Raw genomic sequence first — 128,335 nt, forward strand, 5'->3', positions numbered from 1 at the left:
CCTACTGCTTAACAACCATCCAACTCCATGGAGGGCTGGTATTCAATTATCTTTCATCCCACTCTGTTAGATTCTTTACTCACAGCTATGCTAATTGCTGTGCAAAATCTAGAATGGATCTTTGCTTCCCTAGATGTCTCCCCCCTGCATCTCTCTTGTGCACACACAGAGAACGTGGTTGAATCCTGCAATTTAGAAAAGGTTATGAAGTGACTTGCATTTTTATTTTTTTCCATAGAAATATATGTAAGCAGTGGAGAGAAAGACATTTTAGAAAGTCATTATCTTCCTCTTTCTTTTAGAAGTCAGAGGGTCATAGCAAAGAACCTTGGTTGTTCACTACTTACAGAAAAGTGAACAGCACTCCAGGACTATGGCACAAGTCTTTGTAAGGTGAGAGAAGGAAATTCAACCTTCTGCAAAACACTACATGACAAATATTTCCTTTGGGGAGCTCAGAAGGGAAAAGAAAACACAGAGAATAAAAATGTCACTGTAACACGGTATTCATCATGTAGGAATCAACGGAGGACCAGTCAAAAAGATAATGTTGTGACAACAAAGATGTGCTAGAATGCCTCACCTTCTGCTGAGCGTTCCCCATTAGGATCTCATTCTGGGCGTTCTGGTCTCATTTGTACTTGCTTGCAGGGTTCAGCAGTCATAACACTTGATGGAAGAAAACAACACTTTCCAGAAATACGTTTGAAATTCCTCCCCAAATAACCGCCTCCAGCCTAGGTAGGAAGCGATGTACTCCTACCCAGTTTACACTACAGACCTACATAAAGGCCTCTGCACAGCTCATGGCACTTACGAGGATGAGGGCTTGAACCTCCCTCTCCAACAGTGTCTCACTGATTTTCCTACTCAGCCAAGTCAGATGCCGTACAAAAGTACTTCAAGCATGCTGGGAATGGAAAAAGAGACTTTAATCTTACTGTTTTTGCCATATTCCTTTCAGAGCAAAGTCTATTTTGCGTAAACAGTGCTATAGCCACCACACTATAACGTGCCAGGAAGAGAAGTTACAGTTTATGATACAGTGTTGGAAAATGCTGAATACCAGAATCTCTGTTACTTTGAGCCAAGATTGAGAGACATGCCCCCTACAGACACCCCACATGTCAGAGGAAAACCCTGATCTGCTACCATAGTTGTTAGCTCAAGTGGTAGAAGCCTAGGACAGCTACACTGGGGGGGGGAAAAATAATGGTATGTTCTCCTATAACTAAGGGCTCTAACTATATAAATTGATCCATGATTGAATAAGGATTACAAAAGTAACCAGAGATTAATCTAATTACTGCTTCTAGGAAAACTCCTTAAACTTCCCCCCACTCAGGGGAGCATGATTGTGCATTTATGTATGAGAGTCACTTAACCTTCTTCCATAGTACTGTCAAGAGGACACGTGTTGCCAGCATTACATCCACACATATAAAAAGGGACAGGTGGTAGCGTGTGGGAGAACTGTAGTTAGTGCAAGATAGGTATTTATCTTCTGATTTGTATACAATTTCACCTGTATTCAGACCTGCACAGTAGCTGGTAGTCAAAGTACTCAAGGAGCTTTATTCAGTCCCAGTGGTTACAGAGGTCCCCAAGAGTTCTGGAAGTCCCCCCAGGCATCATCAGAGAGGTTCCTATGAGATCTGACTGGCCAGAACCAAAATAGAGAGGCTTTTTTGCCTGAGTTTTCTCTGGAAACTGTTCTAGCCACACCACTCTAGTCACAGAAGGCAAAGGCAGGAACTGGGAGAATGAAGAACCATCCATCCACTGTAGGAGAAAATCAGGTTCGAGGCCATCTAAGGAACCTGAAGGTGCACAAGTCCATGGGACCTGATAAAATGTAGCCACGGGTCCTGAGGGAGTTGGTGGATGAAGCTGCTAAGCCTCTCTCCATCATATTTGAGAAGCTGTGGCAGTTCAGTGAAGGTCCCCACTGACTGGAAAAGGAGAAACGTAACCCCCATTTTTAAAAAGGGAGAAGAGGAAGACCTGTGGAACTACAGACCAGTCACTCTTACCCCTGTAGTGCTCAAAGTCTTGGAGCAGATCCTCCTGGAATGTATACTAAGGCAAATAGAAAATAAGGAGGTGACTTGTGACAGCCAACATGGCTTCACTAAGGGCAGGTCGTGCCTGACAAAGTTGGTGACCTTCTGCAATGGGGTTACAGCCCTGGTGTATAAGGGAAGACTAGCAGATGTTATCTACCTGGACTTATGCAAAGCATTTAACACTGTCCTGCATGACATCCTTATCTTCAGATTGGAAAGACGTGGATTTGATGACAGAACACAGGTGGATAAAAACTTGGGTGATCATGCTGTAAATCAATGGTTTGATGTCCAAGTAGAAACCAGTGAGGAGCAGTGCTAATAGAATGTAGTTATCTGTGAGAAGTACTGCATGACAAGAAGCTCAACATAAGCCAGCAATGTGTGCTTGCAGCCCAAAAAGCCAACTGTATCATGGACTGCATCAAAAGAAGTGTGACCAGCAGGTTGAGAGGCAATTCTTCCCCTCAACTCCACTCTCATAAGGCCTCACCTGGAGTGCTGCATTCAGCTCTGAGGCCCTCAACACAAGAAGGACACAGGCCTGTTGGAGCAAGTCCAGAGGAGGGCCACAAGGATGATCAGAGGGCTAGAGCACCTTTACTACAAAGTCAGGCTGAGGGACTTGGGATTTTTCAGCCTGGAGAAGAGAAGGCTCCAGGGAGACCTTATAGCAGCTTTCTAGTACCTAAAGGGGGCCTAAAAGAAAGCTAGAGAGGGACTCTTTGTCAGGGATTGTGGTGACAGGACAAGGGTTTACAGTTTTAAACTAAAAAAGGTAGGTTTAGATTAAATATAAGGAAAAAGTTCTTCATACAGACGGTGGTGAGGCACTGGCACAGGTTGCCCAGAGAAGCTGTGGATGCCCCATCCCTGGAGGTGTTCAAGGCCAGGCTGGATGGGGCTTTGGGCAACCTGGTCTGGTGGAAGGTGTCCATGTCTATGGCAGCAGGAGTGAACTAGATGGTCTTTAAGGTCCCTTCCAACAAAAAAACATTTGGTAATTCTATGATATGACAGTCAAAAAAAAAAAAAAACATTGCCTGGTAAAGACTTGCACAGGTGCAGCGGGTTGATCTTACCTGTAAAATCACTGGAGATAGCTTTTATTTAAAAAAAAGGAAAAAAATACTTTCAGCCTACAAATAGCCTGACTCATATCTTCATTTTTCTTATAGGACCCATATCTTCACTTTCCTCGTAGGATCAACAGAAGACAGGTTGATATATATATTGATCCTTCTCTCCAGAAAGTCAGATATAATTAAAAAAAGTGAAAGGGACTGTATATTTTAAACAGAATTTCCAACTGCCTTTTTATAACCTAATTAATTTATATGGTCCCTAACCATAAGTTACACTACCCACCATCTTATCAGATATCTTTATTCAGCCTAAAGCCTCCAGGAATATATGGTTGTTGTTTTGTATTTAGTTCTCAATTTATCTTTTAAGCTACATAATAGCTGGAAAACAGAGAAGTTACATTTCTACTTAGAGGTAAAAATTGCTTGAAGATGTTACACTTCAAATACTTTCATATCTGCTCTCAGGTGGACATGATTTAGAAGTAATATTAGGTTCATTCTCTCACTTCCCTTCTTCAGCTAAACATAAGTAAATGAGAAAAATTAACGTATTTCAATGACTGACTGGCGGGTGGTTCACTCAGAGTTGTTGTAGTTTAATTGCAGAAACTCAGACTTAACTCAAACTTACACACGATAATTGAGAAAGTAAACAATATTGATTTTAGCTCAGTATCTTCTTTCCATCAAGGACAGAGAGAAGCAAATCTTGAAACTTTCTGACTGAATCAATTTAATGTAACTAGCCTTGAAAGATCTCCATTTCATCATGATTGTATCATGACAGTGTGAAAATAAGAATGTAAACCCAAAGCATATTACAGAAAAAGGTAGGCATTTAATACATATATTTCCTTCACAACTAGATATAGCACTCATGCATGCACTTTTTAATAGCCACACAGCTGATCTTATCAACCTGTCAGTCCTCTCCAGAAGTGTACCACAAATACCTCTAGAAATAGTACAAAAATACCTACAGTGTTTCAGAAAATCGATGTCTCATCTGTCACAGTTGCCATGTCTCAGAAACAAACTCTTTAATATATATGCACACCTTTAAATATTTAAGACAATAATCAGTGCCTCACATTATGACCTTGGGAGGAGGCCAGTAGCTACACAGTGTTATTTTTATGGCAATCAAGGCTTACAAAAAAAATGTATAAGCAACTTCCTTTTTAAAAAAAAAATTTAAAAAAAATAAAAAAAGACTTGCTCATCAAGGAAAAAAACAAATGTTTAGTTGAAATTCTCAGAGAGAAACAAGTCTTCCCTGATCGTTACAGAATTTGTGTCAAAAAATTGTCTTTTCCTAATTCAGTAAACTAAATAAAGTGCAAAAAAATGATTAAACAGCTTCTGAGTTATCCACCATGTAATAAAATATAAAAAAGGCAAATTTGTTTCAGGTAACATGGATGAGAATTTATTTGGAAATTCTGAAAGCTTTACATAATGATGCTCACAGAAGCTTAATTTGGAAAAGTCAGTCAGTCAAGTTTCTTCTTGTTAGCTCACAGCAAGGAACAAAAACTGAAGAATAACAGTAACCAAACAGATAAACAGCCAACTTCTTCAAGGTGAGCAAAAAATCAATGGCAAGTCACACCAGGATGCTTGCAAAGACAAGTAGTTCATATGCTTATTAGTGAATCACAAGGAACATCAAATTAAGCCTCTGGACAACATCAATGTTTTCTAGTTGTTAAGAAGTAGAAGAAATTTTGAGAGAAAATACAGATTGTATTAGGGAACTGAGCAACAACAAAAAGGTTTTCTTTTTTTGTAATACACATTTAAAATAATTTGAGCTTCATTAAAAAATGAGCACTCCTTTCACACATGTAAATGCATTAGAAATTTTTTTACCATCTTCAAGACAAGACTGTGATAGCACTATTAAGCCAGCAAGAACATTTCAGTGGGAGAATTTTACATCAGATGAACATGACTTTAGCCTGTTGGGATGCTTCAGGTAGACAAGTGAAGCATTGGTGACAATTGTCACCAATGCAGTGACAGAAGCAATGACATACACAGTGAAAGAGATGGCACAAAATGTGTTTATAGGCTCTATAACAGTGAACTAACCCTCACTAAGGGGTGAGACAAAACATGCGAGTCAACAGCAAAAGTGGACAAGTACTGTTTTTAACACCTCTAGACTCACCTTCCAGACTGTGGAGGGGCAGTGAATAAACAAATAAATAAATTTAAAAAGCCTGAGGATATCTGTCTGCAGAAAAAAGAAGCCTCTGACAGAGCACAGTACAAGTCTGAATAGCAGTAATGATGTTTGCCTTGTGAGCTGCTGGCCCTTTGTTCAACAGGAAATAAGAATGTTGGGTTGTGAGAAACGTGTCAAGGCTCCACAGATATTCAAGACAGAGACAAGCAAGGCAAAGGCAAATCACTACAATTTGGAGTCCCGTGAGCTGCCACCATGTCAGGTAAGTAAAGCTGAACATAACTTGGAGAGGAAGCAGCAGTTATGAAAACAAGCAAGACAAATAAAATACCCTGTAAAGTTACCATCAAAGCAGGGTGTATGTCTGGAGAGTGAGGTAGCAATCCAAGTTGAAAGATAAATGGCCTTAAGACCCAAAAGGTCTCAAAAAAGCAACAGCCAGATCTTGTAAACTTGTAAGCAAAGCAATGTTGCTGTCACAGGAAAGCCTAGCTAGACCACAGAAAATCATATGAGCCATATACAGAATGAAATATGCTGATTAATTTGAGGACTGAACATTATAATTCCTGTATTTTATTAATAATAACATTGCCTATAAATTCTCATTATTATCAGTTTTGTCTGGAGAAGGAACAGAGACAGAACTCTGCTTGAAGATGCTCTTTACAGTGAACTGGAAGCAGACATTTTATTCTGCATATTCCCTCTGGATATAGATCAAACAAGAAGGCAAACGTAGATGTCATGGCACATTTGTGAAGATGCACAGACAAAGCTCATCACCTAACACTTCAGCACCTAAATACTTCAGATTCACTTAGTCATTGTTACAAGTATACTCAGTGTTTATGCAATGTTCTACTAAAAACTGAGGGAGATTTAGATATCAATAGGACTGCAAGTCAGGATACACCTACACTTAAAATTAGAAAAATTCAAACCAATATTTATTCCATTCTCCCACCACACACCTAGACACTTTTTCATTAGTAGGCCATAAAGCATTCCCAAGCAAGGTGAGTATCATTATTCACATTTTGCAGATACAAAACAAACAAACCCTGCACACAAAATTACTTCACCAGCATCACCTAGCAAGGCAGAAAAGGAGATTAAATTCAGGTTGGAGGAATCTTAGTGAACCAACACTGTGGCCACAAGGATGTATGCCATACTTAAATCATGATTTAACAACTGTAGAATGGTTTTCCATTCCTTACACCACAAAGTTGGATTCCTTTTATGACTGCCATTGACTGGATTCCCTAGATCATTTCAAATATATTTTCAAACCTCTTTTTTTTTTTTTTTTTTAATTTTCAGCTACTGATATTTTCAAAGAAACAACCCTGCAGCATAACAATCACAAGAATGGGGAATGGGTAGCAATGCCTTTCTTAGTAACAGAAGAAATGCAATAGCTTTAGTTGGATCTTTCCTTATTGAGTGCTTTTTATGTTGGGTCTCTTCTATTCTGCTTCCACAACTATCTGTATTTCTGTCAACTCCATTACAGAGATTTTGTACTTACCAGAGTTTTTTCATTATAAGGTCACAAACTCAATCTGCTTCTGTGACCTCAAAGAGCAGTTTCACAAACTGTCAGAGGCCTCACCCATCCCAAGCTACTGTTACCTCTGAAAAGGTGTATCAAGTGTCATTTCACAGCACCCCTTGAGGCATCCAAGTCCTCCTCTCGCTCAGAAGTGGAAGACTCAGGCACTGATTGCTCTCTGTGGCAGACACAACCCTGTAGGCAAGGACTAACCCAAACTCACAGCTCCTCTCTTCTTCTCTCCCCCCTGTTAGCACCTCTTACATATTCTGGGTTGTATGATACAGCAGTTATGTGGGTCTACAGCACCTACCTTCCCTTCCCCGGCAGCAAGGCAGCTGTATCCAGCCTTATTCTTACTGAAGTCCCACAGTTTATGACAATTTTTTTCCTGGGGCTCAGTATGGGCCCTGGCAGCTGATTCAGAGAACTCAATGCAGCCAAGCATTTCTAATTCCTAACATCTTAAATCCTCTATCCTGCAACTAAAAAAAAATAAATAAATATATTCTACCATATAAACCAGAGAATTGCAAAAGGCAGGCTCTTATTAGTAAGGTGTTTTCTACATAATTGTAAGTTTATGCTGTTGCCCAAGATATGAAGCAGCTGCTTTCCTAATAAGATGGGCATTTACAACTACTGTAGACACATTCTGTGAACTATTCATGCTCAACTCTGCTTTCATTTGAAGTTCTTTGACATTTATTTTTTTCTCTCTCTAAAACATGAAATTATTTAACTGATTCTGAACATAGGGTCAATCTTTCCCATCCTCCTCCTTCCCCCGAAAAAAAAAACAAAAACAAAAACAAAAACCTGGAAGTTCACAGTCACCATCCTGAAACTTGCTGTATACAAAACCTAGATTTTGCTTTACACAAACATCAGCATATCACATATATCTTTAAAAAATAAACATTTTGTTCTGAAGGATATAAAATAGCCCTACAAAATTTGCCTTTGTTCTTCAGTTGTGCTGGTAACTCAAAAAATGGTCTGGTATTACAGAACCCATGCCTTTTACATTTTTCCATCTATAAATCCTTTATTTGTCTTTTGCCCTGCATCTGCCTCCTCCTTTCTGATCTCCACACCTGTTCAATTTCTCTCCCATCTGCCTGACATGCTGAAAATAATCACATACCGTCCCCTGCTACCGCTGCCAACATCACTTTATCCTTTGAATTCCCTTATCAAAGTGCTTTTGCAACATGCCCAGCATTAACTGCTCCTTCAAGGCTCTCCGGTTACACAAGAAGTGTATCAGAACTCATCTTCCAGAAATCTTCTCACCCTTGACTGCATTCACATTTTGCTCACCCCTTTCAGTTGTGACTCCATGATATCTCCCCTGCTGCACCCTTGTGCAGTGCTCCTACTGAGCTTCAGTTCCTCATCCTCAGGCTCCACATATGCTCACGCTCTGAACTCATCTTGATCCGAATAGGTGCAGTCACCACACCTGACAGAACAATAAGTTTGGAATACAAAGCAAATAACAAAATAAATCAAACAAAAATGCACACGTGTTCAGGCCACTAAATCACACCCAAAGAAAAACACAGGAGGGTGAACTAAAGAAATTCTTCCCCCTGTATTTACCTCTGTCCTTGCTTTCAGTGACACCGTCCTCACCTCCACAAATAGATCATTGCCTTGTTTCAACTGCACAAAACAGACTGATGAGGCTTCAGGGGCAGGGCTCCTTGAAAAATTTCAAGCAGATCTAAAAGATCTTCTTCTCCTTTAGAAGCTAAAATTACTGAGGTCACAAAATATATATATATATTTCTAATTTAAGCATCTTAAGAGCAAATTAACAGACAAGTCCAAACACACACGCATGTTAAACTCAGAAGTCACTCTTCTCCATCAGAAAACCTATCATTGATTACTTGTCTTCCTCTCCACTTGCTAATCTCTCTCTCATCAGCATGCATTTCAAACGTGCTTGCCACTACATTATCCTAGTGCAAATTCAGCACGCAAAAAACCTGTTCCTGATGGCTGATATGGCAGAAGCTAGGCTGCTAGAAAAGGCACTCGCAACTTGAGGCAAGACCTGTCTGTAATGATTCCTACTTTTCGCCATGTATCTTCAGACCAGCTGCAGTTTCTTGATTCAGAGTTGAAGGCCTAGGGGTGTTGAAAGAACCTGGCATACAGCTCCTGCTATTGCTCTTGTTACTCTCTTGCAGAGCTGCACTCTGACTCCGTGCCCTCACAGCCCCTTCTCACAGAGGGAGAAATCTTCTGGAAAAAAATAAATAATTTATAACCAGACACTACAGCCTTGCATGTGTAAAAGCACTAGCATGCCCTGCTCCAGCTGCACTCGTGAAGCTGAATTTGCAGTCACACACCAACAGCACCAGGCCCCTTTCCTTTCCCCTCTCAAGGGCAGAGTCACCCTGGCAGCAGTGTTTGCAGACGGCAGGAGAGGCTCACGGTAGCTCTTATTCAAACACTTCAGATGCCGCAGCAATAAAAAATTAGAAACACAACTGATCACACAGATTGCTGTTTGGTTAAACATTCTCTTTCTTCGCATTTGCTGCAGTGCAAAACTGCTTTCCCATGCCTTAAGTTCTTTTATTAAGTGTTTCCCTAAGGAAACATTTTTATTACCCAAATCAATACGCACTGAAGTGGATTTAAGAATTTTAAGGGCCTTGATGTTTGCTATTAACAGCAGCTGGGGCAGCTACCCTGTTAAACTCACAACTTTTCAGTTGTGATTCATTTGCAAAAGTCTGTGCCCTAGCTAGAAAATTTGTTTTCCATCAGAATTTACTGGACCAGCATCTAGAAGGCAGCAGTGGACTGCCACCCTTTGTAGTAAAGGATTGTTTTATTAAGTAACAAGTGTGTCTGTCTGAATGCATTAGGCTTCTTCCACCTGCCCTATACCATTAGGCTGCTGTTTGCTTTTGAGATGATAGCATGAGTAAATCAACCACACCTCTTATTTGATCATTGTGAGCTTTTCAGATGTGTAAAGTAAATAGTAAAAAAAGTCACAAATACTTCATATAAAGTAAACATCACATTTCTACTCATTTCAAATGAATAAATACCTCAGAGATTTATGAAAAGATACACTTATTTTCTTTGTAAGCCTCCTTTTACCTAACAAACTGGGTTTGTGCCTGTTTTCTCCAAACCTCCACAAAGCTTTATGCAAAACATTTCAGAGCATCTGCTCCCAAAATTAGTATGGCTATTAACTCTGCATACTTACATTAACAACACATGGTGCAACTAGTATCTAACCAGTAGGCTCACACCATGTGCATGGCGTGTGCACATATTTGTGCATCTCCATCAGTGAAAAGACCTATCAGGAGGGGTTGACCTCCCAAAGGCCAAACACTCCTGGCTGCTACTGAGCTCCCACAGCAGCAGGTGTTCAGAACTGAGATCTTCAGCTGCTGAAAGGGCTCTAGATCATAAATGCATGTGCAGAGAGGCTTTGAAGACTAGCTACATGCAAGCGAGCATCCATTGACACCACTCCACAGCTAGGAAAACTGTATTAAATAAGCACATAAATACATACTACGAAAACTGAAAGTATACATTAAGAACTTTTTCATTTCTTGCAACTCTACTGTACCCTTTCTCTTACTTTCAAAGGCAAAAAAAATGCAGTCTGTATGACAGGCTAGCCTGCTGGTTACAAAAAGGCCACCAACGCTGCATTTTGTTCACAGCCTTCTGCATCTTGTATCCCAGGCAAAGATGTTTCTGCAGAAAGGCACAACACAGCCTCATTCAAGAACATACAAGTAGGTGATCACTGGAGGCTTCTCCCAAGCTGAAGAAACGTGATTTGAAAAAGACTTTATCAGAGGAACTTACCTCAGCTGTTACATACGTAAGTCTGAGGGGGGGAAAAAGTGGCTAATTAGACACAAAACTGCATTTTTTTTTTGTCTACAATAACATATACATGAACATTTTCCTCTACAATTTCCAACCTGGAGTGCAACATTTTTCATCATACTCTTCGATCAGGATTCTGATTCTAACAGTGGTTCCTAGTGCAAATTTCCAGAGAAGAGAGAAGCAAACCAGTCCTGTCTGCTTTGAATGAGATGGAGATAGCAAATGAGCGTAAATGAAGAAAATAAACCTGTAAGAATGTTTTCAAATAATTGTCATTGTCCAAAAGCTTTACATTGGTTGAATCCTTGAAAGTTAATTAACATAAACTCAGGTTGCATCACTGAATTTGAAGTAGTAAGATAGACTTACATCATTGCAGAGCCTCAGTCACAGTTTAAATTGGCACTGCCTCTAACTTCACAAGAATGAAAGAGAAAAGCACATCTTTCTACCTCGACAGCTACTGGTAGACTTAGAAAATAAAAAAAAAAAAAAGGTTGTTAAAATTAAAAAGTAATATTTTCTTAGGATATTTCACCAAATATGTAACATTTAGGAGTAACCAGACTACAAATGAAAGGGAAGATGAAACGGTAGAAAGTACTTGTCTGTCCTTAATTTACATGGCAGTTGACAACAACCACAATCTGCAGTGGTTTATAAGTGCCTTACACCATTCACCCTTGAGACAGAAAAATGGGATTCCCATATTATTTAAGGGGAGTGCAATCACTCTCAAAATATGAGAGTCTGGGGTATGTGACTGAGTACTGAAAAGCTTAAGACTAGGCAGCACCGAACTCAACTGAGAAGGGAGGCTGTCTCTCCGGATCTTCACGTAACAGAAAGGAAACTCAGATTTTAGCCCTAAGCAACTATTCTTTGGGATAGGTTGGGAACTGGTTCTTTTTAACCCAGGGTCCATTTCAGCATCTTCAAAGCTAAAGAAATGTTTGACTGCTCTGTTGAATCGTGTTCCAGGCAGAAAAAACTCATGTTCCTATTAACATAAAGAGCTTAATGTCTTGCTCCTGTCCTAAAGATGAGTTTTGGATTCAAACTTACCCCCTCTAAGAGGAACAACTACCTTTACTTTGTGGGGCTCATATTCTGCATAAGAAATCTGTAACTTCAACCTTCATAATGTCTCCTCTCAGAGAAGTGAGGGGGTTGCAGGTGTATAAAATGGCAAGACAACTTCCAAAAATTGTATTGCCACAAAACAATATTACCGTATTTCTGCCAGTGCAAAATCTCCTTTGCAAACCACCACAGATTAGACATTAGGGCTAAAAAGTGTGGAACGCATTGTTTAACATTTTTCTGCATACTTCCAACTTTACGAGCCGGTCAAGCTGAGATGACAGCTTGAGATCCCAACTGTGGCATAGGATATGCTCTGCACCAGAGAACTTTCTTCCCATAAAATGCCTTGTTTGAGAATTACTTACTCTGTGGTGACCTGATTTTTAAAGTTCCTTCAAAATATTCCTAGTGTTATGTGTTAAATCACACTGCCTTAATCAAGAGCTTTTTCAGCCATGGTTATTGACTAGAACTTCTTTTTAACCATAAATAGTCAAAGCAAAGATCAGGGGACCAGATCTGGGGACCAAATTCTTTATGTAGACCAGTTCTTTATGTAGAATTTTTCAAAACCTAGCCCCATGACCTCTGACTACATTATTTACTTCAGCTGCATATAAAATATCACGTATAAATGCCAGGACCCCGATCCCCACTCACTATTCAGGTCAAGGACTGGGCTGAAAGTTTTGGCTTTAATTTGGTTACGTGCCTACATTGCTCTTTCCTGGCAGGTCATGGTAAGAAGACTGGCAGGCTTAGGGGAGTTTATGTACGCGTGGCTTTTAGGCTGCAGCCAGTGTTCCTCTAGATCTGGAAGTCTGAAGACAGTTGCAGTCTCCAAGCTCAGATACAACCACACAGTCTGGAACAACTGATTTTTGTGTTCTTTGCACTAGCTTTTCCTTCACCTCCTCTTCAGACACAAGGACATGTCTCTTTCATGCTCCTTCATCAGTAAACAAACCAGGACAGATTAAAGCCTCTTTCTTCAAGTCAGTAAGATACTGGGCTACAAAGATGGTGAAGGGCCTAGACATTAATGTTATTTAAATTTGCTTTTCTAAGATCTCTTCTTAGAGCCTTGGAATATACTTGGCATTTATATCCATCTACTTTCTTTGTTGATCAAGCTGAACATATTTAAATTCAATTGTTTTCAAACACGCAGCTGTTTTGAACTCTCACAACACACCACCATTTAGCACCTGGATTTTAAAGCCATGATGTGTTTCCATGATATGAAGAGCATTAAAATAACTTTTAAATGATTGATTCCCTCTTTAAACAAAAATTAAAAAAAAAAAAATAATTAAAAAAAATCCCTGTTCTAAAGAGAGTTTTAATTTCTCAACCATGAATTATACACCTATCCTCCCATACTCCATGCGATGTTGAGATTTTCACAAAATATCTCTTTTCAGAAAATATCTGTTTTTTAAATTTGTGTCATTCTATCACCGGTGTTCTGTCTGCATTTTGGGGCACTTGCTTTGATGCTGTTGGCATCTAACACAGATGTACTGTTTCATATATATGTAACCATTTTTAACCAAGTCATTAAGATGTATGGGTCACAAATTCTAGAAGTTACAGATGAAACTGTATGAGTTAGAAATGTGCCTGGGAAGGAAAGTCCTCTTTTTCTCAAAGTTAAGATTCATATGGCTCCAGAAACTGGGACTTAAATCATCAAATATAATAAAACAGGATTAAAATTGCAGACATTGTCAGCATTAATCTGCATTATAGAAGTACAAACTATGTTTCAATGCATTTCTCCCTATTAGTTTCAAAACTAAGTGACAGAACACTAATGGCTAAAGGTTCTCTTCCTCTCCCTCCGCTCCTCTCTCCTTTCCTTTCCCTCTCTGAAAGGGTCAATTACAGCTAGACTTCTGAAATTTGATGGCTTCAGACTGCTATCTGTTTTCAATCTTTTAAAATTTGCTAAGTTGTTTTTAAGTGACAGATGAATTATTTACTTCAATCTTTGTAAAAATTCCTGTCTGACAAGTGTTCACGTAGAAGAAACCAAAGAAATCTGGTAAGCCATCCCATATGAAACACTCCAACTGTGGAACGCATCACAAATGCTGCCACAATGGACTTTCTAACCCAGCTAAAGTTTGCAGAATTTCACATCATTATGTTTTATGTGTTTGTTTGTTTGTTTTTTTTAATAACTGCTTCTTTAAGTTACTTAAATCTTTCATGCTCTTCTTGCATAGTTCCTTATTTAAATTTTATTGAGCACTTTAAAGTCAAATATGAAGTAGTAATTCCATTGTACGTCATTAGGCAAAATGCACCAACATCGGTTACATTCAGATATTTTTTTATTTAACTAAGAGAATAGATTCAGTGTATTTACATAGTCCTAGCTACATTTTGCACTTGTATAAAAATATAATCTCTAAAGAGAATTTAACTATTCATGAGAGACACAGAGAACAGTGCTTTTCTTTCATAGAATCTTGTAAAAAAAAAAAATCCAATCCATTCACAAAAGAGCACCACGAAATGTTTTGGGATAATGTCCCATCCACCCTCCCCCTCTACAGTACTGGTTTTGCACGATTCTTCAGACAGAGCAAGAGGGAAGCTGAGGGAAGTCCGTCTGTTACTGAGCTTTATGGACTCAAAACCAGAGTTTGCTATCTTTATTTCCCTCTTGAGCATGGTTTGTCTAAAGAAATCTGTACCAGCTTCATCTCCCATGCTCTACTAGCCTTTGTCTGGAAACATGCTGCAGACAGCATTTACATAGCAGCTAACCAGCAAAGAATCTCCGCATTATGCAGTAAGTAGTATTCCATCACTAACCACAAACTCTTTTAATTCATTGACTGCACCTTGGATTCCTCCCTCTCCTCAAAACTGCTGAAAGCTGCTGATCCTCACTTTGGAAAGAAAGGAACTTTTGGGTACTGTTCTAACACAGTGCTGGTAAATTACTACGAAAGGATCAATTGTATCACCACTAGAGGACAGGCAGCTTTTGACCCAACAGCTCATACTGATGGATATCAAATCAGCCAAGGGAAGAGGAAGGACTCTTGAGAGATATACATATAAAAGTTTTCAAAAATTACAGCACTGAGGGAAAAAAATGCAAAAGAATATAGACTAGGGGAATTTCTAGCGTTTTTTCTTGTTTTATCAGTCCCATTATATAATCTCTAGTGAAGGAATATTTGTAAATCAGCCACTAAATTTTCTCAGAGTTAAAGAAATAACATTGAAAATCTCAACAACAAAAAAATCATTATCTACATGCAACTTCAAAAACTTGAAACTTGGAAAAAATCATTCTTCTTCAAACACATTGATTTACTTCTTCACATCAAAAACTCTTCTAAATAGAGGCAGACTATCCAGTAAATAGGTTAAGAAAAAATAACAAAGACCCCTTTAACTGCAAAAAAACAGTTTCTTATACCAAAAGTGAAGTTCTCAAGGAAGGAGGAAAAAAAAAAATCTGGAGTGATTGTGTAATGATTCCCCCCCTACAGAGAAACAGCAGGGCTGAAGTACTTGCTGGTTGACATTTTGTCAGGCAGTATATAACTCAGTTAGTTCCACAACAGCAACCTGCATTCTTGTGCTCTAAAAAAATCTAGGCCCTTCATTACACTGATTCAGAGGGAAGATTACAAATAAGCAGTTGTACGCACTAGCTGTATTCACCAAAATGGAAAAATTTGCAGATGTTTGATAAACACACAGATGTAATTACCACTTCAGATTTTTCAGCTACAGCTGAAGAAATTATTTTTTTTTACTCTCTGCAATGCAGGCACAAATGCGCAATACCTATAATACTCTTTGGACATTTCCCTCCAGCTGTTTGCTCATCCAACAAAATATGACTTTATTAATTTGGATAAATATACTTGAAATTAAAAAATCCTTTCTTATTTATTTTACTGCAAAGAATACAAAAGTTCATCTCATCCTTGTTGTCCTTAGATCTCAAGCAGTAGTGTAACAAGGCAATTGGAAACCAAGACATCATGCACATCAGTAGGTTCTCCTTTCTCCTGCACCTCAGAACACCCCTTTGCTGAAATACCAGCTGAATGCTATCTTTCCTGAAAGCATTACTGAAATCTCAAGATTTCCATACACATAGTAACTCCAAATCTGCTCTCATATACTACACAATTTCTAAGCAATATGGCATTTATACTTCTTTACAACATTTATACTTCTGCACTTTACCACACATGTAAAATGTATTTCTCTCTGTCTTTTCCAGAGGTGACACCTTAGACATGCCACCAAGTTATCATGGATTAGATGAGCACTAAAAGTAGCTGGTGGGTATGCTCTAATACCAGGTATAATGCAACGTAAGGAAACTCTGCTGAAGCACCCTTTGTTATATCGACTTCCCTTGCATTTGCCCTGAGCTAAGAGTACACAGAAAGATGTGCAGAAATGTCATAACTCAGTCCTGTGCCTGAATCCTTAGTTTTGACAGCATGACTATCAAGCAACTGCGTGTTAACTGGAGCCAGAGATTGAGGAAAAAGGCAAATATCTCCACTCTTTCCATTCCACCTAAACCCCAATCATCTCTCTTACTACAGCATTTCTCTACTGCTTAAATTAGTGTTAGAGACAAAAGCAGAAATTCCCCACACTACCTACCTGCACAAGAAACTCTTCCCTACCACTGCTGTTGAGGTTAGGCTAGGACACCACTCAGAGTTAGGGAAACTAATGTTCAAAAGGCACTCTTTTTTTCAAGTAGGTCTTTCTGCAAGGATACATAAAAGCATGCGGTCAATGTAGTCTATTATAATTCCTTGTTATTAATCAAAATAAATTACATTTAGAAATGTACAATACTGCTCTGAATCGTTTTCCTCACAGGGCCATATATAGTCCCTGAACTCATGACCTTTCTTCCTCAGCCAAGCTCTCCATTGAAACCTTCCTGTACTGTTTCACCTACCAAGCAGTTCGTGTCCTCTCTCCTCTGAGTCTCTTCCTTTCTTTCGGCCAAAGACAAGTAAAATAGTATAAGACAGCAGTAAAAGGCTACAGAAACACCTTGAAAGCCAATGAAAACTTGAACAGTTAGGTACCCATTCTTTGACAGACTTAACGAAACTGGCAGCAGTGTCATGTCTTGGCTCTCAAGACAATCTGCTCCACAAATTTCCCTGGCACGGAGGTCAGACTGACAGGCCTGTAGTTTTCTGGAGCCTCCTTCTAGCCCTTCTTGTAGATGGGCATCACATTTGCTAGCCACCAGTTGCCTGGGGCCTCCCCTGATAGCCAGGACTGATGATAAATGTTGGAAAGCTAATAAAGAACACAGATTTTCCTTACTCCTTATCTTGTTTATGTATTTATAAAAAACATTTTTTACTCTCCTTAACAGCAGTAGCCAGATTGAGCTCCAGTTGGGCTTTGGCCCTTCTAATTTTGACCCTGCACAGTCTCACAACATCTTTATAGTCCTCCTGAGTGGCCTGCTCCTTCTTCCAAAGGTCATAAACCCTCTTTTTTTTTTTTTTTTTTTTTTTTTTTTTTTTTTTTTTTTTCTGACATCTAGCCACAGCTCTCTGTTCAGCCAGGTCAGTCTTCTTCTGCGCTGGCTCATCTTGCAGCATGTGGGGACAACCTTCCCCTGTGCCATTAGGATTTCTTTCTTGAAGGTTGTCCAGCCTTCCTGGACTCCTTTGCCCTTCAGGACTGCCTCTCAAGGGACTCCACCAACCAGTCTTCTTAACAGGGTGGCAGTTCTGCTAAACCACTGCTTACTTTTCCAAGAATCAAAAACTCTATTAATTCATGATTGCTATGCCCAAGACAGCTACCAACCTCCACATCACCCACAAGTCCTCATCTGTTAACAAGCAGAAGATCCACTGTGGCATCATCCCTAGTTGGCTCCCACGCTAGCTGTGTCAGGAAGTTATCTTCCACTAGAAGATCTCTTGCTGTTTCATATCTTCATTGGTGACATGGACAGCAGGATTGAGTGCACCCTCAGCAAGTTTACTGACAATGCCAAGCTGAGTTGCGTGTTCAACACACTGGAGGGAAGAGATGTCATCCAGAGGTACCCTGACAGACTTGAGAGGAGGGCTCATGAGAATAACATGAACTTGGACAAAGCCAAGTGCAAGGTCCTGCACCTGGGTCAGGGCAATCCCAAACGTGAATACAGGTGGAACAATAAGTGTATAGAAAGCACCCCTGTTTTGAAGGACTTGGGAGTATTGTATGATGAAAGGTTCTACATGAGCCAGCAATGTGTGCTTGCAGCCCAAAAAGCCAACTGTATCACAGACTGCATCAAAAGAAGTGTGACCAGCATGCCAGGTGATGAAATTCTTCCCCTCTACTCCACTCTCATAAGGCCTCACCTGGAGTGCTGCGTTCAGCTCTGAGGCCCTCAACATAAGAAGGACATGGGCCTGTTGGAGCAAGTCCAGAGGAGGGCCACGAAGATGATCAGAGGGCTGGAGCACCTCTACTACAAAGTCAGGCTGAGGGAGTTGGGGCTGTTCAGCCTGGAGAAGAGAAGGCTCCAGGGAGACACTATTGTAGCCTTCCAGAACAGGGAAGATGGGGAGAGCCTCTCTACCAGGGTGTACAGTGATAGAACAAGTAGAAATGGTTTTAAATTAAGAGAGAGTAGATTTAGATTAGATACAAGGAAGAAATTTACTCTGAGGGTGGTGAGGCACTAGAGCAGGTTGCCCAGAGAAGCTGTGGATGCCCCATCCCTGGAGGTGCCCAAGGCCAGGTTGGATGGGGCTTTGGGCAGCCTGGTCTGGTGGGAGGTGTCCCTGCCTGTGGCTGGGGGTTGTGAGAAGATGATATTTAAAGGTCTCTTCCAACTTAAACCATTCTATATTCTACAATATGGAGTACAAATGTGCAGTTGCCTGGGGAATTTATGTGTCCATATGAAACATTGCATATAAGTAATCTGAACAGCTGACAACTCCATTATATGTGAAAGCCACAATGTAGATTTTCATAAAAATGTTTTTATGAATCCCAGAAATGAAAAAATGATTCAAATATATGCCAGCACTGTTATATGCTAAAGTAAAACTTTCAAGTGACCTTTACTTTCAAATGTTAATTATGCATCAGACAACACAGTCTTCCAAGTTCTGAATTCCTGCTAAGAGAAAACAAATCAATATAGATACTTTCCTCAAGAAATAACAATCTTACTTCACAACAGCATAAGTCTTTTGAACACACTGCATGCTAAATACTGAAATAATCCACTAGTAGTAGTTTCTCCAATACTGTTGGCTTTGGAGTTAACCAATCGTTGTACCTGGTGAGTACATTGACACTCAGCTGCTCCCAGGTTGAAACTATTTGCTCACACTGAAGATCATGAGATTATTATTATTTATCAAGTGTCAATGAGATAAAACTATAATAGATGCAAATACAACACGTCTGTCCCAAGGTATTTACAGTGCACATTAGAAAGATAATACAGTTTATCACACCACAGCAAGTAATTAGATAAACTCACTTCAAATCAGGGCTTTTTCTTGGAGTCACTGTTTGTTCTAATGATACAGAGAAATCAGTTTCACAAACCATGCTCCTCCTCAACCAAAAGAATTACCTTTCTAAGGTCACCACTTGGTCCCTGTTTTAAAAAAGCTTTTGGGTTAAAGAAATACATCAAATATACATGTATAGTAGACTTGGAAAGTTCTAGATTTTTTTAACTACTACAACAGTGTATTCCAATCCGTTCTTTTTTTTTTTTTTCCTTCCAAATCATGCATTTGTAAGCTAAAGAAAAGACTTGTAGCAATGTCTTTCCATACAAATATTTCAGTTTACAAAATATGCAAAGCCTGTTTTTTGCTTTGCTGATATAGCATGATTTTGCTTCCAAGAATATGTTGGTTCCCCTAGCAGCACTGTTCTGTTAAGGAAAAAAAAAATAGTGCAACTGCAAACCAAGGGTAGCCTTTGATTAACATTATCAGCAAGTGATGATATTGACTGGCAGTAAAGACTGTGCATGTTACACAGGCTTACGAGAATTCTTATGACATCACTTTTATCTGTTTTTATTTACTGAAGTCTGTGCATATTTCTCAAATATGCACTTCTGTAAATAATCAAGTTGATACAAAATTACACTCATTTGTATAAACCTTCATACTAATCATATCCTAAGCCTACCTTTGCGTACAAAGAACTCACATAACTGTTAATATTTAATTTCTGATGTTTTTGTTTTGTTTTGTTTTGTTTTGTTTTGTTTTGTTTGTTCAGTTTGCCTGAATACTTATTTTAGCTACTGTTCCAGACGAGTCTGAAAAGGAATGTAGTCCTGAATGAATATTTTGGTTCTTAATAGGCAGGTATTCCTCCTTAACATTCACCACAGACATTTGAACTCTTTCTTTACTTGAACACATAGTATTGTTCCAGGTCAAAATTAGTAAGGTAAGTATAGCAAGCACCGAGTCTTTAAACTTCCTTCTTGCTTCAGACTCTACTTCAGACTGTCATTTAAATATGAAATTGTATGCAAAGCATCTCTCCCACGGTCAACAGCCACTACAGCAGTATGCAGTAAAACTGCTTGGGCTGGCATTAATATTGTTCTCTAGGCTAACAGGAACATTTCTCTAATGGAATCATTATAAAGACAGATAAAGTAATTTCAATATAAACAGACCTGGAATAATCCCTAGGATCTTCGTTATCAGAAAGAATGTTTCAGAGAAGAATCAATGACTGCTTTGACTTTCTGCTTTATGAAACAAGAAGCCTACAAAGCAACATGCTTCCATAATTTCACTTTTGTCTATTGTTGAAGATAACCCCAAATTTGTATTTTAATCTGTCGTGCCCTACAACGTTCCAGCAATACAGTCTTGTTTGCTTGATTCCTTTGGTTTTTCTATTTCCTCTGAACTGTGAGCTTACCAATTCCATCTTCCTAAAAGGGACAATCAAAACTGTTATATAGGTAATCCTCATCTCAGAAGTTTCTTAACTTATGTCTTTCATTTTCCACAGGGAGGTGACAACTCCTAGTAAACATTTCAGGTTTGATTTAGTTCAACAGTACTGGTTTGACTTAGTTTTCAAGAAAAAAAAATCATCTTTTTAGTTTGATGCTCCTATTTTTTCCATTCCATGCTTTTTGTTTGTTTGTTTGTTTCACTTCCTGTTTTAATTAAAACCTTATTTTGAAATGTCAAAATTCTTTGTGAGATGATCACATTTTCTAAAGAAATCTATCTCCTAGAAAGAACATGGTTATCAGCACAGCAGTAAACAGCAATGTCAAAATCTGCTAAACATGAAGGTTTTGACAAGTTTCTGTTATGTAAGCTGCCAAGTGAATCCACATTAGGAATTTCATTTTTAACTCTTCAGTCTCACTCCAGTGTACAAAGGTCCTCTCTTGCAAGAAAACAGATCTACTGCTGAAAATGAGGTGTACTACACAGCGAGTGTTATCATGACATTGCTTTTTGTATAAATGGCTATTATCTGAAGATCAGCATCTACTTTTTATGATGTTTTGACCCGTTTAAGAACTTACTAACCAAATGTTCTGGAAATCATAATATCACAGAATGGTTTGGGTTGGAAGGAACCTTAATGATCACCCAGTTCCAACCCCCCAGCCAGAGGCAGGGACATCTCCCACCAGACCAGGTTGCCCAAAGCCCCATCCAACTTGGCCTTGAACACCTCCAGGGATGGGACATCCACAGCTTCTCTGGGCAACCTGCTCCAGTGCCTCACCACCCTCACCATGAAGAATTTCATCCTTATATCTAATCTAAACCTACCTTCTTTTAATTTAAAACTATTTCCCTTTGTCCTGTCACTACACTCCCTTACACAGACTCCCTCCCCAGTTTTTCTGTAGGCCCCCTTTAGATACTGAAAGGCCACTATCAGGTCTCCTCAGAGCCTTCCCTTCTCCAGGCTAAACTACTCCAACTATCTCAGACTGTCTTCATAAGAGTCATGCTCCAGCCCTCTGAGGGCTAGTTAAAATAACAACTCTTTTTTTTTTTCTTTCCCACAAATTCTCTTCCACCAGCCAGCCAGACATACTCTGAACACTACCCACAAGATATCTATGGTAAGGATGTGTTTTAAGTCCATTTTCCCCAATACTTAATGAAGTTTGCCTGGCACTACCGGGGTAACATTATTGGGCTTAGAACTAAAAGCTTAGGACTGTCTCCTAGAAGCAGGTTTCTGAGATAAGCATGGAGTTACTTTTTTCTTATAAAGCAGACAATTAAGAGGGATGCCTCCAGCCCAGCACCTGTATTTATACACCTGCCTTGTATCTGGCAGGATTCGGTACTCTTTTCTACCCAAACAGGCTAAGTGTCTTTCCTCCTTACTGCCTCCTCCATTTAGAAAAAAAAAGAATGCAGTTTCCTTTCTCAGCTGAAGCTGTTCTGTTCACTGAGTATTTAAATAGTAATTAAATCAAAGTGAGCAGCAGTCTCTAGCCTAGGTGTAAGAGTACATTCACTTACTTTATATTAAACTGCTACCAGAGCAGGATCCTCTTTCCACACTGGCTGCTCTCAGAAGAGTAAATTGAACTTGTATCCCAGATGAATACTTGAACCAACAGTATAGTATACAAGGGAGAAAGGAAACAAACATATAAGTCTGATACCAGCTATGCTTTACAATAAAATGGCAGTCACTTCTCTTTTGGGCCTATAGCCCAAATACAGACTCATAGAGTAGGCTTTCTGGGAGTGCATGTGCTTAACAGAGAGAGGCAGAGGAACAACACCTATTTACAGATTTGGAAGAGCTCAGGTGCTTGTCTGTCACTGAGCTGCTTGGATCTGTCAAGCTGATGGTCTTCTAGGCTTATCCAAGAACAGATCTGGGGGAATATGGATGTACATGTATTTAAACCAGTAACTCCTGCAGATTTTAGCTGCCTCTAGGTTTAAAATGAACTCATCAGTGAGACTGGGAATAAAAATCCTAATTTCCTTTCCAGACCTGACCTTTAGTCTGTGCCTCTATTCCGTGCCTCTGCTCAAATGTATAGCAACACACAATTAACAACTTCCCTGGCTTGTCAGTGTCTCATATGTGTTGGCAGACGAAAGCAAAGGGTTGCCTGGAAAGGAAGAAAGGAATGAAAACCAGAAGACAATTAACACCATCAGTGGTCAGAATGACAGCCCACAATTTCAAGCATCTGACAGACTTTGAGTAAACCCGACGGCGGCGGCTCTGTCAAAACCACCAACAGAGCCATGGTTACTTTTTAGCCTTTTAATGGGAAAAAGCAAACACAAACTGCAGCGGGCAGCAAAGCATATCCAATAGTTTACAACTGGCATGAACATTAAACCACCTCAGAGAAGTTATGAGGTTGCTTGTTGTGCCAAAAAAATGACGCCAGCCCAGATCCAGGAGGCTGATGTCCGCTTCCCAGAGGTTGCTCCCCTTCAGGGCCCACAGCGACACAGGCCAGCAGGCAAACATGGCGGGCAGGGAGGGCGAGGAAGCCCCTTACCCTCACAACACTCACAGACTCACCTCTCCTGCACCCATGGCACTGCCTGAGGCTCCCCACAGCCACCCTATCCAGCCAAGTAATTCAGAGAGTGAAACCAGACAGGAGAGCAGGGAGCAAGGTGAGGGCCTCGCCACCCTTCCTTGGTCCCTTCTGCTTCTATGTTGCTGGCTTCCTCCATCTTCAAGCGAAGCATGCAGGGCTTTCATTTTACAATGGAAGGTGTGGGGAGCTGGGGGTCAGCCTCTTCTCACAGGTAACTAGTGATAGGACTAGGGCGAATGGGCTCAGGTTGCACCAGGGGAGGTTCAGGTTGGAAATGAGGAGACATTTCTGCTCAGAAAGAGCAGTCAGGCATTGGAACAGGTTGCCCAGGGAGGTGGTAGAGTCACCATCCCTGAGTTTAAGGTAAGGCTGGACGTGGTGCTTAGGGACATGGTTTAGTGGGTGACATCGGTGGTAGAGGGATGGTTGGACCAGATGATCTTGGAGGTCTCTTCCAACCTTAGTAATTCTATGATTCTATGATTCATTTCGCTCTGAGGCCACTCATACCTGATTAAACACCCACCCTTGGTAAGGAAAGCACAGTTACATCAACACTGACTAGCCCACCCAGATTTTCCCCCTACCTCCAGTGAATAATAATAATAATAATAATTAACAGCCTCCTCCTTCATATCAGTAGGCTGAGATGTGTTGTTAACAAGTTACCCAAACATTGTCATTTGGAAAGAAGTTAAAGATAGGAAAAAAAAAAAAAATCTGGCAGTAAAAACATCAATCTTTTCACAAAAAAGACTCCATGCATCAGCAAAAATGTTTGACTATTTTGAGACAGAATATTTGGATTATGACAGAAACAATTGTTTTAAAGACAAAAATTAAAAAAATGAGTCTTGCTCCAAACGTATGCAAACAGTTTGTGAAAAGAGTCAGTCTCTTTATAAAAACAGTGCCAATGACGTGGTATATCAGTAGCTGTGATAAAGACGCTGCAGCCAGCAACAGTTTACCCAGTTCTGAACTGGATTTCATGGGAAGAAAAAGAAAAGCCAACAAAAAAATCAGTTCCAGTGTGACTTTCCAATACTTTTATTAGCTCAGCAAAGCTACAAGGTCATTCTTGTGCACCCTAGAGCAATATAGATTAGACTACTTCTTCAGCAATAAGCATTTAATACCTGGAGGAGAGGTGAACACCACATGTCACTCCAGAAAATACACCCTAGAAGAAAATGAAGAAGCACCTAAGCAAGCCAGCAACTTGACAGCATTTTCCTGTACCACAAACAACAAAGGTTCCTGTTAAGAGAGATCAAGGCATGGCATCATTTTCTTAAAAACAAGATACAAAAAAACAAGACCAAAAAAATATGTTTTTGCACTCAACATCACAGATAGTTATTTGGAAAACATAAAAGTCAACAAGCTAACATCAAAGCAAAGCCATGCAAAGCTGAAAAATATATCTTGCTTCAGCATGACTCATGAACCCATTTCCACTCCTAAATCCCTAGTAAAATGCCTTTTTGCAACCACCATTTTTATGTTATAATAAAAAGGTACATTAAAGGACAAAGGCCAGTACAACGCAAGGACCTATCATGAAATCTAAGGTGTTGATCTTGCAGCTGCCAAGACAGCAGGCATTGTTTATCTTTGCAGACGACTGCAGATGCTTTTAAGTACATGAGGGGGTTTAACTGAATGAAATTACAGTTTTCAGCAAATATTGCCTATATTGGAGAACTCACAGAATTTTTTGCCAAATGGATTGAACTAGCCTCTATTTTCCATCCTATATAAAAGAAGCCATAGGATTTTTTCGTTCAGAAACTCAGTTGTCCTGGAGACAGTGTAATTAAAACTTATCTATTACAGATTTTAAGTCTTCAAGGATAATTTATACCTTCATCAGTGTGATTTTTCCATTTGTTAATTAGTGTTAAAGCATGTGGCATAACTCTAGTCCGAATTTGATTATAATCAACTTCCAGCCATCTGATATTGCCATTTTTATCCTACTTGAAAGGAAGACCCTTTGTTTTTTATTTATTTATTTTTTTCCTTGGAGTATGATCAATCTACTGCCAATAACCTCTTTCTTGGCTAATCTCCAAAGACAGTGTTTCTTTAATCACTCATTAGAAGGAAAATTTGCCAAGACTGAATCACTCTTTTCCCTTGTTTCTGAACTTTTTCTACCAGCCAACATTATTTTTAATGCATAAGCCTCAGGTCTAGCCCGATTATTTTCTCAGTTCTCCTATTAATGTCATAGACATGTACCTGATACTATCTTTTTTAAGCATCCAAAGATTGTATTTGTTTTAATCAGCATCCAACACAAGGAATTTTCATTCTGTCAGATTTTTAACTGGATCATAAAACCTTTAAAGAAGCACTGGTTTCCAAAATATAATCCTCATAACATACATAGAAACCTAAATGTATCACCTTGCATTTGGCACTGTTAACATGTACGTTGTTCAAATGAAACCAGTTTGACAAGTAACCAAGTTTTCTCAGGTGTAATTTTTACATATCATTGCAAATGCTGAGAGTTATCATATTTAACTTTCAAATACTTTAAATCTTTTCTTCCTGTCTTGATATACATCCATAATGCAATAGATCAAGAACGATTTTTCAAAGGAATATACTGCAATTTTTTATAGGATGAGTGTTCTCATTTATGCTTTCTACACTCATTTGACTTGTGTATAATCCATCTAGCTTTCAAATGTATTACCAATTTTTTAATCTTAATGTTGTTTTGACATGGTGTTTGTCAGCTCTCACAAGAGTCTACCAGGTCAACAAAATTCTTCACAGTTGATCAAAACAGAATTATTTCCTTATGCAAGACCTGCCATGTGCATGGCTGTCCAGAAGACAGGAATCTCCTTTACCAAATGATCATTTCAGTTTAACAAAAAAATATTTTATTTAATTCATATGAACATTCAGAATGCATCTATTTTAAAAGATAGAAAAAAAAAAAAAAAGTAGAAATAAGCTGATTTATATTGGAAGAAAGAGTGTCTTTACCCTGTGGCCATGGATATACTGGATTTTTCCCAGCCAGGAGAATTTAACCTTGGAATCATTTCTTCAAATATTTATTCCTGAGAGATGAAGAAAGTAATGACATTTGAAAGTGCACAGGCAACCCTGATGTTCTTGTAAAGATACTGAGAAAGTTCCATTTAGCTACTCAATAAATGCCAGTGCAGAGTAGTTCATTCTGACCCCAAAATTAAATATATTGGAAGTTTTAGCTGCCACAGGACATTCACTTACTCTTTTAAGAGAGCAGAGATGCTTTGAAAGCAACCTTTTCAATGCCTGCAAGCTAGTGGTGATGGCAAGCAGAGAGTTCAAATTCATTGCTGTCTCCATAGTTTTATTAGGAACCCACTGGCATAAGGTTGACACTTTCTCAGATAAATATGGTTAGAAAAACATATAAGACTTCATCATTTCACAATAATTGGTAGTAATCCAAAGAAAAAAATAAAGTTATTTCTTTAATTTAAATCTCCACAGAGAAATAGGCTTTACAGCATACAGTCAGCTTCTGGTTTGTCAGGATGTATGAAAAAATGGGAGTAGACTAACCACAGCTAGAATGATTGCAATAGTACAGCAATGACAGTCTAGCCACAACTATCTACTAGCTGCATTTTGTAAAGAAAGAAATAACTTACTACGTATGTCAGAGTAGTAAGTAACTTACAGACCACTGAGAACAGTAAAAGAAAATATTTGATGTTACCAGTGTGTAAGTTTCTGAATTCCCCTGCTGCTGTCTCAGTTCCTAAAAGTCCACAGCTAAACCAGGATTTGATGAAAGTCAGAAGCTTTGCTTTTCACAAAATGGGATTTCTTAGGAAAAAAAAATATTATTAAAAAAATATATATCTATATTTATATATATAAATATACCATATTCTGTACATTATTAACTTAAGGAAAAAAAAATCAATCTAAAGAAAATCTTTCATTGCTGCCTCCCTCCTGATGGGACTACATCTATGTTATGGCCTTTTACTCAGACATCTGAACAGGAAGATATGATTTTTACCTGGTTGAACTGAAATAAAGAACTGAACATGACAAATAAAAACTTCTGGGATATCTCAGGGAAATATGATTTTTTGAGGACCTTTCTCTAAGAGGAATCTGAGCAACTATTTCCTTTGACAAAAATCAGATCTAGATTCCCTTTCTGATTTTTACATTTTTTTTTTTTTTTTCCCAAACCAGTTATGGAAAATCTTCAACAGAAGTCCATGTGGTGCTCCAAGAAGACTACGTGGTACTTTTCTCTCCACAAGACCAATATATCCCCAGTCACCAAATACTGCAGTGGACTCCCAACCACCAAACATAAAATTGTTCCCCCTTAATTATCAATCAAAATTATTCTACTATTTTATCCTATTTTTGGAGACCCTCAGAGGTACAATCTGCATGCAATATCTGTTAGGGAACTACTATGCCTTGCCACCCATTGGATATGTGTTATATCAACACTTAGCCTATAAAGCCTTCATATCATCAGTCCAGTGCCAAAAATCCTACCCCTATTCTAGCTGGCAGAGCTGCCATCACCTATCTTTGCCAGCATTAATTTGAGTTCTAAAGCTATTGAGGGTAGCTCTTTTACTGAAAATCACCATAGTTAGATAAGCCTACCTGGACAAAGATTTTAGGTAATAATAATAAACAGATACATTATTATAATCCTTTGACTGTGGCATCTTAGAAAAGATGAATTATTTAAACTGCTACAGTTCAGTTATCCCTGTCGGTAAAGCAGAGTAAGAAGAGAATTATATGGAAATATAATTTTGAAATTGGCACAATGTTTCTTGTGGTGATCATTACCCTGTCTGTACCGTTAGTTACTTACTTCCAAATTTCCACATGAAATCCTCTTTGCCTTTCACTGCATAATTCCAGACTGGGAGCAGCAAATTTAACTCACCTGCATAAGGCCGAATGCCTCAAGAAACTGCTGAAGTTCAGACAACCTAGAATTACTAAAGTATGCCTTTTCTGAACAAGCCCCATTACATTCACATCTCTGTAAACCGAAATAAATTTATTTCTTCTGAGAACAGAGAAACACAGACCAAGATGCAAAACTTGCATCCTCACCTCTCTCCAGTTCTCAGAGCTGTCAACAACCACATTGCATAGTCAGAAGCAGCAGCCCTGCAAAAAAAAGGATGTGCTCATGGAATCGTAGAGTCATTTAGGTTGAAAAGACCTGGAAGATCATCAAGTCCAACCTTTAACCTAGCACTGCCAAGTCTACCACTAAAATACATCCCTAAGCATCATATCTATAAGTCTTTTAAATAACTCCAAGATGGAGACTCAAAAAAGGAGGACAACTTCCCTTTGTAGCCTGTTCCAGTACTTCACAACCCTTCCAGTGAAGAATTTTGTCCTGGTATCCACCCTAAACCTCCCCTGCTGCAACTTGAGTCCATTTCGTTTTGTCCTATCACTTGTTGCTTGGGAGAAGAGACTGACCTCTACCTAACTACAACCTCCTTCGAGGTAGTTGTAGAGACTGATAAGGTATGTCCTCAGTCTCCTTTTCTATAAGCTAAATGACCACAGTTCCCTCTGCTGCTTCTTATAAGACTTTCTTTCTAGACCTTGCACCAGCTTCATAACCCATGGGTCCAGCCTATCCAGTTTCCTCTGTAGACCTTTCCTATCCTAAAGCAGATCAGCACTCCCACCAGATGTACCTTGTCCGTTGCCAGCAAGCCTAGTGTCAACCCGTGATCAAAAAAAACCCAAGTCCTTCTGGGGACACCAGGCTTGGAGCCTGGTATTGATCTGCTGGCTCTTCCTGTTTGCCCCCACCACTGCCTGCAAAGAGAGGGATAAAGGAGAACACTATTTGTGCTCCTGGTCCCTTAACCAGTTGTCCCAAGGTGCTGAAGTCTCTCTTGACTGCCCTCTGACCTCTTGCTGGAACTTCATCGCTGCCTATGTGAAAAATCAATAATAGATAATAATCTGATGGTTACACCAGGGTGGGAAGCTTTTTATTTACATCTCTACCCTGTAGGGCCCCGGGGAGGCAGCAGAACTCCCTAACAAGTGGGTCCGGCCTGCATATGGGGCCTTCTGTTCCCTTCAAAAGGAAGTCTCCTGACAACGACCCATCTTTTTTCCTTTCTAGAAGCAGTTTGGATGCAGGGCATAGGCTGACTTAACCTCAGCAAAACCTCCAAGCCAGATGAGCCGTCATCCTCAGTATCATTCAGTTCCACTTCCCGAGCCTCATACCTATTACTCAAAGGCACCATACGCCAAAACTATATGCGAGTTTCCCTAAAGCTTGTCAATGTCATCTGAAAGATACTTATCAACAAATTCTGAAAGCACCTGTGCTTTCAGAAGTTTTTTCTGAAAGTTCAAAGTTTTATCACTTTTTTTTTCCTCTGCTGTTCATCTTCTTTAGTAAACAAAAGCAGATGTTTGTCCAAGATTATTTTGTTTTTATTTTTTTATTAATATAAAAGATTAGATTATGGTAAGAAAGGCAAAATCAAAACAGCCTGCTTTATTTCCCTGAGGCATGAGGATTTGATTCCAGCTGTGAACCAAGAATGCAATTTTGTAATGTTCTAGGTGCATTAAAAAATAAAAAATAAACAAAAAAAACATAGGTGTTGGTACATATTTGGATCACAGCTTTTCACCTGCATGCATTTACAACTGCCTTCAATTTTTTAAAACCTCATTATACTGAAGGGAGGAGGAAGTCGATGAAGGAGGAAGTCTGCTAGGGCAGATTTTCATAGCTGTTGGCGCAACACAAAGAATGGAGCAGAAACAGTGCCAGGCTCATGTGCTTCATTTTGGCTGAACACTGCACAGGGGACTGATGCAGTATTCCTGCCAGGCAATCAGAACAACTGCATGTGGTCAGGAACGGGGATGGCAACATCTCCATGAGCAGCCTTCAGTACTTGTAGCTGCACACCTATGCTCAAGCTTATTTTAGTCTTAGCACAGTGGAACATGGCACAAATTAAGAACATAAAATAAGGAGCCTAAGAGGCCAGCAAGGGAGTTTGGGAAACAAATGGAATAAATCACATTACTTCTTCCTTATTTGTTTCATGGCTCCTATCCCATCTCTTTCTCTGCTCTGTTCCAACAAAACAGAAACAAGAAAAGCAAAGCACAGGGCTGTGGACAACCTAGAACAGTTGGGGTTTTGTTCATTTATGACAAGTATTTTCAGCCCTGCACAAGGCTGTGCACTCCATGCAGCCACCACTTTGTGGCAGGTTTCACAAGTACACCTCTCCTTAGCTCCACGTGATAAATGCGTTTCTTTTGTCTTCCTTAAACCATCTTGCAGCTACCAACTTGACCAAACCACTCGTGAGCATGCGTGTTCAGAACTTCACGGAACTGAATCCTCAAAGAATTATTCAGGGTTCATCATAACACAAATAATGGCAGCATTAATACTTCAATTTCAAAGATTATCTTGTATAAAGAAAAAAAAAAAAAAGGAAAAAAGAACTGCTACATGAAATGTAACATGATATGGTTTAGTGGGGACTGCTAGCATTAGGTCAGAGGTTGGACTCGATGATCTTGAGGTCTCTTCCAACCTAGAAATTCTGTGATTCTGTGTGATATGATCTTCCTTGTGACTTTACATAGAAAAGTAAGTAGCATCGAGTAGTTCCTGATTTGAGGTGGTGGAAGAGAGCTATTAAATTTTTGATAGAAAGCTATGTCAAAGGATTTAAACATCCTTCACTCAAAGGGAAGAAAAAACTTAACATTAAACACACAAGCTCAATTCTTTTTGCATGTGATGTTAGGATTACATTATACATCTCAGGTGCAGCATGAAATTTTAAATGGCAGCATAAGATACCATCTCAGTGTTTTTCTGAGCTGCTTTCATTCTTCTTACTATTTTCCTTGTTATCATTCACTGTGTGTTTGGATTAATGTCAACTAGATATACTTGAACGTCTAGGGTATTATTTTTTCTCAGAATGATAACTGCTATTTTTAAGAGTGGTAAAGCCAAAAGACTGCAATGTGAACAAGGGACTTTAATGTTCGCAAGATGGAAAAAAATCTTACCACCTATTATTTTTCAGTGCTGTTAATTGAAATACAAAAAAAAAATCTTCTAAAGCAGCAAAAATGAAAACAGATGAAAGTAGTCTGGAAAAAAAACTGCCAATGTTCAGTAAAAGCTGTTTAGTAAAGCAGTCGTTTGGTTTGGCTTCACTCAGCAGGAAGAGCAATTCACGCCCCACTGGCCATCTTGAAGTTCGAAAAGCAGATTAGAAACTAACTGAAGATCAAATTTTGCTCCGATTTATAATATATTCAGTAATATTTATTTTCGAATGGCTGAGAATATGCAATGTATGGTAAAAGCTACTCTTCCGATTTTAGTTCCCACCAATCCCAAAGAAACAATGGATTCATCTTGCAAGTCGCAGTCGGCTGCTTGCCATAGATTTTCTGTCACTTTTCAATTAAATGCTAACAGCTGAAACCCTTTGATGGAGAGGCTTTTATCCCCTCTTCCCCAGCAATTAATTCTTAATGCTAACCAAATTGCAACAAGCAGAACTGAGGAGGGAATGGAGAAGGTGATAAGGCCCTCGGAGGCTCGCATGTATTCAGTGCATGTCCTTCCCAAAAGTGAGAGAGGAATTGTTACAAACGCTCTGTCCTGCATGGGCAGAGCTGGCTCTGTTCTGAGGTTAAGAGACTGATGGGGGGGGAAAAAAAAAAAAAAAAAAAAAAAAAGCAATCAGTATGAACAAAATTCACCTCCAGGAAAATCAACTACAGTATGAATTACTGTACCAGAAAATCCTTGCTTAGATTAACAATCCAACTGAATTCTCCAAAGAATAAATATGTAGTTTGGAAATGATGAGGACTTTTTACAATGAAACAATTACATTTTTAATTATTCCTTTAGTCAAGCTCAGAACACATCAATAACTTTTCTTTCAGCACATTTCTTCCTTTGTATCTGCCTGATAGCTCTTTCATACACTCTAACCTTCCACCTCTAAAATACTAATTAATTATATTGGACATGCACCTCCTAAAGTACTTTGAGCAAAGAATGGAGGCTGAGCAAAAAGCCTCCTTCACCAATGCAAAACAATTTTAAAGCTTTATCTGCTGTCAGTGCTGAACATGAGAAAAAAAAAAAACCATAATTTTCTCTTCGAAAAAATAAACACTGTATTTGTACATTAAAAATACATATTTTATTTTTTTAAATGGGAGCAAAGGAGTTCTTACAGAAGTGCAATTGCTTTGCAGGTGGGCTGCTGGTTTACGCATACATTTGTCTTGTCCCTGCCCATACTAAACTAAACAGGGTTTGATCCCTTCAGAGGATTAAATATCATTCACCTCTCTTTAAAGATATATTCACTAAAATGGACTGTGCTGTATGAATTGCTTTAAGGCAAGAAGTCTGGCCACCAAACAATGAGAGGGCTGGCAGTGGAGCATCAGCCCTATCTCTTTTTAAACACGTGAGCAGTCATGCAGAGAGGATTTGATCGCTTTTGCTTTATAGTCGATAGAATGATCTAAAATTATGCTTAGACACCAAAGAATCATTTCCATTTCACAGAGTAAGTCATAACAAAAGTAACTTGAATTACCTACAGCTGCCGAATAGAAACGTTTGCAGGGTCTGGATGCGTGGTCATGCTACTGCGGGCAGTGTAGCAGGTTGCCAGATGTCAGCTGAATCACAGTTACTGTTGAGGCACATGCCCTTACCCCATGGAAAATGTGAAGAAAATAAAAGAAAAAAAAAAAAGAGAAGTATGGAACTAACTGCTCAGTGACTGCAGATCCGTTGCCTTGTTTGTTCTTCGTCTCAAGCTTTGCTTGAGATGTTTCACCAGATTAACCTGGCCTTTGTGACTCATTTCAAAGATCCAATCACTCAAATCAAACTCCATTTTCTTTTCTTTAACAGCATTTTATTTCAAAATATATTAAACATTCTGTGCTTACAAAGGACTGCAGTGTGAATACAATATTAAGTTAAAAGCCTTGTATACCTGCTACAAAAAAAAAATGTTATTAAGGAAGAGGACTGGTGCATACAATCAAAATTAATTAAATACCTCTGCAGTCTACGCAAGTACTTCTCAACCTTAACTCACATTCTTTTTCTGCCACAAATGGACATACAGATTATATTTTCAATATTACACGTGCAAAAAAAAAAAAAAAAAAAAAAAAAAAAAAATGGTGCTGTACCAAAACCAGTTATGGAAACATTAGTCTTGAATGTAATTCCATTTTGAAGATGTATCGCAGGTACATTTACAGACAAATTTGAGTCAACAGATAGAAGTTATTGCTCCAAATCCCCCCAAGTACTGGTTAGAAACGCACACTTCTGAACAGACTGTGCTCTGTAACACAGATCTGCTTTTAGATTTTAGTAGGATCTAGCCAGTCTTAGCACACAATATCAAAGTTTTCTTTGGATTTGGTTTGGTGAAATTTACCAAAGGGGAAAAAACAAAACAGAACAAAACCGTTGCTAGTCTTCCAACCAAAATATCAAACAGTAGTTAACTTGTATTTATAGGTAAACACACAATATTAGTATAGAGAGTTTCCTTCCAACCATCACTGAAGCAGAGAGTTTCTTTTTAAGGGTAACAATCTGAACAACTTGTATGCTTGCAGAATATACCAGTGGTGACACTGGAAACTGAAAACATTGATCTACTCAGCCATTAAGGTATAAACAGCATGAAGTTGTTTTTTACTGATACTTCTTGAAAAAACTTCAGACTGGCAGAAAGGAGGCCGAAATTTCGGATTTTGTTCTTCCAACCTTATGGTCTAAATGACAATTCCTAACCAACTTCTGTTCTGTGGCTACACTGTAGCTTTGTGATGCCTCTCACATTTAATCCACGACAGTACCATGAAAAGTTACTCTGACTTTGGGTCCCCATTCAAAATCAAGATGCAAAAAGGCTGGGAAAATAAATCAGTACTTTCCTTTTAAAACCTTTATGCTGAAAATCGTTCAGATTGATACGTGGATGTTACAGCACTCGTGTTGCCTTCGCTATCTTCCAAATGCATCCTGCTGCAAGCAAATATGCCCTGCTGCTGACTCAAACCTAGCTTTGGAATCACTAGGTAGCAACCTCTAGTTCAATAAAACATCAATTATATTTGTCCAAGTCTATCCATATGCAGTGCACATCAGGGATGCACTTACTTGCCAATTAGCAATTCCTTCCTGAATTGGACATACTGTATCAGTACGGACATTCAAAGCGTGCCCTTCAGGGGAATCTATCCCAAAATAGCACGAAGCAACACTCTCATATACTAAACCAGATTGAAAATGAGCTACCAGATGAGGGTGCGGAAGAGGTTAAGAGACTGGGGATCTGAAGACGTATTTCATGACCTATTAATCTTGGCAGCTCTTTAGTAGGTGTGTGCAAATACTTCCAGGACCAGTAATCTCTTAGCAATGCCTTACTAGACGGAAGAGCAGTCTTTCCCAACTATACAAACTACACGAAAACAGTCCTAGTCACCCCACCAGTATTTGCTTGGTTCTCCTTTGACCTTTATGAAGTAAACATTAATTCTAGAAAATAGTGCTCGTTTTCACTATATACAGGCACTATTTTGTTCTCAGATATCTTTAAAAAAAATGATAGGTCAAAATTTCAGTTGAAGCCTGAATATGACAGACTGTTTATATTTATAAATGGTGCACATCAACACATACATTTACACACCCCATGTGGAATCCCTGAATAGGCTCTACACTTCTGGCATTGTTTCTGGTTTCAAAGTATCAACTTAATTTTACACATTGCATTTTTTTTCTTAAATTTACAATTTTATCAGTTAAAAGTGATTTGGGATATTTTTATCATGAAGCATTAAGGATTTTTACTAAAAATGAGAGAACAGTAACACGTTAAAGATCAAACCTCAAAAAAGTTTATTATTAGGCAATCTTAGCTTTGTGGAATATGAAATTAGAAGGGAATAGCTTTGCCAACGCATGCTTCACCAACAAGCGTTAGCGATTAATTATAATAATACCCTTGAAAAACAAGCCAAGATGGAATTTATAAAGATGATGTGGTTTCCATAAAGGTAGCAGTGAGAAAGTTAAGCCAATATAATATATAGACGATGTCTGAATAAAGGCAGCTGTGGAAGCATCTTCCATCACTGATGCAAAGCCATACAGTCCCAGGAGAATAATGACATTCTTTCCATCCTTTGTGTAGGTTCATAGGGAAGGCAGCACTCTGTACAATATCCTGCCACCAATACTTGGGATTAGTGATTTAGCAATGCTGTTGCTGGTTTTAGTGGGGTATAATTTTATCCAATTTTATGTTTTCAGGCTTTCTGAAATCCTGTTTGATATTACAACCCAACATCTATTTCAGAAATTACACTGGTGTTTAATATTGGAGAAAGCCTCCGATTTTCCCTTTGCAATGTTTTTTTTCCTTCTTTTATTCAATTTAACAGATTACGGATCTCCTAATCAAATAATCACTGACAGAATGTACAAAAGTGCATCTTTCTTCTCCCAGTGTCTTGAACAAAAGTCACTTACCCTTTGAAATCAGACAAGCCTCAAGGTATCTCAGATGAACCAATACGTATACCAATGTGAATGGAAAAATCAGACTGTTGTCTCAATTATTAGACACGGGCATATCTGGTTCATTTCTGTAAAATGCATACTGTATGTATGCCTCTCATGTTAAACACTGTTTTTTTCAAAATAAGCCATTGCTGCTCCCAGCTGGTCACAGTGCATCTGTGCTGAAAGCCAGCGTATTGCTGTAAGGCTGGCAAAATGAGCATGTGCCAGACTCACCCTTTGCAACTTGCTGCGTTGTGTTCAATTAAGCCAGTACTTACAGCGAGCTGAGGTTAACAAGCTGGGCTGTGAACGGGCACACATTCACTTCTGCTGGTTCTGCTGCAGTACAGTAACGTTCAGCTGAGGTGTAGGAAGGGGAGAAAGGGCTAACTGAGGCTCTGTGCAAAAACAGTTATCCTGGCCCTCTGGCACTGCACTTACTTGCAACAAGCCTGACTTGCTGGAAGAGAATGGTAGAAAACAGTATCATTGTATTTTATAATACTGTGAGACTACATTGTCTTGGTTTACTACTATGAGCACTCCCTTCTGAATTCTGAATTGATTTTGTTCCAAATTGAATACTAAATATATCAAATACAAGTAAATACTTGCCCCTGGAATGACTGTTTACAGTAAAGCTAAAGACCATCAACTTCTTACCTACAAACATATTAAGACTGTCACTGCTAAGAAAACTGTAGTTTAATGCCGCTACAAAACACCTGTGTGTGAGTAGTTTCCCTCCCTACTTGTCCTTTTTTTTTTTTTTTTTTTCTGAAGCCTAAAAAAACATCTGAAAGCTCATCTCACAGAGCCGCTGTTTGCTATTGCAGACAAAGCAATATAACACGAAGTTGTATGTTGAAGTGACCAGAAGTCGAAATGACCACTTTGATTATTTTCAGGTTATTGTGAGACTGATCTAAACCAAACTAGTCTTAAAGAGGCCAAAGCTTTCCAGAAAAGAACATGGAGCTGGTAAAATACACAAGGGTGAGTGGCGGAATTCTGTGAGTATTTCATATTTTGAGAAGTTGTTACTGGAGGTTTTCTTTTTTTCTTTCTGGCAGCATACTGTTACTATACCACCGAGCCACACAATTGATTCCACGGTCAGACATGGCACATAGCACTAGATCCTTAAGCTTCATTTTGTGAGAAAGACCATACTACAGAAGTTTGTCCATGGCAAGCCCTAGTCAAATTTATAACAGGAAAAATCAAGTATGAAGACTCATTTCAAAGGTGGGAAGACTAAAAGACTACGTAAAAAAAATTAATTCTCCATACAAAATGATTTCTCTTCACATTGGAAAAGGAACATTTCAAAATAGCTGATTTCACTGACTTGCCATTGTTGAAGACAACTGTCTGAAATCAGTTTCAATCTTCACATCAGAAACCCTTCTTTGATCTAAGGCAGTCACATGAAGGGGGAGGAAGAAGAGGAAAAGTTAAAGACAAACAAACAAAAGAATGATTTATAATGACTCTTTAAAATGACCATGCTGAGTCTGAAAGATTGTCTCAAAAATAACTGGGTAAACAAATGTGGGTAATACAAACGTCTTGACCAGTGAGCAAAGAGGAGCAACATAAAACTGGGAATATATTAAACATGTATATTTCTTGCTAGTAATCACTAAATACCGTCTACAAGAAGCTCTAATGTGAAGAAGACATTTCAGTGCAAAATTCTGGACAAAAAGGAAAAAAATAGAATAAAAAAGTCTCCCAAGTATCATGGTGGTCTCATTTAAACTGGTTAGAGTGTTGCAGGAGTCAGCCTCGGTTTCTCAGTCATCCTCCACCCTTGCCAGCAACAATTATGAAAATGTGTTTTATTAAAGATTAATTTAAAAAAAAAAAAAAAAAAAGGAAATTAATATAGGAACAGTTACTTAATACAAACAACACATCCTTCTGTACAGTTACTTCAAACTGATGTGTAGGTCTTTCAGAATTTAAAATATTATATGGGATATTTATATATTTTAAGGAACTACAGTCCAACCACTACATTAAGCCTGAATAATCCAAACACATACCTCCAAGTTTCCAAGACCAAAACCAGCACACTTGAAACCCCAAATTTAGGCATAAAATTTCAGTAAAATTGCAGCAGCAAATTTAGAGAATCTGAGGACTAGGCTTTTTAATTAATAGGCAGCCTGTTTATTGCAAACCTATAGCAAACCTATTCTTGCTTAGTAAGTATCAGGCTATTTGCCATCCATTTTTTATGTCAATATACTTTCAGAAATCATCTCAATATACAGGTATTATCAAGAAAATAAGAGCCTTCAAAATCTATGAGCACCTCGGCAATGGGAATAGAATAAACATCTAATTTACTGAGACCTGTCTCTACACAAACCAGACATCCTTATCCCTAGATACGAACAGATCTGTGTGCCAACCGTTGTGTTATGGTAAACAATAAATGCAAGGCATGCCTGTATTCAATATAAATCTTGTCAATCAAACTCTGAAATAAACTCAAGAAAAGTTATAAGTTATTAGAAACCGAAAGGTGGTTCTTTGGTTAAGCATGTGCAACTGCTACTTTGTTCCAAGGGCCTCAAAGTGTGTTTGTGGAAAATCCGTTCAAGTATGAAACTTCCACCAAAAAAACACTTCCTGTTTTCCATGGTATAAAGATCCATTGTGTCAAAGTATTTCAACAAGCAATACAAAAGGCCTTAAATGTCACCAAAACTGCAATTTAGGCAGAACTACATATGAAAGAAAAACGCTAAAGTAGTTTGCTTTTGTGACCTAGGCAATGCACCGTTTCAAAGATTTAATAACTCTGTCTAACTTTCTAAGGTATTTGGCTAGAGGCATACAAGGGAAAAAGCAAACAAACAAACAAAAAAGGAACTAAACAAAACTGAAGCCTGTATTCCTTTCCCTTCCTCTTTAGAAATGAACTTGCATTTGTTTGAAAAGTAAATGGAACACAGTCACAGCATTTGAAAAACAACATAAAACAATCCCCCATTCAAGCTCTTCCTATTATTGGAAGTAGACATGACAATTGTACATTACCTCTGATTGAAAACATTTAAGGCCTTTGATTAAATTTAGTTGACAACATGACTCCACTGGGATGGTGAACAGACGGCAAAATACTATCAGATTTAAACTATTTAAACAAGTCCTCCTATTTCAATATGAGGAAAACCCACATTCTACAATCTGTATGTCTACTAATTTCAGGAAGATATTAGAAATACCTGTCTCCAACAACAATAAATTTCAGTGCTTATAAGAGGAAAAGGTTTAAGTGTACTTATAAGTTATAGGTGATGATTAAAGCCTTTAAAGAAATACTTTGAGGAGCAGCAAACAAACAGTATTCAATCTTCATTTAACAACGAGTGGTTTACATCTCTGTTGCCACCAGATGAACAGAAAATAAATATTTTGGAATTAGCTTTCTGTAAAACTACCACAATTTAGTAATGCAAATAACCCAATAAATAAAAGCCAAGTTAGTCATTTCAGCAGGTAACAACTCCAGTGGATATACCCGTCCTCTCAGCCATCCTTTTTATGAAGATAGAAGGTCTACAAAGGCGGCAGTGGAACTGTGTGTTAGTATGCAAAGCCATGGAAGTAGACTTCCTTCCTCTCTTGAAGAAGCAAAGTGCACAATAATGTAAGGCCAGCAGTAATTTGGGAAGTGGTTTCTCCTAACACCCAAACTATGCTTCCCTGTGAGCTGTCCCTAGGTTCAGCTGGGAAGGGACAGAAGGCCATGGCTGTTGTGAACTCAAGACAGAAGAGAATGATTCTCTCGAGTCGAATAGGTGCAGCACAGCAACGTCATCATTCGGCAGCCATTTTCGTCTCCTCAGGACTCTCTCTAGGTGACCTGGAAAAAAATAAAAAGATTCATTTTTGTTTTGAGTGACTGCAAATGTCTAGTTTCCTACAAATGAAACAGGGAAAAAATACATGCATATTTTTGTGCGTACTGCAGGCAGTGCTATGTGTAGTATATGGAAAGTCTAGGAGCATAAGTTCCGCAAGTCAGAAACTACAGACAGGTCCAATTAGTGATTTTTTTCATCAGATGAAAGATGACAACATTATTCATGTGAATGAAGCAAAGAATTGCTCACAAGCGTAGAATCTCTTCAAGATATATGTATAATGAGCTAGCCTATATAATTAAACAAGACAGTAGAGACATTAAAATGCCTATTGTCATTAATAATTTCACAATATGATTTCCAACTCTAATTAAATATTCAGTTAGGAATTTATTCATCCCATTCCTTAGCTGAACAGTTTAAAAATACATTTCTATATTCCACATTTGGTAATTTCAATAAAGAGATTAATCAAGACCATACTTCTAATGGAATAATGGCACATAAAGGAATCTCATTTTTTTAAATTCAAGTATGTTTATTCATATTTTGCAGTATTGTAAAGTAACACGAAGTGCAATATCCGCAGACAGTTATCTTATTAAGGCCAATAAACACTATCAGATATCCATGAATAATAGTTTTACACGGGGAACGGGGGATGTTCAATTATCTTCAAGCACAAAGGCAGCATGTGTATTATAAGATACAAAGGTATTGTCAATGAATATTCTAAAAGAGCCTTCTGTAAGAAGCTGAGAGACATTAAACGAACATTTCAAGTTTACAAATTCCAGTGAGCATTTTACAGTACTTTTTATTTCTAGAATACAGGATAGCTGAATCCTCTCTGAATACTTCAATAGACAATGTATGTGTGCAGGCACATACGTACACAAACTCATGCACACATCCCTATGTGTGTTAACAGTGTTCCGTGTAAAAACTTATCATGCATACATGTAAGACACTTAAAGCTTACCGGTAAATCTGTAATGGACACGCTGCTTGTGATGGAGTGGGCACTGAATTTGTTGGACTAACTAACATGGCACTGTAGATGTTGGAGGCAACCACAAGTATACAAAGTAGAATTGGTCCTATGATGGCTCCTTCCAGTCCCAGGTAATACGCTCCACCAGCTACTGCAAGACCTGTCAGGTAAGGGTGACCACCTCTGGAATTACAGCATGAGAAGGATAAAATTAAAGTAAGAACAACCAGCAACATTACTATTGATTATGAAATGTGGATTAATCACACAGTATCATTAAGCTTAAAAAGTGACATATATTTACAGATGCCTGTATTTAGACTAAACTGCTGTTTGAATGACTGCACAAGTATTCTCAGCTGCATTCTGTACTATATTTATACAATATATCAAACACAATTTATAGCACATAATGGTAGCAATATCTACAGAAGCTATTTTCTAGAGAACCGTTGGAAGAATCACAGAACGGTTTGGGTTGGAAGGGACCTTTAAAGATTACACATTTCCAACACCCCTGCCAAAATCAGGACACCTTCCAGGTTGCCCAAAGCCCCCATCCAACCTGAACCTGGACACTTCAAGGGATCTAAAGGATTTAATGGTAAAAACATTTCAATTTCGAAAATGTAGAGATTACAAAGACTGTTCATGCTTTACGGTCAAGAATTGTTAAATTTTAAGACAGATAGCAACATTTACTATGTTGAAGTCCTGAGAAGAGACATTAATTTACACAATGATAGCAATTTACATTTCATCTTTCAAAGAACAGTTACCATATATCTTTTAGGTATTATACTAGAAAGCCTACAGTTGAAACTTAGCATCCAATTTTTAGGAAGTTGCTCTAAATTCCAAGTGTAATGATAAGATCATGAAATGTGATTTATTACATCATACTCACCTTGTAATCATGTCTTACTTAGACCAAATTTAACATACTGGTAAGGCCAAACAGATTGTTTTTTTGAGAGGACAGACTCAACCTTAAAGTTTTATGTTGCTCCAACAGTAGACATGTGATTCACTTCTAAACCTTTAAAAATTTCTAATATTTTTTTCCAACACTTGCATCAGTTTTAAAGTTTTTCTGGCCAGTTTGCTAAATCAAACAACAGATCACCTGATAAAATAGAGCTACAATATAAACTTAATATATTTAGAAAACCTTGCATAACCTAATTATAGCTATATCAAATAGAATTAACCTAATCTGCAAGGCAGCATGATGCTTACTGTTTTATGTAATGGGAAGAATACAATTTTGCTCCATCATTAGAAAATCTATTCTTGCCACATATATTTTCTGGACAGTGAACAGAGCCCACAACCCACAGTCAAAAATATATTTCAATAAGTAGAAGAATTATTGGCTACTTAAACAGCTACTGGCCTTAAATTTATCCACAATTTATTGTAGAAAAAAACAATGTAATTTGATTATACTTCACCTGTTAGCTTTAATTCATGGAAAATAACTAGTGTCACAGTCTATGAAAAAGATTATTAATATTGCTCATATTATCATAAGGTTCAGTGTAACTATTTGGGGGACAAAAAAAACCAACAAATTTCTAACTTACCCCAGCTGAAACACAATGTCTTTATTCTGCATTAATTCACTACAGTACAAATTAATACAAATGAAGGACTAGTTTCAGCACACAACTATGTCTGGAGCATGAATTAAAGCAAAGACTGATTGAGCATTCACACCTTGTCATTAAAAGTTCTCAATTAAAACAACTTACTAGGTTTGCTTCTAATGGCTAAGACTGAAGCAGTGACTAGAAAAGTACAACTTTTAACCTATATTGTACATGGTTGTGAACACATCTTGCACATATGAACCTTGACCATTCATATCTGTGATAGCTCTGTAAAACTTCCCTTCCACATTTTCTAGTTTGAGTTCCACAATGGTACTTACAAGGCGTTTCAGCAGCATGACATGCCAGTCAACATTTCAGTAGCATTGCTAGTCCTCCAGGTACGACTGCAGATGTTGACTTTCTGTCTCCATAGTTTGGAATTAGCTTTTTTTTGTGTACAAACTCAAAGCTGAAACCAAGAGACACTTCAACCCAATACAGACAGGCAGCCAGAAACCTAGCAAGATTTTTCCAGAAACCTGTGTTCAGCTCCAACAGCAGAAAAACAGAACTGGCTGCTGTCTCAGTAGAAGCCTCTCTCCAATTTCACACTTTCAGCTGTCTCAACACGTTTAAATATCGAAAAATCGAAAAATCAATAGACTTTCTACACTGGGCACAGTGGCACAACGCAAAGGCTGGCTTTAAAACAATCCTCAAAATTTTCATAGCTAATTTTGAAAAATTACAGGATTTTTTTCAAGTCCATAACTATCTCATGGATTTTCTGTTTGTTCTGCAGCATCATTTGGCGTTAGGTGATATGAAGGAGAATGCAAGATGTCATTAGTCAATGATCAGATAAATAATATAAGTTTACTTTATCAGCCAGAGCAGCTGAGTTTTTGACTGAGAACGAGTTCAAGACCTCTGAAATGACAAATTTCACAGAAAAGAGGCCTGGGAAAGCAATGGCACTTAGGTCAGTTTTACTGAGATATCACTACACCTACTCCTGTGCTTAAAGACTGTTATACATGCTTCATAAAAGTAAATTTAAAGGCATCGTTGTTCATTAAGCATTTTTACAATATGTAAATTTAAAATATTTTCAGTATACTTACCCTGATATATCCGAATATATTGCTGTATCTACAAAATAGGTTGGCAACAGGTGAAAAACCAAGAGCAAGATGGCTTTGCATCCCTGTCCTTGCACAAGCCACAAGTCTAGGACTGCAGGGATTGCTGCCCAGTACGTCCCCAGAAATGGAACTGCTCCAAGGATTGCTGCTAATGCTAGAGCACACAGAAGCGGAGTGAGAACAAGTCCAGAGAAACATAAGTACAAAAACATTTACAATTCAACTCTGACACTTCAGCCACACCAGTAGTCTCACTTCTATCAACTGTTGCAAATAAGACACTGAAGAGATAGCACATAAGGCTCTTACTGTTTTGTAACTGTGGTCAAGGAAAAAAAGAACTATATTTAAGAAAATGGAACTATTCCCCATATAGAAAAGCTCCACCAGTCACAAAGAGTTACTTCCAATAGAGACACCAATTAAGAAAAAGATGAAGTTACACCAATCATTCAAATTTCATGTAACCACAAAATTAGTAACTGTTCAAACTGTACAAAAGGAAGTCTCAGAGAAGCATTGGACCAGTATAATGTAAGTAGTACTGTGAGAAACCAGGCAAACAGAAAACCCTTGACTTCGTGTACTTATGTCTGCACATAAATAAATACATATCTGTGCAGACACATGCATGTGTCCAAACAGGCATACAGCCTCGTGCTTATTCAACCACCCCTGGTAATCTCAATGTAGTACTGCTGTCATTCTAATTTAATGCAAAATTAATGAGCACAGTAGAAAAAAAAGAAAACAGTTTTATTGCTCCTTTTTGGTCTCATTAACCAAAAGGTAAAATCTAAGATTTTGAAGGTAGCTGAAACAAAAAGAACAATTGTATTTCTAAGTAGGTCTAATGACAACCAATACCTTCAAGATAGTTGTACTTTATGATACTGATCTTTTCTATTACAAGGCATTGTATGATATTTTTTCTGTTGCTTTATAGTTTCCCTTTTTTGTTCAGCAACTGTTGTTTTTGTTGTAGTGGGGTTTTGTTTGTTGTTTTTTTACACGGGAATAGTGGGAGAAGAGGAACAGGGAGATTTTTCAGTGAAAACTGTTCAGCCATTCCAAAGCTAAAACTTCGAGAGTAACAGAAACCAGAGGCCGGTAACGCAGTCAGGCAACAGCACTGAGAATAGGAAGCATGCCTCTATTGTGCATTTTCATGATACTGTATCTTCCCGCATTTAGGCATCCTGAAAAAACAGCACCTGTCAATTACGGAGGAAACAAAAGCCAAGGCACGCAGAATGAAGTTAAAACCTGGAAAGACTTGGACTGAAAAGAAGGGGGAAAGAATTACAGCCAGCAAAATAAACAGAAGTAAAATAGCTGGCTGGGGATGTGTTGTGAAAACAGAAAAAGGCAAAGCTAAGGAGGTAAGACAGAAATCAGGGATTTCTCTCCACCCTACTCGTGGTCAGCTTTAAACATGCCTGGAATAAGTTTTCAGCAGCACTACATAAATTCACAGCTGGGTCTAAAGATTTTGAAATCAGAGCTATGACAAGCTGTACAGTCTTCATGGAATAATTAGATCCATGGTAGATTAAATTAAACTTGGAGGAATCAGTTAATGCTAAGAAGCTCTTTGGAACTCCAGTGCATCATGCAGAAGTATTAAACTTGTCAAAGTACATTTCCAAGTCTGGTTTGAACAATAAACGGGAAATGAAAATGAGGTTACATATTGAATGGGGAAATAAAGAAAAAAAATAACGAAATAGCTCCTCTCTGAGTTCATACCATATACTGAGTCCACCAACAGCCTCAGGTGTCATGATTTAAAAAAAAAAAAAAAAAAAAAAAAGTACCCAGTTTTGTAATTAGAAACTGTATTAAGACATTTGCACAAATCAACCACATTAAGGTTGCATATACAACTTCAATTCTGATAGTTGCCAGATTATGATATAATGTTCTCTAAAAATAACTTCGGGACTAATCTCATCAGCAACATTTAATCCTACTGCCCCTGTGTAATTATCCAATATTACCTATGAATAGATTATAATTATTCAAATTCTTACCAGATGGTATGAAGACTATATTAATCCCGAATATAGTGTGAGTCAGCCATGTGTAGAGTCCATAGAACCCAGCCATTTTGAGGGAAGCATCAAATACACCTCTAAAACGATCAAAGAAACTCTGTTAAATGTTATTGGCAGTACGATTCTGGGAACTGTAAAGATATCTTTACATATATGTTAAAATACAAAGTAGTTTGATAAACTGCTAAGCCGTTAGTGCCACAAATCACACAATCGAAAATGTAACCCTTTTGCGTTTGTTCCCTATGAAGAGGACAATCATCCATTGTATTTACCATTTAAGCCATCTATAGGAGAAAAAATAAACAAAAAATAGACTGCTTTTCACTGCACAGTGGGTTCCTGGGGTAAATCTCTGGAAAGAAACTGCCCAGGCATCTAAAAAAGAAATCTTCTTCTATGAGATGTGGTACCATTCTATGCGCAAACTACTTTTTCTTTGTCTTTTTCCATTCCTACCTCTTCACACCTTTTCCTTCTCTCTTCACATTTCTCTACCTGCTCATTCTCAATGGATTAAAACCACTGGTCCAAGAACTGAAATAGACTGCTTAAGCTCTTACTTTCCTACATACTTGCATGGCTTTCCAGGTGAAAATAACTCAGCACCTCATATTTAGTACTGAATTTTAGTCTCTGCATCTTTATTTTCATAGCTTTTAGGTTGCTTACTAGGTTACACAGATAAAAAGCAAATAAAGAGTCCTGTAATCTAATTAAATCCTGGTGAATGTATATCCAAGCTCGCTGGCCATAAAACAAGGTACTCCTCTGTTAAGTGTCACCACAGCTTCATGAGACAGCGAGCAGGCAGCTAAGTGCTGTATCCTTTTTACAGCACTAGCACACTCATCCAAGTGAAATGAAAACTTGTGCCTACAGACTACAGTCACAAACACCACACTCCAAAATTTATCTCACCATTGTGTTATGCTAGTTGTTCACTCATTTGAGGACACTCAGGTTCTTGTCCTGGATCTGAGCAACCAAAATATCCCTACCAACTCTAAATTCCTCCTCTCAGAAAAGCCCTAACAGTTACATCATTGCAGAGCTGGTGGCACACACACCCTCTTTGCAAAGATAAATGCAGTGTGTTGATGTTAACTTCCCGCTTTACGTGTTATGCTTTTGCACACTGCTTGTATCTTTGCAGTTTTGGGAGCACTGGCAGGAGGGCGGAGAAGACGGGAAGACACATAACAGAGGTCCCGGAGCCAGACAATTAGCTGAAAGGCTGTCTCTGCACCTTGAGGAGGAACACGGTCTGCACTGAAAACATCCCTTTCTGGAACTAACTGCTCCAAGAACACCATTTCGTTCCTCTGTTGAGCTGATAAAACCTTGTAGAAGAGGAACACCCTCAGCACTCCCAACCACCAGGCAGAATCTTCCACCTACCACCAAGAGGTCCAAGACCTCCAGCTTTTGCTTCTTCGGGCTCCCTTCTCATTATTATTCCCAAGAAAAGTTTGCGTATTTTCACCCTCCTCTCCCACCTAAAGGCACGCCTAACTCCCAAATGACTGCTGAACCAAAATCACCATACTCAAAACTCATCCACTGGAAGTGAGGAGTGCATTATAAACCTTGTACATCCACACGGTTGTTAAAATAAACGCGAGGTTCTCTTAACAGACTAACTAGAAACAGCTGCTGTCAGCCATTTTCCCGGAAAAACAGAGGGAAAAGTGTATATATAAAAATAAAGCTTTAAAGAGTGACTTGAAATAACAAATCCAGCCTTTGACAGACAAATATTATGAGGTACTTGAGGAAGGGGAAGGAGTGTTTATGAATACATGGGGCCCCAGTGAAGAGAGCCCAAATACCTCACAGCTTAAAAAAGCTTCTTTAGTATTAAAATGGGAAGTTATAGACCAAAATCTATATAAACTGCAGATTTTGAGGAGTGTAATACTTTTTAGTATTTTAGTCATATGAGAAGTAAGCGTCTGGTATAATAAAATCAGAGGAGAGAGGAGAGAAGTTCCCAAAACCAAAGCCACAGCAAGTTTGCACTAAAAACTCTGGATGGTTTCATACTTCGGCTGCTCAAAAGCCTGATTTTTCTGTATTTTCTGTGACATTTAATTCATGTCAGCTCCTTCAGAGGATATCAAAGGAGCGTAATGTTTTTGTAACACGAACCTCTTTATTGAAACTGATTCTGTCAACCATCACACAGAAGTGGAAAAAATAACCTGTCAACATTTTATTTAAGGACACTTCACAAAAAAAAAAGGGGGGCTAAACACTACCTGCAAGTTATCTGTGGTTGTATTTTAAGAATGTAGAACATGAACAGTTCCAACGGGGTCTTCTGCAATGAGAGCCTCAAGGCAGCCTGTGGGATGAAGTGCTAGCTGTGCAGCAATGATCATGATGGTGCAGCAAAAAAACACCTCCTGGTATCTTGTTCCCACTAAAGCCCTGTGGTTTTTTCAAGCCAACCTCCTCAGCCTTGTTGGTCTCTTAAACCTTATGCTGTCCCACAGAAACCTTGCAATTACTGCAACCCTCATGGGTGACACAGTTTTCAATTTTTTTAATGCAGTTCACCACATCCTTCCAAAACCAACCCCGCCCAACCCAACAAACACAATCAAAACAACAACCACAATCCAATTTGGATTGTTCGAAGAAAATACAACATCTAAATGTTTAATAGCATGTATGAGAACCCAGGTTTCAACATGCCGTAATTAAGTTTTCAAGTAAATCCCTTTCCTTTCAATCAAACGGGAACCATGGCACAAATGTATTTCAGTTGTCAAAAATGTTTTAAAATTGTTCTTGAAGTATCTCCTTATTTTGCCTGTAAAAATGTTTTCTGTGCTGTAGGAGAAGAAACTAGGTCTTAACTACTATGAGCGTGCCCCCAAACTACCTTCAAGTATACAGGAGACAAGGCAGAATCCTGGCTTGAGGCAGGCATCTGAAGTATCAGCTTCATTTGAAATTAAAATACTTATCTGCAACTACAGGACAAACTTAGTGTTGAAACAAGCAGTCATTTTAGATTTCCCCCCAGAGACTACAGAAGATGAGCAAAAGTCTTATTATGGTAGCTACAAAAAGAAACCAACAAACAGACAGAAGAATGATCTCAATGGCCAAAAATAACTGCTGTGAATTTAACCATCTCAGGGAAAAAATCTATTTCTCATTCACAAGAAAGAACCCAAACCTAATCCAAACCTAAAACTAATGCTACCCCTATATTTAGGCAGCTTTCTGAACCTTCCATGTCAGACAAGGGTTGTTTTTATCCTCAGATTAATTTTACTCAAATCTAAGTTCCATGTTCAGACATGTCTTTTGCTGATGTAATCATGCAACTTGTAAGAAAATGTTATATTGTAAATCTATTTCGTGTTACAGATGCAGTAACAGAATAACAGAAAAGTTAATCATGAACCAATACCTATGTCCTAGTCTGATGTCATTCTGCAACCTGACGAAATGCATTACGGTTACTGAAGTTTGTAGATGATGTCACGAGGTTGGGAAGAGCTGTGGTAATTTAAGGGCAGAGATCACAAATTAAAGTGGCCCTAACAAATTAAAAAGCCACCTTAAAAAATGCAGTTCAACTAGGAAAAAAGTAGTGTATTTCGATAGCAGAAGATAAAAAAATAAAACAAAAAATCAGGTGTAACTAGAATATGTGGGATTGCCAGTAGCCCTGCGTAAAGAGACAGTGGTTACAAGGGATTATCAGCAAATCTATATTATGTTAACGCACAAGAAGAGAATTTCATATGAATTTCCCCATATACATCAGTGATGTCTATGAGACTGTTACCTCTAGTAACAACTTTAGGTAGTAATGCCTAGGCATCAGCTGCAAGACTGTTGCACAGACTGATTTATTGATGTTTCAAGAAAAATGTATGGATGCGATTCATAGTGGGAAGTGGTAAGAATGATGAGCAGTGCAGAATGGGTGACCTTTGATTGAAGACACCACTAGAAAGGATACCACCAGAGAAGAAAAATTTAAGGGAAAGACAAAAGATACCAAAGGCAGCTGCAAAGTCAAAGTAAGTGCTTTTTCTTCCCCACCATGGGTTGAACAAAAAGGAGCACCTGAACTAGAAAAAGAAGGGTTTAAGTTAGCCGTTGGTTTAAAAGCTCTTCATACGTAGGTCAGGGCAATCCACCACCAAGTTTTCACAAACAGGTTACAGTTGTGGGGTGCAAGCTGCTGGGACTGAGGCACAAATCCATGTGTCCCATATGTGGCACAGCAGGTCTGCAATGCAGTGCTATGGCAGGCAAGAAGCATATACCTGTAAATGGCTGCAGAATACTGCAACATCTCTCCAGCTCCTTGCATCTAGCACACAGAACTAATAAGCTGAAAGGAGAAGGCATCGCATAGTGCTGAGGACCTGTGTGGTGCCAGTAGTGAAGCAGTATGTGTGAAGAGACAACCTAATTATATTCTCCTTCTATCAGGAAAATTAATAATCCTACTTTAAAGACTCTAGAAATTCATATTCATTGTAGCTCCTGATTATGACAGCTCAAAATACTGACCAGAAACTTCATAAACAGCATACTTCAGCTATTCTGCATCTGTGATACCTGATCTTAAAAATCATGTATGCTAGTGCAAAACGCTGAATGAATCACCATCAGTACAAAGCATACCTTCCTGGTTAAACTAGGACAGTAAATAAATTTCTTTTCTTATTACGTTATTGGTTTACGCACAGCCCCCTTTTAGACATAAGAGCAATTCTATGTTTTAGAAATCAGAAAATCCAATTGCTTTTCGTATATCACTTTGGCATTGTATCTGGATGAGCAAGAGTTGTCATCTGCAAATGTGTAATTTATAAGCATTTCAAGCAATTTGGTATAGGGCACATTTAGACATACGGATTTTATTTTACTGAGTTTTGAAAAGCATGTAACTTTGACAAAAAAAAAAACAGAGAACATGGGTCACACTTCACATTATTCAGATTATAAAGGAAAAACTTCTGTCAAATTGTCAAATGTTTCTACACAACTAGCCTAAATTTGTTTTTCAGTTATTTCTACTGGAAGAATAAGGAATTTGTTTTTAAATTTCACAAGGAAAAGAGACACCTTTTAATTTTATGGGTTGGGAGGGGGGGGTCAATTTTTTTAGAGAATTTTGTTTGTTTTTACTGATTTATTTCTACTGGAATTTACATTCAATGTATGCTTGCCTACTAAAATAAACAGATGAATTCAGGTGCACTTCACAGAGCCTACAGGTAAGGTCTGTTCATCATTACTAACATAGTGGACTGGCTTCCATATGAAGACCTCCAAAAATTCCAACCTATCTCCTGTAACAATCCCAGTTTAAAGGAAAGAGGCAGAAGCACAAAGGCTCCTGGGATGCAGAACATACCTCAAGCTTCAACTCAAGAGCATTACTTTTTTGACCTCAGAGTTCCTTTGATTTTCTCCCTCTTCCCAGAGCACTGAGGGAAAGAATGTATGGGCTGAAATGATGAGAATCAGAGTTTCCAGAAAGATTATACAAAGAATACAGTAAGCTCAGAAGAGAGATTTAGTGGTTACTATTCTAAGGGGCATAAAACTAAAAAATGGATAAAAGTCACATTTGTCTTGGAAACTGCAAGAATTAGTGTTTCCCTAAATACCTTACAAAACATCCAACAAGACATAAATTGGTTTACAATATGATTACGATGCAAGTTTTATAACAAGAACACCCTAAGCTAAGAATACTATTAGAAAAAGACAATTTCACTCTATAATCATCACCTTTAACACCACTTCTGGTATGTTCCCATATTCTCTTAGTACACATTACAAGGGTTGCACTGTGCCTTTGTGGCAGCACCTTCCTCTACACAAACCTGACTAATTCAAATGATACTTTAGGAAATTCCAGGTATTCAATCTCTGTTGAGAATACACATTTAACAACTTCCAAGTAGAGGGTTCAAGGTATAAACGTGAATGCAAGCAGTACAAACTTCACAACACAGTTTCCCAATTTATTTCTTCCTACTGTAAGAAGAGATCCCACCCATTCCCCTGTTCTCAATCATTCATTTCTGCCCCAGACCATCCTTCCTCTGGGTACTTGCCAGCACAGACACTAAGTGCCACAATGGTGCAGACAAGACCAGGGAACAGACCTGCTTGCCAATGAATTCAGTCAATAACTGCTTTTTGCTGGGGAACTTTTAACTAAGTAGCTCAGCTCTCTAGACCCCATCCAACTGATAGAGCCAGCACACTGGTAGCTGGCAGGGCAGGAGATCTTTGTACAACAGAGAGCTGACTTATCCCAAATGAAACAGAGGACCTGTTGACTCCTTTGAGGGTGAAGTGGCCTTGCAGAGAGATCCTGATAAAGGAGAGGGCTGGGCAATCATCAGTTGTAGGAAGTTTAACAAGAGCAAGTGCTGGATTCTGCACCTGGAACAGGGCAACCTCGGCTATATGTACAGACTGGAGGATGAGAGGCTGGAGAGCAGCCCCACAGAAAAGGGATCTGAGGGTTCTGGTTGACAGAAAGTTGAACATGAGCCAGCAGTGTGCCCTGGCAGCCAAAAAGGGCCAGCCATGTCCTGGGGTGCATCAGTCATGGCATTGCTAGCCAGTCTACAGAAGGGATTGTCCTCTGCTCTGCACTCATGTGGCCTCACCTTGAGTGCTGTGTGCAGTTTTGGGTACAACAGTCTAAGAAGGATATAAGACTATTTTAGAGGGCGTCCAGAGGAGGGCTACAAAATGGTGAAGGGTCTAGAAGACAAGATGTTTGAGGAATGGCTGAGGTCCCTTGGTTTGCTCAGCCCCGAGCAGAGCAGGCTGAGGGGAGGCCTCATGGCGGCCTGCAGCTCCCTCACGAGGGGAGCGGAGGGGCAGGCGCTGAGCTCTGCTCTCTGGGGACAGCGACAGGACCCGAGGGGACGGCATGGAGCTGGGACAGGGGAGGGTCAGGCTGGGGGTTAGGGAAAGGTTCTGCACCCAGAGGGTGGTCGGGCACTGGGACAGGCTGCCCAGGGACGTGGACACAGCACCAAGCCTATGGAGTACAAGAAACATTTGGACTATGCTCTCAGACACAGGGTCTGATTTTTGGGTGGTCCTGTCCAGAGTCAGAAGTTGGGCTCAATGATCTTTGTGGCCCCCTTACAACTCAGGATATTCTGTGATTCTACAAAACTAACAACAGCTGTCCTATAGCTTGAAAACCAAATAACTCTTCTCTCAAATACCACCAAGACTTATTGCAAAAGACAAGCTACCAGTGACAATCAAAGAAGAGCTATTATCTTAAAAAAGGACTTAAGTAGTTCTCTTCCACAGTGATCTCCAAAATTTCAAGAGATCATTGAGAGAACAAGATCCTGTACACTGAAGAATGAATTCCAAGTGCCAGGACTTAAAGAAATCCTTTTCCAAAAAGCTCATAAGCCTTTCTTTTACTCTCTTTAAGGGTCCTGTTCTTTTAGGGATTAAAAAAAAACAAACAACTCATTGAAGACCTCAAATGTGTACCACCCTTTTTCCAGGCCAAAGAATCCTAACCTTAGTTATTCCACACACAGAAACTGTTGCAAACCTTCATTCCTCTGATCAGCCCTGTTGCCCTTCTAGCTTTCTGAGATGCAGGAACCAGAATGGCACACAGCAATTCAGGGCACAGGCCAACCACAGACTCATACAATGAAATAATATTCTGTTTTTGCCTTTTGTAACAAAACATTTAATTTATCTTGCAGATACCTTTAGATATTACCAAACACAGGGCCAGCACGTGTACTTGAAGATAGAGTTCCCAAGCAGTAACAGTCAGCACAGAGGCCACTGGTCTGTGTGTGAAGTTAGGAGTGGTTTGCACCCACACGCATCACTCTCATCTATGCTGCATTTCATCCTTTTATCCCCCAGACACTGCTGTCTTCTGAGATTGTCCGCAATCCTGCTGCGGTTCTACCATCAGCCTTCATGCTTAATAGCTTTGCAACATCAGTAAGATGTCCCTCTCTGCTTCCTTCATAGGATGTTTATGAACAGGTGGAACAGTCGAGGTCCTTACCTTGATCCTGTCATTCAATCCTGCCGTTTTGTTTTTTTTTAATCAGTTATTTACCTGTGCAGAAACCTTCTCTATTATCACTGCTTCATCACCACAAATCTTGGAAAAGAGATGCTGTCAAAGACCTTTATGAAACTTCAGTAGAAAATACCAGCCCAATTGACTTATTATGGCCTTGTCTGCTGAGCTCTTCAAAAAAGAGTAAGACATAACTTGTATCTGTGAAACTAAATCATATTTGCTGGATGCTGCTACTTCCTTAACTATAGTTCCTGTCCTGGTTTTGGCTGGGATAGTGTTATTTTCTTCAGAGAGGCTCCTATGAGGCTGTGTTTTGGATTTTGGGTGAGAATAATACTGATAACACCCCAATGGTTTAGCTGTGGCAGAGCAATGCATGCGCAGAGCCAAGGGCTTTTTGGTTTCTTGTGCTGCCCTTCCAGCGAGGAGGCTGGGGGTGCAGCAGGAGTTGGGAGGGGACAGAGCCCAGACAGGTGACCTACAGTGGACAAAGGGATATTCTAGACCATATGGCATTGTGTTGAACAATAAAAAATGGAGGATAGGAGGAGGAAGAAGGGGATGTTCGGAGTCACTCACGATGAGCCCCGATTTCCTGGAAGTGGCTGAACACATGCCTGCCGATGGGAAGTAGTGAATGGATTCCTTGTTTTGCTTTGCTTGCATGTGGGACTTACACCTTACCTTGTAAGCTGTCTTTATCTCAACCCACGAGTTCTCACACTTCTACCTTTCCAGTCCTCTCCCCTGTCCCTCTGCTGGGGAGTGAGCAAGTTGCTGCATGGTGCTGAGCTGCCTGCTGGTGTTAAACCATGACAGACCTAATGGTTCTGCTGTCTGACTTCCACATCTGTACCTCCTGGGTTCCCTGGATCACTGCTTGGTTGTTCTTTTTAATTCCATCTTTGAGTATCATCCACTCTCAGCAATTTGCTATTGCTCCATTTTGCACATTTCTCTCACAACCTCTCCTATCGCCGCTTTATTTTCTGAACGATTCTGCTGCAGCTCTCACCCAAGCATGGCTTTCCAGCGTGACTCCCTCCACTTGTCTTCACAGCAAAGAATAACACATCAGCATTTGACCTTACCCCCCACCTCCCACCCCTCCAACAGCCCACAGCAGCCTTGTTATCGCTGTGTGTTCCTCTGATTCCCCTCACCACCCCTCAGCCTCTTTGAGCGCTTTCTGGCTCTGGTACACAGGAATTTTGGTTTAGTGGCACTTGGGGGAGCTTGGAGCAAATCAAACTCTCTTCTCTCCCTTTCTTTCTTTTCAGCTTATTTCTATCTGCAAGACTTTATGGTTTTCTTGATTTAGCTAAAACTTCAGCTTTTTGCAGGTACTTTCTCATTTCCTGTGACCTTCGTTACTTTGATGTTTACCCGTGCGGGCTTCCTTTAGCTTTACCCAAGCCTTCCTCAACAGTTAGCATTCACTGGCACTGTGCATTGAACACCAATTACTCACCACACAACTTGAAAGGATTTATGTTTTAGAAACCCCTTTTAGCTTCAAAAATTTCATGAATGAGAGCAACAGCTAGCTGGACTCAATAAAGCTGGAGATCCATTCCAGTTTTATATTAAGATACTCCCAGTCTGTTCAGATTATTACTATTATAAATTTATGAATCACAAGCACCAATTCGATTGCTTATGCAGAGAATAAGTAGTGGGTTGACTTAATAGTTCAATCTAAAATGACAATAAAGCAAAAACCTAGAGCTATAATGTTAAATCTTTCAAATGTCAGGAAATGCTGGAGTTTTACACCAGTCCTCATGCTGTCCGCTCACATTATAATAAATCTGTTATTTTAAATAGCAAAAATCGATTTAAGGTTATAATAACATGTACTGCGGCCTTAAATATGAAGATAAAGAATTATGAGATATGCAAGTATGGAAATTTGCAATGTTATACTGAAAAAAAATAGAATAATCATAGTATCACTTTATTCCTAGAAAGAAATTCCAACATGCAAATAGTGTGTTTTTTTTAAAAAACTCGTGTTGTAGAAAAAAGCAGTGTATATGCAAAAATGCATAATTAAAATATGATTACTTGGTGCAACACGTAATTCAAGGATTAGTACCTAGGATGCTGGGCAGTTACATGGTTCTTAAAGATTGCATGCAAGTGTGCATGTGTTTAAACCCACACACACACACACACTAACCCACTCCCATGCGTTTCCAGATACCTTCAGACTTAAACTGGACTGTCACAGAATCAGAAACTACCAAGTACACTAAAATAAATACAGCTGGGACATACAGAATATGCCATCTGGAAAGCTAAAGAAGCAAATGTCAGAAAGGTGACACTGCCTGATACAAAACAAGGAAGTCCTGCAATGGCCAGTGAATGTGTTTGAAAATATACTACACCAGTCTGCTCACTTTGAGAACTTTTTTTTTCCCAAGCATCTGATTATGCACTTAAATAATCTTGTGTATTAGGCATAGTAAACTGGAAAATTCCTACAGACTTTGTGATATGCCTGACCCAAAGTACGTGTATACAATAATTTTTCGTAGTTTCAGGTGTAGTTGGGGAAAAAAAAGAGTAACAATTAAGCAGGAACAAACAAATTACTTTATTGCTTTTCCTTGAATGTCTTTTTTCCTTTCTGTAATTTGTGGAATAACTTTTTAAAATCATGTGTATGTAAAACAATATACAGACGACTGCATTTAGTTAGAACAAGTATTTTGGATATAAAAGGAAATACAGGTAAATACAAGTTATTATTTTTTTCCATACAGGACAATGTTTAAGATTATCTAAAATTGTGATATGGGTGAGTCATGTGGTTACTACTACTAAAACTCTCATCAGACATATACCATTCGTTATCTATACCAATTGGAAAAATTGGGTTACAATTACTGTCAGTCTGGTTCTGCAAACATACTGGCACAGTACAGCATCTGTTCTGGATTTATAGACTATAGTATAGTCTAGATTTTTGTTGTTGTTGTTGTAACTCAATTGAAGCCTTCCTATCCTCCACTAAATTTTTAAAAATGTATTATTGCCTATTTTAGGCTAAGAAATTATTTAAGACAGAATTGGTTTTAGTTCTATTCCCATCTCTTAACATACACCATAAGTAGACTTTATAACATTTTAGTAAGTGTCTGTTAAATGTATTCTTGTGACAAAACATATTTCTGCAAGAGATACTCCTGTTACTAAAGAACACACACAACCATGCAAAAATTCAGTCAAAACATAATCAGTTAACAGTGGCTTTCAAAAATTACTCTGAAAGACATTATTAATGTTGCAGTAAAATAAACAAGATCACACATTTTGGCTTTTCTAAGCACTAGCTTAAACATGCTGGAAGATTATTGTTTTCTGTGGGAATTGTATCACCATTTCATTTTCTCCATCATTACTGCCTGGAAGACACAGCAAACAAACCAGATACTTAAAACAGCTAAGATTTTTATTTTTTTCATGATGGCTCATTTCAGATCTCTTTAAATGTTAATAAATGGAAGCTTAAAAACCATTAAGAATCTATTTCAGCCATCCAGGTACTATAGGTTCTCTTCACATCAAATTTCTTTCTGCCAAATTTCAATTCAGGCCATAATTACTTTGGGACTAAAATATTTCCCAGTATTTTAAGAAACGTTTATATAGCCAATGAAAGATCTGATCAAATTTGAAGCGTACATGACAAATGAAGAAAATGAAGCCAATAATGATAACCCTTTTCAAATTGAAAACAAACAGTACTCATCTTCCTGGCATTACAAACCAAACTTCCACTAACAAACGTTTCAAGACATCACTCAAAATACTGATCTGGGTTTAAGACCATCTCACAACGTAATCAGGCCCCACCAAAATTGAAAGCTGCAGTAACTTTAAGCCACAGCCATACCCGTGTGCATGCACTCATGTGAAAGTATCGCACACACTAAATTGCACTGAGGCCGTGACAACATGCAACTTAGTAATGTGCAATATCTCCACCAGAGCAAGCAGAATGGGAGCTTCAGGGAAGAAGGGTATGGTGCATTCAGGAGGAGAACGACATGCTGCTCAGGGAAAGGAAAATGGTTCAGGCAAAGGTGTGCATGCTACTACTTAGGAGACCTGTGAACTGGAGTATTACTGCTTCATCCATTCAGAAAAAAAAAAAAAATCCAGACAAAAACAGCACCTCCTTATTTCAGGGGGTGAAGTCTCAAGGACACGATTTTCCTACTTACACAGGGGTGTAGGTGACTGACAAACTGACTTGATTTTACAGAAGCTTTTGAGTCAGGTAAATCTCACCATCTGGTACATGCAGATAACGATTTCCTCTTGCCCTCAAAACACTTCAGTAACCACTTTTGAGAACTAAAAAAAAATGTAAATCCAGTAAAATGCTCTTACTGGTTTTCACATTTCAAAAGTAAATCATCTTCCTAACCCTGACTGCAAGTGCTGTCAAAAGGAGTTGTACAGCTAGACTTATTCTGGCATAACCCTTTTGCCATACTTGCCAGTCCCCTCCTTATTCCACTGCTTCCCATGTTTGTTTCAGTGATACTTCCAATGAAAATCACACAGGTCTTACATTCACGGACAACTGAACAACACTCAGTCAAGGGAGACTCTTGTGCACAATGGAGGTACAATACTACTTTCATAATTCATTACATTTTTGTGCTCATACCTACTAGGTCAAGTAATAAGGATATACAGGGGAGAAAAAAGAGGAAAGAATAGCAGGAAGGGCAAAGGGAGCATTTGTCAAGAAGTAGTAGTAGTAGTAGTAGTAATAGTGTGGTCACACCAAGAAAATTCAAGTGAGAAGGGACTGAGATTATTTTGAAGTAAAAAAGGAGAAACATATCAAATATCTGGGCATGAAAGACCAAGTAAATTGGAGGACAGAAGTTATTTTGCTATTGAGGGACTAATAGTGTTCAGAAGTATTACCATTTTCTTAAATTTCCCTCTTGATTTGTAGGTGATTGCACATGGAATTGCAGCGCTGAATCTGGTATTTTGAATGGATTGCTCTGTTTGGAGTAGTGTGAGTACTTCACACACAAGCCAAAAAACCCTACAGTCATGTGCGGTTTTGGTAGCGTTCTTCATCCCAGGCTTTTTGCCATGTTTTTTAAGGAACCGTCATACAAATATTGACCCTCCCTTTCCTTGCAGGTTACAATTTGCCATCCCCAAGAAGCGACCTACCAAGAGGAAGGAAGGCAGCATATGGCACCAAAGCATACAGAGGTGCTTATTGTGAGAAGATAGATATAACAACATTTTAATCATGTAAGTTATTCTAATGGGAAAGACAGATTTATGAACAGTTTGCAAAACGGTGTTTGTTCTACAGTTCAGCCTGTTGATCCGTTTACTAAAGGATGCCTTGAAGCGTGGCAGGACTTGCCTGTAAGCACTGGGACAACTCCCTCAAAAGCAAACACCTGGGACACAGGCTATGTCCAGCTCATAAACACCAGGCCACATATGCATTAGAGGGAAAGACTGAAAAAGAAGCAGGCCATTCCTCATGTTTGTCTTTGCCTCTTTGTCCCCGCAGAAGACTTGGGAGACTGAATTACATTTCCAGGTTGGGAAGCTCCACCCTGAGTGGATACTGAGAGAAGAGTAAAAGCAGTTCTTGCATCCCTCCCTCTGCTCTGCATGCCCCAAGATGGGCAAGAGCTTCTGCTGGTAATCTGCCTGAAGGGCAGATGGAAATCTTCATATCTTCTGATGGGAATCTGCCTGAAGGCTCCCATTCAGGATCTACTTATGACAGGAGAGCCCTTCCTCTGAATGAGGAAGCAAGAAGCCACAAAAACCACTTGAGAAAAGAGCAAGGGCACACCTCAGATCACCCCTTTCCCCCCACGGTCCCTCCAGGCCCTGAGGACCTCGGTGGCCCTCCAGCAGACCCCCCAGAACCGGAGGCCAACACAGCCACACGTGGCTATGTGTGTGTCCCAGCATCACAGGGGCTTCCTGATGTCATGGTGGCATCTGCCCCACCTTTTGGTCTGGGCCTTACAGCTGCAGCTGGGCCCACCACTCACTGAGTTTCCAGGCCCTCTGGCAACAGCATGGTTGGAAGGATGAGCACCTCGCACAGCAGCTGCCCACCTCTGCAGGAGAGAAGGGACAGAAGAGGAACGGTTCCTGAAAGCAAAGAGGAGGAATACATATCCCATGAAGAGGAAGTGGAGGAGAAACAGCACCTGTGGCGCAAGAGCAACGTCCAGCACTGCGACTGATGGGTTAGAGGCCATGGAGGTAGATCCACCTTGAGATGAAGAAGAGCCAATGGAGGTAGATCCACCTTGAGATGAGGAAGAGCCAATGGAGGTAGATCCACCTTGAGATGAGGAAGAGCCAATGGAGGTAGATCCACCTTGAGATGAGGAAGAGCCAATGGAGGTAGATCCGCCTTGAGATGAGGAAGAGCCAAAGAGCCAACAGAGGCAGATCCACCTCCAAGACAGCTGACCAGGGCCTCCGTGCTGTGCAGTCACATCCATGGCACTGCAGGAGCACCCAAGGAGCTCCATACCCACAGTACAACCTCTCTGCCCAAAAGTAAACAGGAGATGCCATCCAGAGACATCCTGCAGGCTTGTGTGCAAGTCCTCCCAGCAATCAACAGTTCCTCTGTTGGTTGGCCAGGGTTGTGTGAGCCCTTCTTTCCCATCCCTGCCCCTCATGAAGAGTTAGCACCTCTCCTGCAGAGTAACAAGGAAGAGAGCAAGAGAGGAGCTGGCTTCCCTCAGGCTGTGGCACAGAGGCAACAGAAGTAGTCATCCCTTAGAGGGTCACTCTGGGGCTCGTGTGGGGGGATCTCAGCCTGCAGACAAGAAGGCTACCCAACAGGTGCTTAAAGATGAAGCCAGACCTTCTGTGATGGTGCAGAAAGAACAGCAGCAGATCAATCAAAACAGTTAGCTGTTCCTTTGGAGAAGCAGAAGACTTCAGCATCTGGGCAAGAATAACCCCAGACACCAGTATAAGTTGGGGACTGCCCTGCTGGAGGGCGGCATAGAGGAAAGGGACCTGGGGGGCCTGGTGGACAGTGGGATGACCATGAGCCAGCACTGTGCCCTTGTGGCCAAGAAGGCCAATGGCATCCTGGGGTGTATCAGAAGGGGTGTGCTTAGTAGGTCGAGAGAGGTTCTCCTCTCCCTCTAGTCCAATCCCCCTGCTGAGTCTCCCCTGCTGAGACCACATCTAGAATATTGCATCCAGTTCTGGGCCCCTCAGTTCAAGGACAGGGAACTGGTTGAGAGAGTCCAGTGCCGAGCCATGAGGCTGATTAAGGGAGTGGAGCATCTCCCTTATGAGGAAAGGCTGAGGGAGCTGGTGGTCTCTTCAGCTTGGAGAAGATGAGACTGAGGGATAATCTTATTAATGTTTATAAATATCTAAAAGGTGAGTGTCAGGAGGACGGAGCCAGGCTCTTCTCAGTGACATCCAACGATAGGACAAGGGGCAATGCGTGCAAGCTGGAACACAGGAGGTTCTGTTTATACTTGAGAGGAAACTTTTTTATGGTGAGGGTGACAGAGCACTGGAACAGGCTGCCCAGGGGAGTTGTGGAGTCTCTTTGGAGACATTCAAAACCCACCCAGATGCGTTCCTGTGCAACATGATTTAAGTGTTCCTGCTCCAGCAGGGGGATTGGACTAGATGATCTTCCAAGGTCCCTTCTAATCCCTAACATTCAGGATTTCAGGTCTGCCAAGAAGTGCTGGAGTGCACTGTTGAAGTCCATTTACAATACTTCATCAGTTCTTCCAAAGACTGGGCAACAAACAGTACAGAAATAAAACAGTATAAATGCTGTCCTCTCTTATTTGGCACTTTTGTGACTGCATCTGGGCTCCTGCATCCCCTTCTGGTCTCTCCAGTAGAGGAAAGATACCGGTGAGTGTGGTGTGAGCCTGGCACAGGGCCATCCAGATAGCGAGGGACTGGGGCACATAGCAGGCAAAGGCGAGCTGAGGGGACTCCTTTGGTCAGCGTGAAGAAAGTGAGGCTCAGGGATGGACCTGACTGCTGCCTACGGCTGCCTACTGGGAATGAAGCCTGAGTCTTCTCAGAGGTGCTCTGTGGTGGAAGGACGAGTGACACCAGGCCCACGCTTGCACGACGGACAGAGAGATCCAGCTAAATAAAAGGAAAAAACTGTCACCATGAGGGTGCTCAGACACAGAACAGGTGCCCAGATAGAGTCGCCATCCTTGAGGGTAATAAAACTGAACAAGGCCCTGAGCAACCAGATCTGACCGGGGCTGCTTTCAGCAGGAGCCTGGACCAGAGACCTGCAAGAGTCTCTCCGTAACACCGTGCTTTTGTGGTTCTTTGAACTGCACCTGCCTGGCCTCCTCCATGCTGGAGGGGCAGGCTCACAGCCCTGCACAACGTGGCCTTCATTATTCGGGCCTTTGCTTCAGGCAACCATTTGCATTGGGCCTACCGGTAGCCCCATGATGGAGCAGGTGGAGCTTTGTCCTGCTGATCATGAGGAGGTGATTGTCCCACCTTGTAGAGCCCTCACCCAAATGGATGCTGCTGGAAATGTATCGCTGGCCTTGCTAAAGACAGCATAAATTACATTCAACACTCTCCCACCTCCCATGCAGATGACCAAGCAACATCTCATATTAGGCCTTGTCATGACCCCCCTCCTTGGCAAATCCCTGCTGGCCCACGCCACCTGATGTGTGCTGCTGGCATTTTGCCTCCCCTCTGTCTTAGATAAACAAATTTCCTATCAGAGGAAGGGAAAGCATTTCACCTCATGGACTCCCAACAGCTTCAAAACTCTTGAAAAGCTCTTAAAAAGAAAAAAAAAAAAAAAAATGAAAAAGCTGCATCTTTTTTTCTCCCACTACTCAAGTGGGAATTTACCATCTGAGGCACGGTGGCATAGACCGTCAGATTTGTTACTTGGCTCAAAATAGGCAGCAAAGCTCTTCTTATCCAAACACTACTCAGTCCAATCAGTGTGACCCCAGGTGAGTTAGGAAAATATTTATGAAATCTACAGGTACTTATAGTGAGGAAGATAAAAAAAAAAAATCACAACAGAGCTCTGAAGAGAGCAATTGCAATGGAAAAGGGTCTTTGATCAGGTGCTTGCCAGGTAACATGTCCAAGTTCAGTGACGTCTCAAGCTACAGAAAGCATTTGCAGACTGCCCTCCTCTTCTTTACCCTTTGATCTTCTCCTTGCAGATGTACAGCAAAGGACACAAAGGAACACACTCTCCTGATTCCATCCATGATTCCTGGTGCTTCTCACTAACATGTTTCAAATAAAGGAGCAGTAAAAGTGACTTAAAACACCAAGTAAGAGTATTTTAATGCCATTTGATGAACAAGCAGAGACATAACTACATGGCTTGCCACAAGTATCCCTACTCTCCAGATTGAGCTACTAAAATGCACTCTGTGCTCTGTGAGGGTGCCATGTCCTGCTGGAGAGTGACGGGAGCTGGAACACAGCTGGTGACTTTCAAGATTTATAATGTGATCTGCCTACACTTTTGGTCAATTGGATTGCATGAGTATTTTGAGAGCAAATTCACATTTGCGTAATGCTGTTTAAGTCTAATGATGAAAGCAACTACAAAAGTTTCACTATTTGTTAAATCGTAATACAAAGGCAGCCCCTTGCTCCCCTTGTTTTATTATAATTCATAAAACAGATCTGCCCTGCAAAGAAGGACCTGGGGGTACTGGTGGAGGAGCTGGCAATTTCTGTTTGTAGACCAGAAAGCCAACTGCATCCGCGGCTGCATCAAAGGAAACGTGACTAGCAGGGCACGGGAGGTGATTCTCCCCAGTATACTTCACCCTTGTGAGGCCCCACCTGGACTACTGTGTTCAGCTCTGGGGACCCCAACATAAGAAGGCCATGGACCTGTTAGAGCAGGTTGAAGGGAGGGCCATGAACATGATAATGGAGAGGTGGAGAACCTTTCTTACAGAGACAGGCTGGGTAGTTGGGAATGCTCAGCCTGGAGAAGAGAAGGCTCCAAGGAGACCTTTTAGTGGCCTTCTAGTACTTAAAAGGGAAGCCTACAGGAAAGCTGGGGAGAGACTTTACAAGGGCATGTAGTGACAGGACACGGGTAACAGTTTTAAACCAGAAGAGAGAAGGTATTTGGAAGAAATTCTTTTCTATGTGGGTGGTGAGGCACTGGCATGGGCTGCCCAGAGAAGCGGTGGTTTCCCTGGAGGTGCTCAGGGCCAGGCTGGATGGGGCTTTGGGCAACCTGCTCTGGTGGGAGGTGTCCCTGCCCATAGCAGGGGGTTGGAACCTGATGGTCTTTAAGGTCCCTTCCAACCCAAACCATTCCACGATTCTAACTTCTGCATGCATATACACAGGGAAAATTGTTAATTATACTCTTCATTTACATACTGAAGATCATATTAGGTATTGAGAGGAATACAAGTTCATCTAGAAGAATTATGAAAAACCCTTGGGTCAACTAAGCAAGAGGTGAACTTGAAAATGTCAGAATGACAGAATTCAAATAAGGTACCAAACACAGACTACTCCAAATACGAAAGACTGATTCAGTCCACCTTAATGAACACATAGGCTAAGCTGCTCCTCAATTTATCTTTATTAAAATCTATGACTAGGAGCTCCACATCCCACATTCTCCAGACACTATCTTTTTCCCATGATATTATCAATTACTAATGTGCACTAGCACTTTCCTGCTCTTTGTCCTGCTGCTTCTCTAGTATTATTTTATTTCTTTCCACCATTCTAAGCTCTGATGAATATCTCAGGTTACCTGTGTCACAAACCCATAAATCTAATAATATTTTATATTTATTTAAAATATTATTAATAAAATATTTAATATTTTGATACTGTTCCCATCCAGCAAGGGCTAAAGTAAAAAGGACAATTTGTGAGATGGCTAAGTTTCAGTTTATAGATCTGCCAACACCTTTTAGAAGAGACAGAACTGATACATTAACCACATAATCAATGAGAACTTAACAGCAGTCTCTGAAGAGAAGAGCTATCAACTTTTTGGCAGAATTCTGAATTTGTTTCCTTCTACCTGGACTGCCCCTTTGTTTCAAACAGCTGTAGCAGTATGGTAGTTGGCCAAGATCTTACACAGCACGATCTAACCTTCTCATTGCCATGATGTACCCAGGCACAGCTTAATTCCAGTAACAGAAAACAACACTCACTTGTAAGGTACATGTAAGAACAATGGCTAACATCTGGCAATGAGTTTGGGCAGTAGCTTAAAATATCACCTACTTAAACTCTCTTCATGTTTTGTATATGTGTGTGGCACCGTAGGAAACACCAGCTATACAGAACTCCAAATGGAGACTGCTGACTTTGCGTAGTCCATCAACTTCTTGAAAAATAGAGCTATGACTTAAATACGTTACTTAAATCCATTTATTATGTTGCCATCATGTTAGTGTTTCACAGTGCTAATAAGCAAAAACTGACAGCTTCATTCATCTCTGATCAGTAAAATATATTACTGTACCAACCCCAAAATTGCTTTCTTGTCAAATCTCAGTGAAGCATACTTAAAAACACAAACACAAAAAATCCTCCTTCAGTAACACGCAGCAATTTAGAGATGAAACAGAAGAAGGGTAACTAAGCACAAAACACTGTGGACACACTCCAGAGGTGTGGTAAATAGCATCTCAACTAGGATAAGGAGAATGCTCCCCAGTTCTTCCCTTTGGTGTAATCTGGTCCATACAGTGGAAAAGCCTTGGGAGACCACGAGCTAGATCTCTCTCTGATGAAACTGAACCAGAAAATGCACTCCAGGAGCATATCTAATACATTCCAGTGGCAAATGGGTACTCAGTCAAAGACCGGACTAAAAATAGCTCAAAGTAACTAACTCCAAAACATGTACAGCACAGATGTCAGGTCCTCTGTTTCAACTGTTTTGCTCTATGAATCTGCTCCTACCGAGCTGCACTAGCTGTTAATGCCATTATAGCTGCAGACGCAGTGTTCACTGATGGGTTTGGAATGTGATGGGTGATCAGTTTGCTTTGTAAAATACTAGCATTCACTACAGCTTAGGCTTCTACTTTTTTTTTTTTAGGCAAGTCCAATCAAATTACTCTTAATGATCAAGGAGGGGAGAAATCATCAATGCTAGGCTCTTGAAAATCCTAAGATTTTCAGGTCATGTTTTTGAAAAATGAGCTGTTGTAAGTGCTTAGTATTTGTAATTGACTACCAAATTAAAAAATAAATAAATAAATAAATCCAAAAAGGGAAAGAAATCAGCAACATACCTTATTGCTTCCTCCACAGATTGGCCAACTATATTTGAGGAGGCACCTGGCTGAGACAGAGGCGTCAGGCTTATCACCCACTTCACTGGCTTGTAGTATTCATCACTGGAACTTAATAGGTAGAACAGTGTGGTCAGGAAAATCACCTGCAAAGCAAAGTGGAGTTTTAAACCAATAGGAAATAAACAGTTTCAAGAACTACAGTATGCAGATATGCTTCAGATCATTGAACGTAACTGGAAAGTCAGAGCAGTACTCACCAAGCTTGGAAGACACAGAGCTAGGAGAGTAACTTCTAGCCTGGCTCCACAAAGGACTTACCAGTTTTATCTAGACAGCACCACCTCTTAGCTCCTTTTAGCCTCTTCACAAAGTTGCATTAAAGCAACCAGATATTGATCTAGATCAACAATCAAGATTGTTTTTCTTCTTCCAGCATGTTTAGCGGATCAGAATATTACTGAACATTAACATCCTTTGTTAAAAACAAACAAAACCAAATAACTCTGAGTTGTCTGGAGAATCACTGTGTAACTGGATACTGGATGAATTAAACGAAACCCCACAAACAGAACATCTGCAGTGTTTATTAGGCTTGTATTCCCTACTATGAGTTTGCAGATTAGTCTGAGCAGAAGTGACAGCAGTTGCGTTGTTTCAGTTTAAAGACCAAAACACACAATCAGATTGTGTCAGCTTTGGGTATGCTGCAGTCTACTGTGTTTTACTTACTCTCTAGATAGTGGGTTCAGCAATTTCTTTGGCTAAACAAACACCACAAGTGTCTCCAGCTTGAAATTGAATACCTCAAACAAGGAAAATTCATTCTGTATATTACAATGCTAAAATATGGCTTGTATTTTCTTCATCTGCAAGCCTTAGTTCTTTTATCTGTCTTCCCAAGATTAAAAAGAATTCTTTCACCTTCCTTATTTCCAACCTACTGGTATGATGGAATAAATCACATCCTCACCTTTTGATAAACCAGTCTGTCTGACCTACGTAAGTCTCTTACTTTCAAGCATCTTATCCAGTCTGCAGACACCTCATGCCCTTTTCCTGCATTCCTTCTGAAGATGTTCAGAAAAAAATGCAGACAGCATAACATACAGTATGAAGTTACCAGTCGCAACAAAGCCATCTATTTGTCATTGTTCTTTCTGTAATTCCTTTCTACCCAGTAAAACGTTGCATTTTTTCCCCACCACAACCTTTAACTTGGAAGTCACATCAACTGTTCACCCACAATGACTTCTTTCCAAAATATCACGTGTAGCTATGGGCTGTACTCTATCTTCCCAGGTGTGCAACTCTGGCCTTGGGTGATCAAACAATCTATCAACTAAAGCAGGTCATTGCATCAGCACATTTGCTCAGCATGTTGTTAAGTTCAAGATCATAAAAAAATGAAAAACATTTAATGAGAAGTAATCCAGCAGCAGTATCAGCTAAACTGTAACTCAAACTTACAACATTAAGTAAATCTGAAAACCCGAATCAGGTTTACTATCTTTTGTAATGCTGCAAAGATGGTTGTTTTCTCCTTGGTAGGGCCCGCCTGCTAAGCTACTATAATGTTTCCTGATTTAGCTACAAAACTCGCCACCCTGAAGCAGGCATCCAGATGGTGAGCACCATCCTTCTTCTTTCCAGTGGGACCTGGTTATAGATCCTTCCTGCAGTGCAGCTCTCAACACAGAAAGCAGCATACTGCTAGACACGCCATATCCTCTCATCCTGACACTCACAAAAAGCAGAGTGAAAAAAAAAAAAAAAAAAGCTCCACTGGATCTTGTTTTATTAGGACAGCTTCAGTTAACTTCTTAAGATGTTACCCTTTGAAAAGTGTATGGCAGCCAAGGAATGAGGAAATTAACCGCAGCAATCAGGCGAAGCTTGATTCCCTGTGGCATAAGAAGCATACAGAGCTGATTTAAGGCAACTATGAACAAGAGCTGGGGATTAGTTCAAGTGGCAACATGCACAGCACCTGGAAAACTGGAAAAGCTTTTCTTCCCCAGTGCCCACAACAGAAACTGTCTTCCTCAGGGAGTGATGGATAAGCCAACTTAGACATACCCACCTGAACTGCAGAAGCCAAGGTAGCAACGGGGATGAAGAGCAATAGAATAAAATAGTCTTAGCATGGACTAAAAGCCATGAAAAGATTAACAAACCTAACTCCGTTCTTCTTAAGGCAGTGTGCATGTAACCACAAAATCAACTGAATTTTAGATCAGCTGCATTTTGGGAAATCACTGTATTTTCTTTAGCACAGTAGGTACAGAAATGCAAAGCAGCAGCAATCGCAGAACCTAACAATTTGACCTCAAGGAGCTTGCTAACTTTTCTAAGGAGCAGAATAGCTTCAATGGTGCATTCAGCAGCAAAAAGATGTCCCTCCCTCTCTCTACTGGCACTTGAAAACCTTCAGATCTCTTTGACAGGATATCTAAGATTTCAGACATGACCTAAATTGTTTCCTAACCAGCAAAATTCAAGATCCTCCTGAGGACTCTGAGGAGGAAGTCACAGAAAATAAAATAATAAACTCTTTCCAGTGTTCAACACTTGACAGATTACACTTTCTTGCTCTAGTATTTATCCTATAGCCCCAAGCTCTGAAACTTTAAATACTCTAATTTGAGGGTGAATTGACTGAATTCAAGGCAAAATCTATGAGTAAACACTAGGCTAGAATGGCAATTCAGCATTTCCACATGTATCAAGAAGCACATCGTTTAATCCCTTGTATGTCAGGTCCATAGACTTTGGAAATATTTCTGTAACACTTTCATGCTCAGTTTTCCAATGAACGAAAAAAGCATCAGAAATCTGTGTATTCCCTGCAGGACTGTAGATACCCATCTGCCAAATGGAGATTTTCTCTTTCCAGCCTTTAACAGAGTGAGAAGACACACACCAGCTTATATATAAGCCCACGTGCACGTGTGCAGTTAGGAACTTGCACTCAGAAGTAAAATAGAAGCAGCACTCTTGCAATGAATGATCAATTTTCAAGCATCTGTTGAACATCTGAATATAGCCTTACTGGACTGGGGAGGGATATGCTACACACACAGATTACTTCCTAGTGAATGCTTTGGTAGAAGACGCATTTTTCAAAATAGAGGCTCTGAGTAACATATCCATTATTTCCATGTATTAAAGCATAGTTTTTTAAGTAATGGTTTTCAACTAAAAAGGCATAGATTTAAGTTAGACGTTAGGAGGAAATCCTTCACTCAGAGGGTGCTGAGGCTCTGGCACAGGCTGCCCAGAGAAGCTGTGGATGCCCCATCCCTGGAGGTGCTCAAGGCCAGGCTGGATGGGGCTTTGGGCAACCTGGTCTGCTGAGAGGTGTCCCTGCCCATGGCAGGGGGGTTGGAACCAGATGATCTTCAGGGTCCTTTTCAATCCTAACCATTCCATGATTCTATGACAAGGCCAAAAAAAAAAAAAAAAAAAAAAAAAAAAAAAAAAAAAAAAAGTATGCCTTGAGACCCTGGAAGAATAATAACTGTTAAGGTTACTTCTGATCTTCTCCTCATTTAGAATTTTTTTTCTTCCCTAGCTTTTAAGAAAGCAAAGTGAGTAAAAAGTAAATCTAATAACGATATAGTCCCAAACAGAATTCAGTAATGATGCATGCTGCAAGAGTTGAGAAAGCCACGGTGCTTTATCCTAGAGTCACATTTCGGTTTTCTCTGCTTTTTGTATTACACTGTTGCAGAAGGAAAAAAAAAAAAAAAAACATTGGAAAATTTAAGAAGCAATTACATTACTTCTTCAAGGACTACAGAATAGCTCAATTAAGTTATGCTAAGAAGTACTTTAAAGCCTGAAAAACAATATCAGCTGAATTCTCACAACAGCTAACATTTTCATTCATATATTGCCCCAATTAATGCATTGCACTAATCTCTATTTTGTGCAGTCTGTTTTCTGAAAAACCTAAATATGAGTCCTTTCTCTTTTAGTCAGTCCTGATAATAAATCCACACTGAACACTATTATAAGTTTCGTCAATTTACCTTCTTGTGTTTTAAGAGAATCCGTTTATTTTTTTTTCTAAGAATCTTTGTGAGAGACTTTCATAAATATGATAAACCCTGGTTCTGACTGGACAGAAAGACCTAAGAAATGTACAGTGCAACAAAAGACTACATTACAGCACCCACCCAAAGGGTTTAACAACATAAACTACTTACTCTTCAGGTAGGCACAGTTATGTCAAAACAAAAGACATGTGCTGCTAGGAATGATGGCCAGGAAGGGCTAAAAGTCACTATGCCCCTAGTATCACCTGCAGCCACAGTCCTTGAATATTGTCTGGCAGTTTCCTCTGGATCTGTTAACTCATGGAATTGGCACAGACCAAACTTCCAAACTGGAAGGAATAAATACATCAGCTTATCCAGAAAGTTTCTGAAGTGGATCCAACAGCGGTTGGACTGCTAAGGCTTTCATCCTTCCTGGTGTGACAGTAGAGGCAGGATGACCACTCTCACTGCTGGCTAGGGAACTGCACTGTTCAAAGGCACACAAACTACTTCTTGCCGAATATTTGAGTTAGGAGTTATAAATTTCAAGTTAGGAAGTAGGAAACTTTTCAGTTAGAAACCTCATTAGTTAAGTGACCAACTAGTGAGTTCACATTAGACTAGTCTATATGAAGAGGATTGAGCCTGGCTTGTTGTGCATGTTTATTTTCTTCTCTAATGAGCTCACAAAATGAAGTTTAATCTACAGAGTATGTTTGTCACATAAATTTGAGAGATTCAAAGAAACTGTGACAAACGCTCAACCTACAACAGAAGTAGAGGAAGAACAGTAGCCTTTAGGGCATCCAATCTTTAAAAGAAATCCAAGGCAAACCCAACTATCTCTTCTCTGCCAGTTGACTGCACCGTGCCGCAGCAAGCAGCAGGACCCTGATGACAAACAAAGGCAGGACCATGCATCACAACAGCTGCATAGAATGGATCTGGTATAAGCCATTAGACAGCTGAATTTAAATTTTGTGTCAGGGTAATGAGTGCATTAAGATGATCTGCAATTATCACCTGAACTTGCCACTTGGAAGTACACTAACTTCTCGGATACTGTTACCAACATGTCATCATGGGTGAAGTAGTGTACCGAGGAAGAAATTAAATGAAATATTCCCACAGTCTCTCTCTTTTCATCACTAACTGAAAGAAAGCTAACTAGAGAACAACAAAATTCAGTGGCAATGATCTCCTTCAGTTCAAGGCAGTCATTTAATAAAATTTTGTTGCTATTTGTTCTTTCTTAAATATCGAAGAGAACCCACACAACTGCCTTGAAATATTGTTAAACATTATTTCAATTTTGCAGCTTTGTCTACCAAAACCTCTCTCCTGAGCAAGCATCAATGAAGGCAGTAAGGTTAAACTGGCAAAACACCTTGCTTTCTAGCAAATGTTTTTGAATGCTGAACTATCCACCAAGACATGGATTTCATTCATGCTTCCAAGATCAGTATTTGTTTAATTAAAACAGGAATAAGTCCCAGGCTAGAGTCCTTAATACTGCTCACTGTCCGAGATGAAGATGTTCAGAAAGTTTCAGCAATCTTCCAGCTATTACATTTTTCCATCTTCTGAGAGCGTTGGTTTGTTTAAGGATATATTTATGAGGACATGCCCTGAGATTTCAGCAGTTTTGTAGGGTACCACAAGGTACAGCTCAGTATCTTCAAGGCCAGAAACAAAGAGCTTTCTATGAACAGACTGATAGGAGGACTTCGAGCTCCTCAATGTGGAAATTACAATGGGGAAATTAGGCTCCTTCGCCTCGGATGTCTCCAATTAGGTAAGTTTAGAGGATGTTTTCAATGCTTGGGTTTGATTTTCAACACTACAACATGCACCATTAGGTTTGTTCAGTAAAATCGATCACATAAGCATGTAACACACTACTTACCACTGAAAGCACAAAATTGAGAAGAGCTGTCCCACTGTGGAAAAGGATGGTCACTAATGTTGTAACTGTAGTGAACAAGAGGCTCACGTTGCGACTCATCACTATCCATAGAGACTCTAGGATCTGAAAAAGGAGGGGAGGAATGAAGATAAAGTGAGACAACACATTGAATTACCTAGAACTCAACTGCTTGCAGAGTGATTCTTCTCCATCAAGTCATACAAAGATGACGAAAGAAATAATAAATCATCTTCCCTTACCCTAAATTGCAACAGGTATTATTAAATGAAAATGTCTACTTTGCCAAAGACAGGTTTCTAGGTAGATGGCTACAAGGTTTTAAGAACTTTTCTCCCAATACCCGGAAGTATTTCATCATGTAAAATTGTAGAAAATCTAGATATAATGACACTTGTTTACTGCGATCAGTATCACCATCAACTGAAAGCAGATCTTGTCCTGGGAGGGAAAGCTCATCTTTTCAAAAGCAGGAATGCTAAAGCACAAAGAACAAGGAATAACACCATAAAACAGAAATAAATCTGAAGCTAGCTTCAAATCTACTAACACAATTACAGCTTTAATAAATTTGTTTTAAACACACTATGTAAATAAGATGCATAATTTTTATAATGTCTGCAGACAACTACACAAGCTGTGATTTTGCATAGGGATGCAAGAGTTAGTCAAGCAGTTATGGAAAATTAATCAAACTCTATACAACCTATTAAATTCTGTAATGGCTCGAGGAACTGATTGCTTATTAGTTACAGATAGTAGAATAGTTTTGAGACATGCCTTTTAATATGGAATGCCAGTACAGCCAAATTAGTTTGCGTTTGGAGACACAGCACAATCTGAGTAAGGCAGCAACTTCAGAAACACTAAGGGCAAAAAGGAATAGCATGACACGGTACAGGGAGGCATCCTAAAAGCTGTGCCCAAACAGTCTCAACAACTACTTCGTTCAGAAGGAACACAGTGAGAAGGTTATTAGCCAAACTGATTCACAGATATAAGCAGCAAGGTTGAAGGGGAAAAGCCATACCTTTTTTCAAACTAACATAGCCATATGACCATCTCTATTTTGTAATCAAATCAAAGGAGACATACAGAAAATAATTTTTGAAGCATAATTTTGTGAAGGAATAACTGCTGGGGGAGGTGACAAAGATTTACCACACACAGGAAAAACATCTGTGCTTCTTACTACCTAACGGGAGTCACGTATTTGAAGGCTCATCTTCTGAAGATATTTTATGAGTCTCCCTTGAGAATGCCTCAAGTGAGGTTAGAAGTGATGACAACATTCGGCTGAAAAAAGTGTTCTCCCATAGTACTTGTCCACTTCCTTACTCAAGCTTCTCCTCAAAGCTGCTCTCAATCCATTCTCTGCTCAGCCTGCATCTGTACTTGGGATTCCCCCAGCCCAGATGCAGGGCCTTGCTCTTGGCCTTGTTGAACCTCTTGAGGTTCACACAGGCCCACCTCTCAAGCCTGCCAAGAGACCTCTGGAGGGCATCCCTTCCCTCCACCATTTCAAAGAGCCTGCAAGTTTTATGCTAGCTGTGCAAAACCGCAGTCCCAGAGTGTTACTGGGACTTGCTGTGTGCACAGGACCTTGGTGCCACAGGCATCTCGTTATGGTGTGGAGTTTATAGAACAACAGCAAAGCACTGGAAGAAAGGACACAGTTTGAAAACAGAGGCCTCAGAACCACAAACTGTTCGCTGATGAACATGACATCAAAGAGAGCTGGGAAAAGGCTGCTTTTGCTCTAAGAAAAAGCAGCAGCAACTAAGAAACGGGGTGGAAGTAAAGGCAAGCAACAGGATAAAGCACCTGCCATAGTCAGGGAAAGTAGTAATTCTGCAAGCATCACACAAAATATGGTTCAAGGCAGAGGTCAAGGGGTGGGAGTTGTCCAGACATGACACAAACCATTTTATAAAAAGGACAAGCTCCTTAATTTGAGGGAAGATGATGCTCCAGTTCCAGTTTCCTTACTGAAGAGCTCTTGAGCTCGATCCCCTTGACTTCTGTGCCTGACAGTGGATAGCAATGCCAACTACACAGCACCAGCACGATGCTGTTCTACCTTCACAGCTACTGTTGGATATGATTGTTGAAGACTGACTGACTACTTTGAACACACAGCAATAGCAATTAGTAGATTGTAAAACAAGTCATTAGCATTAAAGTGTGCTGTTGATGAAAGTTAGTCCAGTGAAGTTTTGTTTTAAAAGATTAAAACTGGCCTAATTTCTCAGCCTTCTAAATACTAATCACAGCCATCTTTAATTCCTCCACACACACACGGCCCTTTTCACCCCCCACTGCTACTGACGAGCAGTTCTCGTGGGCTGGGACTTGCTCCATCTGCTTGAGAGAGTTTATATCTGGTGGGGCTAGGAAAGTTTCTTTGGGGATGTTTTGTTCCTGCGGCACAGTCTGTACTTGTTTAAGTTTCCCTACAGGTTTTAGGCTGAGGAGCTAATAACCTGAGCATACATCTGCAGTTAGCCTAGATGTAGTTATCACAGGGTTCACTCAACAATGAGAACAGCTGTCCTAGAAGGACATCCTAGCTTTTACTTTGGGGTAAGCAAGGATAGTGCATTTTGGAGACTTTTGGTATGTCCTATGAAGGCAAGGGCATCCTCTGGGAGTGGTCTCCAGCTGTGGAGTAAGTTTCCCCTTATGTGTATTTACAATTAAAATTTCACAACACGTTTCTCATCACAAGGATGAGAAGACAGAAATAGCAGACATCAGTCATCACTGAATACAATATCAGAAAGTGCTCAAATACCCCACTAACAGTCACAAAAACATTAAGTCCTGGCACCTGAGAGTTCACAGTGGTGTTTGAGTGCCACAGAGAACACCAAATCTCAGAATGCTTACAGGGAAGAGAGCATGGTAACTGAATTATTACTGAAGAATGAACTGTATTGGATATACAGTGAGGTAATTACATGAAGAAATCCTCAGGGACAGAGCAAACATTGGGAAATGTTTTCATTGAAATATTTGAGCAATTGAAATTGGATGTCAGCCCAACCTGATTTGGAACATACGTGTATCAGTCATGCTAAAGGAACAGATCGGGAAACCTAACCGAGCTGAAGCTTACTGTGCATCTTTTAAAGGAAGGTCTTCTGTCTTTCTGCCTGGGAAATCTCTGGATGAGATACTGGCTGCTGGTAGAATGATGAATACTCTTATGGAAAAAGCAAGATCAATTTAGGAGACATGAGCAATGTCTCCTATACCATCAAGGGAGTTTCGAGTGATCATTCACGGATTTAGCCAGCAGCAATTTGCTTTTTCAATGTTTCAAACCTTCAAGAAACGGAGGAAAGGGTATGGAAAAGCAGGCGAGTGGAGAAGGAACGAGGCTTTTTCATTACTCAGAAATTAAATCTTAATAGCCCAGCAACGTACTGCATGTTTCGTTCACCTAAAAAACTACTTTAGGATACAGCATGGGGTAGAAAATTGGAGGCAGATGTGAGGACCCACCCCAGTCCTCTCCCCAGACTAAGAATAGGATGAAACAAACCCCACTTTGGAAACATACCACTACAAAAAAAACAAGTTCATAACATTACCGCTTCTACTGAATCTAGAAGAATTCAAAGATGAAATGTATCAGAGCTGCTAACACCACAGCTTACACATGTAAAAACAAATGTAACTGATGATTTTGAAAAGCTTATCTTTACATTAAATCTTCAGGCAACCTACATGTTTATATAGCGAGTTACTTTAAAATAATCAAGGTCTAACTACATCAAACTAGAGCTAAATATGACTGCTATAATGAACAGCATGTTTTGAGGGGGGTACAGTGCTTTACCTGATACTCACAGCTAAATTCCTGAATCGACGCATACTGTTACAAATGAAATAAATGCCAGCAATTCCCCAGCATAGCTATACCAGCTATTTAATTACATGCTTTCAACTCTAATATGGAAGTTTCTTCCATTACGGGAAAAGCCTGAAGAGAGACATTTCCATTTGTCTTTTCTAACATATTTCTTTTAACAGATGCTCCTTCGCTTACTAAAGAGGATGAACACTTGCTATGATTTCCATGAATGGGAAAGAGCTTATCTGCTTATAATTGCAATATATATATAACACTGTCAAAGAGTTGTACTTTCAGAGAATACATAGTGATCTGAACTATTCTGAAATATTTCTGAAAGCCAAGGGGTTTCCACAACTTATTATGTGGTAAACTCCAGCTATAATCTATGCATAGGCGTTTACTACTACATATTCACCCACCACTTCTTTACAGTTCTCTCTTTAACTGTTTTGTGTTTAAAAAAAAATGTCAAAGCAGTTTATGGAATCTACCATGTCTTACTGTATGTTTATGAATTGCAGGTTAGCATTGATTTGAAGCGTCCTGAAGCAGAAACATCCTAGTTTCAATTAGAGCTATGCCATTTAAACCTCCACCTCCAGCCTGTACAACACAACCAACCATCCAAAAAGCAAGCAAAACAGAAAACCACAGAACACAATAAAACCCACAAAAATGTGAGCAAAAGCCCATGAAAAAAAATAAAATGAAAAACTCCAAACCCCATTCTCCCCACAACTACCCAAATGATTTAGAATATTGATCCTTCCCAGTTTAGTATGCCATTCTGTAGTAACTAATTGTTCTTCTTCGAAACACTAAGATTTTCATTCTCTCATAAAAACATAAATCCAGAATACAGTAAAGTTCCACTGTAACCTAGAATAGGTGAAGCAACTTTCTCAGAAACATCAGACTTATGGTAGAAGTATGCTCATTTTAATCATCTCTAAGCTTTAATGACCTACCCACGACCACAAATGAGATTTTAATCGATTCTAATTTAAAACAGTGTAATATTTATGCAATAGATTGTTTATGAGACAGACAGCAAAGAAGATGCTACCCATAAGGATGTGAAATCAGGACTTAGTGTTATATACTATGTGGACCAGTTTACAATCTGTTATTATGGATGTGAGTGTATGGAGAAAAAGGACAGGTGTTTCCCCACAGCAGATAAGTAATGGGTTCATGGATATAAACAGGAAAACAAGCCAACTGCTGCAATTTTTTTCCCTGTATTTCTAAACAAGATTTTAGAGAATGTTAAGCATGCTAGCTAGATAAAAAAATATTAATATTAATGTATTGCAGTCTTAAATATTTATTCTCTTTTCAGTATTTCCTCCACTATTTTAGCCTATTTAAGATTACTGAAGCACACTTATTTTGGTTTCTGAACACTGTTTAGCAATGGAGTAAAGGAGACAGCTAGCACCTATAAAGCAGTTTAGTTTCTCCTCCTCCTCCTCTCCCTCTTAGCAGCACATTCTGTATTTATTTTAAATGATATGCTATGGATGTTTATAACTGAGCCCCAAGCACGCAAAGAAAGAATTAAGCAAATTTTTACTATTCACTAAAAAGGTTCACTACAGTAAGATGTTTGTCTCATCTTCTTCTTAACTTGCATTTTGTTTTTTAATGATAGAAACTGTAAAGATTTAAGCAGCAGCTGAGAGAACACAAAAGGACACATGCCCATCGGTTGAGACCATGAGCTGCCTCAAGGCAAATAACTGCTTAAATTGCATCCACAGAAATCTTATGTTGCAAGTTAGATATAAATAATATTCCTTCAACATGGATAAGCCTTAAACTGAATATATTTCTAGATTACAACAGCTCAAGTCAAAGATGAACTGTATCTGGGACTGACTGTATGTTAAGCGCTTCAGATTCAACATCATTTTTTTAGACAAATGTAGTTGCTTCAGTTCTCATTGCTTTCAATGCTTTTTCTTTTTCTCCTAATGAGGTGAAAGGTCCAGTGCATTAATTCAGAGACTCACACAGTGTAAAATATTAATTTCATTCTCCACAGAACTTTCATAAAAGAGAAATAAGCTGCTTTCAACCCAATGAATAATAATTTGAGGAAAAAAATATGACTACAACACACACATGCACATTTATGTATTACATATACAGATAAGTAATATATATGTGTGTGTGTGTGTGTATATATATGTATATGTGTGTGTATCTTACAACCCCTTGGTCAATGTATTTCTCATTTATAACCTAGACAAATGTTATTCTTTTTTTAAAAAAATAAAAGCCTCCAACCCTGCACTTGCCACATGTTACATAAAAACAAGGCTGAAGCAAACTGGTATTTGGCAAATAACAATATTTCTAGAAGAGACAGATAAAGTAAGAATAATTCCAACCAAATGACCTCCAAGAAACAGAAGAGTAGACTACAGACTAAGAAGAATTTACCCAGCTATAAGGTGACACAGGTGATCCTACAGTAACAATCCCACTCAGGAAGAATTCTGGCAAGCAAATATCACTGAAGATGCTGAAATCAGGAGGGCTTCCTCATCACAATTTGGTTCTGTTTGTAATATGAATATATCCTAAAGAGACTTACAAATATTACACAGGTAATTGTAAGTAACACTTCCAATGTTTCCATGTACTTGCATGCCATGTCCTTAGCAGTAGTCCAAGAAGGAATTAATACCAGTTAAAATCAGACCAATTTGGTAATAAGAGCAAACAATACATACCGAAAGAAATGTTTCAATGTTATCATGAACGAATGAAGCAACATCTTGCCAGTCCAGAATATCACCAAGCCAGCTGTTCTGACGGTTTATGTGCCATTTGTGTCCTTTGTGTCTTCCAGAATGTGTTACATTCTTAAAGAAAAAAGACAAAGATGTAAGGATAGCAGACATGTGAATAACTCAATAAATGTGAAAGCCGAAGACAAAGATTTTCTTAATGAGGAACATGTCCAACATGCATCTAAATAGTCAGACCTGCTTTAATTGGCATCCTCAAAAATACCTGGAAGTAAGAAAGCATTTCTCTGTACAACTGAAAAACTAAAAGCTGACAGAAACCTGTAGTTAATTATCCCGTGTGAGTACAGTTCTGCACATTGTACTGATTCATCTCAGTTAAACATCAGCCTCACAGCCTGACTGAGACAACGGTATCTATCTTGCTCTTTATGAAAGCACACCAGAGGTAACGATTTCAGTTACTGCCTACATAATTTACTCTTTGTAACATATAACTTCTACCAGTACAGCCCGCAAAGAACAATACGAGAAGCTGCCAAACAACTACTTTCCTCATAATTAGCATCTGCTTCTCCACTGGCAACGTTCAGTCATGCAGAAGCTAAAAACTGAACTGCAAGCATGGAGGATTTCTTACAACAACACAGGTTTGTAACTGCGACACAGCAAGAGCACAGAAAATGGTCATAAACACAACAGCTAGTTACTTAGGTGGCTTCACCCTAATTAAGAAGTTGTCTATTCTGCAACTGAACCACATGTGACCACAATCTAATACAAGACTATTTGACTCAGTCTGGGACTGTATCAGGAGTTTCAGAGAAGGATGCCACAATTACAGTTAGAAAATACAAGCCTGCCTGTTGATTAAAACAGATGTCATCCCAATCCTCAATTGTAAGAGACGCTCTTAACTCTGATGTTTATACAAGCATCCCTCTACTTCTGTTAGAATTTTCCAAAACTTTAACCTTACCATTCTGCATTCAGAATGACATTACCTTTTTCTGGCACATATAGCAAGTATTATTCTGAGTGAAGTCCCTGCACTGATTTATATGGGTCAATCTTTTTGCCCAAGCAACACGCGATAGGACTAGAGGAAATGTCCTCAATCTGCATCAGGGGAGATTTTGGTTGGGTGTTAGGAGAAATTTCTTCACTGAAAGGGTTGTGCAAAGGGAATAGGCTGCCCAGGGAAGTGGCTGAGTCACCATCCCTGAAGGCCTTCAAGAAACGTGTAGATGTAGAGCTTAGTAGCATGGTTTAGTGGTGGACTTGTCAGTGCGAGGTTAAAGGAAGAGGTCTTTTCCAACCTGAACGATTCTATGATTATATTTTCTGTTTACTACCAATTTTCCCTAGACACACAGTTACATTTTACGATGCACAATTAGCAAAGTTGTTTAACAATCCACAGCAACGCAGAGATCTCTCTTCTAGGCTGACAGCTTATTTAGAGCAGAAAAATGCAAATAGTCAAACATCTACCTGCAATAAACCTTTTGTATTTGTAAACTATGAGAAATGTATTTTCCATTCACCTAGTTCTGTTTTCAAAGACATTAACCAGCAGAATGGTGTATCACTTGCAGATTTTTTTACATTGTTAATGCCCACTTCAAGTTCACTGTTATGCAGCAGCTATACTGCAGTAGCACCTACGGCCTTTTAAACAGAGGATTCAAGGAAACTGTCAACCGAGTCCTCTAACAAATTTACTAGATCTTAGAACACAACACAGCAAAACAAAACACTTCACACCTGAATAGACGAGCAAGACTAGTTCTCCCTGAAGATGATTCAATTGCATTTATGCCCTCATCTTCCAAGTGATTTATGATTCTGTCATTATTTTACTTCAGTAAGTACAGAGACTCGATGGTAATTAATCTCTCACAACATCTTTGCAACCTTTTAAAATATACACCATTTGCTACCTACTGATCTTTTCAGAAAGTTGAAGTTACTGGTTGAATTAACGTTTTGTTGGCAATTCCCCCTCAACTCTACAGCTTTGCATCACCTGAGCTTGGATTCTTCAGTCACCTACAGGCTACAGCAACGCTGCGCAGGCCTCAGAATGAAGCATGATTATAATGCTCATACAAGTGAAATGATGGGGAGCTTGAAAGCTTTACTGAGACTGTTGGATATTGTACAGATGTTTTGCATGCTGGAATTTAGCTTACCTTCAGTTTTCAGATACTCTGAAGGACCCCACAAGGCCGTTAAAATATTAAGAGGGAAATAGCCAGGTGGAAATCACCCAGGAAAAACATATAAAGTGGGCATGGAATGTGACAGAGAGGGTAAGATCAGAAACTGAACCTGGAGCAGCAGATGAGTGGCTGCAGCCCAATGTGCCAGTGCTAGCACAGGGTTTTGAGCGGGCAACAAGGGGAACTGGCTTCAAAATGGCATGCAGGGAGCATCAACATGCTCCTGCAGCTTTCTGCCTTTCTGACTCCTGGAAAAGCTGCTTGCTACTCTGCTCTACTAAAAGAGTATGTACAAGACCACAGCTTTGTCTTAAATAACAAATACAGGGAAGGAATCAAATATTGCAACTCAGAGAGATATGGCCTGTGCTGCACACTGCAGCAAGAAGGTACTCCTCCAGCACATGTTATGCTGAACCACACAGTGCCAGGGTGCATCTGACACAGAGCTTACAACAGTAAAAGCCCAAGTTTATCAGTATGAGCTGTATCAAAAGTACGCAATTTTGAGGTTAAGCATTCAACACTGACTACTCCTAAGTGCTTAAGGCCAGCAAAATGTCCCAAAAATGTAACTTTTATTTCTCCTCGGCGGACTCATATTCCCCAAAAGCATCATGTAGCCTACCACATAATCTTCATGCTTCTGACACCATTATCTTGTCAGAAGAAATAACCGATTCCTTCCCCTAGTATTTTGATCACAATACTCAAACTCTTACTTCTTTTAACACTGAGATCTTCTTCAAACTTCAGAAGTACTTTAAAAGTGACTGCGTAAAGAAAAGTTAATAAACTGTAACTGCAATTATTTAAATATAGGGAAGTATTTCAGGGGTATGACTTTTGGATTTTGGTATTTCCATTGCACCGTGGCTAATGAATTGCTTACTTTTTCCTTTACAGGCAAACGGCACTGACAGCATGAAAGTGATTTAACTCTTACGAACTTTTCAAGATTCGGTGTGCAGAACCCATTTTTAGCATTCACAAAAATGCATTTAAAGTAATGTGAAAGGACTTCTTTCTAAAAATTTCAAATCAATAAAAGTTACAGGAATCGGGCAGAATATCAGCTTTTTCCTAACCCCTCAAGATCACAAAAATTCAATAGAATGCTCTAAACTACAAAATACTAAATATAAAAAGTGAACACAGTATACATTCAATTGCTAATGTTGCAATTTATAATACATAATTGTACGCACATAAGGACATAGTTCTGAATGTACTCAAACTGTAGCTGTAGAATGAGCTTTTTTAAAAAACTAATTTTCTGTTATTATGATATTTACTCAGTACTCCAAGGTTTTTACTAATCTAAGTGATAGTTACTATAAATATGATTTAAGTTACCCACCTTCACAAACCAAGAGTGGTAAAGCCTGTCCCAGAGCTCTAGCACTTGCTTTTCAATCACAGCGGTGTTGTTCACTTTTTCTCCTAAAATCTTATGGAGCTGAAACATACAGAAATCCTTTATTACAAGGGACAGAACAAAGCTGGCATCTACTGACAAACCCAAAGCTTGACGAATCACACAAAACTGTCATTAAAGGCATGGCCTAAACTCAGGTAATTGGAAAAAATGAGTATTAGTATGGAATATACACTTCATGGTTCTTAACAAAGGTTTTATCTGTAAAAAACATTCTGCCACACTAAGCTCAGGCTTCTATCTACACCAAAAAACTAACAGTCTCTAAAATGCTTAATCCAAAATCTTACTCACAGTAAACATTCAAATTATTTGAGATGTGTGCTAGATATCAAAATGCATATGGCAAATCCTCCTGAAGAATGTTAACTTAAAAATAAATAAATAACATGTCAATCTACCACACATAGCCCACACAGAAATTAGAATACTGGTGGTAGGGGAGAAAAAAAGTACATTTTCTAAAATTGGGCAGCTATAACCAGATAAAAAAAAATTACTCATCTTTGTTTGATGTATTTTCACTGGCAATCTTATTCAAATGATAGATTTTTTTCAGCTCTTATAAAAAAATATTCCTCCGAGCACAAAGACTACTGAAACCACTCCCACCCTTCCTTCCCTCACAGACTGAAGATTAGAAAGAGTAGATCCGTTAACAGAACAGCTAACCACATAGGAAAGGAACACTGAGAAAACCTTTTTATTTCTTTTTTCCTTTCATGAAATACACAAAATCTACACATTAAAAAAGGCAGGGGGATGTTATTCTTACCTTATGTGTAATCCACTCTCGGCCATACTGATACACGTTATTAGCTGCTGAGTTGAGTGCCTTCTGAATAACCTGGGCTTCTGGGAGCCAGCTGTTTTGTTTTTAAGAAGAAAAACAAAGTTAATTGTTACGTATTTTACTCACTTCATTATACCTGAAACACAATACAAATTAACACATCGAAACAACAACAAACAGCTAAGGTTAAACACTTTTACTGCAGCTAGGCAATTTTGTTGAACATGTCCAAAGAGCAGACTTCTTAGTAAGCCAAGCAAAACTCAGTCTAGGACATGTCATTACATTTGTAATTCACTAAGGTTCCTGAAACCTTAGCTCAATTCATATCTCAACTTTTTCAAAAAGAGATCCTTATTCACATTACATTCGTATGAATTTTCCTAGCTTTCTGACAAATACTGTATAATCCAATCTTTTTTAGTTGCAAAGACAACCTTCTGAATTATGAGCTGAATGCTAATTGTTAATGTTGTTCCCCTGCATAAGGAATAGGATGAAGCAATAGGTTGGAGCGCCAGTTATTTCCAAGTATCTACAAAGCTATCCACTCATACCTATCTTCAGGGATTCCTGCCACTTTCAGGTAATGGACCCACTGAATTGCCAGCATTTCAGCACTTTTGAATAGAGGGCACACATTCCCTGCTTTGACTTTCTACATCTTGATTTAATGACTGTACTGCAGCCCTTCAAAAAAGAAAGAAAAAAAAAGGCAAGCCCAAACTGCTGAATTTGTTCACCTAACTCAACACTGAAGCTGTTCTGCCCATGTCACTCTTCAGGAATGTTCTGCATAGGATTTCAGAGACATTTCAGTCACTTGCCTCTAAATATAATGTAAATATCAAGCTCCGAAAGCTGACTGAAGCTTGATAGATTTGATAGGACATACACTTATTCCTATTAAAAGATATTGTAAGTAAACATTTTAACTAAAATTCTGTTAATTACTCAGCTAGAGCTCCAGTATTTTCATTATGTGAATATGCTTCGAACAGTCAAACTTGATTTTCCTTAGTCCTACTTAATCCCATCCTATAGCAAAATGGGAAGGCCAAATAACAGAAGAGATGCCATGAAGGAATAATCAAGAGAGAACATTTTAAAATGTTTATGATTAAGTAGTTAAAATACTTTATTATAGCATTTATCAATTATATCATGCTAGTTCTATTTTTGAAAACCTCCCTTGCTCTTAGAACACAGCATGCAGTTTCTTTTGATCCTATTAAACTGTTGTTGCTTTTGTCTAGAAGGTGCTCTTGAAAAAAAGTCAACTATTTTTTCCCCATGAAGTGCCTGGACTCACCTTTACTCAAGGTCTGTTTAGCTGAAGCAGAACAAAAGTAAACCTGAACAACCCTCCTTCAAAACCACACTCCTTCAGTCTTACCTATTTCCACTCTGCTGTTCATGCAATCAGTTTGCTCAGCAGGCCACCCTATTTTTTTCCTCTATGTTCATTTCTTTCATGATCTTCTCCCTCCCTCAACATTTACCTTGCTTTTTTCTTTAATCATTACATATATCACATCTACAGGCTTCTTCTATATATAACACACATCTACTCTCAATAGAAACAGCCTTTCCTAACCAATTCATACCAAACTTTTCCCATCCACCATTCTTTCCACCCTTGAACTCTTTTTCAGTTCACTCCAGAAACATTTATTTCAACTTCTATTCTGTCAAAAGCATTGTGCTGCCAGCTCTCTACATTGAAAAAATATTTCAGCTCACAGCTCACAATCTTTTAGAGCAATCTTTCCTATTACTTTTCTTTTCCAGGTAAAAGCAAAAGGAATGTTGGCCTCTTTATTCTCAGCACCATGCACGCTTTCCTCCAAAACTGTAACTAGAGAAGTTTATACAGCTGTCCTTCTCCACCAAAGTCCAAACAGTTCTCAGATCAGATACCATGAGTCTCTTCCAGAATGACGCATAAACACTGCTGCGGCCTGAGAGCTCAGCTTTTACATCTGCCTGCAACAGTTACTCCCATTTCTGTTCACCTTGGGGGCTTTTTAAGTTAAAGAAAAATGTTAACAGCACCTGGAAGCTTGTTTATCCACCCTACACTATTCGTTTAACTTTAGCATTCTTACTTTGCCCATTCTGGGTGACTGGCTACTGTCTCATTGATCAAGCTGCTTGTGACTTGAATCATGTGAACGCTCTCCTGATGTACCTAAATTAAATACAGAGAGAAGAAATCTTATGTAATGCAAACTAGAACTCTACCCACAGTCAGAGAGTTTGTGATACGTTTAAAGAATAATTCTTACAACACAGACAACCCATTATGAAGAATGAAGTGCCATTAACCCAGAAAAACAATCAATACAAAAAACAGCATTTTTTTTTCTGTTCTGACAGTTTTGGTCATGCACTGTGTAACTAGTAATGGCAAATGGCAATTTGAACCTTATCTCATCAGTGAAAAAAAGTAACAATACGGCTGTGCTGTCAAAGAAAGTGCTAAAATACAAAGCATAGTTTCAGATACATCTTTTAAAGCCATGGATCAAAGAAGTATAAAAATTAATGAATGCTCAGCTCTAATATGACCAACCATACAATGAAGTGCCTCAGCAAATTCTTTCTTCAGTAAGAAAGATAAAAGACTCCATAGACAAATATCTTAATGCTCCTTTTATGAATGTAAGGAAGCTTTAGGCTGGAATGTTTGCACAGCTTTTAAAGCTTTCGATTTTAAGTACTTGACATTATGTAAGCCTACATTTTGGAAAAAGGAGACTAACATCAGAACCCATCTGATTTTTGTTCCATAACTGTATGCAAGCGAAACATTCAGTCTCCATTGACTATTTCCAGAATGAATTACAGCTCAAAAAGAAAAAAAAAAAAAAAAGAAAAAAAAAAAAAGAGGAAAAAACGCGGAAAGAGAGACATGAGTGACCTCTTCTGGTGAGAAAAAAAAACAGCCACAAACCAAAAATCAATTAAAATGAATATCTCTCATGAATCCCCACATTTAAAATCGAAATGGTATAGGGTGAGGTTGTTACAGGCAATTATACAAATGAATTGACAAATGCACCTTAAGCATTTTGCAAATAAGTTTTTTGATGCAAGGTAAATTAAAAAGAACAAAATTCGAAGTAGCTCTGCCATTGCCAAGAAAACTAACCAGATGCAAAACCAAACTGTTACTGTAATATATAAGCTAGCAATTAGATTATCAGAATAAATTTCAGATCTCAAAATCTCTCTACATAAATACAAATATATATTTTTACCATTCCACCATTTTTTAATATGAGTTCAACTACAGAACATTTAATTGCTAAATATTTCAAAAAGTTATTTAAGCTACACAATTTTGCATAAATATCAGTAACTCATTCAATTTTTACAATGAGCTCTATGATTACATTCTTCAGCGCACTGTACCTTTGCAGTAAGGAGCAGGGCTAGCAGAAGGGTTCCTATTACTAGCAAAAATATTATGAAAATGCTGATTATTTTATCTAGCATTTTCTCCAACCACACGATCATCTGTGCAGACAAAAAAAAAAAGAAAAAACAAATCATGGCATATAAATCAATCTGTAATGAAAGCAATGTTAGATGCTATCTGACGGTATTGTTATTTTTATTTACAACCAGGGTGCAAAAATCAGGCTCTAATAAAACAGCATTAATGCCAAAGCTCTGAGATGAACAATTAACAAGCAATGTTAGCATGATTAAGGTCATGGTATGACATGTGATTTTGCAAACAACATTTACACAGTACCACAAGACATGGCAAGCTCTGCAAAGCAAGCAGTAATTCAACATTTACTTAATAGACCTAACAAGACTAGCACTCATCTCAACTACAACCCTAGAATTTGTCTTTGTTTCTTGTCCTTTACCACTTGGAAGCTTACAGATGCTATTTGCATAGAAGTTAACAAGTTTAAGAAGTTTACGTGGAAGCCAACACAAGGTATACCATAAAGTACAACCATGACTTCTGAAACTGAATAAGCTAGCAACCCTCTAAATGACTACAGACATATTGCTGGAAATTATGAGATTTTTAAAGCTGCTCATCACCTTCTGAAAAGGGACTGGAAGTTTTCTAAATTATTAAAGATCAGGGCAATTATTGTGCACTAGATATTCCATTTACTTTCAATCTCAAAAGGATTCTCAGTATTATAAACACGAATCAGCTGAATCTAGTGATAGAGGGAATAGCCACATTTGTTCTGTCGGTTCGTGGAAAGGCACATTCTGCACATGTGCACAAGTAACAGCGATACCACTTGAGATCAGAGGGATTCTGCTGATCTCATTCAGAACAAAACTGCTCCACTACGTGACTACACAGTGCCAGCTGAGCTTTATCTCATACACCACTTGACTGTTCACCTAAAAAGTTGTGAAAGCTCATGCAAGTATGACCAAGCACATTTTTCTAGCTTCTGTGGTTCAAACACCAAGGCTATTTTTATCCCATCTGGCATTAATGCAGAAAAAATACAGCCGTAAAATTTGAGCTTTAAGAGAACTAACTAAGGTCATCAACAATGTGCAGCAGAAAAAGATATTTCTAAGTGAGCACAAGTTAAATATTCAGTGATTAGGATGATAATTTATCGGTTAGAGCTCTTCCAAAAATAACAAGCCTGCTGATGGTTTACATTATTTTTTTCCTCCTTACTTGCCATATCTCTACATGTGAAATTGGCCCCAGAACAGAAGTTATATTTCCTAATTGAAAAAAATAGTCGGGATGTTTTCCCCTGAGCTAATCCTGATACATTTAAGCAGTTAATGTTCATTAAGTTTTTTGTGCCTTTTTTTTTTTTTTTTTTTTTTTTTAACTTCAAGTTTTCACAACCAACCCAACTCCTGGCTGGATCTGAATTATCACAACAATTATATTCAGCGTTTTAGAGCCGTTGTTCAAAATACTGAAACATCGAGAAGAAATCAAAATCCTATTAAAAGAAACTAGTGCTGAGCTAGCAAGTATCTGTAACAAAATCTACACGACCTGCAGAAAGGAATCTGCAAAATACTATGCCTTGGATATTTTTAACATTTTTCCCCATTGCTGAAATATTTCTGCCATCAGAAATGCCTTGTCAGTGCTGGGGGGGGAAGACTACCTGCCTGTAGCAATAACACAGCTTTCTGAAAATTTCTGACTAGCCTGTACCTGGGCTGTTTCCTCTTTGGAAGTAAGACTGAGAACAGGATTTGCTGTGCCCTTCCGAACTTCAAATACAGCTAAGGATTAAGCAAGAGAAGCAAAAATGAAAGCCCCTGCTTTAAAGGTCGGAAATAAAAACTATCCCTGAAAAACACTGGATGGCCAGGGAAGGGAAACTTTTTGACATGGGCTTCAAACTGAAGACATAAATGATTAAAGCTGCCCTTGCTATTTCTTAGTTAAAGTAAAAACTAATTGCTAATTACTTTCTAAGTTAGAGAGAAAAGAAACCCACTAGTTAGTCTTACATATAGCACTTGAATCAGCCTCACTGAGGGGCATCCAACAGATGGAAACTCAGTGTAGGCTGGATGCTTTAGGTGTTTCGGCATGGTAGCAACTCCTAGGAGATGACAAAATTCCCAAAGACCAGGATGAGGACTCTCTCAACTTGAACACCACCAGCAGGGATCTCCTTCTTGATGCTCCTGGCTGTAGTTTGCCTATACTGCCACCAAGGTGCAGCTGCAGCACATGTGAAGCCTGAATTACCTTTAGTCTAGTTAATAAAGTAATGGCAGTGGTGATGCTCCACTAGCACAGGCAGAAACCTCAGCCACGCAAGCCCACCAAGCTCAACAACTGGTATATAGAAATCAGAGGAGAGAATCTGAACTAGACTGGGTATGGTAGAAGTAAAAGCATATGCACAACATTAATTTAGGGCTATGTTTACTCCCTCTCTAATTTACTTGCTATCAAACCTCCCTTCCTTCCTCTGCATTTACCCACAACACTTCCGTAGGAAGCACTCACCCTGGCACACTTGTGCTAAATAATTCATAGCTACTAACTTAGTACTGCATGTCAGCTAGAAAGTTAAATCCCTGCGTGCTTGTACTTACCACCGAATCAGGTCCTCCCTTTACACCTTTTCTGTAAATCGTGGACACACACACGAATACAAACATGTACTGACTAAATGCTAATCATCAGCCAGAGATCATCAAGTATTAAATTCAGTTCCAAGCTTCTTCATCTAAAGGTTAGTCAACAGCAGAAAGCTGATGCTGCCACAACATCCAAAATTACGCAAAGGTAAGGAAAGCCAGGCTCCTAAGCTACAGAAGGTCACACTTGTAAAACCAAACTGAAACATTACTGAGTTGTGATAAACTGACCACAAAAAGCTATCTTTAGTTGTCAAGATTTTGAAGGGAAAGGTATCATTTTTTATATTTTTTTTTAATTTTTAAAATTTAGCTCAAGGTCGAAAAAAGCTTTTAAGCCACGCTGCATTCTGTTAAAATCCTTCTCTGTAAGTAATCTGTAAGTACTAATAATCTGTAAGTACTCCTTGCTTTGAACTTTCAGATAATGATGCTAGCCCTATTATACTTAGCTGTAATAAAAGTTCTGCTCATGCCTGGCATCCAGGAATCATGCTATCTGAACAGGTTCCTTATGTTATGCAGTATGATACATCATCTATGAATTCATGTTTTCATGTCCTCACACTGCGTAGCCATCAGAACTTTTTTATTTGTTTCACCTACTGCATTACACACACAGTGAAACATACCTGGATATCTATTCAATTTTCAGTTAAATCTACACAAAATTACAAGAATCGTTTTTTTAAAAAACAGTTTCACCATTTATCAGCATTTTTTCCATACGTTTTAGCCATTAGGCTTGTTAACATTCCCCTTTAGTTCCCTTAATATTTGATATCATCTTATTGATATCATTTGATGAGAATGAGGGGAAGCCCGTAATCACAACACATCTCAGGACTATGCTGAAACAAACCAGATGAGTACTTAAGTTAGAATAGCTGGAGAACAAGCTATATGATGTCTCAAGTCTACTCACACCGATGTCCCTCCAACAGCAACAGCATTTAGTAATTCTTTATAAAGACTCCTGCTATGTGTGATGTCCTAAAGAACAAATCATGCCAGCCCAGTGGAACCTATTCTCTACTTTGGGGCATATATGCCATGTTAAACATAATTATGTATTACTCATTTGCTAAAAAAAAGTTTCAAGCAGGAAGGAAAAAAAAAGCTTATGTTTATCACCAGCAGCCACAATCAACCATCACTCCAAATTCTGCTGTTCTCTACGGGGTATATTTTTAGTTTCTCAGTGAATTATCAGAAACTCGTGCTAGTCTTCAAGAAAGTACTTCCCTTCAGAGAAGCAAAAACAAGGAAGACACATAAGAAGCAATCTTTTAACTGAATCCACTGTTCTGTCTTACAAGTCTCCTCTTTGCTTCTGGTAGAGTATGATTTTTAAAATATAATTAAAAACAACAACAACAAAAACTTAACTCAAGAATTGATGGAGTATTTCATTGTTTTTTTCATCATGATTATAATGCTATTGCTACTTGCTCATTGTGCACAGAAGTTAACACTGTGCATAACACTAAACAACCTTCAGGATCTCCTCCTATGGAACTGTAAAGCAAAGCAGTAGTTTCCAAAGTAACTCCAAGAAACTAAAGAAAAAAAAAAACAACACCCTCTTTAAGAAGCTATATCCGCAGGTTTTTGCCCAATAAAGCGAACCTCTGAACAAACATAAGTATTTTGGAGTTCAAAGTAATTAACAGTCAAAACATGTTTACCAAACAAATCAGTAACTAATCAAAACATTTATGAAGGATTATAGGTGTACATATTTATTGATTATAAGCCACTCACATAGCAGAAACATTTCTAAGTTGGGAAATAAAAAATGCAACCTTAAAACAACCAAACTATATTCAAGGACAAAAGAAAACTCAAAGTTTGCCCTTTCAGTGGACAATTACAACTGAATGATAAAGCAAGCTACACTACCATCTCCTTCACAAACACAGAAACACTCCCAGTTATATAACCCTGAGCTGACTGATTAACTGTGGGGAAAAATAATAAAAATCAAACTTGCTCAATTCATTATGGCTACTCAGCCGATGTGCTACTTCAATCAGAATCACAGAATCATCAAGGTTGGAAAAGACCTCTGAGACCATCTGGTCCAACCATCCCCCTACCACCAACGTCACCCACTAAACCCTGTCCCTAAGCACCACGTCCAACCTTTCCTTAAACACCCCCAGGGACGGTGACTCCACCACCTCCCTGGGCAACCCATCCTAGTGCCTGACTGCTCTTTCTGAGAAGAAATGTCTCCTCATTGCCAACCTGAACCTCCCCTGGCGCAACTTGAGGCCATTCCCTCTAGTCCTATCACTGGTTACCTGAGAGAAGAAGCCAACTTCCAGCTCCCCAACCTTCCCTTCAGGTAGCTGTAGAGAGCAATAAGGTCTCCCCTGAGCCTCCTCTTCTCCAGACTAAACACCCCCAGTTCCCTCAGCCGCTCCTCACAGGACTTGCGTCCCAGGCCCTTCACCAGCTTCGTAGCCCTTCTCTGGACATGCTCCAGGGCCTCGGTGTCCTTCTTGTAGTGAGGGGCCCAAAGCTGAACACAGTACTCGAGGTGCGGCCTCACAAGAGATGAGTATAGGAGGATGATAACCTCCCTGGGCCTGCTGGCTACACTATTCCCAATACATGAGTGTAGCATCACTCTGATTCACCCACTAGTACTGAAGTGGTAAGATATTTAGCTCCCCCCCCCTCAATTACCCTATTTTATCAAACACTCAAATATTCACTTTGAAAACTCTGAGTTTTTTCAGATGTACACATCCTACAGGCATCCTTCTCCAGCTCCCTGCTTCTCTGAAGCAATTGCACTGCCCAAGCCTCACAAAGACATCGCTGTACTGAGGAGTTTTCCATATCACAGTCACACCAGAGGCCAAACACGGACTGATTCAGCTTTAACGTCTCTTGGGATGCGGGTTCTCCAAGACCAATAGCTAGTCCTGGTGGACTAAGATGAGTGAGGTCAACTGAGAACATTTCATACATAACACATCATGTACTTTTAAAATACATGCAAAAAAAAAAAAGTTAGCTATACCAACTGCTATATTATTTATTTATTTTTTTTTTAAACTAGCCGTCGTTCCCTGGGAGTGTTATTAGATTCCTCAGTTCTCAGAGCACAGGTACCCTCCTTTCACTCGTGCTATGCTCAGCATGACTGAATGTCAAGGCCAACTTGACATTTCAAAATGCCATAAAAGCAATGAGAGAAACCAGTCAATGCTCTGTATGCAAGCACCTGCGTTCCTAGCTTTACAATTGTGCTTCTCAAGCCCTGGCCCTCAGCACTCCCGAGTGATTTCAGGTAACCAGTGCATTCCCGGGCAGAGGACAGCTTTCAAGTCAGGGAATTCACTGGTTTTGTTATGCATATATATGGTGAAGATAAGTGCAACTAAATCAAACTACCACTTGAAAAGAAATGTTCTGCTGTACAAACCATGTATCTACGTGTGTTTATTTTAGAAGACGACAAGAGATCAGGTAGAACTATATATGACCTTCAGTAGCTTATATCAAGAGCTGGAAAAGAGACACTTGGGAGAGAAAACTAAGAAGCAAGGCATGTTAAGGAGTTCATGCTGGAAAAAAAAAAAAAAAAAAAAAAAAAAAACAACAAACAAACCCTCCCCAAAACCGCAGAATCCATTAGTTGGAATCACAATTGTTCGGTTTATTTACCTTCTTATTAAGCCAGTGCCACAGCTTGTCAGTGGCAGAGGGAGATGGAAGAAAAGGGGAAAAAAAGACAAGAACACAGTGGAAAATTATTGAAAAACGCAGTAATAGAGGGAGGGGAAAGCAATGAGAGGCAGGCAGTCATCCACAGAATGAAAATGAAATCGTTCCAGACACAAAGGTAAACTGCAATAGGAAAAGAGCATAAAAACTTTGAATGCAAGAAAATAGATTTTACTATTAACATGTACTTTTTGAAATAAAGAGGGGATATAACAATTAAGAACAACTTTAATGATATTAACAGAGCAATCAGCATAACCTGGGCAATTCCAGTTTCATTATACTGGCAGCTAACATTTCAGAGTAGGATTTCTACTTTTGAGAAGTACACATTACTAAAATAACAAAACTTAACATGAGACACTTATTGACTCCATTAATACTCCAACCCAGGCAGTTTCGTTTTTATTTCAAAACACCCTTGCTATGTCAATTACGATTTAAAAAAAAAAATTTAGTACCACATTCATATTACGACACTCATATTCAATGTCACAACATAGAAAGAAATATCATGTACATAATTAAATCTGATATACACACAAAGCAAACTAAAGATCAAACAAATGTATGGACATTATTATTATTATTGAAACTAGTTCTCACCAAAGCACACACAAGTACACCCATTTTAAGGCTTAGTTTATGTAGGACTACACTCTTAACTCCAGCCATTACCATTCAGATAGAAGCATAACCACAACAGTGAAAAGCTTTAATGTTATTGTTCATCTGTGTTAGAGGTTGAGATCGAGTATATGAAGTTTGTTCTTCCCTGAAAATAAGAAATATTATTAAACTCTTAATTAATCTAGGGTTTTCACCAATTGCCTGAAATCATATTAGCTCTGAATAAAAATAAAACTTAAGGACATTATCTAATTAAAAAAAAAAAAAAAAAACACCACTCAGAACGTTAATTAAGTTTTATCAGAAGCAAGAAGCGGATATACAAAGAAAGATGAACACCAGGGAATCTGAAAATAATGGATGTTACAAAGCACCCAGCTTTCCTACCTACTTGTACGGCTTCAGTGTACTCATCGAAAGAAGCACAGTTGTGGAAAACAATGACAATGCTTCAAAAGCCTCAAATTGCTACTGTACAGTTTGTTTTTATTTTACTTCTTACTGGAAAAAATGTAGAAATGTAGATATGTTTACAGATTCGACATCATACTTTTTCCTCTAATGTTACTTTTTCATATACTAATAGTAAAATCTGCTGTACATTTGGATTATTTCAGGGAAAAAAGAAGTAGATCTCACAGTTGTATTACTCTACTTAACAACTATAATGCAACAAAAGCTAGAGCTCCAGTCTTAGCCTGAGCTTTAGCAGAATGTGAAAGGAAGTCATTTTGGTATTTTTATGTAATTTCAGCCTCCTGAAATTGGATGATAAATACAGTAACTAGGAAATAACATCATATGTCAAAAATAATAATCATTTTACTATTAAGTTTTATTAGAGAAAATATGGGGGACTATACCTGCCTGTTATCTTACCAACCCCTATATTTAAGTAGTTCTATAAATGTGATCAATCTACATTTAAAAATAGGTTATAGCTTAAGTCTAATGTTTAGGTCATTCAAAATGAGTAAGGCTACAGCAACTTTTACAGTTTATTACTGGCATACTGTCTATACCACATCTTACGTGTCTGTGGAAATATTTCCTAGAATAGCACATGCACTGGTAGAGATTCTGTCTAGTTACTACCTGCTTTAACTACATGTTAAATTTTGTACCCGAAAAAACAAATTTTGACTTTACCCTAAGTATAAACAATCTAACACAGTCCTCCATGTATAATATTCTACTACACTATATCTAGAAAGCACCTTGTATTAACTATATGATTTGCAGAAGTCTACCAGAAAACATGCATGCAAAATAACAGCACATCCTAATTAGCAGGTCTAGTGCGTGCAGCTGATCCACTGATTATGCTAAACTTTCTAGCAAACTCTAATAATAATAATAAAAAAAAAACCTACAGTCAAAATATTAAAACTTTTTATTATTATACTGAAGCAAATTATTAGTTCTTGACTGCTGTTAAGCATACTATAACTACTAAGTTCTAAGGTGATTAGATGGATAACAACAGAAACCTTTTCCCTCCTCCTTCCTCCAAGAAGCCTCCTATGTCTGAATTTCTGGGTTTGTCAGATCCAGGGGGCAAATCCACAATCAGGGACTAATGAATACAGTACTGACACTGTATTTCTAGAATCCACATTTAAACCAGGCCTGCACATATAGGCACAGCTTGACCTACTGTTTATAATGAAAATGAAAAGCAATGCCCTTTCTTTCTGCTCAATCAGAACTTCTCTTCAGTTCAAATTTGTCTGCATTTCCAAGACAATAACCAGAGGTTGATGAGCGATGGAAAAAGAAGTACAGAAGGTTTTGTTTTTTAACTACTTTTAGTTAAGAAATTGACCTAATCCTATTGGCATTGCTTCCCAAATTCTTTCCCAAATGAAGTATGATTCATCCACGATCCCACAACACAGAATAAGCATATCCAATAGAACTTAGAAATATGAAAGCATTAGTGTGACAAGCATTGGAAGCCCACAGTTCCAGCCACCCATGACAAAGCCAGGTGAATTTTAGTTAGAATTGTCACAAACAAGGACAACAGCATCATGCAGAATATCAAACGTCTTTCTTATAAGGGCCCGAAGAGCTTGGGTTGATTTAATACACACAGCACAAAGAAAGAAGGAATATGACTGTCAACTAAAAAATGGTGGGAAAGGCAAGATAGAGATATGTATTGTGTCAACACTGATCTTTTGCTTAGACAACAACAACATAAATATAAACTGACCTTGTATACATTTAAGCTGGAGAGTGGGAAGTTCTGGTGCACATTAGGACAAAAACCCCTACCTTCTTCGAGGAAAAAAGACTTAATGGAATTAGGAAGGATCCTGTATTGTACAGTTCTCTGATACATGGACACTGAACTTGACGACAGAGAAAATATATGCACTATTGTGCCTAGAGATTTTTCTTACTTCCAAAACAAAAGCTTTTAGTGAAAACCTTCGTATACTATAAGCTTTCCCCCTCTCTAACACATTAATCTTTCCCACTGTCTTTCAGAACCCCACTTAACTTGTTCGTAACTGTATTCTGGAGAGATTTTTCTTTTTCAAATTCTTCCTCAGTGAACCTTGTAGAACTTATTTCCTACAGCCAGTTAATGCTTTTGTTGACCTTTTGGCATCCATTTACCCATTAGATCTGGGCTAAAGCACTTTATTTTCCTGTTGGAATTCAGAGGTATAAACTGCAAGCATCTGCCCAGGTGTTGATGCTCTGACAAATGTACTTATAGGATTCACTTCACTTACTGAAAAGTCTGAGATAACAGATTTTTTTCTAAATCAGAGAATAACTCAACAAAAACAGTTACAGGAAATACGTTCTCACACACTAGCAAAACTATAACAAACAAAATATTTTATCAGCTTAAGTCAAAACTTAAAACTCTCAATAGAGGAGTCATCTTAAATTTTATGGAGCTTTCCAACTCTGCAATTTGCAACGCAGATGCGGGTACATTTTGAAAGGAAGGGGAGAAGGGAGAGGATCACAGAAGCCTTATTCTACAGATCTTCCCAAATACCTTATTCCACATATTTCTTCTCTTCCAGAACGAAGCCCCCTTCTGTACCATGCCACTGTGTTCAACAACTATTCATTCATACCGTATAAAAAGAACGTGTTTCAAACTAGCTCAGGTCCTACCTTCCAAGATAAAGTGGGTTGCTTTTTAAAATTAAGTTTGCACGGTAAAGTAGTAACATTTCATTCTTCATATTCAAGCTCATTAAATTTAACTTCAAAATCTTTGTAATCAGATAAGGTGACTGAACTGTAGGAGGTTTGCATCATTCAAGTAAGGAATCTTCTAAAGTTAACTCAACTTTTTAAAAGTGACTTTTGTCAAGCTTTACATATAATTATTGAACAAAGTTTAAACGTACTTCAGTGTGAATAGTGACAGAAGAGACATGACCTAAATTACGCGGTAAGACAGATATACTTGTATACATGACAGACGTGCCCATTAGTGACAGACATTTATTTTAGAGTTAAAGCATATCAGCACACAGTTAACACAATAATATGAATGTTCAGGTTGCTTAGGAAAATATGTAGGAATACCTTACTGTCAAGCTTCAGCATGACTCTTCCAAGCCCTCTGATGGGTCGTGGAGCAAGAGCTTCCTGACGTTCCTTCACAAAGTTTTCAACAAGTTGCCACCAACTTTTGCAGCGGTTTGCCATGAAGTTCAGAACTCCAAAATGAACCACGAGCTTTTTCAGTGCCCAAACTGCAACCACAAGAAGGAAATCAAGTATTAGTGATTCCAGAGGAGCACCACAAGACTACGCATCTATTCCAGTCTGAAAGATCTATGAAAAAGAAAGGAAAAGAGTAAGTTTTAATTTGCATTAGAAACCACTTTCAGAATTTTGAAGTGGTTTTACTGCTAATCTCCTCATTCATTTTACACACACGCCTATCAGCGTGGAATTTAAACTACACAAGCACAAAAGTGACTGTGCACTGCACACTTAGGCATACCATTCCACAAGTCCAGTGCAGTGCATTTAGCACACGCTCACACATTTTCCACAGATACTACCTTGAGAACTTAACGGTATGGGATATGTAACAGAAATTGTTCAGCCTCATTTCTTAAGTTTGAGGCCTTCTATTCTGTTAAATCTGCACCTTCCATTTAAGGACTGACAGCAGGTCATGAAGTGAACACATAAACCTTCAACTGAAATGCAACTACTGATTCATTATTGCTTTTTAACATCTAAAGCATTGTCCTGAGATCAGCTTTACATCTCGGCTTCAAAATGACCACTGAAATATTCACACTGTTCCTCAAAACCAGACAAAAAAATACATGAACTTTATTATTATTAGTTACAGCAAATAGCTTTTCTCCAACATTCCTAACCCATCCTCTTAATAATGCTAGAGAAGCCTCAGCATTAATTACAGAAACGAAAGATCACATTGGTTTACCTCCAATGAGATATAGCCCAGAGACTTCTGCATAAGGCTTATCAGTCTAATTCTGTATCTCTGTTCTCCTTCCATTAACTGAGTACATGTATATATACAAAAATTGTGAAGCATCACGTTAAGGAATGTGAAGGCAAATAAAGCATGCTACATACAAACCTTCCTTGGAACCTAATGGGCCTTAAATAGTCATGATTTATCTGCCATATTTCAACAGAATGCTACACCACTCAAAATACTTGTCTTTTTATCACTGAAGAAAGCAGGCAATCTTCCAAATCCACTAGCAAGTGTAACATCGCAACAGAGAAGTTCATTAATTCATATTATAAACAAACATTTGCATTACAACTCATTTTACTATGTCGATGAAAACATACCAGTCACAAAAACATCATTACACGATCCTTTATGCAGGTATACCTTAATTAATATATTTGGCAGTGACAGATCTGGAGGTCTCACAACCCTGTCCTTCCATGAACTATGGATACAAAACCTCTAGACAAAAGTATGCTAAATCCCCAAATACTGAAAACTGATTCTGAAGGAAAACAAAGTAAAGCCATTAGCAAGAGAATCACATTCAGGTCATTTCTCCTTCATTTATTTATTTTTTTTACCAGAAAATAAGTAACAGTCAATGTCACACATAGATCAAAAATTATACTCAACATTAAAAATTGTACTTAAACAGTAAAATAACTTTCTGTGATTTTTTTTTTTTTTCAAACCAGCAGCACTCCTTTGGTTATATCACATTTACTGTAACATCCAATACTGAACTCTCCACCACTAAATTCAAACATACTTTTATTTTTTTTTTCCTCCAAACCAAACGTATTACTTACTGCCACACTTCACCACCACAATAATGTCTCTGCCCTCCAAAATTCTCATCACACTTCTATTTGGAGGTATCCAAAATGGCATACATAACCCCAAAGGTTAACTTTTGATTTCCACCGTGCATTTATCAAGGTGCCACAATATTATCTGTAAGCCATTTGTGTAATAGTTTATATGAAGAGCTCACTGAACAATTCAGAGGTTTGGTTTACTTACCTCTGGCACCACCATGTGGCAAATACAGGATTTATTCTCTTAAAGAAATAAGCTCTCTAATAGGCTTTCTAATAAATATCACCTGGTAAACAAAAAAGAGAAAATGGTGCAAGAGCCAGCACCTAACTTTTAGGTTGAAGCTTGGTATGATAGAAAGCCACTGATGGTAAATACACAAACCGTTCCTCAGCATTATGGAGCCAGCTGGCATTTTACAAGTGATCAGCATATTTGAAATGACATTCTAACCTTCTGCTATTAAATATAAATGCTTAAGTATCTTCTAGAATAACTGACGGCACACTCATTGAAAATGTGATGTCAAAAGGTCCTAGAGTCAATCGCACAGCTGTAACTGTGTGAAGATGAAATGAGTCAAGAGAAAAAGCCAAAAGGAGTTCTGTTATTAGAAAACATGAGCAGAACAGAAATACTGCATAGTAAGACATTTCAAACACCTACGGGGAGCAGAAAGTGACCAAAAGACAAAAACTGAACTAAAAAAAAAAAAAAAAAAAAAAGACAGAACAAGCAAGAAAGTAAATGAAAGATCTTAAAACAAGACAAATACCAGGATCCCCAGGCTCTCATCACTGAACCAGTGCTACAAGTGTTCCACAGTCTGGTTTAATGCTTAGCTTCTGAATTCAAAATTCATTTTTCACCTTTTTATATTATGCAGTAAGCATTTTCTATACCTTAAATTCAACAGTTTTAAAGAAGCATCTCATCTCATTCTATTGAAGTACAAAGATAAATGGTACCAAGATATTACTAATAATCTAAATACTGTTTCATGTATGTCCTGTCTACCAGCGTGAGGAACCTGGGCAAAATTAAGCCCTTTCTACTTAAAGGTGTTTTGTTGTTGTGGTTGTTGTTTTTGAAAGATACTATAAGCATTTTCCTCAAAGTCTCAGAAGTTCTTATAGTCTCCTTAGACTTGGAAAGTCACAAGAAAACTTGCTTTATATGCCTTCTTATTTTCCACCACTAAGTATTTTTAATACCAGCTCTCTTTTAATCGCCCAGGTTATCCTCATTTGCATTCTCACACTTGGTAAGTGTGATCCAACAGTCTAAGTTTGTCTCTGTTTATCACTATACTGCCTTTTCATAATATTTTTGATGATCTAGTTATATTCAGCAGTTATATGCCCAAAAAAGCAACTACCTGTATACCCAGTGTTGCTGCTAAGACAACAGGAAACAAATATTCTCAAAATTAACTTACATTTTGACTTGAGTTTATTGCTCAGGTAGAGGATTTAAACTTAAGGACTGGCAGCAGCAGTGTTCACCCACTTCATTTACAGATGTATGCTCTGGTCTATGATTTCTCTGGCTCAAACTTAAAACCAACCTCTCATTGACACTTGCCTAAAAGCCAAACTATTGTGTCCACTTTTCTTTCCCACACGAGCAGACATGTCTAAACAGTGGTTATGTCCCTCCAAGACTTTGTGTAATAAATAAATTATGCCATTTAAGCTCCACTCCTAGCTAGTTTACTTGATTTTCTAACCCCTTTATCATTTGTATGACATATGACCACTCTATCATCACCATTTGCCAGGTTGCCCAGACACCAAAACTGGGGAGTTTCTCCTGCAGCAACTGCAATGGAACGAAACAAAGATCAAAACTCTCTCTTTTTAGCCTGTGTTCAGCTATTTGTATGCCCAACATCACCCCTTAGCTCCAGCTACAGTGTCACAGTCAAATGCACAGCTGCTTCTTTCACCATGCCTCTCAGAGCCTCTGTGACCTGTCAGCATATACAGCCCACACCGGAGCACAGGGAAAGAGTAAGCAGCTCCATGGGTACTTCAGCTGCCTCCTGAGGACAACCCACAGCACTTAGGGAGAGAATAATTAGCTACACTTTAATGTTAGATATATCAAAAAATGCTGAAAGCTAGAGTTTAAAGAAAATAGCTCAGAGAAAGATGAAAGAAATTGGGTAACTGTGTTTATGGAGGATGAAGAGAGAAAAGACTTTCACATTCATGGTAGCTCAAGCTTATTTCCACAGTTTTTCCCTACCTACCCTCCAAAAAAGGGTTTTGCAAAAAAAGTGGCATTCAGCATTAAAATAACTTCTTCAGATAGCTTATCATAAATATTCCATTCTTTCTTGCTATGTAAGAGAACAGATACATGTAGATGTGAAGTGGCAAACCTAATTAACCTCAGAGCTAGAGTCAGAACCAAATTTCTCTTGTGACTTGTCCACAAAACCTAGCAACCCTCTCTCAATGGAAATTAAAACAGATGCATGAGCTATATTTCAATATTGAGTAACGGCTAAAACGTTCTCTATCTACAGGGACAAAACCACAAAAGACATCAAGAGGAAGAAAAACAAAGTACTCCAAACCCAAAGGTATTTGTACAATGTAAGGTGTGTCACTAAATTATTCCAGGTAACATACATACTAACGACAGTCAACAGACAAAGCAATTCTACAGCGACAGAGTTGTCCACTACGTGGTAACAGACAGCACACATGAATCCTGTTTGAAGCTACAATTCACCAAGAACATTGACTGTCACATACTTGAACTTCGCACACTTCAGAGTCTCGAAAAAGTTTTAAATTTAAGAACTCATATAAGCCTACAGGCCTTTCCTTCTACTTTACCCAAAGCCTAGGGCAACCCAAAATCATCTTTTAAAAAAGATTTCTAGTAATTGATTACTACCTGCAAAAGGCACTGGCAATAGCTGCACAATCCAGAAATTTAGCCAGATCTGGACAATGACAATGGCCCACACAAGTGTAACGAAGTAAACATCACTGGTTTTCTTTTTTTTAAGGAAAGATCCAATCTCAGGTCTTTGTCTGCTCCCAGAAGAGGATGAAGAGGAGAAAGATGAAGAAGCTTGTGGAGGCTGTTCACCTTCTGTTGCACCTAAAACAAACAAAAGCAAACAAATTGGAAGTTATGACATTAAAGGTCACCACAGAACAGAATATACTTCCTAGAGACAACTTATTCTGCCTTTTTTTTTTTTTTTTTCTTTCTCCTTTGTTATTTCACTAGAAGAGAGGGACAGCTTGACACTGATTTGAATTTTGGAGAGCTAGAATAAGGCCACGTTAGCTCTCCCACAGCATGCTACACCATGCCAGGCAATGCAGGGAGCTGAGTAGAGATGCTATAGCCCCTAACAGGCCTTCTGTTGCTGCACGTAGATTACAAAACCAAATGCACTTTAGCAAATAACCACAAAAACCTGAAAACCACAAAATAAATTTCACTTTCAGCAGGAAAGCAGAAACCTGTGTCTTAAAATAAATCTCAAATTTCTCTTCAAGGACTCAAACAGAAATCTTAAATTTGCTCAAAGCTCGTTTAAACAAAACATAGTATACACTGAGGAGGATGCTCATATCTTACAAACTTCTTACTACACTTCATTTTCTGAACACTACAAATACAGTGCTCACTGTGATCCTGAATTGTTTCTGTAACCTACTTTAGTAACAAAAGCAATCACAGATCAGTGGCTAACAAATGCTGTCATTCATTCATAAATTAGTAAAGATTAAATTCAATCCAAAAAAACGTGAGCTGATGGGTTAAAATCAAAGGCACTTAAGAATAAACAGCCAACAGCCATTTCAGGCAATAGTATTAATGTGCAAGTTAAAGTTCTCTATACAAGAACATACCAACTTTCTGTTTTTATTTATTTTTTTTTTTAACTTCTTAGTTGATAAGTCTGCCTAATATCAGGCTAGTATGGATGATTCCAAATCCGTGTTCAGTCACTGCATGTACAACCTCTCCCCGAGAACACCCTTATTAAATTTTACTCAGGCCGCATGCTCAGCTGCATGAGGAGAAATGCCCAAACTTTCCATGCACTACTACTTGAAAAACATTTACTGCCATTGTGGAAGAATGGGAACACCTGAAAAGCTACTGGGTGCTGAAGAACAGGAGGAAATTTGTATGCTGGTACACAGTGCTGCAGGTAAGCAATCAACACTGGACCTGTATCACATCAACACTTTCCTCTCATGAAGAAAAACTGTTGTTGAAACTACTACCACATGCATATCAAAAAATTCACAGTTCACACATGCAATGTTAGCTGCAACGTGTCACTAAAGCTACTCCTAGACTAAAGCGTGACAGCTAGAGCGTACAGAAGACAGATTTGTCATACGTGTACAGTAGTGGCAAGTGACAAATTCTGTAGCCTCACACACTGGATGAGCACTCTTCTTTTGTTGTAGAAAGCTGCACTGGTGTTCTACAAGTAAGGGGAACTATTTTTAGAGTTATGTAATTCCCAAACACACTAATACAGTAACGCAGATTTACTGATCCACCCAGTTGGACACTGAGACAATGACAGATACATCAGGTGGATGCTGGTAACGTTTTTGGTGGAACTTCTGAATGCTTCCAAAGGAATTACAGGAGAAAACCTAAAAGGAAGAACTCTGCAAGCAGCCAAATACAGCAGATGCTCCAGGTGGAATGCTCCTAGGCAAATCAGCTGATGGAAGGAAGGCCAGCCCTATCATACTTCAACTACGCTTTGGACAAAAAGACAGAAGGTACTTTTTCATAATGGGGTAGAAAGTTACCTGTAAACAGAAGCTTTCCTGAAAGAAGTGTTTTTGTCATAAGAAATAAAGGGGTCAAACATTCCCCTGTACTTCACAGTCTATCCTTGAAGAAGCAAAAAAGCACACAAAGAAACAAACAAACAAAAAAAAAAGCACACAAACTACAGAAACACAAAAAGTGTTTACTTGAAAGTAGAAGATCCATAACTGAGAATACTCCCCATCTATTCAAGTTATTCAACACCTTTCTTATTACATTTTCCCTCAAAATGTAATACATGTCAGAAGTAACATGACAAAAAGCAGAAACTCAAATGTCCACCAAAGGGAAGGAAATCCTAAAAGCCAAAATTCAAAACAAATGAATTTAGGATGATGAAGCCTGTGCCTCAAGATTAAAATTACCTATCATTTTGTGCCCCAAAAGCATTTAGTAATATGACCTTTATGAAAGAAAAAAAAAATATTACTTCCTTTGGTAATGAAAAATGTTTATCAACAAATTTTTGCAATGAAGAAAACCTTAACTAAATAGCAGCAACAATAACATTAAGAGTAGTACCAATGAAACTGACTCACTCTCTTACAGCTTCCCTATTAACATAAATCAGACTACACAGAATGCAAAACACAGATGGGAATAAGCTGGCAGAAAAAAAAGAAGGAGAAAAAAGAAAAAAAAGAGACTATAAAAATCCTAGGGGATCCCAAGACGTGACATCTTTTTCAGAATTTAGTTCCACAGTACTTGAAGCTGAACTATACCAGCGCTGCCAATGACCCAGTCTTCTTCCCGTGCCAAACACACGGACTCCTTAGCATCAGAAATGCCACTCAGGTGACCGTATTGTAAGCCAGTTCACAGATTTGATCCAGTCCAAAAGACAAACAGCACAAATGAAAAAAGCCACGTTTTGTTGGCAAGGTGAGCTCTGCAAATCAAGGTGTGAGTGCCTCATTAACACAAATGGAGAAGGACCATCGGAATCTCGACTTAGAGTAACTTCAGATTCTATAAAATTTCACTAACTGTGGTCCATCGTGGCTTTGGAGACAAAACCTGAAAAGCACCTTTTTATCCTCAGAGTAATGACAGCATGACAGTCTTTCCCAAATAGCTAATATAACAGCCTATCAAGAATTCTACCAAAATCAGAATATACAATACAGGGGGGAAGGCATGGAAACATTTAAGGGTTTTGGTTTCTATTATATTCGAAGCCAGCAAGACAACAATCTTGCCTACAAGGCAGCTAGCAAAACACTGCAGTAGTGCCTGCTTCTGAAGTTGGATACTTGGGTGCACTTGCTGCACGCTATGGAAATTTCTGGGAACTTCCTAAGTTAGATCACCTTCCTTCTATCATTAAACTTCCCACTCCCAACACTAAAAAGCAGTATTCAACTACAAAATTAGGAAAACAAATAGTGCTCAGGAAAAAATAAAAAACTGTAAAATCACTACAGCTTGTTTTCCTTCCTGTTTTCTTCATGAACAAACTGAAGCACAAGAACAGTCAGTGCTTCATGTTTGTACTGTTCTGTGATTGAATTAATACAGTACATGTATGTGCCTATCTCCTCCTACTTGCAGTTAACCAACCTTGACAATTGCTGACATATATTTAGAGTAGATACAAGGAAGATCCCATGAAGTCTGATAGATGGTACAGAAAATTTCCAATAGCTTATACTTCTCATAAAATAACCGTGTATTACACTACAAGTTCCAAAGCAGGACAACAAAACATCCAAAAATCGTGACAGCAGACAAACAACAGAGTTATGTTTTCTTAACCCTGCAGGTAGAAACTTTTCGCTGTACAAGATCGATGTTTTATCACCATTCATATAGAAAATCCAAACCAAAGATCACCAAAGCAAACACTCATGACAGAATACAATGCTGCTTCCCAAGAGACTGTTGAGAAAGTCTTTTAGCTATTGTTGAATGCAGACAGCAAACACTGTATTTTTTCTTTTCCTGTTGTGAAGGAAAACAAAAACAGAACTCACAAGATTAAAAAAAAAAAAAAAGTCATCTGCCTCAAGAAAGTAAGTCAAAAAAAGCACTCGCTGTAGAAGATACCTTTGTAAAGCTGATGTAGTTTTCTTTCAGCCAAGAAAGGTTACATCTTGAAATCACAAAAGAAATTGTCTTTATGAGGAAAAGGGATTACAACTGGTGTGTAAGTTTAAAAATAAATAAATAAATAAAAAAGCATAACCACTTATACAGCACACTTGTGGGAGACTGTCACTTGACCAGATGTCCAAAATGCAGCCAAAAAGAAAAAAAAAAAACAAAACAAAACAACTAATTTCCAAGATAAGATACAGCAATATAAGAAAATTGTCACCATTCTCAAATTTCAGGACATATGTGTTCTGTATTTATTTTCATGATAGGCTTGTAAAACACAGAAACAAAGATAAGAAAAGAATAAATTGTCTAAAGCTGCCTGTTTTATATTTTAAAAAGAAGCACTGTTTCAAATACAGTTTACACTGACATATTTAAACTTTGGAAGTGTGTTTATGTTTCACCAAAAGATTTCTGAAGAGATTGCTCTACATCAACTGTTTTACACCTGATAGCTGAAGTAACCTTTTAGTTTCGTGCAAACTAGCCTTTAGGCAGAAGTTTTTAACGCTACATGCTCAGAGCATTCTCTTTTGCACGCTCACTACGTTGCCTTCTTTTTATAGTTCACGTTTCAGACAACATAAAGAACATCCTACCTTCAAGAAGACTGCACAGACACAGCCAATTTCAAGTTTAAGTTTCGGAAGTTCATATTCTGTCAAGTTGAATGACCTGTTTCGCTTGTCTACTTATAGGAAACTGATGAAACCTTTCAGTTGTCAGAGATCCCCATAATAGCTTATTTTTTAGTATCCCACTCCATCAAAGGCCTACCCAGAAAAATGATAATAAGGCTTAAAACCAGAGATGGACATGTAAACACCCTCTTTGTAGTTCTTTCAAGCCTTTTCTTCCAGATTTCTAGTTCTGTTATTGCAACTGAACATACCATGACTCAAAGCTATGTTCTCAAGTAAAGACTTTGAGCATTAGTTTAAAAGGAGAGCAAAGCTTTTTGTCACTGTGATGTACAGGAAAGTCATTCTGGCTGTTAACACTTGTGAAATCCAGTTATATCTTTTAACTCACAACAAGTCAAAGAGAAGCGGGGTGCGGGGGTAAATAAAATAAATAATAAATATTAGGGGGAAAAATGCCCTCATTCTGAAAAAAAAAAAAATCTGCTAGTCAGGTCTTCTACATGTACAGAGAGCCACATGCTACAATTCCAAAGACAGCTCTTAGATAATAGTAATTGTCTTAACATTGTTAAAAACAGATAAACCACTTTCATAAAGTATAAATGTGCTATTTTGGAAGGGATGAAGAGGAATGGGACTCTTTTGAAATTTGTTCTTAATTCCCTCTAATTTCATGCCTTTAGAGAAAATTCAAATATTTTCTTACAGAGTATTCAGTCACCTGAGGGTTGTGAGGAACGTTCATTACTGGACTCATCTTCTGTCATTGAAATTGCCATGGCAATTGTTGAAGCAGCAATGGAAATCATCTGACCAGGAAGCTCTGCCCCTGTAAAAAAAATGTGTGTGTATGTAAATAAAAAAAGGCTCCGGTCTTAAAACGTTTTATTTGTCACTTGATATCCACTGAAGCTGCAGAAATAACAATAACAAGCATCAGAAATAACAAGAGAAGAAAAATATTTTTTTCAAAGTCTAAACACAAACTGTATTTTTAAGAAACTGATATATCCAATAATTTGTGGTTACTGTAAGAAGCTTGCTGGATGGAGCTGTCTCACTACTAAACCCATACTGCTCATTTATTTCAAAGTTAGCCTTCAATTCCAAATTTCCTGGGCTTTATGCTTGAAGCTACATATAGGATTCTCTAAAATTATTGAAATATATTCTAAACTTCATAGTTATGGGGGACTGGGCTTGAAAATGTGAGTAACTACTTTGTTATGGAAAAGTCAATTGCAAAGATTTTCTGTGAAGAACCAAAGATTCATTTCAACATACATAAACCACTTTGAAACAAATGTACTAAAATCTCACAGTTAATTCTGGAAATCTATGTGATATTGAATTTACAGTAATACAGTCGAGATTCCCTCTCTTGACTTCACGTATCTTTTGCCTCCAATAACAGAAGAAATAGTGACTCATTCCTTACCAGAAGACTCCTTTCCATTCTGCTGCTCATGCAACATGCCTACAGTCATCAGAACAACTATAACCAGGAACACAGGAATTCTCCAGGAACCTGCCACAGAAGCTGAAAGAGACGGTATTTTTTATTAAATAAAATAATAATAATAATAATAAAAGATGGCATACACCATTGATGAACTCTGTACTTAGCAAAACTAAGAAAAGTGCCCCACCTACAAGAACAATCCAGGGAGAAATGAAAAAGTGTCAAAAGGCAAGCAAGCTTTCTTCATTCACAGCAGCAAAGAATAGGAAAAACAGGTGAGCAAGTTTCAGAATTAATAAAGCAAGCTGTTAAAATTTCTAACACCAGTGACTTTAAACTATGCTGATAATGTACCTTAGAAAATAATTTCAAAACAACACACAGCATTACATTAGGATATACACAAAGGAAAAACATTTTAGAAATCAAAGGCAGAACAAATCCCTCCCCAAATATGGATTTATTAAAATTTTTATTTGTTAAATCTCTAGAGTGGCATCAAGCAGTTCTTTTCTTGGGTTTTGACTTTTCAGCTAGTACTTCCAGAAAATAAAAGACTGTCAAAACATAAGCAAAAGCAAAGCCACTCTGTGCAGCTTCAAACCTCAGGAAAGTGTCCCTGCGTGTTCAGAAAATTCCCTGAAACCTCCTGCTAAACCAAAGTTAATCATGAAGCATGCTCTGAAACCTTCCATCATGATAGCCTTTTATTATTTATTTATTATTTGCCTAACACCGCCAACATAAACTCTCGTATGATAATATAATCTGACGCTGTTATATTAAATATGCAAATTTTATAGTAGTATAATCTCATGTTTAATACTAACAGATTATAGTAATCTTGTATTTGCATTAACATACTATACAGATCACACAGTAAATTTGTTTGAAATTGCTGGTATCAACATTCTTGTTGACTGCACTTGGTTGGTTGGGTTCTTGCTTTTTTTTTGTTTTGTGTGTGTTTTTTTTCCATCTTTTATTCCTACTGTTAAATGCATTTTACAGCTTGAGCCTTGGTTAATGACAAGTCTGAAAATATAAAATTAAAAAAAAAAAATCCCAACCCGTCCCTTCTGTCAGGAATCAGTAACAGGTCTGTTATTGCAAGAGCCAAATAAAGGGAAACCACAGCAACTGCACACTGGGCAGCAGGAGAGGAAGGCACAAGCTGCTCAGCTCCTTGATGCTCTTCTCATTCCTTACTCCAAGGCTCTCTGCTGGCCACGTGCAGCCAGTTACTGAGCAAAGAAAACCTGCATCTTGACTGAGGCTCTATCAAAGGATTTAGAGAAAAAGCAAGAATAGCTTTGATTTCAAGACAACTGAATCACTATGAACACATTAGAAAAATAACTCGTTGTTACTCACCTAGGTGAAAGAGCAGCATGATCCAGACAGGAACGGAGACTGCTTTTAAGTAGCGCTCGGTGCTTATATTCCACTTGAATGAAACCATCAACAGGTAACCAAGCACCAAGGTCCATATCTTTAAGAGAAAGATACACACAGATAAATATTCATACTTGCAATACAGACATATTTCTGTGCGCACACACACACCACTAGCTGATACAACGAGGGGACCGATGTCAGGTTTTACTTCCCAAATGCAGGCTTCCAAAGGAAACCCCAAAGGAAGATTGTGCAGCTGAGACCAAGCGATTGCTCTGAACTTCCACTGGAGGGTCAGAGCCTAAATGAAAGGGGGCCACCAGAAGCACCAGAGGGGCCTTTGGGAGACAGAGCCAGCAGAGCACCACTCCTCCTAGCAGGGCACACTTCTATCAAAGAAATAATCAAGTTTATACCAAAGATGGTCCTTAAGAAGCTCAATAAAAACTGCTGCTCTTCAGCAGTGCTGGTTCACAGAACAGTCCTGCCTTTAAAATGACTTGTGACACGCAATTTTATCAAAGATCATTTAACTGAAGTCAAAAAACGCTGCTGTGGTAGCAGATGAGATGTGGTCATTTGCTTTTGCTGCTTGTAACTGCTTTCTACAAGCCTGCTCACCAGATAAATGACAACAGAGAATTCTAATTAGGACTAGAGATGAAGGACTTTAGCTTGGAAATGGTGAAAAGATGAAAGTGGAAACTGTAAGAGACAGCTGGAGATAGAAAGCTGCTACTCAGCAAAAGATGTGAAATTAAAAAAGGTATAAAAATATTTTTTAAAAGAGTGGTTCATTACTGTAAAGTTCTTATCTATATAAATATAGATATACAAATAATAATATTTCTGATGTTTCTAAAAGGTCTGAAGGAAATCTGAAATACACAGAGCTCAGCAGCCAAGCACTGATGGAGCCAAGTAACTTCAGCAGGAGCACTCAGGCACTTAAGGCAATTCAAAAATCACTTCAGAAATGTGAGCAAACATATGCCCTTTTCATAAAATCTTTCACATCAAAGCTGGTCAGTCCAACTTTTCCACTGTCACCTATCTGTAGTCACAAAGCAATGTAATACTTCTGGCCAAATACAGGCTCCAGACTAAAGCCTAAAACTAATAAAACTCAGACATTTAGATTAAACTCAAAAAACAAATCAATTTTGACCTCAAGTGCATCACAGCATGCCTTTCACAGCACAGGTTCGTAACATATCCCCTCACAAGTTGTATTGCAGTGCAGTTTTAGGCAACTCAGCATGAAGGTGCTGCCCTACTCCCCACTATCAGCAACACAGCATCTGTGTGTCAGGCATATTCCAGCATTAAGACAATTTTTCTCTTTGGCTTTAATGATAAATTGCAAAACACTGACACTGAGTTCATAAATTAGGTCTTCTGGTTAAAATACACCACATGTAGGAGCCTAACAAGGCATAAGCCTATGTTTCACAGCCAGCTGAAAGCAACTGACAAAGCAAATTCACATCAATGGACAGTGGATTTTATCCCTTGCTAACTTGGCAATAGCCTTTTTTTTTTTTTTTTTTTTAACCCTTCAAATGCATGTTATATAGCCCTTCCCACTGTTTTTTTCTGAATAGTTTCCAAAGGTTTTGGCCACATTAAGAGTGAAAGCGTTAACAACCTCTTCATTATTACACAACCATCTCAACAACAGCCACCATGGAAATGAACAATCAAAAGATACTGTCTACTTTCATCAAAATTAAGCTTTTTTAATTTAAGCTTAATTATTGCACTAAACCTAGAGTAAGTACAAAATCCATGCTAAACCACAATACGTATAAATGTATTTGTATACAGCTAACCAGGTGACTGATGCACACACTTTGGATACTGCAGAATCCATCTGCTATCACAATTTCTTATTTACCAAGCTGAAGTCAGTCGCAGATACCTAACTTTCCCCATTTACTCCGAGACTTTAAATGCCTATCCAATCCCAATCATACTTACAGGTATGCACAACTCCCATATTTCAGAATTGTAGGATGGTTTAATCCCGTAAGCTTTCCTTCTTCTTTCCCTCACTTATCCTCATTGTCTGAACAGACAGCAAAGACCTCACTCCTCGTATCTCCTTTGCGTTTTGTAGCACCTCTTGCAAATTTAAAAAGATATTCTTTTGCCTTTAGACATATTAAAAATAAATAAATAAGCAAGCTGCATACTTCCCTGAATAAGTAACTGTAAGACTGCACTGCAAGTTCTCAGGGTTCATCATCCACTGCTGGGTTACAGCAGTAAATTTAAAAGACCAGGTCTAGAGATGTCTACGCAAGTCTGAGGGGCTTCAGTTCCTTTTAAACTGACAAATGGAGGAAAAATTACACCGCAAAAAAAAAGTTGCAGCTTTTGTGTTAAGATCAAGCATCTGCTTCAGTGTTTTGATTTCCCTTTTAAATTTTACTGCTGGAACATCTAAGATTTATCAGCATGGCTGTTTCAACGTTACCAGAAGTCTGCTTCCAGTTGTAGTTAAAGCTGGGAGAACGTGAAAATCTGCGAAATGCCTTGGCATCATTTTTCAACGAGAATGAGCTCTCCTCTCTCTTCCTCCTCAGCTCTTGACACCGGTTATGTCGATGAGTAAAACCTTTTCTTTGCACAGCTCCCCCTTCCTGTCAGCAAGTTACTCTCTACGGGAGAGGCTTCAGAGCTGAGCTCATTCAGCAGCTCGCTGCTGCTGATCACCGAGGCAGCTCCCTTCTCTCCCTTCTTTCTGCACACCAGCCTTCACGTCCGCCCAGGCAGCTCAAGCTTCCTCAGCTGAAAGAAAACTACTCCGAAAAAAAGTTTATAATCTAATTCAGCTATAGCTGAGCATCCCCCAGTTAACAAACTTCCTGAATACTGCACGGAAACTGTCCCATCATAAACACGACAGTGAAGATCGAGGAGAATGAAGAACAGCTACTTCTGATATCTGCCTTGCCAACCTCCCAAACATTTCCATGTTTCAAATGGCATGTTTCAACTCTTCCTTCTTCCAGCTTTCTACCCTCTGCCTTTGGCGTCTCTAAATTTATTGTTTGTTTGTTTTGTTTTTGTTTCCCTCCCCCCCCCCTTTTTTTTTTAATGGAGTTATTTAAAGCAGCTTGAGGAAGCTCTGGATCCAATTCAATTCAAACATTTTCCTATTTCCAGTTTGCTTCAGGGCTACGACAAAACAAGAAAAACCCTCACCACTTCCCTCCCTGCAACATTTAAAAACGAAATTTTCATTTAGAAGTTAACAATTTTCATGAGATTTTCTTAAAATAGGAAATACTTCAAACATTCACTAGCAGCCTTAATCTCTGGCAGCTGCCATACAAAATCCATCGACTGTGCATAGCACCTTCTGGTTCCCTCCCTGCTCCTTCATCAACCAGCTTTAAACAACAGCAAAGGATAAGCAGAGGAAAGGGTCATTTATCCTTCCCTGTACAGCTTCCTATTGCAGAAACCCATTTCCTCCAATAATATTTCCATTAAAAAAAACCAAACACACACAACCCTTTGGCATGCGATTATCACTTACTTTGAAAATCAGATTATGGACCATCAGAACAAGAGGACGCTTCCAAGCTGCCTCAAGCACACACCTATCTAGGCACCACACAAATAAATCCCTACAAAAAAGGGACTTCCTCATTTTAGTATTCTGCAGTCAGCAGCAGTCACACACACACACCCAGGAGTCTTCTCAGCCAACTCCACGTGTGTTTTGCAAAGTTTTAAAACAGTGCTACACTGAGTGAAGCTGGTTGAAGAAGAGATCTTGTGACAGCAGCTCGTTATTTCTACCTCCTCGTCCTCGCTGGCAAAGGAACGAACCCATGGCAAAAGCTGAGCAGAACAGCGTGGACTTGAGAACTGAAGACACGCTAGGCTTTAAATGCATAGCTAAAACTACAAACATCCCAGCATCTTCTTTATCCGTACACTTGAAAATGTTTTTCTAAACAAGAAAATAGATAATAAGATGGCAAGTAAGGAATTACGGAAACGTCATTTTTATTCCAGTTTTCAGAAGCAAAATTAATTTCACCTGGCTTTACTGTGTATTGCACAGAACACAAGAGAGAAAGTTCAGCAGAATGAAGAAGTGTCACTGCCCTTCATTTTACACGGAGATGATTTTTGTCAAAAAATTGTGTCTTTTTTGAAGAGACAAAAAATCATGAACTTACGATTGAAATCTTGGTGCAGGCAAGAACTGACCTTCAAAACCAACACTGTCACACATGGGTTAAAAGTATTTTCAATGTCTTCTGCAACCTTTCCTAGGCTGTGAATTTAAGGAAATCCATTACATTAAGATATCCAGAAAACTGCAGCTCTGAATGCTAAGATGCCCCTGCATTTCATTTTTCCTGTCTTAACACAAAGGTTACTTAGGGGAATCTCAGTTAATAAAAAGCTACTCTGAAATCAAATGTTCAAGACCCACTTGTGAGAAGAGTGCATCGAATCCTCTCCCTGCAGACACAGCAGTGCTCCTTCGACATGCTTCATGTTGCCACTTTCACAAGAGACATCTCCTCAACCTAAGAGACTTCTTCATCTTCTTGTTTTGATTCACAGAGCATGGCTCAAATCTTGCTGGACAGATCCCTACCAACCATTCCTTCCAGAGGTGGTAGAAAAATAAATATAATTGTGTCTAAATAGTATGTATATATGAAAATAGCAAAAAATAACTAACTTTATGTAGCTTTTATCATTAGGCTCAAGACTAGTGTCAGTTTGGTGCCTGGGGCTGCACCTCAGGCATATAAATTAAAAAAAAAATAAAAAAATTCATTACCCTTTTCAAAAGGCATCTCAAGGCAGGCTCTCCCAAAGCTGAGGGGAGTGTGGAAGGGAAAAAAGAAAACAAAACACTTCAAACATCCTCTTTTTTTCCTGCCCCTCCCCATCCTGTTTTCAGTAGGACACATGCGGTCTCTACAAAATCGATCTCTTTTGTGAAAACAAAACCAAAACTGTGGTTTTAGTAAGGTGTGTTTACAGCCAATGCCCGGCTGATTTATAAACCATGAAAGCAAATACTGAAAAGATTCTTATAAACAGCAGAAAGAATACTTAAGGGTTTTTTGCTTTTTTTTTTTTTCAGTGGTTGTATTTTTTGTGGGTGGTAATGGTTTGCGGGTGTTTTTTTTTTCTGTTTTGGTTTGGTTTTTATATGCTAGGAAAGTTTTAGAAATCTTCAAGCCTGCTCTAAGAAGAAATTTCTTTCTTTCCCAACTCGTTCTGAAACACCGCAAAGAGGAATTACGTAAAATTGTAAATCAGAACTGCATTTTCCTCATTTAGAGTCACACAACCCGACAGTCAAACTTAACCCTTTCCTATGCTAGAAGAGACACTGCCCAGGAGGTGAACTTCACCAAATGTAGACACTTTTATCCTTTGTTGGTGGCAGCAGGGAAGCCAAGCACCTTGGATGCCCGTGTCCCTAAGCGTTTGCCAAGAAGCACGTTTGAGAATTTCCATCTGCAAGGGATGCTTTGGGGACTGCTGACATCTAGTGCCTACATAAGAGAAGTTTCCCTGATGGATGTTTTTGATAATTTCCCTGAAAAAGAGCAGAGTCAACAGCCCAAGGCAGACAACACCGTCCTAGGCAGTTCCAATATGCTGCTCACAGCACACAATTATTTCCAAATTTGCTCAGCACTGCAGCGAGGAAAGGATTATTGGGTCCTCTAACAGCATCTAAGCCACGAGCACAAAATGAGTTGTACCTGTTGCAGTGAGAAGTACAGCTCTGCTAACACAGACCTACAGCTCCACACCTGAACCAAAAAACATATTAATATTACAGATCCACATAGAAGGACACAGCTCTGAACCTGACCAACAACTTGTGCCAAACCACAGAAGAAAGACTGGTCGTGGGAGAAAGGTTTTGACAGCCCCGTGACCAACTTCACCCTGGAGAATCCTGCCAATTAGGATCGCATCAGATTTAATTTACTGAGGAGATGAGCTTCGGAGTCAATGCAGAACAGCTGTATAATTCATTTTATCTGCTGGGATCTACAAACGAACCATTTTCCATATAAATATGAGCACATGACCCCCACTGCAGAAAAACAAATACAACCAGTAGCTGGCATTTCCTGCGTAAATGTAAAATCTTAGGCTAAACTAGTTTGAACTGCTGGCACAAGGCAAAAAAACTTCCCCTACCTTAAGTACAGTGCTGGATAGAAGATACTTCTTTCAGAACTATGATGGACCAGGCAGTCCGAGATCAGTCTTCAGAAGGTGTGAGGGCTGTGAGGGGAACCATGCTGCAACTGGTATGGCATATAAACATACAAGGGCATTTTTATAGCCTGCTTTGGGACAGCCTCCCCTCTGATTCAAGAAAAAAAGATGCAGAAAAACTTCCTTCTTCCCTGTTATACCTAAGTGAAGTTCATGCAGAACGCATGTCCTCTACATAAAGTTTCTGCAAACAACCTGTAGAGAAGGCTGGAATCAGGGTAAGGAGCTCAAACAATTTACTGCCAGCTCCTATCTTTAAGGCCAGCAGTCTACTGCATTTCTTGAGCAACCTCCTTCAAAGAAGATACAGGAACTGTGAAGCAGGAAACTCCAAACTGGTACCCAAAAAAAAAGCGTAATTGTTCTCAGTCAAATTCTACTAGCAGGCACCCTCTCGCTTACCTAGTACACCAGAGGGAATCAGAAAGGAAAACAAGGACTGAGCACATTCTTCCTTTCCACAAGCCTTCCAGGTGGTGCAAAGCTCCCAGTAAGGACACAGGCACTTTACACCTTTGCAAGACAGAACTGTGGCTGGCTGGAGCACAGACATTTGTAGTTCACAAGATAAAAATTGCCATAAACTACCGTGTGCTGCTACTCAGGTGCTGCTCTCACGGTCAAGGCGCCCCACGCAGCAACAGGCATTTGCTTGTCTCCTTTACACTTTTAATAAATGCTTCATTTATTATATTCCTGGCAAGAAAGTACTCCTCACTGCATAAGGGAAAAAATTACTTATGTTAATTAAGTTGTTGTGAATTCAGCTATTTCAAAACACAGATCTGGATTGGCTTAGCTGGCTTTAGCTTGCTAAAAGAAACAGTGAAAAAAAAAAAAAAAAAGAGATGACCATTACTTTTGCTTATCACAGAGTATCTACAAACAAAAACAGTTCTAATTTTCATGCAGGATACCACAAAGAAGGAGCCATGGAGAATTTTTGTCCCAGGAAAGAACTGAACAATGGAGCAAACTGACGTGCAGTATGCAAAACTCCTGTGTGGCTCAGAAGCAGAATGCAGACATGCAAACTTGGTCCTGCAAAGTAACACGGAAATTACACAGCCTGTCAATGCTGAACTGCAGTTCAAGCAGATGCCACAAACCGACCCAGCTCAAGGCTCCCCAGCAGCACGGATAAAATTAAGTTACCCTGCTGCAGTTCTGAGATAATACAAATCGAGTCACGGCAAAATTCATGAAACTGGAAGAGGAAAACACTGTAAAATGCATAGATGATGCCAGGCTGAGCTGAGGCTATTTACCAAAGGAAGACCTTAGTTTCTTTCTCATATAGTGTCCCAGAAAGAGATTTTGGCAGCTCGCTTAGCTGGTTACTGGTTTGCCTAAGGAAGCCCATGGTTACTTATTTTGATGTAAACTCAAATTTTCACAACTTAAGTCTGAAGAGTTCTAGGAACTTTTTTTTTTTTTTCCTAGTTAAGATCTTAGAGCACCTCAGTGAACACAAATGTCACATGAGAAACACCAACATGAAACTGAAGGATCAGATGCTGCTAAACAAACCTGCAGTGAGCATGCAGCCATCAGCGCACTACAACCAGAGTCATGAGGCTAAATCAGCACAACTTCCCTTGGTAGTTTTCCATTTACCAGCTGTAACTATAGCTTAATTAAGTGAGCTTGAATAAAGGAGTGGACTTGGCCAAGTCACATAGTCTAGTAACACTGGATCTGTTAAACAGGTACATGAATCCAAAGGAAAAGTCTTAAACTTATCAAATAAACTGCACAGCAACTAACTAAATCTTCAAGCCATGCTCGTGTTCTTCCACCACTTCACTGAAGGTAAAGGGAAGAAGCTTGTACCTTTGTCTCTTAATGAAATGAGAATGAGAGAGACTGCCTGTCTTGTCTGCTCAGTCTTAATTATACTCCTGAGGACAATGCAGACCAGAAACACTTCTCCCCTGACATCTCCCAGCACATGACATCACTTCAGAGTACAACTGCTTTTTTTTTTTTTTTTTCTTTCCTGGTATAAACCTCCAAAGCTGCATTTGAGGTTTCAGCATACACTAGCCCCACCAAAGGGATAAAACTAGGATTCACACACACACAAATCCAAAGTCACAAGCCTGGTAAGTTTGCTAATTGATTTCCTGGCAGTTTCTCCCTCTTGTCCACATAGGCGATTCAGCTTTAACCAGTTCTTTGGTTTTACCTCCATGTGTAAGTGGAAATAAACGCGTGTCACTTTCCACTCAAGGTTTCTGTCCCTGTTATGTTTCTGGGGCGTTGTTTGCTTTTTAAAGCAGAAGAGTCTAGCGTTAAAAGCCTGCTTTTAAAAAGCCTTGGACACCAAGGAAGCTGAGCGTGTCAACAGCACATGGGTACATAAAAAAAGTACAACTTTATTGATCCACTCTGCTCTCACACAGCCACTTCATTCAGATTTGTAGGTTTTGGGGGTTGGTTTTTCGCATTTTTCATTAAATATTTCTAAATAACAAAGCGAGGACGAGCTACAGCAGAGTTTTACTCTATGCACTGAGGGGAACAGAAGGCAAAGCAATCTCTGCCCGTCCCCCTTATCACCACACACACTTGTAAGTTGGCCACACAGCTTCAAGTTGGCCACACAGCTTCACTTGGCACTCCAACTGCATCAGCACTGCTTGGTACTTGAAAGAAATAAGTAAATAAATGGGTGCAGATCTGGAAGCCTGCAGGTCTCTTTCCCGAGTTCCTCACAGTGCCTAGAGCCACCTCATGCCCAAAACCTCCCCTGGATTACCCCGATTTAGGGTCACCTCACAACTGGGTGCGACACACAGGTGCTGGCCGGGCTGTACCTCAGTCAGCGACTTTTTAAAACCCTTTTGCACGCACCTTTACCAGGGCAACCGGGGCTCCCCCTCCACACCCCCCCACCTCCCCGCAGCCCCCCGAAAGCACCCCGCGCCCTCCTCACCCACTGGCTGCTGAAGTAGTCCAGCCCCTGGCAGATGAAGCAGGCGAGCTGGGCCAGCAGCAGCTGCACCCCCAGCGAGCTGCCCAGGCAGTAGAGCCCGTAGAGCAGCGGCCCCCCAGCGCCCAGCAGCAGCAGCAGGCGGCGGCGGCGCAGCACCTGCTGGCCCAGCGCCTCCACGCCGTAGTTGGCGAAGCAGGCGGGCAGCAGCAGGGCGGCCAGCAGCACCGGCGTGCCGGAGCGCTGCAGCCGGCCGAGCCAGCGGCGGCCCAGCGCCGTCAGCGAGCTCTTGAAGGGGTGCAGGAAGGTGCCGCACAGCACGGCCCAGAGCAGCGGCCGCAGGAAGGCCTCCAGGATGAAGTAGACCAGCACGGCGGCGCCGCAGCACAGCCCGGCGAACAGCAGCGCCCCGGTGTTGTAGAAGGCCTGCTTGATCGGCTTCTCCAGCCGCGGCAGCGACACGCCCGGCACCCCCGGAGGGGTGCCCAGCGGCAGCCGCGGCGTGGCCCCGCTCCCGGCCCCGCTCCCGGTCCCGGTCGCAGCCCCCCGGCCCCCCGGCGGCTCCCCGCGGCCGGCCATGGCGCCCCGCAGCCCCGCTGCCAGGGGGCGACGCCACTGCCGCCGCCGCCGGAGGCTCGGGCGAGGGCGCGGGGAGGCGGCCGGGGCCGGAGTGCCGCCCTGCGGGGAGGGAGGGTGCCGGGAAATGTAGTTTTTTTCCACACGAGGAGGCCGCTCCGGCCCTTTTTTGGCTTTTTTTTGGCAGCTCCAGCCCTCGGTTGTGGCGCTGTGAGGCAGCGCTCCGTGCGCTACCCCCGTCCCCCTCACAGCCCTCTCCTGAGGCGGAGCAGGTTTCCCACCTCTGGCGTGCAGCAGGCACGTTTCCATCTGTGAGGGCGACAGCTCATGTTTTACAGACAGTCTGAAAGCCTCAATAAACATGCTTGTTCTGAGTTAAGTTTGCTGAGTGCTGAGACCCCCGACAATCCAACAGTTTTCCTTTCACACCCCCCAAGCAGCCTTCACCCCGCTGCTGAAGCTAGCGGTGATGCCACCACAAAGCCTCCCTGGCGATCTTCCCCTTTCCTTCCGAGTAAGAAATGCACGTCCCTCTCTATGACACATTGCAGAGGTGCATGCCCCTGAACATATAAAAACTCCAATTGATTTACAAATTTAATATTTACATACAATTTTAACGCTACGTAACATCACGGTAGCTCTGCGTCCACCAGGACCTCAGCCTTTCTGGTATGCTGTAGATATCCCCAGGCTGAAATTACTCTGAGCACAACTGTTTCCAACATATAAAATAGGAAACTATTTCGCCATTTTTAAAGGCAGAACGGTAAAGACAGCCGAGGAGTGCTGCAACCTATCTGTCCCATCGGCCCAGGAGGGAAAGACTCCGGTTTTTCCCACACTTGCTGTAATGTGTTGTGTCCTGCAGCCCTAGGTGGGGCAGGACCCAGCCAGTTTCTGCGAGCTTTTGGCTCGCAGTCCCTACTCTTCCATGCTGCAAGGGCTTTGCTGCCAGTTACACGCCCGTTCCTGCTTGCAGAGGGCCCTCTCGGCTCACGCAGCTGTTTTCCTTTGCCAAGCAAACCGTGTGCCAGTTCAAAGGACTTTAATTTCATGCAACTGAGGCATTTAGAGACCTACAGGTACCTTGTTTGATCCTGATGGGGATGATGCATTACGAGCAGCTGTCCATAGGAGAGAGGAGCTTTTACTGCACCTGAAAATGATACTGTCACTCACAGCTCTTTGATCAAATACAACTACCTTCTGGCAGGGCGCTGAAATAGGTAACAAGCGCACATCGCTATCCCAGCCTTTTCTCTTTGGTTCCTGCAGACAGGAGGAAGCATGCCAAAAAGAGACTCTAATGGCTCATTATAATACATCTATTGCATTAAAGTTCAATTAGCAAGTGTCAGCCGAGATTTACAGAGGGGGAGAGTTGAGAATACAAATCTTTCCATTAGATACACAGAGATGCTGGCAAATCGAATCTTCATAGGCACATCGTTACTCCTTTGATTCTTCTTAACAGACACAGGCAGTCATGTTCTTCACAAACAGAAATTAATGTCACCTCTTTGACTTGAGTGAGGCTATAAATACTGACTTCCACAAGCTGAGGATTTGGCCCCTACTGTAGAAAGCCTTTCCTATCCAACTGTATTTCACTGTTCATTATAGACAACTAAACACACCAGAAATTTAAAACACAAAACAGAAAAATCAATGAAATAAAGATTGCTATCTCATGTGTATCTCACATATTGCAACACAAACACTTAAGAACAGGGAGATGAATATCAGGAAGCAATCTCTGAGGTGACAGCTCAGGGAGGATCTTCACAAAACACATCTCAAGGTCTGAAAACTTAATTCCACAGCAGATTTCAAACAGTGCCTGCAGCCTGAACCGCTGGTCTTGTTTAAGGTTGAAGTGCAATGTGATTTTAGATTCAATGGGAAACTAGGTATAAATTGCACTGACAATTTGTGTTTTCGGCATTCATATGGCCATAGGTATACAGTGTATCTCAGGAATAATGGAAAAGGAACTCTTCTGTGGCAATACAGAAAACATTTATGTGCCTAAAAGTACCCCTGTGGTAAGTATCGATGGCCCTTGATGCTCTGTTATATAGAGTAATATAAAGTGAAACATTACCTAGCAAATAAGTAAGCTTCTCACTTCCATCTGCTGCTGCATTAGTGCCTATGACTGTGTGTGTGCTGAATTTAAGCTGTTTGAGTCTTCTCTCAAACAATTCCAGGTACCCACCCACAGTTCTTATTCACTCCTTGTGCAGGTGCAAGTTCCAGGCTGCCTTAAAAGTGCTACCAAAACATGGGATGCTGAGGTGGCCAGGAAGCACGGCAGACAGACAACAGCAAGTTAACAATGATTTATACCTGTAATAACCGCAGGAAACTATGCAATAGCTCAGTAACAAAGCCACCAGATGTCAGCACTAGCCTGTACACTTGGAAAATAAGTCTTGAGAAATCTTTTTTTTTTTTTTTTTAAGCTCTGTATAGCTCAATATTTGTGATCACTCAGCTGGGGTTAATCTCATTTCATTAATTCACCGCAGTTTAATAGAAAAGTAATCTCTTCAGATGAGTGAAAAAAAAAATATTTAAACCACTACAGATTCAATAAAAGCAGGACCAAAGGAATAAAATATATGTAACCCTTTAAGTTCATCATTCGGATGTAAACCTTGTATTTTTAGGTGACCAGCGCATACCTTTGTATTTTAGCCTACAGGAAAAAAGTTAATCTTTTATGCAGATTCACCAGATTGACTGTTAAAGAGGGATGACTCCAAATTAAATATGATTTACAAAATAGTGGTGAAAAGAAAATGAAAGCCAGCCCTTAGGAGCAGCAGGTCTGGAAATACCCAATGATTACAGCAGTGACTGACTGCATTGTGGAAACAACTTTGTTCAAGGGTTTTGTTAAAGTAAATGGCATTACCAGTGCGTAGCACTAGAACTATTCAGGGGCAGAGTCTTGTTAAGTTAATGAGGGGAATCAAATGCACGGTGGTAAGGCACAGCGGTCAACAGCATCAACAAAAAGATGTGCATTCAGTGGGCCAGCACACAAAAACACTAATAATCTGGGATGGACAAGGTCTAGAGCACTATCTCTCAGGGTTAGCCCACATGGCAGCTGTGTGCTTGGAACAAGAGCTGGATCTACACCGACCTGAGTGACAGAAGGGTATTTTGGGCTTGTCTGGTTTGTGACAAAATGCCTTACCAATCACCAAACATTATATGGTGCAACATGGAGTAAAAATCTAAGACCTGCTGTTGATCATGACCACTTGGATTGTGCACAAGCAGGAGACGCTCACGAGACCCACCCTTTCTTGCATTGCAGCCTGCAGCTTCAGGGTAGCAATACTGCATACACAAACAGAGCACACACCATAAAAGCACTGTATTTCTTGGTGCCTTGAGCCAATTCTTCTCAGCCTGTCAGCAAAGAGCTAAAATGCATACCCAAGCTTGAGAGATCTTGGAAATTGAAGTTTCCCTTTTTGAGAAACTTCTAGAGCTGCTGTTGCTTGCTGACTGCTGAGACTTCCTCCCCTCTCCGTTTCCAATCTCCAGCTTAATTTCATCGTCTTTTTTTGCAAAAGCCTGTTCTCACCACTTCAGGAGCTGCTCTGGTTGGCCATGCAATGGGGCAGCGATGACAGCAGGACACCCCAGTTTGAAATAGTTATCACGATTGAAGCTGCATCACACGGGTTACAAGCACACAGCAGAGGTCACCACAGGAACCCCTGCGTTCTTTTTACTTCATTTGTTAAGATACAGACGATTGGTTTTACTTACAGCTTCACAGCAATTCTGATGGTGGAAAGAAAAAAAAAAAAAAAAATTGTCTCCCACGTCTGTTAAGTTGCTATTGTGACCAGTCTCACTGACTTGCGTGGAATTACGCAGGATAAATTCAAGCCCATGGCACGGGAAGGAATTATTAACACAGCACAGGGCAGCAGCAGAGACTTCAGCCTCACAGAGAACTTCTTTTTCTCCCTTTCACAAATGCCATACCACACATTTTCTTAGACTAAAAAAGCATTTATTATAACAGGTTTATAAATATCGTTGTATGTCACTGTCAAATGGCTAAGAAGGCTCACTTTAACACCAACATTTAGTATAAAACAGATGTTACAAAGCAGTATTTTAGGGCATGCATTGATTGTAAAATAGTCCCATAGGTCACCACAATTTCATTATCTATTCATCCAGCGTTATTTTTTCAAAAAGACTACTGCATGAATATAAATAAGTTTGATGATTACTTCTGGACTACAAAGCCCCAGCTCGGCACTCTCACCCAGCCAAAAGCTCACCGTCTTCAAATGGATGCTGGGTGTTGGCAGACAGAACTGAGCCTACAAAAAGGCAGAATACCAGCTAACACTATACTTACAAAGTGCTTATTTGTGTGTTTTATCTATGTATGTTAGATTGAAGTTTACTCTTGAGAGCACTGAATAAAATCAAAAGGTACAGCTGACATTTCAGCTTCACTTTACGTAACACAACACCAAGTGGCAAGAGTTAATGCACTTATGACAGTCTGCTTACTTGCAAAGAGGTTAAGGCAAACCAGACCTCAGGATATATTAATCAGAAATACCAAGACATACCAGGCATCTGTCTTAACCTAAACAGAACTCACCATGCTTCAAATATGTTAACAAAATTTATCTCCCTAAATGAAGGCTGGGGGCATCACACAGAAGTATCACGGTCCCATTTTCCCAATGAAGTTAATAGGTTTGGAATTTCATCTTAGACTTTCCGTGTCAAGATTTGAGTGATACTTCCAGTTTAAGAGAAGATTATTGCGGTAGTTTTTTCAATTTGATTTTTATCACTGGTTTCATATCACCAGCTATGAAAAACTGAAAAAACAAATCATTGCTTTCCGAATATCTCTGAAGCAGATATAATATTTTGTGTTTAAACAATAAGCCTTTCTCCTCCTAGATTTTAAACATGACATCTGTGTCTTCTCTCCAATTATCCTAATATTCTATATGACATAATTTCTCTTACTTCTTGAACTGCCTTTTTTTTTTTTAAATCTTATTTAGAAAAAAAGAAGAAAATAATGGGAGGCTGATTTTTGTACCGAAGAAGTCAACAAAAGTTAGTACATAAAAAAATGAAAATATAATACCCTAGTAGGCAACATGTCAGGTTTGCATATATTTTTGGACAATGATACAGAAGAAAATATCACCTACAAGTAAGGGAACATGTAAGATTCTTTTTTGTTGTTGTTGTTGGAAAGTACAGCCTATTGTTTAGTTTTTAAACTGCCTTCTATACTTTTCAGATTTGCACACGTACACACTAATACATTTAAAAAATTTACTCTGCCTAAATATTAAATCTGGGAAGAATAATTTTCATGAATATGAACTTTGCAGATCACTGTTGTGAAAAATCAGCAAGGATGTTTTTACTCCTTTGCACAGAATCTAGGTGATTTTTTCCTTTAGTTTAGTCCTCTACTATTATCATCTCATGAAATTGAACCAAAAGGTGTGAAGATTAAGAGAGAGCTGTGAGACTAAATTCTAGTCCCTCTGATGGGACTCTAGACACCTCTGTGGGAGGTGTCCCTGACCGTGGCAGGGGGTTGGAGCCAGATGCTCCTTAAGGTCCCTTCCAACCCGAGCCATTCTAGGATAAATTCAGTAATGCTCTGCAATTGCTAGTCGCCACGAAACGTTCATTGCCACAAGTAGGCATTGAAGCCATAGAAGAATTGCAGCTGTTGGGTACTTTTGAAAAATCCAGTTCTTTAAAAATCCAATTTCTTTCAAATACCTTTAGAGAATGTTTCTTAAAAGTGCCATAGAAAATTTCACCTTGTAAGGACGTTCCTAAATACACTCTAAATGCAGATCAAAAGTAGCCTATCCTGAGAAGCAGCCTTTCTATAAACATGGGTGGTGAAGCTCTACATATGCTCCAATCTCACATCAGTGAGAGAACATCCCTGCTTCAGTGAGAAACATGGAAGCAAGTTAGAAATTAGTACAATTCAAATTATTTAGCAATCCAAGAAAAGATAAAAATCTGCCCTTTTCCTTACAGCAGATTCTTTGCTATTGCCAATGCAATCACAGATTTTCAAAGAAAGTAATACCTGTTCAGTCTGCTTTTTCACATCTATTGACTCCACAAGCTGTATAAGTCCTCCTTAACATTTCAAAATTACACTGATTTTACCTCACTATCTGAGTCCAAATTAGAGAAGTTAAATTACAGAGTACACACAAATAGTTTTACCAAACTCAATGTAAAATTGAAAAAGTGACCCAATTGATTTTTTCATACTAATAGAAGGTGAAGAAAAGGGAAGTTTACCTAGATCTTATTCTGTATCTGCAAAAAAATCAGACATATAAATTGCACAGAAATAGCTAGAAAGGAGAAGAAAAAAAAAAAAAAAAAAAGAAGCGATGAAAAGTTGGCATATGGTAAATAAATATAAATGATTTTCTTTTGATTAATTTTTGTACTCAGGAAATTAAGATTTTCTTTACAGCCATCAACAAGCTTCCAGTTAGATCCCTATCTGAGCTGGGCAGGCTGTGGAAGGACTGCATTAGGCATTATCACACTGTTACAGAAATAATGATAATGAAATTTTAATTAGGGGAAAGAGACAATGGACAAAGAAAGCTGTTAAGACTTAGAGCTCCCACCTTCTGAGGCTTGAATTGCCACAGCCAAGCAGTTTGCAAAATGGCCAGTGAACAGCAGCCAACTGTTGCTGCTGTGTGGATGGTCCTGATGTGTTTTTTTTTCCTAAATTTAAGGGCAAGATCAAGCCTCTAGCTCAAGCCTTGAAGTTCCCTGGGAGTACATATCTCAAGGCATTAATCTGACCTTCTGCCCATGTCATCCCTTACACAGCTAGGACCTGTATAAAAGTTAGTCTTGTTCAAGTCAGATTCTGCACCTTCTTTTCATATCAGGTAGTATTTTCATGTGATTTACATGTGGCAGAGCCAAAGTCATGCATGAACGGGAAGTTTGACGTAACCATCAACCCATCCTTCTCCTTCAGCCTTACTAACAAACTCTCCACTCTTCTATCCTGAAGCATTGGAGGTCGCCTCTGCCTCATTGTACAGCTCCACCTGTTCTTCACGCAGTGGCATCAGGGCTGAGATGGAGGATGCCAGTTCATGCAGGGTGTGCAGCACATGCACAATTCTGTGAAGCACCAAAACAACTGTAATATTTCAATGTTTCTACTCCTACCATAAATTTAAGGCTCTTGACCAGTTATATCTTGTATAAAATATTAGCACTTTTAGAATAGGCATCTGTAGAAAAGAGCGATATTAGACCTTTCGTAATTCGCTCCGTGAAATGTGTTCCCTTCTCCTAAAGCTACTACTGAATGCTTTTCTCTGGGGAAACCGTGTGGAGAAGTTCAAAAATTAAAATACACCTGCTACACATTAGTGTGGTAAACCAAGGGGTCACAAAATGTAATTTAAATGCCGGTAAAAAGCTACCAGATATAAGTTCCAGTTCTGCCCCTAGAGAGCAGCACAGTGCAAACCTCCAGCACCACCCCCAAAAAAGAAAAGGTTAGAAATCAGAGTCTATTCCACAAAAGGAGAATAATTTACAATTTACTTCTCTTTAAAGGGGTTTTTAAATGTCTGGTGCATTAGAGGGACAGGAAAGTAAGGATAATTAAAAAGATTTGGGAGGATCCCTGCCTCTTTCCTCCCCCTACAGCTTACAGCAGTATTTACTTACAGGTAAGTGGAGTAATGTCCACAGCACAGATTTCTAACTATGACCTGGGTAATCACGAAGACAGCTGTGCTTCCATCCTCCTTATCCACTAACTCCTCTTCACAGCTGGGCTAAGACTTCTCAGGATCCAGGTGCTAAATCGCACGCGGCAGCTGTGGGAAGGAGTACAGGACACAGGCTAGCGACAAGAACAGCTTTTTTTCAGAGGAAAACTGGGCATTGGCACTCACAGTAGGAATATCACCCACAATTTGGCAAAAGAAGGTAGACATATTTAAGGGATTTGGTGTCGGATGGGCCATGCTGTTGGTTATTTCCACTTCACAATAGTCATTGAGTACATGGAGACAGGCGAAGAGCTTTTCTTCCTCGTCCAGCCCCAGGATATGGAGCCCCAAGCCAGCTTCAGAGCTACCATCAGTGTGCTGATGCGCACAACACTCCAGTTATTCTCTAATTCTTGTGTTAAAGACTGGAAAAGTCAGTGCCAAACACAACCTTTGGCAACGTTTAACCCAGCCTGGGGAGGTTCCATCAGATTAAGGCAGCTATAAATGCTTATTTTCTTGCTGTCCAAGAATTGCAAACACAATCCATCAATAAGGACACGGAGGCCTCAGAGGGATTTCAAAATTCCTAATCAATATATTCTCTTTCAAAAACAGAGCAATTCCCTTATAATTAGAGGATTTCGGATGAAAGCTTCACCCTGTATCCAGTGACATTTTAAAATCTGCTAGGCTTTCTTTGGAAGAAAAAAAGCCAAATCAGCATCTAGAGGTATCTCAACTATACTTAAAAATAGTTATTTGAATCCACCGAAGGAAAACAAACTTTATAAAGGTCTGTTCTCTCTGCTTTTTTTTACCCTTCCCCACCCTACTCTTCTCTAATTTTATGCCTAACTTACTATTTGTAGTGGAGTACCTATCAGACTCCACAGTCAAAAATCAAAGCCCCTTTGTGAGAAGCACTGTCACAAAGGATCTCATTTCTTTATCAAATAGCTTATAAGCATATATACATTACAGGCAAGGTGGACAGAGGGAGCAGAAGGTGGGATCGTGTTTAGTGTAACAAGCAATGGTCACAACTGAATGCTGTTGCGCGTGGAAAGAATAATATACTCAAGCTTGCTAATTAGTGCTTTGTGGTATTTTCCAGTGCTATCATTCTAATTAATTATCTTTCTAATTAACATTCAAAATCGAATTTCCAAAGGCCACCATACTCTAAATGTTACTTTTCTAAACCTTATGTTTCTG

The 128,335-nt window shown here is 39.3% G+C and overlaps 1 protein-coding gene across 6 annotated transcripts; it reads right to left on the minus strand.

The window, feature by feature from the left end:
- Positions 1-35,457: 35,457 nt before the first annotated feature.
- On the minus strand, positions 35,458-119,348 carry TMEM245 (transmembrane protein 245). 6 transcript variants are annotated; one of them, XM_084282753.1, is made up of 19 exons: positions 118,728-119,348; positions 109,481-109,598; positions 108,083-108,184; positions 107,366-107,473; positions 103,449-103,535; positions 101,975-102,184; positions 97,324-97,493; positions 93,070-93,093; positions 86,683-86,787; positions 85,374-85,456; positions 83,248-83,338; positions 82,395-82,493; positions 78,792-78,923; positions 72,171-72,293; positions 66,222-66,367; positions 45,792-45,892; positions 43,738-43,912; positions 41,007-41,201; positions 35,458-40,023 (listed from the first exon to the last, which is right to left on the minus strand). In XM_084282753.1, exons 1-19 carry the CDS (start codon positions 119,301-119,303, stop codon positions 39,978-39,980), a joined length of 2,691 nt encoding a protein of 896 aa, XP_084138879.1. In that variant the 5' UTR covers positions 119,304-119,348; the 3' UTR covers positions 35,458-39,977. The 6 variants fall into 6 exon arrangements, with proteins under 6 accessions (XP_084138879.1, XP_084138881.1, XP_084138880.1 ...); XM_084282755.1 differs by lacking the exon at positions 103,449-103,535; XM_084282754.1 differs by lacking the exon at positions 93,070-93,093.
- Between the last annotated feature and the right edge of the window lie 8,987 nt (positions 119,349-128,335).

This window comes from Netta rufina, assembly GCF_964035555.1.
Source record: "Netta rufina genome assembly, chromosome: 2".
NCBI classification, from domain to species: Eukaryota; Metazoa; Chordata; class Aves; order Anseriformes; family Anatidae; genus Netta; species Netta rufina.

Coding starts and splice junctions, on each gene's coding strand:
- TMEM245 (XM_084282753.1), bottom strand. CDS start 119,303: ATGGCCGGCCGCGGGGAGCCGCCGGGGGGCCGGGGGGCTGCGACCGGG. Junction 102,185..103,448: donor CACTTGCCACTACTGTACAC/GTATGACAAATC, acceptor TGTTTGTTTTAG/GTGCAACAGAAGGTGAACAG. Junction 66,368..72,170: donor TCAATTTTGTGCTTTCAGTG/GTAAGTAGTGTG, acceptor TTTGCTTTGCAG/GTGATTTTCCTGACCACACT.